Source organism: Spinacia oleracea, chromosome 6 (genome assembly GCF_020520425.1).
Source record: "Spinacia oleracea cultivar Varoflay chromosome 6, BTI_SOV_V1, whole genome shotgun sequence".
Taxonomy (NCBI): Eukaryota; Viridiplantae; Streptophyta; class Magnoliopsida; order Caryophyllales; family Amaranthaceae; genus Spinacia; species Spinacia oleracea.
In genome coordinates, this window is record NC_079492.1 from 20535227 (window position 1) to 20672891 (window position 137665).

General features: G+C 38.7%; 7 protein-coding genes and 2 long non-coding RNA genes across 11 annotated transcripts; 2 read left to right on the forward strand and 7 right to left on the reverse strand.

The window, feature by feature from the left end:
• The first annotated feature begins 22875 nt into the window (after positions 1–22875).
• Positions 22876–27512, forward strand: LOC110801467 (uncharacterized). The gene is made up of 4 exons (XM_022006833.2): positions 22876–23052; positions 23185–23792; positions 24169–24232; positions 26855–27512. The coding sequence occupies exons 2-4, from the start codon at positions 23227–23229 to the stop codon at positions 27377–27379; spliced, it is 1155 nt and encodes a 384-aa protein (XP_021862525.2). The 5' UTR covers positions 22876–23052; positions 23185–23226; the 3' UTR covers positions 27380–27512.
• A 2206-nt stretch (positions 27513–29718) lies between these two features.
• LOC110781412 (uncharacterized) lies at positions 29719–49159 on the reverse strand. The gene is made up of 13 exons (XM_056831999.1): positions 48936–49159; positions 47816–48122; positions 47491–47721; positions 47085–47384; positions 46538–46960; positions 46160–46435; positions 45847–46059; positions 45414–45760; positions 45124–45327; positions 44924–45031; positions 44765–44846; positions 44561–44681; positions 29719–29828 (listed from the first exon to the last, which is right to left on the reverse strand). Exons 1-13 carry the CDS (start codon positions 49157–49159, stop codon positions 29719–29721), a joined length of 2946 nt encoding a protein of 981 aa, XP_056687977.1.
• Positions 49160–60068: 10909 nt separating this feature from the next.
• On the reverse strand, positions 60069–65198 carry LOC130463709 (uncharacterized). Of its 3 annotated transcripts, none has more exons than XR_008923840.1 (5): positions 64707–65198; positions 63185–63264; positions 62479–62708; positions 62314–62370; positions 60069–60333 (listed from the first exon to the last, which is right to left on the reverse strand). It is a non-coding gene; the product is annotated as an uncharacterized lncRNA (long non-coding RNA). The 3 variants fall into 3 exon arrangements; XR_008923841.1 differs by having other exon boundaries at positions 63185–63359; XR_008923839.1 differs by lacking the exon at positions 64707–65198 and adding an exon at positions 63448–64694 and having other exon boundaries at positions 63185–63359.
• A 3600-nt stretch (positions 65199–68798) lies between these two features.
• Positions 68799–70400, reverse strand: LOC110803257 (pentatricopeptide repeat-containing protein At1g28690, mitochondrial-like). The gene has a single exon (XM_056832000.1). The coding sequence runs from the start codon at positions 70398–70400 to the stop codon at positions 68799–68801; it is 1602 nt and encodes a 533-aa protein (XP_056687978.1).
• Positions 70401–98716: 28316 nt separating this feature from the next.
• Positions 98717–99778, reverse strand: LOC130462407 (uncharacterized). Its single transcript, XM_056830566.1, has 4 exons — positions 99629–99778; positions 99438–99530; positions 99245–99349; positions 98717–99124 (listed from the first exon to the last, which is right to left on the reverse strand). Exons 1-4 carry the CDS (start codon positions 99713–99715, stop codon positions 98948–98950), a joined length of 462 nt encoding a protein of 153 aa, XP_056686544.1. The 5' UTR covers positions 99716–99778; the 3' UTR covers positions 98717–98947.
• Positions 99779–102656: 2878 nt separating this feature from the next.
• Positions 102657–106482, reverse strand: LOC130462991 (uncharacterized). Its single transcript, XM_056832001.1, has 6 exons — positions 104969–106482; positions 104570–104861; positions 103804–104310; positions 103330–103429; positions 103098–103154; positions 102657–102757 (listed from the first exon to the last, which is right to left on the reverse strand). Exons 1-6 carry the CDS (start codon positions 106480–106482, stop codon positions 102657–102659), a joined length of 2571 nt encoding a protein of 856 aa, XP_056687979.1.
• Positions 106483–117220: 10738 nt separating this feature from the next.
• On the forward strand, positions 117221–118486 carry LOC110779101 (uncharacterized). The gene has a single exon (XM_021983635.2). It carries the CDS (start codon positions 117221–117223, stop codon positions 118484–118486), a length of 1266 nt encoding a protein of 421 aa, XP_021839327.2.
• A 248-nt stretch (positions 118487–118734) lies between these two features.
• Positions 118735–121357, reverse strand: LOC130463760 (uncharacterized). Its single transcript, XM_056832991.1, has 5 exons — positions 120996–121357; positions 120764–120924; positions 120283–120688; positions 120082–120203; positions 118735–119951 (listed from the first exon to the last, which is right to left on the reverse strand). The coding sequence occupies exons 1-5, from the start codon at positions 121114–121116 to the stop codon at positions 119463–119465; spliced, it is 1299 nt and encodes a 432-aa protein (XP_056688969.1). The 5' UTR covers positions 121117–121357; the 3' UTR covers positions 118735–119462.
• Positions 121358–132057: 10700 nt separating this feature from the next.
• On the reverse strand, positions 132058–135317 carry LOC130463821 (uncharacterized). The gene is made up of 2 exons (XR_008923984.1): positions 134795–135317; positions 132058–132540 (listed from the first exon to the last, which is right to left on the reverse strand). It is a non-coding gene; the product is annotated as an uncharacterized lncRNA (long non-coding RNA).
• Positions 135318–137665: the final 2348 nt, after the last annotated feature.

Here is a 137665-nt window from a genome sequence, read left to right on the forward strand (position 1 = left end):
GGGGGCATAATACGTGCCATGTGTCGCATCCTCATTGGTACACGAAGGCATGGTAATTTTGCCCACAACATTTGCCCCTCAAGAAGGGCATTTCTGGAAACACTTTCCGGGTATCGCTTCTTGACCTTTGATTTGCATCTTCGTCTTTGGGACAGGTGTTGAGGTGGTGACACGTGTCACCTTTCTCCATTTTGCCCCTCCCTATATATAGGGGGGGTAAATTTCATTTATTACATTTCGTTTTCACAGAGCTGTCTCATAGGCGATTTCCGGCCACCGCGAGACTCAACCTTTTCTTCGTCAAACTCATCCTGTTCTTCGCGAAACTCATCCTGTTCTTCACCGAGTAGTTCACAGATATTTCAAGGTTAGTTTTCGCCCTTCTTTCTTGTTTTTGCTATCCTCTCGTCATTTTCTCCTTGTTAGCGGCCGGCCTCCTAGTACTAGGTAAGGGTTTGAAGGTTTTAATTGAGATTTTTTCCGCCGTTTGTCTTTTGTCGGGGCGGACGTCCAATCGCGTCTTTTTCTTCATTCTTGGTCACTCCTAAGCCGTTCTTCGTTGACTATGGAGAAGGCATGGCTAGAACCAAGCAAACGGCAGATCCTACGCGCCTGCGCTTGCGGGAGGAAACATTCACACCCCCTAGGGAGAGATATTCTTCCACCGCCCCGGCAGCCGCCGAAGAATATGCCGAACTCTTTTAAGAGATCGACGAATATGTCGAGGTGGAGGAACAAACGGCAAGTTCGTCAGGGGGTACAGCGAGCCAGGCAGTGGGGGAGTCAAGCGTCGTTCCATTGCCATCGGCCGCCGAAGAGCAAGAGGTTGCTCCCCAATCTATTAGGCCCAGAGGACGAGAGGAGGCCCAGCTGCTTCCGTCGGAGATCCACCCAGACATAGGCTGGATGCGGTGTCTAGACAGGCATGGGGCCAAGATGAGGGACGACCTCTGCGTGGGGGAAGGGTACCAGATGCGCGTGCCGGCCGGTCTGGACTCAACCGTCAGCCTGCTTGCTGAGGGAGAATTCCCAGTGTATGCCGCATCCATCAAGCTCGGCATGAGATTCCCTCCACACCCCTTCGTTGTGGAAGTGTTAGATGGTTTTAACATTGGGGTGGCCCAGCTGACCCCCAACTCGTGGGCTGATATCTTTGGCTATATTGCCAAATGTGCGCTGAACGACGTGGAGCCGTCGTTCAACGCCTTTCTGCATCTGGTCTCCCTCTCTCGTTCCCCCAGTGCCGCCAAAGGGTGGTTTAATCTGAGCAGCCATGGTACATACCAGACAGTGGTCGGCAAGCTCAGCAAATGGCACATGTGGAGGAAAAGGTGGGTCGTGTTTTACACGGACGACCAGGAGATGTATGACAGGATGAGCCGCTGGAATCGCAACGCCAACTATATGGACCGTGACGAGCCCCTTTCACCCCTTACTGCCGAGGAGTGGGATCAAATAATGGTCCTGTTCAAGGCCAACACTTACCACTTAACCGCTGACAAGACTTTCCATGTGCCGGCCGAGTGGTTGCCGCACATTAGCCAGTTTCGGAATGAGGCCTTTCTAGCGGCCGTAGGCCTAAGATATTCTATGACTCGAGGTTGTATGCCAAATTGTGTGCTGTTCCGCGTTGTTCTATTCATATTTTCTAACTTTGGGTTTCTTCTTGTTCACAGAGGAAGGGATGAGCAAATTGTCGGCGGCGGATATTGGGAAAGGCGACATGACCGATTGGATGGCCGACATTTATGAGGCCAAGATGCAGAAAGCCAAGGCCGAGTTGGAGGAGAAGGTGAGTATTCTCTTAGGTCGTTGTCTTTGTAAGTTAAGCTTTTTCCCGTCCAGTGTTTACAATGGACGTCTTTTTAGTGACGAGCCGGTATCTTGACCTGTGACTCGTGTTTGCTAAGGTAGGCCTCGTCACTTTTTAATAACGTGCCAGTTAGTGTTTTTCTTGTGTATGCCAAGGTACGCCTCATCACTTTTTAAGACGGGCGTCCCTTTAGTGACGAGCCACTTTTCCATAAGTGACTTGTGATTGATAGGGTACGCCTCGTCATTTTTGAGACGGGCGTCCTTTTTAATGACGAGCCACTATTCTGTGAGTGACTTGTACTTGATAAGGTGTTCCTCGTCATTTTAAAGACGAGCGTCCTTTTTAATGACGAGCCACTATTCTGTGAGTGACTTGTACTTGATAAGGTGCCCCTCGTCATTTTAAAGACGGGCGTCCTTTTTAATGACGAGTCACTATTCTGCGAGTGACTTGTAATTGATAAGGTACGCCTCGTCATTTTTGAGACGGGCGTCCTTTATAATGACGAGCCACTATTCTGTGATTGACTTGTACTTGATAAGGTACGCCTCGTCATTTTAAAGACGGGCGTCCTTTTTAATGACGAGCCACTATTCTGTGAGTGACTTGAGATTGATAAGGTACGCCTCGTCATTTTGAGACGGGCGTCCTTTTTAATGACGAGTCACTATTCTGTGAGTGACATGAGATTGATAAGGTACGCCTCGTCATTTTAAGACGGGCGTCCTTTTTAATGACGAGCCACTATTCAGTGAGTGACTTGTGATTCATCACGAGGCCAAATATCTGACTTTCCTTTACGTTCTTTTTTAGCAAGCTAAGGACGCGGCTAAGGCGTCAGGGAAGACAAAGGGGACGACTCTGTCCCAACTGAAGAAGAGAGTCGTGCCACCTGGCTCGGAGACTCCGAGTACCTTCAAGAAGCCCAAGCCTATACCCCGACGTCTTGTGAAGAAGGACGAGTCACAGGCTGCTGAGGGGGGTCGCCCTGATGACGATGAGCTTGGCGTGGACAAGCTGTCTCTGGTTGTGGACTTGGTGTCCAAATCAAAGTCTGGTGGGCACCCTAACGAGTTGGAGGACCCTCTTTCTGGAATACCGGCCGACGTCCGTTCCCAGATACCTGCGGAGGTGGCCCGCCGAGCTAGGTCATCGGCCGGTAAGTTTTATCCAAACGTCGTTCAGACGTATCGAGCCTCCTCTGGCAGTTCTTCTTACTCTCCGCGTCATCCTAAGGCCGTTGTTTTTCCTATAGCTAAAGACAAAGGGAAGGAGGCAGCTGCTGCAGAGGACGAGAATGTACCAGCTACTCCTCACTATTCATCAAAGGATAGGGTGGCTATATGCCATAAGGTGTTTAAGGCCGTCCCCGAGGAGTATGTTGCTTCTCTTCCTGGCCGCAAGACTGACGCCCAGTTTGGTGCAATCCAGGCCACTCTACTCGACGTGAGTCCATTTCCCATTTTTGCTTGTACTTGTTTCCCTTTTCAAGTCATTTACTAACATGCAGCCCCTTTTGCGGTTGTTCTGCCACATGGAATTCTACAAGGGTTGGAAGACCCGCGCTGCTGAGGAGCTCAAAGCTCAGGTGGCTGAGTCCACCCACCATGGTGACTATGCGTTCAAATCCATTGAAGAGGTCCGCCTGCAGATGCAGACGACCATAGACCTTCAAGCAAAGGAGGTAGCTTCATTGAGGTCTGACAAGGCCGAGCTGCTAAAGAAGATCTTGGCGCAGGACAAAGACATGGTGGCGATGGTCGAGGAGGCCAAGACAGCGGCGGCGGAAATACGGACGCTTCAGGACCAGTTGCGGGAGTACCCTCAAGTCAAAGAGGCGGCTGAGGAAGCCGAGCATCTTCGGGGGGAACTGGAGACGGCCAGGTCGCAAGTTCGCACCTTGCGCGAGCGTCTTCTGAAGTCCTATGATCAGGGGGAGCAAGCGGCCAAGGACGCTGTTAAGCATGCCTGGGAAAACCACATGCCAGAGTATGATCTTGCGTGGTTCCAGCGGCGATTGGAACACAGTGCCGCTGTGTTGGCTGCTGAGCGTCTCGGTCAGCCGCCCCCAGAATTTGTACCTTCTGACGATGAAGACGATGCGGCTGCTCCCTGACTTGCTTCCCTCCCAGTTTTTCAGAATTTTATTCAAGTGTTCTTATGCCTAAGGGCAAAAACAATTATTTTGTCAAGTTTTGGCGCCGCTGGCGTCTGTATAATTGTGCCTGCTGAGCACACAACAATTTCTTTTTTTGTTTTTGAATTCTGGGCTACTTTTGCACGCCTTTCTACGGGCGTTGTTTTATAAGTAAATAGGTTATTTTTGTTGCTTCTTTTATCTCGCATTTATTTGTTCTTCGTAATTTGATTATTCCTTAATCAATAGGTATGGTAGCCAAGGTGCAACTGAGTATACACCAGGCACGTTGGTGCCGCAGGCAACTGAGCATGCGCTAGGCACTACTGTGGTCGTCTCTTTCTTTGGCGAGCGTGTCTATAACGATATTGATTGACGCAAGTCAATCAATAGGTATGATTGCCGCTAGACATGCTCGTCAAATGGAATGGACGGCCAAACATTCTGCACAACCAACCTTTTCCAAGGACGTTCGTGCCGCCGAACTCTTGAGCAAACAATCTTTGTTTCAAAGTTATTGGTGCCGCAGGCAACTAAGCATGCGCTAGGCACTACTGTGGTAATCGCTTTCTTTGGCGAGCGTGTCTATAACGATATTGATTGACGCAAGTCAATCAATAGGTATGATTGCCGCTAGACATGCTCGTCAAATGGACTGGACGGCCAAACATTCTGCACAACCAACCTTTTTCAAGGACGTTCGTGCCGCCGAACTTTTGAGCAAACAACCTTTGTTTCAAAGTTATTGGTGCCGCTGAGCTCTTGAACATGCCGTACTGGTTGGCCAGCGGCTTGCTATACTGGGAAGGAAGTTGGATAGGTGATCAGCCTACAACTTGGTGGTAATCTGGGCCACTTCTTAGGCTTCAAACAATTAGTCTTGCTGAGGGTTTTTGCTAATCTGGGCCACTTCTCAGGCCGTCATACAATTAGGCTTTGATTATGCATTTGAGTGTATATTTTTGTATTCATTGTGCGAGCAATAGATATTACGAGACAAATAGAGTAGTATTATTTATAACTTTGCTAGGCGAATTTAGCCGGTTACAAAAGTAATTACTACCCTATTATGACCATTAGAGGCCGCCCCTTGGGCAATGGATCGTGGTAGGTAAGACAAAGCTAACACATATCTAGAAGAAATATTTCTTGAGATTGTCGGCATTCCAAGTGCGCAAAATTGGCCGGCCCTGCATGTCTTGAATGCGGTAGGTTCCATCTCTAACCTCATCATAGATCTCATAAGGTCCCTCCCAGGTGGGCGTCAGCTTACCCTGTTCGTTTGCTCGGCCTGTGGATTCCATTTTCCTGAGAACAAAATCTCCTACTACTTTGAGAACTCTATTAGAGACTTTCTTGTTGTATTCTCTTGACATTCTTATCTTGTACAGCTGTTGTCTGAGCGCTGCATTTCCTCTAACCTCGGGCAGGAAGTCCAGGGCTGCCTTCATTGTCTCCCAGTTGGCATTTTCGTCATACAGCATGACTCTCAAAGTTGGTTTACACATTTCTATGGGTAGGAAAGCCTCGGCGCCATAGGCTAGCAAGAAGGGTGTTTCACCGGTTGAATTCTTAGCCGTGGTGCGGATGGACCATAAGACATTTGGCAGCTCATCCGCCCATAGACCTTTGGCTTCGTCGAGCTTCTTTTTCATCCCTTCGGAGATAATTTTGTTGAACGGTTCAACCTGGCAATTGGCTTGGGGACGTCCGACTGATGCAAAGCAAGTGTGTATGCCGTGATCTGCCAGCCACTCTTTCAGCTTAGGCGTCTCAAACTGAGGCCCATTATCGAAGACAATAGCCTGTGGAATCCCAAAGCGAGTCATGATATTCTTCCAAATGAATGCTCTCACATCAGCAGTTTTTATGTTTTTGAGCGCTTCTGCCTCCACCCATTTGGTGAAGTAATCTACAGCAACGATGACATAACGCCTCCCTCCACCCATTTCATGCCGGTCGGTGTATTAGGTGAGAAAAACGCTGGCATTTGTCACACTTCTTGACCAGTGAAATTGCGTCCTCTTTAAGAGTCGGCCAGTAATAGCCGGTTCGAAGTGCCTTTTCAGCCAAAGCCCTTCCACCAATATGCGAGCTACACAACCCCTGATGAAGGTCTTCTAGAATTTCCTGCCCTTTTTCAGGCGTCACACATCTTAACAAAGGACGGGAGTAGGCCTTCTTGTAGAGGGTGCCGTTCCACATTTCAAACCAAGAGCACTTCTTCTGAAGTTTTGCCGCTTTCCTTGAGTCTTCTGGCAAGACTCTATTCATTTTGAAGTTTACTATGTCATCCATCCATGTGGATGTTCTGTCAAGGGTTTCCACCTCCATTTGCTCAACACTTTTGTGCTTCTTTACCTCCCAAAACACGTGCCGAGGGGTATCACAAGACGCGGAACTTGCCAATTTCGACAGGGCATCAGCTAGGTTATTTTCCGAGCAAGGGACTTGCCTTACTTCAAAACTTTTCAGTGGTTCTTTTTCTTGATGGACGGCCTGCATGTATTTGACCATAGTCGGATCTCTAGCTTCGTAGGTTCCATTAACTTGGCTCACAATCAGTTGGGAATCAGATAGTGCTACAATCTCCTCGGCGCCTGCCGCATTACACATTTTTATGCCACAAAGCAGGGCTTCATATTCGGCTTCATTATTTGACGCCTGAAAGTTAAATCGCATAGCATACTCAAAAGTATCTCCTTCTGGGGAGTGACAGATTATCCCAGCTCCACATCCATTCTGCGTGGACGAGCCATCTACATACAATGTCCACACCGTCTTTGTATTCTTGGCAAAGTCTGGCCTTGTCATTTCAACAATAAAGTCGGCACATGCCTGCCCCTTGACAGCTTTCCTCGGCTCGTAGGTGATATCAAAGGCATTCAGCTCTATTGCCCAATTCAGCATTCGTCCTGACGCCTCCAGCTTTGTGAAGGGCAGTTGAGCGGTTCATCTGTGTAGACCACTATTTTGTGAGCTAAGAAATAAGGACGGAGCTTTTTGCTGGCCATGAACAGAGCTAAGCCAAACTTTTCCACTGTGGGGTATCTAACTTCAGCATTTTGAAGAACATGACTGACAAAGTATACCGGCATCTGTATTCCCTCCCTCTCTGTCAGTAGAACGGCACTCAACGAGTGCTCGGACACGGCGAGATACATGTACAAAGTCTCTCCTAGCAAGGGGTTAACAAGACGAGGCAAGGTATGCAAGTGCTCCTTTAATCTGACCAACGCCGCCTCGGCTTCGTCCGACCATTCAAACTTGGCCTTCTTTCTGACTGCCCTAAAAAAGTAGTGGCACTTGTCTCCAGCCCTAGAAAGGAATCTGCCCAGGGCGGCCAAGCAACCTGTGAGCCGCTGGACCTCCTTCACTGTCTTTGGTGAGCTCATATCAATTACTGCCTGGATTTTGTCTGGGTTGGCTTCAATTCCCCTTTCATCAATCAAGAAACCTAAGAATTTGCCTGCCGTCACCCCAAACACACACTTCTTAGGATTCAACCTCATGTTGTAAGCTCGAATAGTCTCAAATGTCTCCCTAAGATCAGTTATGTGTGCCGCCCGCAGCTTACTTTTTACGATCATATCATCAATATAAGCTTCAATATTTCTGCCGAGCTGCTTTATGAACACAGTGTTAATAAGACGCTGAAAGGTGGTCGGTGCATTCTTTAACCCAAACGGCATCAATTTGTAGCAGTAAAGGCCTTGTTCAGTAACAAATGACGTTTTTTCCTGGTCGTCAGGCCACAACGGAATCTGATGAAACCCTGAGTATGCATCCATGAAGCTCATCATAGCATGCCCTGCTGTAGAGTCGACGAGCCGGTCAATCTTAGGCAATGGGAAACTGTCCTTGGGACATGCCTTATTGAGGTTGGTGTAGTCAACACACATTCTCCTGGTACCATTAGGTTTCTTGACGAGGACCACATTAGCAACCCAGTCGGGGTGCTGACTAGGCCTGACGAACCCTGCCTCCATCAACTTTTGTATTTCCGCTGCTGCCGCCTGATTTCTATCTTCCCCATGGTTCCTTTTCTTCTGACGAACCGGTTTGAAGTTTGGGTCCACATTCAGCTTATGGACGGCCACAGCAGGATCAATACCCGGCATTTCGTCCACTGTGAAAGCAAAGATATCTTCAAATTCTCTCAGAAGGTGGACCAACTCTGCCGCCAGCGGGTCGTGAGGAGAAATCCCGATGGGCACTACTCTGTCAGGTTTATCTGTGTTTAATACCACATTGAAATGAGCCCCAACAGGCTCTGGACGTCTCTCTTCCATATGCCATGCTGAGATAGTTAATGTTTCTTTGACGATCTTGGGTTGTGTGTCGCCACATTTTCATTTGTTTCCCGATGTCTCTTTCTCTTCACCCGTCCCCCATGCTTCTGGACTCAAGGTGGTTAGGTAGCAATCTCTAGCTTGTTGCTGATCACCATGTATAGTGCTGACACTCCCATCGTCACAAATAAAATTAAGAAGCATCAGATGAGTCACAATGACAGCCTTTGCCCTATTCAAGGTGGGACGCCCCAAGATGATTTTATATGCCGTCAGGTCTTTCACTATGAGAAAACGGACGTCCATTTGTCGAGATTCCTTTTTATTTCCCATCCTCAGAGGAAGAGCAATTATGCCGACTGGGTGGATGATACTACCTCCGAAGCCTATAATGGGATAGTGGACTTTCTCAATCTTTGAGGAATCATGTTGCAGCCGGTTCAAGCACTCTAGACTAATTATGTCCGACGAACTTCCTGTATCAACCAAAATACGCCTAACCCTCAGATTAGCAACTTTTAACTCAATTACCAAAGGATTGTCATGCGGGGTGGAGATTTTCCCACGGTCGGCTTCGCCGATTTCTACTTTTGGAAACGGGTCGGCTGTGGCCTTGCCGGACAGCATCACTTGCCCCAATCGCTATGGTCGGCCCGCCGGCGGCCAATCCTCCGGAGATGACTGCTACGCACTCTGGGTCAGTACGATTCTCATCTTCCTCCGAGGGAGGGGATTTGTTCTTCTTGTAGAAGAGTTTTCCAGAACCTCCCGTGTTCCTGCTGATATAACTCTTTAAGAATCCCTTAGCGGCTAGGCCGTCCAGTGCCCTTTTCAAGCTCTTACATTCTTTGGTGTCATGCCCAATGTCACTGTGAAAGTGACAATACAGTTTGGGGTCCCTACTTTCTGGTGCCGACTTCATGGGAAATGGACGATCAATGTCATATTTGGACCCGACGTCCATCAGAATTGTGTACATGTCTGTGTTATACTCAAATCGCTCCCGATCATAAGTTCTGGACCGTTTCTGGTCTGCCGCCCCGGGAGCCCTGTCTGACTCTTTGGCAATAGCCCACGTCCCGTTAGACCGGCTCTTCTTTTCAAATTTCTCCTTTTTTGCCGCCGGCTCGGCGGTATCACTTCCTCTGGGATCTTTCGGGACGCTGCAAATCTCTATTGCATGGATGAAGGCCTCGGCCTCATCCAGGACTTCTGCCATTGTTCGGATGCTTTTCTTTACCAGATCAAACTTGAAAGAGCCCTTTTTAATACCTCGAATGAAGTTATCGAATGCAACACCATCTGGCAAATCCGGAATTTGCCCTGCCTCTAGATTGAATCTCTTCACATAGCTCCTCAGAGACTCGTCTTTCCCTTGCTGAATCCTACTCAGATGCATGCTCGTCTTCTTTTCTTCCTTGTGAGCCATGAACCGAGTAGAGAACAATAACTCGAGCTCCGAAAAAGAGCGAATAGTTCCAGCTGGAAGTCTCTCGAACCACTTAGATTCTACTCCTTTGATTGTGCCCGGAAAATACTTACACCAGGTTGAGTCAGTTGTTCCTTGGACATACATGTGATGCCGGTAAACCAAGAGGTGCATGTCTGGATCTGTGGTCCCATCGTAAGCATCAATGTTGGGCGGCTTGACTTTGGGTTCCCTCGGGGCTCTCATGATGGAGTCTGCAAAAGGGGTGGTGTGTCCTAGGGCCATGTTGGACACCCCCTCCTGAATGTGATACACAGGATCTTGACGCCTTGAGTAGGGTACCCGCTGGGAAGACTCACGTCTGCGAGTTTGACGGGTTGGACGGGTGACCCCTGGGCGCGCCTGGCTCAGGTGCGTATAAGTTGGATGAGGGAGAGGTCTATCCGGCATGACGGGGGTTGACCTAGTGTCAGAAAGTTCAGACTCAGAGTCAGGCAACTGCTCTGCGCGTGGCGGCTCACGTCCTCGGGACGTTTCTCCGATCAGCCGCTGTGGCAATCGGCGTGGTAGGTAAGACATTGCCTGATTGGGCTGACTCGCTGGCGGCTGCCTCCTCAGGTCCTCGCCTGTCTGCCTGGTCCAGACGTTTGGGGGGCGCAAAGAAAGTGTTGGCCTATTGCTTGCCGATCCCTCATGATTTGCAGCCGCGGCAGTGGTGTAAATCAGCATACTCTTCTGTACCTCAGCATTAACTGTCTTTCCCATATCAGCTTGGAACTCAGCCAAGATAGCCCGAAGAGCACCCACAGAGACAGGCATATCAGGGTTCTCCTCTATTACTGTTACCGCCCGAGGATCCAGGTGTCCTCCAGGAGGGGTGCGATTGGCCTAGTCGTCCTCCTCACTGAGCACCTCTACCTCGGCAGCATGACGCGGGGTGTGCCCGGCCGCAAATATTCGCGCGGCATCTCCAGTGATTCTCGTGGCCGGCGTCTGATGCTCAGTCGACATTTCTCTTTCGAGGGGTGGCCGCTCTACTCGCGTAGGCCGCCCAGTATCATTGTCCTGTCGTTGATCTTCCATGTTACCGTACCTCCCCACAGACGGCGCCAAATGTTGTGGGGTTTTTCCGGTGAGATACCTTGGAGGTTTTCCGGTAACTTCTGAGGATTTCACAATAATGTATTTTTATACAGAGAGAAAGTAGAGAGAAGGCAGAGCAGCAATTGCTCTTGATTGTATTGATAGTGACCCCTTTTTCTAGGGAAGTGGGACTATTTATAGTACTAGGTTTTTGTGGGAATGACCTAATATTCCCTTTACATGATTGGCTGGGGTATGGGAGGAGGACATGTGTCCTTTCTCCTTACAATTCTCTGGCCCCTTTTGGCAATAGTGGGCTATTTGGGCCTATTGTGCTTATTCATTCACTTGGGATACTTACTAATTAAGCCCCTTTTTCAGGTATTGGTATAATACATACATTTATACACACTTAAGTACAAATACACATACATTGTAGATACATATATTAATACTCATGCTCCGGAGTGGACTTCGTATGGTTTCTGCTTAGGGGGCGTAATACGTGCCATGTGTCGCATCCTCATTGGTACACAAAGGCATGGTAATTTTGCCCACAACAGTAAGGACTGTCACGTGAGCTAATATTGGATACTCCCCGTATTAGTAAAGGTCCCCCGAACTCTCGATCTCTACTCTGCTGGATGTACGTTGAGCAATCTCCATAATAGGGATCCGATGAGCGAGATTTATGTCGCTCTTAGCTTAGGATTTTAGTTCATTTTATTAGCATTTTATTATTATTTTTGCTTAGTTTTATCATTTTTACTTCGTTTGTCGCATTTTTGCATTAAGCGTTACATTTTCTCGTCTTGCGCATATTTTAGTCGTTTTTGCTCTAAATATGCCTTTTACGCGCATTCTCGTTGCGTAAGGTTCGTTTTGACTATTAACGTGTTAATATTGTGTCATTATGCTTGTCGACGAGTTATATGCTTCACGATTTACAAAAACGATAAACGAATTAATAATAATGTTTTCGATTTTTAAATAACATGCTTGACGATTTACTTTGCTCTTGTGTGTGTGCAGCTAGGCAAGCACTTAGTTTAAGCCATCGTTGAGCTTTGAGCCAACACGCAATTAGAAAAGCCTTGAGCTTTGAGCCAGCAACATACACTCGAGCAGCCACAGCAGAAAGCAAGCAGCCATAGGTGCTGTACACGAGCAGCAACCTTGCAGCCACACTCACAGCAATACTCACATCAATGCACGAGGCTGCTGCTCCTTTAAGCCATCGTTGCAGCCAAGTTCATGCTCCTTGCGCTCACATTAGCTCCATGATATTATCCTAATAGCAGCTGTGCACAGCCCCAACAATACGAGCAGGAGCCAATGGATAGCAGCATCGCAGAACACGCAGCTGTGGGCGCAACAAAGCTCGCAGCAGTCTGTGCGATCGAGTGCAATTGTGTGCAATCGAACTGCTGCTGTGCGACCGAATTGCTTAACCTGTGCTATCGAACAAACTGGAATTCTCAAGCAGAAGCTCTTAAAATTGATGTGCGACCGAATGATGGGTCTTGTTCGACCGCACAGAATCTGTGCGCCCACACAAGACCTCCTGTGCGACAGAATGGGGCTGCGGGCTGCTACTATAAAGCCCGAAAATCGCATCATTGTAAGTAGGCTTTCATTACGTAATTTTCTATTTTTCTTAGCTTAGAATTCTCTCTCTATAATTAGTTAAGGGCTTTGATTAGAGATTAGGATTAAGGATTCTTAGCCTCAAATTCTTGATTCTAAATTCAATTCAATCTTTAATTTTCAGATTTCTTTCCTTTTGTTCTTCATTTTGTTCTTCATTTTTGTGCTTCAAGTTTGATGCAATTACTTCATTTCAAGGTATAATTCTAATTCTTCTTTTGTTTTGTTCTTTAATTCTTTAATTGCTTCATTAATTTCGTTTATGCTTTGATTTCTAGAATTAGTTTTTCATTTTGAATGTTCTTGATTTTTCCCCAATTTTTGTGGTTTTAATTTTCTGATTTTCTTTGTTTCAATTAGCTTCATTAATTCAATTAGTTTCATGATTAGGATTAATGTTAGTTTAATGTTGATGTTAATCATGCTAATTGAGTAGTTTAGTCTAGAGGTTAGGGATGAAGCCTTGGCATTGAATTTGGGGAATTTTAGGGAAAATTCATGATTGATGTTGTGATTAAAATTGATTTAGTGATAGGATTTTCCATGATCAATTGAGTAATAGTTGCAAATTCTAGTTGATTGAATTAGATTGGAATGTATGATTTAGGTTTGGCAAGACATTGTGAGCCTATTTTGTGCAAGTGAATGATAGTTCCTATTATATGCAAGCTAATCTAGTTTAGAATTATGCGAAAGCTTTCCATAGGATAGGTTGCTTCGCGTGCTCCATCCGAGAGGTGGCGAGCACGTCATTAGTTTTCATTCCCCTATTTGCTATGTCGTTGCATATTCATGAATGTCTCGACCTTGTTATTTCTTTGATTCGATTTCATTGCCGATTCCCGAAATCCTCTAGAATTTCTTTATTTGTTTGAATTACTTGCTTTCATTAGATTATAATTCAAAATCAATTTCCATCCGAACTAGCTTGTGAACGCATAGATTGAATAGTCAAACATATCCATTCCTATGGGACGATCCCTATACTTGCCGCTATAGTCAATATAGCCGGTAGTTTAGGTATTTTATAAATTTTGTTTGGTGAGGTGTATTTCTATTCGACGACAGAAAAACACCTTATCAAAATGGCGCCGTTGCCGGGGATTTATCCTTCCTTTCCCATCTCTCTTCCTTATTGCCTCCGAACCCCACCACTTGAGGATTTTCCACCTCCTATCCATTCCCCAGTACCTTGTTTGAACAATATTGAGGAAATTGGCTCTCTTGCCACCCAAAAAGAGTTCGTTGAGGAGCATGAGGCTTCTCTTTTCCCTTTTTCTCCCTCTACTTTTGATTTTTCGATTTTGTGCATATTTCTTGATTAGTTTCATTTATTTTGTGAATATTTTCTTTATTTTTATTTTTCTTTTTACTTTCTTTTCTTTTCCTTGGTTTCCTTTTTCATTCCTTTTCTTTCTTTTTCCCTCTCGATCTTTGTTAAGGCAAGTTTTTGTAGGTTTCTTAGGCATTATTCTTGATTTGGGCAAATAAAATTGGAACTTGTAGACTAGAATTCTTTTATTCCTAATTGGTAGATGTTTGCACGGTTTTCAATGTCTTGGGTCGAATCTAGGATTTGGTGTCAAGAAAGTTGGTTGAACTTTGGGTAGCATGCGTCTTGAACCCTTGGCTTGTGGTGAGATGGTGTCGATCACTCTAGTGACTTGAAACCGGAGAGAGTGGTATTTGCTCCCATGTGAGGTTCATGTTCAAACTAGCCCAAACACATATACATATATTGAGTGGCATGGATCCTTGGCATTGACTTTCTTATCTCCCGAGTTTGACTATTTCCTTCCCGAGATCGCGACCGAACTACTTTAGGGGACGATAGAGGCATTTCTTTCGGTGACTATTTTTCTTTTTAGTTTAGGACTTTATTTTCTATTTTTCTCATATGTTTTTGTTTGCATTTGCCCCCTTGCTAGCTATTTGAGCCTTGCCCCTCCATTTCTTATAAGCACATTACAAGCCTAATAGCCTTTGTTTTGTTTTCACCCTTAGAAGTGATAGTGAAGCTTTGAGTTATGATGCTTGTTTGATTATGCAAAGTTGAGGAATGATTGTTATTGGCATGAATGGCAAAGTTTGGGAAGTATGTTGTATATAGTGAATAAATAAGCAAAAGAAAAAGTTTTGAAAAAACCAAAAATAGAGAAAAACAAGGCAATAAGAAAAGTTTCAATTGAAACACAAAAAAAAAGAAAATCAAATCAAGAAAAGTGCAAAAAGAGTTGTAGTTTAGAATTGTTGTTGAATAAGCTTGGGGGTACCCCAAATAAGTTGTATGAGTTTGTTATGGTTCGATTGCTTGAGTTGAGTTCATTCATTGCGCTTCACTTTAGGTATGAGCACCAAATTACCAAATTTGTTCCGCACCTTACCCCTAGCCTACGTACACCCTAAAAGTCCTCTTGACCCTTTTGAGTTGAGTCATTGTCGGTGGAGGGAGGATTTGGTCAAGTTTATGGAATGGGATTGTCATGCTAAGATGTCGGGTAGCCTAATCTTGTTTTCCGGCGCCTTCGCGGTGTCTCGAGACGCTATTCTCAAGGGTGGATAGGATCTAGAGATTTGACGTGGTATGCTCGGTTGAAGGGGAATTGACTAGTGTTCTCCCTTAGTCCTCTTTGCTTGGCATTTGAATCTTTCACTCGATCTAGGACATTGTTTAGCGTGCTTGCGTTTATTTAGTTAGTAATGTTAGCATTCTTTCATACTTGTTCCATAATAAAGGCCCTTATCTTGAGTTTTGTAGTTTTGTTTTTCATTTTCATTTTCATTTTCATTTTCTTTTCCTTTCTTTTCTTTTTCTTTTCTTTTCTTTTCTTTTCTTTCTTTTTCTTGTTTGTTTTTCATTTTTAGTTCTTGCCTTGATTCAAATTTTTGGAAGAGTTATGGGTTTTTCTCTTTGGAAACCCTTGCGAGATCCCACTCGCCCTCATGAGAGATTGTGGGGTTCAAAGAGCTTGTTGCATGCGCTTAAATGCAACCGTGATTCCTACGAAAGTGAGTTAGTGTGCATTCTTGTAGATCTTATTTTCGTAATTTTGATTTTTAATAAATGAGCTCATTCTCCTCCCCGTTTCTCATTCTAGCTTTACTTGAAGACAAGCAAAGGGTTAGCTTGGGGGAGTTTGATGAGCGGCATTTATGTCGCTCTTAGCTTAGGATTTTAGTTCATTTTATTAGCAATTTATTATTATTTTTGCTTAGTTTTATCGTTTTTAGTTCGTTTATCGCATTTTTGCATTAATCGTTACATTTTCTCGTCTTGCGCATATTTTAGTCGTTTTTGCTCTAAATATGCCTTTTGCGAGCATTCTCGTTGCGTAAGGTTCGTTTTGAGTATTAACGTGTTAATATTGTGTCATTATTCTTGTCGACGAGTTATATGCTTCACGATTTGCAAAAACGATAAACGAATTAATAATAATGTTTTCGATTTTTAAATAACATGCTTGACGATTTACTTTGCTGTTGTGTGTGTGCAGCTAGGCAAGCACTTAGTTGCTGCCCACACGACCAACATAGCAAGAGCCAACACGCAATCAGAACAACCTTGAGCTTTGAGCCAGCAACATACACTCGAGCAGCCACAGCAGAAAGCAAGCAGCCATAGCTGCTGTACACGAGCAGCAACCTTGCAGCCACACTCACAGCAATACTCACATCAATGCACGAGGCAGCTGCTCCTTTAAGCCATCGTTGCATCCAAGTTCATGCCCCTTACGCTCACATTAGCTCCATGACACTATCCTAATAGCAGTTGTGCACAGCCCCAATAATACGAGCAGGAGCCAAGGGATAGCAGCATCGCAGAACACACAGCTGTGGGCGCAACAAAGCTCGCAGCAGTCTGTGCGATCGAGTGCAATTGTGTGCGATCGAACTGCTACTGTGCGACCGAATTGCTTAAAATTGTTGTGCGACCGAATGATGGGTCTTGTTCGACCGCACAGAATCTGTGCGCCCACACAAGACCTCCTGTGCGACAGAATGGGGTTGCGGGCTGCTACTATAAAGCCCGAAAATCGCATCATTGTAATTAGGCTTTCATTTACATAATTTTTTATTTTTCTTAGCTTAGAATTCTCTCTCTAGAATTAGTTTAGGGCTTTGATTAGAGATTAGAATTAAGGATTCTTAGCCTCAAATTCTTGATTCTAAATTCAATTCAATCTTTAATTTTCAGATTTCTTTCCTTTTGTTCTTCATTTTGTTCTTCAATTTTGTGCTTCAAGTTTGATGCAATTTCTTCATTTGAAGGTATAATTCTAATTCTTCTTTTGCTTTGTTCTTTAATTCTTTAATTGCTTCATTAATTTCGTTTATGCTTTGATTTCTAGAATTAGTTTTTCATTTTGAATGTTCTTGATTTTTCCCCAATTTTTGTGGTTTTAATTTTCTGATTTTCTTTGTTTCAATTAGCTTCATTAATTCAATTAGTTTCATGATTAGGATTAATGTTAGTTTAATGTTGATGTTAATCATGCTAATTGAGTAGTTTAGTCTAGAGGTTAGGGATGAAGCCTTGGCATTGAATTTGGGGAATTTTAGGGAAAATTCATGATTTATGTTGTGATTAAAATTGATTTTGTTATAGGATTTTCCAAGATCAATTGAGTAGTAGTTGCAAATGCTAGTTGATTGAATTAGATTGGAATGTATGATTTAGGTTTGGCAAGACTTTGTGAGCCTATTTTGTGCAAGTGAATGATAGTTCCTATTATATGCAAGCTAATCTAGTTTAGGATTATGCGAAAGCTTTCCATAGGCTAGGTTGCTTCGCGTGCTCCATCCGAGAGGTGGTAAGCATGTCATTAGTTTTCATTCCCCTATTTGCTATGTCGTTGCATATTCATGAATGTCTTGACCTTGTTATTTCTTTGATTCGATTTCATTGCCGATTCCCGAAATCCTCTAGAATTTCTTTATTTGTTTGAATTACTTGCTTTCATTAGATTAGAATTCAAAATCCATTTCCATCCGAACTAGCTTGTGAACGCATAGATTGAATAGTCAAAAATATCCATTCCTATGGGACGATCCCTATACTTGCCGCGATAGTCAATATAGCAGGTAGTTTAGGTGTTTTATAAATTTTGTTTGGTGAGGTGTATTTCTATTCAACGACGGATAAACACCTTATCAGGATCACAAGGGAACCTATGGCCGGTGTGGTCGAATACGCTTGCCTGGGCTTCGGCTTTTACTGGCGTATCACAATAACTAGGTTTTGTCAGTTAACATCCACAATTAGTTTCGTTTTTTTTACTAAATATGATTGCCACATCCTCGAGGACGGACGATTCGAGCCATTTCGTAGGAAAAATACCTCGTCCTTTTTCGACCCCTTACAATAAGAAATATATATAAGTTGAATATTTTATTTTAAAAAATGATCAAACAATAATGTTAAAATATACGTACGTGCACGAAAAATTAATCCAGTTCTAAATATATAGCTATCCCATCAACTGTGTGTGCAATTATTACTAACCTATCACTTTCAACCGTGTAACGGTTGTAAGCCACGAGGAAGTAAAAATCCCATGCTGTGATGTATCACCAAAAACATAACACCAACAAAGAGACAAAATAGAGAAAAAACAAAACTGCTTGCTGTCATATTTTTTTGGACCGATTATGGATCGAACAAATGATGTAATGGTACAAAAAATGAAATGAAATGGTATTTTTTAAGTAAGAATGGCATTTTGTAAAAAACAAATGGTGTTTTGTTAAAAAATGGTACTTGTTTTTTAAAGAATGATACATTTTAAAAGAAAATGGTACTTGTTTTTTAAAGAATGGTACATTGTAAAAGAGAAATGGTACTTCATATCACTTTCTCTCTCCTCTTTTTCTGTCATTCTCTTATCTATATTAATTTTGTCATTTTCCTATTGTCCTACTCATTTTGTCATATTCCTAATTTGTTTGATATTGATGTAGATTTACGAAAATACTTCTGTGAGGTATTATGAAATACCTCACAGACTGCCGCTACGCCAACCTCTGTAAGCCATAGTTCATTGAATCAATATTGTTAGAATATCTATAAATATATTCTTAAGTTGACTATGAGGTGAACATATCTTGTAAATGGGTGATACTTTTAAGTTATTAAAAATCAATTGGAGGGGTATAATTGGTTAATAAATTAAGCAAAACTGAAATTTGAGATTGGCTTTTTTATATAAAGAGGATATGTAAATATATTCTTAGGTTGATTATGACTTATCCCTTGTTAGCCATTTTATTTTTCTAAAAAACATCTCTACTTTATTTATTTATTTTATATCATTTTTGTATAAATTGGTTATGTATAGATTATGATAATAATAGGTACCGAGTAATAATAATACTAAAAATAAATTTTAGTAATATTTTTGTCAAACTGATATATGTTGATATAATAATTACTTAATATTTTGGTCAAATTAGTATATATACTCCCTTCATATCTTAAAAAGAGATATATTTTCCTAAACGGTTGTATTTTAAAAAGAGATACACTTTTCTTTTTGACACGTATTGGTCCCCACTTCCAATTATATTAACATTTCTCTATTTCTTATGGCCGTAACGACTAAAAGTCATAGTTCATCGAATGAATATTGTTAGAATATATGTAACTAGTCTTATATGCACGCGATGCGTGCGGGAGTATACATGTAAAAATTAAAATCGTATTATTACAACTAATCATCACAAACAATACGCAAGAAAAAAACTATTCACAAAATTCATCTAAAAAAAATTAGACATCATTGAAAGTATTCGAAGAAATTTATTTCTTATTTAAAAACGTATTATGTACGCACATATGGCTTATGAGCCATGACTAATCTCTATAATAGGCTAAGACCCTATTATGTTGGAAGTTTGGAACGAAATAATCTAAACTAAACTAATTCAAGTATAGTTAATTGAATTGAAATGAACAGTACATATCACAAATTAAACTGAACTTTCCAAAAAAAAACATAATAATCAATTTTATCCTCTTCCTTGAAAGAGTTGGGCTTTTTTGAAAGCAGCAATGCAGACTTGTAGGCTTGAATGTCCAATATCCACAAACACAATGTTAATTGGGTCATTTTCAGGAAGATATGTCTTGTAGATTCCCTAAGCCAATGCATTATCCGTGGTTTAATGAATCAATCTCAAAGGATGCAATCCAGCAATTGTAGTTGCATCTATGATAGCTCTTTTGCAGATCAGTGAAGTTGGGATTCCAATGCAGCAATCAACAACTGTTGCATTCAAATTTTTTCTGCTATCTGGTTTCTCCCAGGCACCTTGATCAAGGAAATTCCATCAGGACCTCAATTACCTTGAATGACATGGATTTGAGACTCCTTTGCAGCTCATGATCAGAAAAATGCCGACTTATTAATCTTTTAATCTGGGAAATAGTGGTTTTGGGGCTCATCATTGCTGATGTAGCTCCAGCTGTCCCAATAAACCGCTGCTTGTCACCAAAGCAAACAATTGATGGCGTTTCCCGCTTTGATTGATCATTAAGAACAACATCAATTCCTCTTTGCCAAAATCAAACCCAACCACAATCATCTTTAAAGCAACACGCGGTCAACCTGAAAAGAACAAAATGCATAGGTGTCAGGTCTTTCGTATAATTCACTAATCCACACTAAACTATAACATGACGGGAATAAATCCACACTAAAACTATAACATGATGGGAATAAATGCAGTTTCCTAGAATCAAATGTCAACGCACATAATACATGCAGATCATTTAAAAAAAATAACACAGCTTGTTACTTCTTAAAAATATAAAGCATCGCGTGCTGGGTTATATTGTGTGCTGGTTTATAATTGTGTGCTAGACCTATTCCTTCAACACCAGCAACATTACAATTTCTATCTTATAAAAGCATATGCATAGCTATTTGTCCTACTAATGAAATTTATAAGTTTTATCTCTATCTTATAAAAGCATATGAAGCTAAGTTTTATCCTCTTCCTTGAATGTTTTTGGAAGAGTGCAATAGCTTATGTAATAGAAATAACTAAGTTGTTTGCTTGAAAAACATGGAACTAATGTCCATAACAACCTTAACCCCAAAGTAGAGGAAGGAACTTCCCAGACTGCCACCTTTGATGTCATCTGTTTTATCAAAAAGTAAAAGATATAGACTGTTGGACCATTCCATTCATTACCTTCATCTCAACTTCTCCCCTACTTGGTAGCTCTAAACCACAAAGCCAATATCCAGTTTAAGAAAAGGACTAATACTCCTCTTTCGCCTATTTCTCTAACCCCCAATTTTTGCAAGAGACAATCTGTCCAATGTCCATCACCTAGCCAATATAAATAAGTGCAATATACTACAATAGTCATGTTAGACGTTTATGCTTGGTAAAGTACCTATGAAAGTGGCATTATCAAATTTCAAATAGAAACAAAGACAGAAATAATAACAATGCTTGTATGCCTCCAACTCCACGTGCCGCGGCCCTAGGATCATCTAGGCCACGCTGAATCACCCAACAAACTCTATATACACTAAATTAGATAACATATTGAACCAAAATTCTACCAGCAACAACTACATAGGTGAGACTCACATTTAGTTTAAATGCATAAATCAAAAACCATTTAAGGAAATACATATAACAGATTACTTTTCGTCATCTCATTAGACTGTGGTGATATCACAAATTGTTCTCGAGAACTAATGAGAACAATAATTTTAAAGCTAGGTTAGCCATCTGTTAAAGCTAGAAAAATCTGGTGATATCACAGAAAATGAGTGTGAGTCTGACAACTAATCTATTTTTCTCATTAGTTTACACATTTTCTAACTATTGTGTATTCGCAATATAAACTATTAGATTACATTGACCGTTCATTTAAGGAAATACATCCAAATTTGGAGTTCCATCTCATAATTAACTAATTGAGCAAAAATCAAAAGCCATGATTACCCAACATGCCTAAACAAAAACCAGTAGCTTAGTAGCACTACAACAACCTGTGTTCAGCATAATTAACCATCAAACAAAGCTGCAAAAAACGTGTAAACTTTTTCAAAAGATAAAAGCTCCAGAAGCATGACGGAAGGCTTCATCCAACTGCTAGTTCACAAACATAAGGATTCAATAGACCAAATTGTAACAGAGTAAGAGCTCTTAACATTCAGAAATCAGAACTCTAGCCTAGACCCTAACATTAGCTAGGAGGGATCCTAAGTGTGAGGTCCAAGGATAATCTGATATTAGAATTGAAGGAGAATAAGACCCTCGGAGAGAAATTCCAAAATCTCTATTACATAAAGAAAAAAGAGAGAGTACTGAATTAAATTCAAAATTCATACCTTGTACTCGTAAGTATCATCAACGTAATTCTTAGAGTACTGGATCTGACCCTCTAACTCCACCGCAATTGGGAATTTAAGTCTGCAATACACAAAATCCCATTCATTTTACAAATTGCTATATATCCTAATTTCATATTGACCAGCTAAAAAATCATAAACTCAAAGTAATTGGGTTTTTTTTTAAGAGATACCCATATGAGAAAATGAATCAAATTGACCGAATACATGAAGAATTAGAAATAAGAATATAATTTTTTTTTCATTTGAGTGACAAAAGATTGTATTTTTCAATCAAATTAGCAATTAAAAAAAACGGTAAGAGGATATTCATAGTTTCATACCTGATGAAGAAGTCATTGCCTATGTAAAAACTTCACCCAATAAAAAAATTCCAACTACATAACACGAAATTGACATAAGTAAAGCAAAATTGAAACCCTAATTAAAACCCTAATTAATCGAAAATAAGAAATTGGGAAACTCAACTGGTTAGATGATGATGAGGGTTTCGTTTTTGAAGAGATTCAACTTGAAAAGGGTCGATAGATGCCGCCTCCTTCTCCATCTCCACCAATTGATGATTAGAAAACCTCAATAACACAAAGATCAAACGAATAAGAACATAAGATTTAATCCGAATTTACCGAATCTTTTAGTGTGGAGGTTTTTCTTTTTTTCGAGAACTTTGAAGTTACTGGGGTGATAGAGTTGCTTCGTTTGCTCCTTTTCTTTTTCCTTTTCTCTCCCCCCTTTTCCATCGCCTCTTCTGGCAGTAGCAGCGAAACCTCGAGGACGGCGGTTGATTTGCGGTTGCGGTTGTGGCGGAGAATGAGATGTATTGGTGGGAATTTGAGTGGACGAAATTGTTAACGTTAGGGTTTGGGATTTGAAAGGGAAACCCAAATGTAGCGGTGGAGGGAGTAGCGAGTGAACGACGAAGGGCTTGAGAGTGAAAGATAAAAGGGTGTTTTAGTCTTTTCATGGGGACACGAAAAGTGTTATTACCGAAATGCCCTCAGCTGTTCCTTTATATAATAGAGATATATATTCTTAGGTTGACTATGAGTTGAAAATATCTTGTATATAGTTGATAATTTTAAGTAATTAAAAATCGGTGGGAGGGGTATATCTGGTAAATAGTTGATAATATATTTGACCAATTTCTATGACAATTTTAATGGTCAAAATGAGACAGGTAATACGAGACTGCAGAGTACTATAAATAACGTGTTTGAGTAGGAGTAGCTACTCACTCTTACAACACTTCATATTCTGTCTTCTTTTCGTTTGTGTCCGTAAGTTTCTTTTCTTCCTTGTTACCTTGTATATTATATTGTCCATGTTAATTATTTAGTATTTCATGTAAGATTATTAATCCATTCATAATTTGAAGTGTAATGAATTTCATGTCTCTTTCTCTATCATAGCTTGGGATTGAATCATTGAAGTAGCAAACAACAAAATACAGTATGGCCAAGGTACGAGCGCAGGACGATCTTTTTATGTTGATGGATGACCAACAACTGCGGAAGCTTGCAATCCTTCTGAGGAACCAAGAAGAGCCGCTGAGTTTTAGCATAAATTCGGAACCTGATCGCGTAAAATTCCTGGAAGAATGCAACGATGCATATGATATAGTGATTACACTACTAGAAAACAGCACTGATTTGCGCAACAAACATAAGGTGGAAGCGAGGACCAACTACAGCAAGAAGGCAGCCATTGCCGCAGATATTCAGGATTATGTCAAGTATGGTATCAACTTGGGACTGCAGTGTATCCAGAACTGCGGTATGCGTGTTTCCGTCGTCGAAAAACTTAAGACGCACTTCGACGACATTGCTATTGAACTTAATAAGGCCGACTCCAGAAACGTAACCGATCTTCAAAGTTTGGCTGACGAAGTATTGTATTACAAGAATTCTATGTGGGAGTACACAATCAACTTGCGAAGTGGCACATCCCGTGCTCACTCCAAGGCTTATTCCGATACACTCAAGCTAGAGGGCATTGAGTTCCCTAACCTTGTTGCCAGGTGTATTATCATACTTTATACTCCCTCCGCAGATCCCTAAACTATTATCCCAGAGTCACATTTTTCGCTTTATTAAAAAACAAGATAAAAGAAAAGCAAATGGGTTGGTAATCTTGTCTTTCTGCTAATTTAAATAATTGAATGTGAGAGGTGAGATCCACATACTGTAAATGATCAATCATATGGGGCAGATTCAAAGGGACAGATCGAAAAGGAAATTAGACAACTTTTAAAGAAAGGAGTAATCTCTAGTTTCTATTATTAGACTCGAATGTAACCAAAATCATAAGGAGTAATTTAATTTATCAAATACGTACTCTGTAATATACTACTCCGTCATTGACAATATTAGAACTGGATACGCAAATGAATGCAGGCACAAGAACAGGCTTGGATATAAGGAAGAATTTGAGTTTTTGGAAGAAGACCAAAAGCTTGAGGTAACTTATTATAAAATATTTTGTTTGCTGCCAATTTTGTTCTGTTTTTTCTTTAATTTGTCGCAGATTTTGGTGAGTATACTAGTATTTCACTTGGTAGATTTCATAAATACAACTTGTTTGGCGCGGCTTTTCCCGTAGAGCCAATTAATAGATGGTACACCCGATTGTATGTAGAGATACATATACTAATCGTTTTATTTTGTTAATCTTTCAAAAAACATGATTTTATTGTGTTAAAGTACATAATTACCTATTAAAATCATATTTTTTCGGACAAAAGAAAAACACATGTGTTTTAAAAGAATATATGGGTTAGTACAAGACAATCACTAATATAAAAAGAATTTTTCAAAAAAATTATGTATTATTTTTGCGTGGACCTGCTTCACAATAATATTATTGTGGAATCGAAATCAATAATTTTCTCTAGCTCCGTTTTTACATATAGGGACATTTATTATTTATATAGTCTATTACTTTATACTAAAATAGACACCCGGAATGACACGTGTCAATCCCTGGTGCAATATTTACCCGCCAAAAACAATTTTCAAAAAATCTGTTTTATTTTATTTTTATTCTCTATATCTTTTTTATAAGCTATTTATGTATGGAAAAAATATTAGTTTATAAATTATGGCAATAATAGATACTACGTAATAATAATTTTGCTAAATATTTGTTGGTAATATTTTAGTCAAATCGGTAATGTTAATATGAAAAACATATTCATTCGATATGTTGGTCACATTAGCATATTACACGTATAATATGCATATTAGATGATACAATTGAATGAGTATAATCAAAATTTTATAATTATGTACTCCCTCCATTTCTTTTTGTTTGTTACATATTTCTCTTAGGGTGTTTCACAATGTTTGTTACGTGGGAGAATCTTTCTTTTTATAAACTTATTAAACTGTTATTTTTTGTGCCGGCTTTTAATTTTAATTGGTCCAATTTTTTTAACTCATTAAATTTCTTTACAATTTCCCAAGTATGTTCAGTTCGCAATTTGTGTTCTTCCATTATTGGCTCATTTTGATAAATAAAACAATCGTATTGATTGTTGTAATGATTATTGGATTGAGGTTTTGCTTGGATTTATTTTTTCAATAAAAAATGAAAGTTGATTTGCACTATATTCAAAGAGACAATAAATGTCATATTTTGAAAAAATGGAATCACGATTAATGATGGAATCTAAAGCATTTAAAATAAAAGTGAAAAAGAATCTTCATTATACGTTAATAATCGTGCAAAAGTCTAAACATAACAAACAAAAAGAAACGGAGGGAGTAGTAATTTGGGGATATTCAGTATAGATATTTTGTAAAAAAACTGTTCAAAATTCGTGCGTGCACGGAATCTAATCTAATTACTATAATAAGTTAAACACCAAATCTATTACTATATACTAAAATAGACACCAGGAATGACACGTGTCATTTCCTGGTGAAAAATTTTCCCGCCAAAAACTCTTTTCTAAAAAGACATATTTATTTTATTCTTTTTTTTATTTTCTCTCATTTTGTATAAATGTTTATATATGGAAAAAAAAATATAGGATTATGGAATATGCCATTATTAAAATTACTATATACTAAAAGAGACACCAGGAATGACACGTGTCATTTCCTGGTGAAAAATTTTCCCGCCAAAAACTCTTTTCTAAAAAGACATATTTATTTTATTCTTTTTTTATTTTCTCTCCTTTTGTATAAATGTTTATGTATGGAAAAAAATATAGGATTATGGAATATGCCATTATTAAAATTTTGGTAAAATTTTAGTCAAACTGTCATGTCAATAATAGAAAATATTCTTACTCGATATTTTGGTCAAATTAGCATATTAAATATATCAAATATTTTAGTCATATCATCATATTAAACATATAAAATATATAATACGTAATTACGCAATAGATTTAAGGGATAAATAAGTACATTCGAGATTATTAATTACGCAATAGATTTAAGGGATAAATAATTCAATTAAAATTTTTGTAAAAAAGATGGTCAAATAATAATTTTTAAATATCCGTGCGTGCACGGGACCTAATCTAGTTTATTAGATATAGTAATCATTCTTAGTATCATACTACCTACGTTTTTAAAAGTTAATTATGACTTAAAATCATATTATTGAACCACAACATGTATCAACACACCAATTTGATTTTTTTTTCCATAATAATAATCTTAATAAACATGCCAAAATTAAGGAACAAGTTGCCGACATTTTTGGCATGGTTTACAATAAATTTGGTGTGGACCAAATCCATTTAAAAATTGGTAAAAAATATATGTGCTTCTAAACCGCAAAGATGCGATTTTAAATTGAAAATATGTGCTTCTAAACTGTATAAATGTCTTTTTAACCGAACGGCCTTCTAATTTATGTTGTGGAGCCGAATTAGATAATGGACATATATGCATGATGGTCACTGTATACCTGGCAATATAATCGATTATGAAATTAGAATAAAAGAACATGATTAAGATATGGGTCGACAATGCAGGCGTTCACTCATGGCCTACTGATCCCTTAAGTAAATGTTTTCCTTGAGACATGCTAATCACATAGATCGATCAACTTGATTCTATCAAACAGGTATATAATAGCATTATAGAAGAATCAGGGCGTGCAAAGATGCCAACCATTTACAAGAGAAACAAGCAGAGTCGGGCAACATCACCAGGTGGAATTGCAACAATGGCGGTCACAGCAGGCATAATGGCATGGGATATCTTCACAGCTGAACACAAGCTTGAGTCCGCGCTGAGCGCTGGCGTGTCATTGCTGTCAGGAGCAGTCTCTTATGCTGTAGGTGTGGCAGTTAGTTCGGCAGTGGGAACTGTGGTAGCAAATACACAATTAGGCATTCTTATGGTTTCTATGGCTGGGTTTGTGGTTGGTGCTGTTGTTGGCATTCTATTTGCTGCAGCAACTGGTGCAATTCTTGGAGCTATACTAGGGACTGGCGGTAAGGTGCCCCCTAACTTAGATAACCTCAAATTCTATTCAGCTACCATGCCTAATGGCATGGCTCTTGCTAATGAGATCTCACACGGTTCATCCCATTCAGCAAGGGATCAACTGTGTAAGATCACAAAGTTGATCCCGAGTAATAAATAAAATATGTATTCAGCTACATACATATTATGTTGATTCGTTTTGTTACGCGTCTTTCTGTTGAAGGATTAGTATTTCTTGTATCAGTAAAGTATCATTTGATGATCCAATAATAAACTTACGTGATTTGCTTAAATTTGACAGTCTCATTTTATGCTATTCCGTATATCACAAATAAAATGCATGCAATTTTTTTTTAGGAAGACTTTTCAATGGCTACCATAAAATGGTAGCCACCATAATAAAATGAATCTCAACCTTTCATCTTTGTTGACTCTTCTGAACCGTTGATTATATTGACTTTTTTATTAATAAATAAATATTTTTTAAACAAAAAATAGGATTCCTCCCCCCCATTATCTTAACACGTTCACTCTTATTTTAGTTTTCTGTATTTTCTTATTCCTTGAGAAAATCCTTCCTGATAATCGCCTACTCTTTCTGCTCATCCTTCACATATCATTCTTCTGTTGGAATTGGCTTCAAAATCTTTATAAAAGATGTATACGAAGTATTATTTTTGATCGATTAATCGGGTACCCAATTGATAACCGTTTTAAATTTTCTTTTCCTAAACGTTCAATTCCAACATATCATGTAAGTTATTCCTTGTTAATAAATGATACAGAGTAATGTAAAAAAAGTAATAAAAATCATACCCACATTCATCGTTAATAAGAAAGGAAATGATGGAATTAATTGAGTTTCTTATCAAAACCGTTACTACTTTAAATTAGCGACCGATTTAATTGAAGTTTCGGAACTTTTTATCAAATCCCCCGCTATGAAGATCAACAAGAAGTCAAGAACATCAATTTTGAATTGTAGTTTTAGAAATTTTGTTCATTTTTTTTTGTCACATACAAAAACTGCTTTCCCGAAACGTGGATGTTTGGAGTATGAAAGTGGGGTTTTAATAATTTTATTTTATTGTAAAACTAATTTTAATTAAAAAATAAAAACTAAAAAAGTCAGCATAATCAACGGTTCTGATGAGTCAACAAAAATAAAAGGATGAGATTCATTTTATTATGGTGGCTACCATTTTATTGTAGCTATTGCAAAATCTTCCTTTTTTTTAAGACAATAACCCTTTGAAAATAGAGTTGGTATTTAACCGTATCCGAAAAAAAGTATTGTTAACTGAATGGGATCTCATTACATCTGACTAAACTGACCCGGACCCGATAAACAACTCGTTACCAGGTTTAGAACCCAATCCGAATCCTATCTAAACGACTCGTTTGCCAAGTCTAGATCCGATTGATAGGGAACCAGACCTGCTCCAGCTTATCTCGAGACCAGTTGATGTCTCATTTAGTGTGGCCTACACGTACTTTGGCATGACAAATCTTAACGCCCCCAAGCCCAACGGTTGGTCTTGTTTGAGTGTGAGATGCTTTGGGCTTGGCCTAAGTTTTGTCTTGACAAAATCTAGGCCATGCAGTTGCTAATTAGGGATTTGTTCTATTTCACCGTAGTAGCGTATAATTTTTGTATTTATAGTTAGCGCTTGAGACCCGTTTGGTAGAAAAATGATTTTAATGAAAACGAATTTGTATGTAAATTTATAAGGAAAATTAATGTACGACTCCCATAATAATGTTAGTTCGCTCTAAATTGTTTCTTTTTCTGGATAAGTTTTCATTATGAACATTACTATTTTGGGGAGTATTGAGTGGGAATGAAACTTTGTGCAAAAAAACCTGATTATCTTCTACAATTCTCCACAAGATTTACCAAGTCAAGATATTCTTCCCACCGCACACTTAAAAGGCAAAAACTTGTTCTACTGTATATGTATGGTACTGTTGTGTTTTCTGGCAGATAAATGCTATGGTAGCTAATGAACAACCCTTGCATAAACCAGGCAAATAACTGCTTGTGGAATCAGAGCACATCCCACAGTCAGGCCTGGCATATAATGAGGATCGTCCTGAATATTGAATGCATTTGTTCAATCTGATTGCCAGCAAACTGAATTCTTTCATTCATTTTGTGATGCCCACAAAGGTGCATTACAAGCCTTTATATGGGAGACTGAACAAACAATGATCCCTAGGTCATTCTTGTTGTGCCCAATCAAGTAATGACAGCTATCTTAGGACATCACATGACACTAACAGACAAACTTAGTCATGTGACAGAATCAACATAGAAAATAGCATAAAACTAGGAGAAACAAATTAGCAATTTGTTGTGGACTGGCTGACAGATTGGGCCATTGCCTTCTTCTTTCAACACCCCCCCTCAAGCTGAGAGTGCAGTGGAAGAACAAACTCCAAGCTTGGACAGAAGGTGTTGTTGTTGCTTTGTAGTAAGTTGCTTAGTGAACACATCATCTAGTTGATAGCTATGTAGGTTAGCTGAATCACACCATCAGTTGCCTTGTCTCTGATAAAGTGGCAGTCGATATCAACAAGCTTGGTTTTTTCATGGTGCACAGGGTTGGCTGCAATGGCCAATGCTGGCAGATTGTCACAATGTATTGGAGTACATCCTAGGTGTTAGGTTATGACAAATATAAAACATATATTTCATGCGGAAAAACCATAAAGCCAGGAATCCAAATTAATTGCCACATAGTCAATTAGCATAATTTAGGATACATACATGTGACGCGTGCCTTCCCTAGCTAATCCCTAACCGAACAAGAACAAGTTTAGGACTCCAACTGTAGTCCCTCCGTAGATAGTCCACAGCACGTTCGGATCCGCCTTAGATTCAATTAACTAGAATATAGTCTAAGGTTTTATGTTATTTGAACTTAATTATTTGGCAAATTGTTCAGCTTAGTATAATCTTAAAACTATATGAATACTTATGAATATGATGTATATAAATTGTGATTATTCTTCACCTATTTATAGGGTGGAATTATCGGACTTGGAAATCCACTAGGATGCAGTTTACTAATTCAAATAGAATTATACTTAAAATAATCCTTTGTTTTTAGTGTTTAATTAAACGACTAACTCTAGTGGATTTAGGATAACAATCTAACCGGACAAATCCTAAGCGACTAAGGATTCGAGGCTTGCACGAACACAACAACACACACGCACAAGCAGCCTACGAAGGGCGTTGTGCGCGCGCGGCCCAGCAGTGCTGGCACGCGGCCTATGCGAGGGCGCGGCCAGCCTGCTGCTTTGCCTTGGCTGGGCCTGGCCTTGCCTTGCGCTTGGCTGGGCCTGCCTTGGTGGGGCGGGGCTGCTTGCTTTGTTGCTGCTCTCTTTGCGCGAGCTTCGCTAGGCGCAGGCCTGGCTTCGTCCTGGGCCCTTGCGTCTAGCAAGCTCGTCCGATGTTTATTTCGTACGCCGCGCTTCCGATTCTTTTTCCGATTCCGGAATTCATTTTCGATTCGAACAATACTTAATATTTCCGATTTCGGAATTAATTTCCGTTTCGAACAAATATTTAACATTTCTGATTCCGGAATTTATTTCCGATTCCGATAATATTTCCGATTCCGGTAATATTTCCGTTTCCGGCAATATTTCTGATTCCGGCAATATTAATCATATTTATGAACTTACATATGATTAATATTTAAGTTGACATCCCTATAATAATCATATTTATTTGAAAAATGACAACAAAAAAGTGGAAACTTCTTTATGTGGTTTCCATATTTTTGTTCTTAGTTTTCTAAAAAACAGAAAACTGATGCAAAAAAAATAACGAACGGGGCGTGCGTAACGAACTTGAAATGAGTCTTATAAACATATAACTAATCATATGAATCAAGAAAAAGGTTTAAATTTTAAATATAAGTTCGTTTGTTGATAGTTGGGATCGAAAATGCCATTTTTGGCCATAAATGACCTATATCGACCCAAATGAACCATAGGCGTGCATAACGAACTTGAAATGAGTTTCATAATCATATAACTAAGCATATAAATCATGAAAAAGGGTTAGAAAGTGTCCTTAGGTTCATTTGTTGGTAGTTGGGATCGAAAATGCCATTTTTGACTATAAATGACCAATATCGACCCAAATTACCCATAGGCGTGCATAACGAACTTGAAATGAGTTTAATCAACATATAACTAATCATATGAATTATGAAAAACGTTTAGTATATGGAAATAGGTTCGTTTGTTGGTAGTTGGAATCAAAAATGCCATTTTTGGCCATAAATGACCTATATCGACCTAAATGACCCATAGGCATGCATAACGAACATGAAATGAGTCTTATAATCATATAACTAATCATATGAATCATGAAAAACGTTTAGAATATGGAAATAGGTTCGTTTGTTGGTAATTGAGATCGAAAATGCCATTTTTGGCCATAAATGACCTATATCGACCCAAATGACCCATATGCGTGCATAAAGAACTTGAAATGAGTTTCATAAACATGTAACTAATCATATGAATCATTAAAAAGGTTTAGAATTTGAATATAAGTTCGTTTGTTAGTAGTTGGCATCGAAAATGCCATTTTTGGCCATAAATGACCTATATCGACCCAAATGACCCATAGGCATGCATAAAGAACATGAAATGAGTCTTATAATCATATAACTAATCATATGAATCATGAAAAACGTTTAGAATATGGAAATAGGTTCGTTTGTTGGTAATTGGGATAGAAAATTCCATTTTTGGCCATAAATGACCTATATCGACCCAAATGACCCTTAGGCGTGCATAACGAACTTGAAATGAGTTTCATAAACATATAACTAATCATATGAATCATTAAAAAGGTTTAGAATTTTAATATAACTTTGTTTGTTGGTAGTTGGGATCGAAAATGCCATTTTTTGCCATAAATGACCTATATCGACCCAAATGACCATAGGCGTGGATAAAGAACTTGAAATGAGTCTTATAATCATTTATCTAATCATAAGAATCATGAAAAAGGTTTAGAATGTGGATATAAGTTCATTTGTTGGTAGTTGGGATCGAAAATGCCATTTTTGGCCATAAATGACCTATATCGACCCCAATGACCCATAGGCGTGCATAACGAACTTGAAATGAGTTTCATAAACATATAACAAATCATATGTATCATGAAAAATGTTTATAATATGGAAATAGGTTCATTTGTTGGTAGTTGGGATCGATAATGCCATTTTTGCCATAAATGACCTATATCGACCCAAATGACCCATAGACGTTCATAAAGAACATGAAATGAGTCTTATAATCATATACTAATCATATGAATCATGAAAAACGTTTAGAATATGGAAATAGGTTCGTTGGTAGTTGGGATCGAAAATGCCATTTTTTGCCATAAATGACCTATATCGACCCAAATGACCCTTAGGCGTGCATAACAAACTTTAAATGAGTTTCATAAACATATAACTAATCATATGAATTATTTAAAAGGTTTATAATTTGAATATAATTTCGTTTGTTGGTACTTGGGATAAAAAATGCCATTTTTGGCCATAAATGACCTATATCTACCCAAATGAACCATAGGCGTGCATAACGAACTTGAAATGAGTCTTATAATCATATAACTAATCATATAAATCATGAAAAAGGTTTATAATGTGGATATAAGTTTGTTTGTTGGTAGTTGGGATCGAAAATGCCATTTTTGGCCATAAATTACCTATATCGACCCAAATGACCAATAGGCGTCTATAACGAACTTGAAATGAGTCTTATAATCATCTGACTAATCATATAAATCATGAAAAATGGTTAGAATGTGGAAAGAGGTTCGTTTGTTGGTACTTAGGTTAAAAAATGCAATTTTTGGCCATAAATGACCTATATCGACCCAAATGATCCATATGCGTGAATAACGAACTTAATTGAAATGAGTCTTATAAACATATAAATAATCATATGAATCATGAAAAAGATTTAGAATGTGTCCTTAGGTTCATTTGTTGATATTTGGGATCGAATATGCCATTTTTGGCCAAATATGATCTATATCGAGCCAAATGAGCCTTAGATGTGCATAAAGAACTTGAAATGAATCTTAGTACACTCAGAAAGTTGTTTTCGTGACCAATATAACTTCTTTTTTTCGCATATCAAACTTAATTTAATTTATTGGTTTGCATGTATGTTGTTCTTTTAAAGGTTTTCAAAACTCCAAGGGAGGGGCCCTTTACCAAAGAGGAGTTGGATGAGATTCGAGACAAGTGGGCTACTTACTTCATTAATTGTGAACTACCCTCAGTGTAATAAATAGAGCAGTCTTGTAGTTATCCGTGACTCTTACATTTTTTAGTTATTTATCGATTTAATTAATTACATTTGAATTAATTCGGTAATATTATTGGAAATTTGAAATCTATATCATTTTTGAGGAATGTCAAGCTGATGTTTGGTGAAATAGTATTCTATAAATTATAATGCAGAATTTTATATTGCAAACTCAAAAATTATATTGCAGAATATTAGGAATTATATTCCAGACTTTTAAAAAAAAAAAAAAAATTCAAAAGTTTCCCTCGTTTGCAACAAGAGCAACTTATGTGAAGCTTATAAGTTGCCCTTGTTGCAAACAAGAGAAACTTATGTGAAGCTTATAAGTTGCCCTTGTTGCAAACAAGAGCAACTTATGTGAAGCTTATAAGTTGCCCTTGTTAAGGGAAACTTTTGATAATTTTACAAAAGTGATCCAGCCATAGGTGGCACTTATAAAGGAAACTTATAAGCCTATTTTAAGGGAAACTTATGATGTTTTTTCCTCTAGTGAAGGTCACACCAATGGCATGTAACAGATCACCGGATTAAATGAATCGGAAATTCATATAATAGCTTTTCGGGAATTAGTTTTGCAAAACGTATTATACGATACGACCTTGCGTCGGAATCGTATATCCTATCGCGAATATTTGTATGCTGGGCGAAATGAATAATCGTATCGTACGACGGTGATTCGTCGTATACGATACGATAAATAATAGCCGTAAGGTATTAGTCGCGAATACGAAGAGCATCGAAGTTGCCGGCCCGTCGAGCCGAGCGCGCAAGGCCCAACGATGCAGCAAGCTCGCAAGAAAACGAGAAAGCCATCCCGCGGGGCATGGCAGCGCGCGCACTAACGCGCAGCAGCACAGAAGCGAGCCAGCGAGGCCCATGGCCCATGCTGCTCGGCTGCGTGTTGTGGGCTTCGGCCTGCAGTGTGGGCTGTGCGCGGGAGTCCGTGTGAGTGTGTGGTGTGGCCGGTCAAGGCCACTTAGTCTTGGCCGGTTACACTAAATATAATTAGGTTAATTATATTTTTCACACACACTGTACACATAAGTTTTCCAACCCTAAACCTAATTCTGAATATTACGTTCTTCAGTTTTCTCTCTGTGAAAATTGTTCTTCCCAAAGAGGAAAACCCTTGTACTTTGTCTTAGCTACAATAATCAAGGCGGATCTGAACGTGTCGGCGAACCAAGTAGAGGAACAAAAAGTGGAGGTCTTTGTTCGTGTTCGTTGACAGATTACTTGGGAAAACACGCTTCGAATGTAAGTTTGCTTAATTTGTGCTTTATACATGTTTCCTGGCTTTGGGGATTGTTCCGCACATGTTATGTATGTTTAACTGTATTCCCCTACAGTGGTATCACGAGCCTTATGTATTCAAAGCATGTTTTAGCATGAATTTTATTGTTTTTCCTGTTGTCGAATTTTTGGGATTTTTTGTTGATTTTTTGGAATTTTTTATGAATTATTGGATTAATTGCGTAATAGGTTCTGAAATCAAAAAGATTCGGGTTTTCAACTTTTCTGACCCTAATCTGATTGAAAACGATTTTCTAAGATCAACTCATGAGAACAGAATTGCAAAAACAGGCCTCGAAGTTGTGTTTTGTTGGGCGTTTTTGTTAAATTTCGAATTAAAATTAATAAATTCGGAAGGTTTTTCAATTAATTGGTCGACGAAAACTACTCGAAATTAATTGAAAATTTTACACAATCTTCCTGGGTATTTTCTTGATCTATTGTAAAAATTTCAGCCATTTTCGATGAGTATAAACCCTTTTTTTTCTTTCCCCAAATTCGTAAATTTTAGATCGCTAATTGATTTAAAAAAATTTAGATCTAATAATTGGGTTAATTGGGAAAGGGAATATAATTTCATGGTCAGTGGCTAATTTTAAAAATTATTGGATTAGAATTTTGAATAGTTTCGTTAATTTTAATCAACACTTGAACCAAATTGATTAATATCTGAAATTTAAATGTTTAGAACGATTTAAAATTTTAGATTTGATTATTTAAAAGTTCAAATTTTCAGTTGAAATCGTTCTTTCTTAAAATTTGAATAAAGTTAGCCTTGATTTAATATTTTACGAAATTGGATTGTCGTTAATTAATTAAATCGTAAAAATCGCTCTTTTTCGAAAATAAAAATTGTAACTTTTTATGAAAAATAACATAAATGAAAACGTTCGTGAAATTAATATATTTTTTAATTGAGTTGGTCCGTAGTACAAACCAAAGGCACGAACACAAGGGTGGGGTGGACGTGTGGCTCGTCCAGCCACGCGGGTTGCCACATCCGTGTCGAGCCGCAGCGACGCGGGCAGCAGCGAGCATGCTACGTGCCGCGCGCGCTGGGCGAGGAAGGGGCAAGCAACGCAGGGCCTTGGCTTGCGATGGCTGCGAGCAAGCAACGCACCTCGCCTTGCGTTGCGCAGCGCAGCGACGAAGCACACAGGGGCAGCATCTTGCTGTGGGTACGTGTGCGCGACAGCGAGGTGCATGGGCCTTGCTCGTGTGCCTCGTAGGCCACACCGTGCGATGCTTGGGCTGGGCGCAAGCCTAGCCCACGCACGCACACGAACAATTTTTTTTTGTTTTTCGTTGGGCTTGACTTTTATGTTTGCATTAATTTGGGCTAACGGGATAATTAATAATTATTATATTTACTTGGGCCAGGCTGCGAGTTTTAATTTAATATTTAAATAATTAATTATCCGAATTAATTATTGGTTTGAGTGGGAGCCACTAAATGAAATTAAAAATGAAATAATTATTTTAATTATTTTCGTAGGTCGCATTATTTTAATTAAATTCAATTTTAATTAGAATAAAGTCTAAGGATTAATAATTTGGAAATTGATTAATCTTTTAGGACGCGTTTATGTGAACGTGAATTTTAATTAATTCACGTAAATACTTGCATAATTAACATGGGCCATTCATTTTAGCATACGAATGGGTGAATGCATATAATGTATATTTTATGTAATGCAGGTACTCCAAGTGACTAGTATGGCCATTTTAGGATAGTTAAATACGGTCTGCGAACCGTTCTATCTTTGTATGTAAAGTATTAAATATGGTCTGCGCACCATGGAAGTTTTGATGTAATTTTATTATTTTCAAGTATTTCTAAGTTTAGAACTTTAAGTTAGCAATTGAATTAAGATTCAAGACGATGCCAAGCTAACAAGATGGTGAAGGAAGATTGGATGCTTAAAGACAAGAAGTTTTGGGCCGTACTAGTTCACCTATTATTTATGCACTTTATATATTTTATGCTTGAATATATGTATATTAAGCATGAATAGGTTGTTTGTATGACTCGATTAGATTAAGTTGACTAAATAATCGAACCAACATAGAAACAACTAGGTCCAAAGTAATATTGAGTTTAAAAAAATTGCCTTCCAAATCAAGCACTTACAAAAATCTAAGGATCTAACGTAGTAGGTTTACGCCAAAGCGAGGTGCTATATTAGTTGACTTAGAGGGTAAGGCGTCCCAAAGGAGCACGTTGATTGTGGTTTCAACTCAAACAACAATAGCATTATGTTGTGGCAATGGGATAAATTATGGTATTAATTTATTAACCAAGAGTAATTTGGAGATTACTAGCAATAGGTTTTGCTTACCTAGAATCTTAAACTACTTAAGATATGCCAAAGCTGCTTAAGGATTTAGGACTTTTAGGGTCTTGGAATCGTTTCATTCATTTTTGGACCATGTTTTTGCTTTTGCATGAATGAAATGTTTAATAGCTTTAATGATTGCATGCTAGCATTTATTTTATAGTTATTAAGTTATGAATGGTTATTTATTGCAAATTCTTTTCAAATGTAGTAATCAAATGGCCGCAATCAAAACAACACTCAAAGTAACCGAAATTCTGGATGTACAATTGCACCTATCAAACTTTCTTGATTGGGAGAGGAAGCTTCGGCAAGTCCTCAGGTGGAACAACATTGAATATGTAGTTCACCATCCCATCCCCAACTATTACTCAAAGGATATGACTCCAGAAAAGCACTGTGCGTGGGCGAACCACATGTCGCTAGTGATGGATCTTATTCTTGGCTCAATCCCCAAGGATTGGAGTGCAAGGTTCGTTGCATACGAGCCATGGGCACTCCTAAGGCATCTTAGGGATATATGTCGTGGTAGATTCCCACACGGTGGTCAACATGTCGACCAAAATATCTTTGAATTGGTAAATTCATTTGGGGATCTAAAGCTTAATTCTCCACTGGGTTGTTGCTTTGACGTCGAAAGACAAAAGGCAAGGGAAAGGGTCATTGATCTTGAAATGACAGATGGAACGCCAATTATGACTCATACAAAGAAAATGGTTGGGCTTCTCAACCACCTTGAGTTACTTGGTGATCCATTCCCAGATTCTGCTGCCGCGGGAATACTTTTGAATTCTCTTCAGCCTGGTTATAAGAAATTCAAATTACTCTATTTCTCCAAGAAAAGGGAAAACACTCTTAGTGAGATAATTTATTTTCTTCATCAATATGAATTGGACTTTGAAAGTGATAAGCAAGCGTCGCTAAAAGTAAAGAGTAAGAAAATCAAGAAAAAGGTTCCGCGGAAGATCCCAAGCAAGGGTGCATTTCCGTCTACTTCAGGAGGGCAACTGGCGCCCTCCAAGAAGAAAATGAAGAAGAATCGTTCTCCATCTACATTGCAATGCTTCAATTGTAATGACATTGGTCATTACAAGCGAGATTGCCCTAAACTAAAGGAAGAGAAGAAGGACGGAAATGTTGCTTCTCCTTTAGGTATTTATGTAATTATACATTGTAATCTTGCAAATTCTACTTCTTGGGTATTAGATACTAGTTGTGGCTCACACTTATGTTCCAATTCGTAGGGACTAAGGAGAAGTAGAAGGCTTGATAAAGGCGAGATGGATCTACGCGTGGGAAATGGAGCACGGATTGCTGCATTAGCCGTAGGATCTTATTTTATTTCTTTGCCTAGTGGTTTTGTTTTGGAACTAGAAAACTGTTACTATGTTCCTAGTATCACCAGAAACATTATTTCCGTTTCAAGTTTGGACTCTAAAGGTTTTAGTTTTCAATTTAAAGACAATAGTTGTTCTTTTGCTTTGAATTGAATGTTTTATGGTTCAGCACAACAAGAAAATGGTCTATATGTGCTAGATACGAGCAAACACATTTATAACATAAATACTAAAAAGGCTAAAACTGGTGATTCGGATCTCACATTTTTGTGGCATTGTCGATTAGGCCATATAAACACAAACGACATGGAATTACTTCAACTAAAGGGAATTCTAGAATCATTCGACTTGGAGAAGATTGATCAATGCGAATCTTGTTTACTTAGCAAAATGATAAAGCAACCTTTCTCAAAGGTGGGAGAAAGAGCAAGCGAACTATTGGGGCTAATACATACGGACATATGTGGGCCTATGAGTATGAAATCTAGAGGTGAGTTCAGCTATTTCATAACGTTTACGGACGATTTCAGTAGATATGGCTATATTTACTTAATGAACAAGTCTGAATCGTTTGAGAAATTCCGAGAATTTCAAAATGAAGTAGAGAATCAACATGGCAAGAAAATCAAAGCTCTAAGATCAGATCGAGGAGGTGAATATCTTAGCCACGAGTTTGATGACCATCTAAAAGAATGCGGTATTCTTTCTGAATTGACTGCTCCGGGGACACCTCAATGGAATGGAGTGTCGGAACGGAGAAACAGGACCTTACTCGATATGGTCAGGTCAATGATGGGTCAAGCCGAACTTCCTTTACAATTTTGGGGACATGTGTTGCAAACAGCAGCACTCACACTGAATCGTGCTCCGTCAAAAGCTGTTGAAAAGACTCCATACGAATTATGGACTGGGAAACTTCCAAAGTTTTCTTTTCTAAAGATTTGGGGTTGCGAAGCATATGTCAAGGGATTAATTTCGGACAAGCTCGAACCAAAATCTGACAAATGTTTCTTCGTTGGGTATCCAAAAGAAACAAAGGGGTATTACTTCTACAACAAGTCAGACAACAAGGTATTCGTTGCTCGTGACGATGTCTTTTTGGAAAGAAATGATATTTCCAAATTGACAAGTGGGAGAATAATAGACCTTGAAGAGATTCGAGACGAACAACGAATCAAGAACTCATTAGAAGCAGTTCAGGCTGAAGAACCTCCAAGTTCTTTAGAAGAGCCAGTGGGAGTAGTTCCTCAAAACGTTGTTTCCCCTCGTAAGTCAAATAGACCTAAGGTTCAGCCGGACAGATGGACAGGCGTCCTCTTGACTGAAAACTTAGACGTTCTCATATTATATAGTGATGAACCTATGACTTACAACCAAGCTATGACGATCCCAAACTCCACTAAATGGTTAGAGGCCATGAAATCTGAAATAGACTCCATGTCTGAAAATCTAGTCTGGGATTTGGTAGATTTGCCGGATGGGTTTACACCTATCGGATGCAAATAGGTCTTCAAATTGAAGAAAGACAAAGATGGAATTGTATACATATACAAGGCTAGATTGGTAGCAAAAGGTTACAGGCAAGTTCACGACGTTGACTACGATGAAACCTTTTCTCCAGTCGCGATGCTTAAGTCTATTCGGATAATCCTTGCGATTGCCGCTTTTCATGATTATGAAATATGGCAAATGGATGTCAAAACTGCCTTCTTGAATGGTGTTATATAAGAGACAATGTTTATGACGTACCCAGAGGGTTTTGTCGATCAAAAGAATCAAGGAAAGGTATGCAAGCTTAAGAAGTCCATTTACGGACTAAAGCAAGCATCAAGGAGTTGGAATAAACGATTTGATGAAGCAGTCAATAAGTTTGGCTTCATCAAGAATCAGGACGAATCTTGTGTATACAAGAAGGTCAGTGGGAGTAAAATTGCATTCTTAGTCTTGTATGTTGATGACATACTACTTATTGGAAACGACATTCCTATGTTGGAGTCTGTAAAGACTTGGCTTGGTAAGTGTTTCTCAATGAAGGACTTAGGAGAGGCACAGTACATTTTGGGCATCAAGATCTACAGGGATAGATCTAAGAGGATGATTGGACTAAGCCAGAAAACTTACATTGACAAAGTGCTAGCTAGGTTCAATATGATGGAAGCCAAGAGTTGCCATCTACCCATGTCACATGGCACATATCTAAGAAAGAGTCAGTTTCCCAAAACATCTCATGAGTGTAGAAATATGAGAGGAATTCCATACGCTTCGGCTATTGGATCCATCATGTATGCTATGATTTGTACAAGGCCGGATGTTTCGTTTGCACTCAGTGCAACGAGGAGGTACCAGTCAGAACCAGGTGAGGCACATTGGACTGCTGCCAAGAATATCCTAAAGTACCTGAAACGGACTAAGGATTAGTTTCTGGTTTATGGTTGTACAGATGAGTTGATTGTTAAGGGCTATACGGCGCAAGCTTTCAAACCGACAGAGATGAATTCAGATCACAGTCTGGGTTTGTGTTCTGCCTTAACAGCGGAGCAATAAGCTGGAAAATTGCTAAGCAAATCACTGTTGCGGATTCTACAACTGAAGCCGAGTACATTGCTGCCTTAGAAGCAGCAAAGGAAGATGTTAGGATTCGGAAGTTCATCGAAGAAATTGGGGTTGTCCCCTCCATTAAAGGACCAGTGGCTTTGTGTTGCGACAACAGCGGAGCCATTGCCCAGGCAAAGGAGCCTAGGAGTCACCAGAAGTACAAGCACGCACTGCTGCGATTTCATATACTTCGAGAGATCGTTGAAAGGAAAGAAATCTAGATTTGCAAGGTTGGAACTGACGACAACGTCGCGGATCCATTGACTAAACCGTTGCCACAAGTGAAGCACAACGCACATGTAGAAACCATGGGAATCAAGCATGTTGGAGACTGGCTTTGATTTTCTATGTTTTGTTTTAGAACATTTGTTAGATCTATGTTTAAAACAATTGGTTTAACCATTTCATATTTATGAAATTTATTATTTCATATTCATTTAATTTTGGTTTAGTATTAAATGATAAGTCCATGTGATTCAAATCATTCAAATGGGATGTCAAGATGGATTCTTCGACAAAGAAACACCCATAAGTGAACTTGAATATTGAAGTCACAAAGGATCCCTAATCCAGGTCATTGAAAGGTGGACGACCAATGAATAATGAAGATTAGATTCACTAGTGGAAAAAATACCTGTTGAGGGGGGCATTTTGGGTTTATTAAGGCGAACAAGACCCGCTGCGACAGACGTAGCTTCAACAGCTCAGTGATCTGTTGAGGCGGGCTTTGTTCGCCTCAACAGGTGATCTGTTGTGGGGGGCTTTCAAAAGCCCGCCTCAACAACCTCTACAGAAACGCGAAAAATAAGGACCTGTTGAGGGGGGCATTTAAGAAGCCCGCCTCAACAGCCTCCTCTGTTGAGGCTCACTTCTTAAATGCCCCCCTCAACAGGTCCTTATTTTTGCGCCAATACCTGTACATTGGCGCCATAAATTCATATGTTGTTGAGGCGTACATTAAAAGCCCCCTTCAACAACATTAATTTTTTTTTTCCAAATTCTTTTAAAATATAAAATAGGCGGCAATAACCACAACTAGATATATACTCCATTGAGTATTGAAACCTGTACCCAATCAACACCAAAATAGCAAAGGTATGAATCTGCTTATCTTTGATAAATAAATCATTACATTAACTTCATTTATATTAACCCAACAGAGCAAAGCGTATATATAGTACGTATGTTTACAATTTTTAAACACCTAGCTAGTCTAACAAATTACAACTAATATTAACAACTAAAGACAAAAGGCTAGAGAGCTAATCTAACAAATGTCTCTAATCCAGCCACTTAGGTCCCTTTAGATCATGCATTACAAACCTTAAGTAAGGTCGTGTTGACTTTCTTCCAATCGACTCGATCCCTAGCCTGCAAGTTGCATGGAAGGAAAATATATATGAGTACCAAAGTTTACACTCACGATATTGTCTTTACATTCCATTGAAGCATAAAATTAAAAGATATAGTTGCAGACTATAGAGATAATTAAGTACGTTGTTGACCTATAACGACCCAATGAGCCTTAAATGTGCATACGTAGATTAGAATGAGTTTTAGAAAGTTAAAACTATGTATATTAGTCATGTAATAAGAATCAAATGAGTCCTTAGGTTCTTTAGTTCAAAGTTGGGAGCGGAAATGTCATTTTAGCTCTAAACATGACCTATAACGACCTAATGAGCCTTAAATGTGCATCAATAGATTCGAATGAGTTTTAGAAAGTTAAAACTATGTATATTAGTCATGTAATAAGAATCAAATGAGTCCTTAGGTTTTTTAGTTCAAAGTTGGGAGCGGAAATGTCATTTTAGCTCTAAACATGACCTATAACGACCTAATGAGCCTTAAATGTGCATAAATAGATTCGAATGAGTTTTAGAAAGTTAAAACTATGTATATTAGTCATGTAATAAGAATCAAATGAGTCCTTAGGTTCTTTAGTTCAAAGTTGGGAGCGGAAATGTCATTTTAGCTCTAAACATGACCTATAACGACCTAATGAGCCTTAAATGTCCATAAATAGATTCGAATGAGTTTTAGAAAGTTAAAACTATGTATATTAGACATGTAATAAGAATCAAATGAGTCCTTAGGTTCTTTAGTTCAAAGTTGGGAGCGGAAATGTCATTTTAGCTCTAAACATGACCTATAACGACCTAATGAGCCTTAAATGTGCATAAATAGATTCGAATGAGTTTTAGAAAGTTTTAACTATGCATATTAATCATGTAATTAGAATCAAATGAGTCCTTAGGTTTTTTAGTTCAAAGTTGGGAGCGGAAATGTCATTTTAGCTCTAAACATGACCTATAACGACCTAATGAGCCTTAAATGTGCATAAATAGATTCGAATGAGTTTTAGAAAGTTAAAACCATGCATATTAATCATGTAATAAGAATCAAATGAGTCCTTAGGTTTTTTAGTTCAAAGTTGGGAGCGGAAATGTCATTTTAGCTCTAAACATGACCTATAACGACCTAATGAGCCTTAAATGTGCATAAATAGATTCGAATGAGTTTTAGAAAGTTAAAACTATGTATATTAGTCATGTAATAAGAATCAAATGAGTCCTTAGGTTCTTTAGTTCAAAGTTGGGAGCGGAAATGTCATTTTAGCTCTAAACATGACCTATAACGACCTAATGAGCCTTAAATGTGCATAAATAGATTCGAATGAGTTTTAGAAAGTTAAAACTATGTATATTAGACATGTAATAAGAATCAAATGAGTCCTTAGGTTCTTTAGTTCAAAGTTGGGAGCGGAAATGTCATTTTAGCTCTAAACATGACCTATAACGACCTAATGAGCCTTAAATGTGCATAAATAGATTCGAATGAGTTTTAGAAAGTTAAAACTATGTATATTAGTCATGTAATAAGAATCAAATGAGTCCTTAGGTTCTTTAGTTCAAAGTTGGAAGCGGAAATGTCATTTTAGCTCTAAACATGACCTATAACGACCTAATGAGCCTTGAATGTGCATAAATAGATTCGAATGAGTAGAAACAATAACATACAAAGCAGCAATAGAAGCAAACAGAGGAGAAACACACAGATGGAAGTGAAATTCTAAAGACCACCAGATCAGAATTCACATGCAGCAGCAGCAAGACTAGCAGATTAGTATTCAAAGCAATAAATTAGCAAATCCAGCAGACTTGTAATTATGGAAAAATTAAAGAACTTTACCAAATCCATGAAGATATAAACGCTTCCATCTTTGTGTCTAAACAACCTAAGTAAATAAATACTCGGTTGTAAAAAACTTAGCCCATTGCTCACGAACCACATCTATTTCCTCATCGGTATAAGGCGCATTTCTTGGAGTGTAAGCCTGAAATAAGTAACATGATAAGTAATGCTACTTGTAAATTAAGAATTCTACTACGTAAAAGTACTAGTATTAGTAGTTCAACTAACATATGGTAAAAGAACGAACATTGTCTAATCGCTCATCAGTGTTATGGTGTAACGTGACTATTTCATGCATGAACTTCATAACGTAATAGCCACACTCGCGGGCGCCGACTTGTTGAGCACACTGATTTGGAGATAAATCATAAATTATATATCCAAGTAGTTACCCAAAAAAAAAAGTAAAGCTAATTAGTAAGCATGATATACCTTTACATGGAAGCCTTTCAACCCCTGCATAGTCGCTCTATTCGGACAAATCCCATCATTAAACTTGTACACTTGGTATGCCCTGGAAGTTGAGTAAAACTTCATGAATCTGATTCGGCACGAAAAGAAATAACTTAAAAAGAATTGAAAGTAACTTACAAACACAAGATTCCCCATGCACTATTTTCTCGGTTGGAACCTATCGCAGAGTCGAAAATATACGCACAACCTCTACGTAGGTCTAACACGTACAAAATCCAATGATTTCTGCATTATATATAAATGTTATTGCAACCTTATGCATGAAAATAACAATAACATAGCTATTTACCAAATATCGATCAATCTCTAACACTTACTCTTGATGGTATGGGATCAAAAACCACTTGGTAATGTTAGGATCACCCTTCTTCTCCTTTTCAATTTCAGCATTGAAAACTACTTTCAAATACATTGATGCAGCCTGAGGGTTGGCCTTGATTCTAGAGCTTGACATTGCCTCGGGACAAACAAACCCAATCTGAGAGTTGTCAAATGCAAAGGTGTGTTCGTGGAATAAACACCTACAAAGTAAATGTATAATGCAAAAATTTCAAAAACTATTATAGTTGACAAAACCAAAAACAAAAATATCGATGGAAAAGTTTACATCATATAGACTTGGATCACTGAAATGTTGAGGCACGCCCCTCTAAGGAACTCTTCAACGTCAACCTCATTTACATAAGTTTGTCGATCTTCGTCATAATGCCAAACCGAAGCGGGCAATGGGATTGAAGTATTTTTATATACATCACCGGGCGCCGTATTGATGATAAACTTCAAATAATTGCATGATGGGCCAAGACCTTGAATTGTGTCGTCTGCCAAATTTTGCTTCTTACTTTTGGCGGCTGATTCTTCAGTTTTACGATCACAACTACCTACCATCTCTTTGGCCGTCTTAGAGTTCTTCGACTTCGATTTCGACTCCAACTTATTTGAGCATGAATTTTCCTGTAACAATAATGTTAAGCTAGCATGAAAAGTTCAGTTTTGATTTCAGTGTTGAAGCACAGGGGAGTGGGAAGCATATGGTTTACCTTGGCCGTTAACTTCAGTGTTGTCTTCTCTTTGGACCCTAAATCAAGTGTTGCCTTCTCTTTGACAATTAATTCTGTTGTCTTATCTTTGACAACTAATTCTGTTGTCTTCTCTTTGACAATTAATTCGTTTTTCTTCTCTTTGGAGCTACCAACCACCTCTTCAAAAATCTGACTCCTGGACTTCTTTGTTGGGCGTGGAGTAGAGTACTCCTAAACAGAGGTAGAAACCAAAGGAGTTCAAGGCTCTGAATCTAATTCTAAACAGATGCATAACGCAATGAATGACAAATTAATAATAAAAAAGTTATACCTCGTCTTCTTCGAAAATCACCAAGTGAATTGGCCATTGCACAAAACTAGCAAGAGCCCTGCCTAAGTTATTGAATCCATCTCCAGTAGGTACCGGAAGAGTGTCATCATCATGTCCGTCGTAAATACAATCAACTTGGACCTTATAATGACTAGGCTTCATCGATCTAAAGTGTTGGTGCAACGAACCATCCAATGGGTACGCCATACCATCTGCCACTATCACTTTGTTACCCAAAACTTTATCCTCAAGGGCAAGACGACATGGAGTTATGGCCTTCACAAATAAATTTACAAAATTTCAGAAATCACTACAAAGTACAATATTAAAAACCTAGCTAGGGGTGTTTTGAGTGTATGCACTATAGAGAATATATACCTTCAGCTCGCGTGGTTGCTGCGATGAACTCGGACAACAGGTTACGAGTGCACGGTTAACATCAAACTCATCACTTACAAGAGCAGAATCAAGTGCGGGGGTAGAGAGGGTGTTTAGTTGACCGGTTGCTTTCAATGTGGCTAGTTGGTTTTGGAGGGCCTCCGCCACCTTTCTCTCTAATTGATCTTCAAACTCCCTTCTCACCGAAGCTCTGATTGATTCGATAGCCTCCGGTGATGGTTCAATATGGCCACATCTACTACTTCGGTCTATTGGACCGAAAGCAACTTTGTAACCGACATTAACTCCACCTGTTGCCTTGACACGCCCACGGTGATCCTTTTTTCCCATAGCCTTGGTGAGGGCATCTTCTCCCTGGGTGAATGAAATATTTCCTTTTCCCTCTTCTTCTATGTACTCCAACTATAAGAATTAGGAAAGTAAAAATTAGATGGTATACATGATGGAAAGGAGAAGCAATCTTAGCAATAGAACTAGGAATTAGGAAAGAAAAGGATATAGAACGTAAAATTTCATATGCACTTACAGCCATCTTAGCAATATTTACGGCTTCTTTATCATTCGGGTCAACTTCCCACTTTCCCTCTTTGTTTTTAACTTGATGAGCCAAGATCCACTCTACTGATCTAAACTTCTTAAATCTATCTGGCGCTGTGGTGAGTGATGAGGTCACTGAGGAGGAGCCACTTGAGAGGGTTAAAGCTGCCTCTGGCGGTAGTCGCCCATCATTTATCCACTCTGGTCTCTTTCTAACATAACCCTTTTGGCCTGTGCGATGTGGGTGCTTGTTTTGTAATGCACTTTTACTTGCTTTTTCTCTACGAACCTGTCAAAAAACACATAAAGAACATGTCCAACATTTAAAGATGGCAACAACAAACTAATCATATAATTATATAAAAAAATATCTAGCAAAGTAAATTCATTATTACCAACATCTCCGGCTTGTTTCGTTCCATCACAAATGTTTTCCAATCATCCTCTGTGATTTGATGGTAGATGTCCCAAGGCATGTCATTTTTCTGATGTTTCGGCATTTTTTCTTTCTTAGTTATCCAACGCCGCGTTAACCTGGACTTGAAAGCTCCAAAGCGTTTCGCCACACACATATGAAAATATTTTTCTCTCCTTTTAGCCGGATCATCAATAATGTGGAACAGAAGCTGTTAATTTTATGGATAAGAGATTGTTAGAAACGTATGCTACACAAATAGATAATCTAGGAGAATACAAATCAAGTTTTTATTCAATGTTTACCTTGGTCTCCTCCCAAAACCCCTTCTTTGTGTGTTCATCTAACGTTGAATATTCTTTCACATTAATGTTAATTCTAGCAGCACAAGACCCAACTTGCTTCCCGTATTCTCCTGACCATTCTCCATCGGGGATTCCATATTGATTATACTGAAGATGCATAGGCTTTTTGGCTTGAACTCCTTTTGACGGACCACGGAATTTGGTCTTTTTACTAGTGTTGGTACCTTGTGATTCCCCCGTAGGATGACTAGCTCCATCAATTCCCTGTATTTCATTATCACGATGATCATCCATGGTAGCTACGGTCCTGCAACAAAGAAAAGAGAGCAATACTCAGTAAAGGGAGCAATACTTAGAAAAGAGAGCAATACTTAGAAAAGAGAGCAATACTCAGTTTTCAGTTATAATAAAATTGATACATGTTTCAAATGAAGACTATGAAAATCTGCCTACAAAACAAATTCATGGGCAAGTAGACAACGGGTAGGTTGTGTATACATTATGTCTTGTTTTTTTATATTAAGGGCAAAATGCTACAATTGGCCATTTACAAAGCTATACCTAAAATAATGGCCTTATGGTATTACACCTAACATGCAAAACAATCCCAAATCAAACCTCACCTAAAAAAACAACCCAAAAAAAAAATCATAACTCACCAGTTCTACGCACTGATCTGCACAGCTCAGATCAGAACTGTGCAGATCAATGCACAGAACTGATCAGAACTGACCAGTTCTGTGCACTGATCTGCACAGTTCTGATGTGAGCTGTGCAGATCAGTGCACAGAACTGATCAGAACTGACCAGTTCTGTGCACTGATCAGCACAGTTCTGATCTGAGCTGTGCAGATCAGTGCACAGAACTGATCAGAACTGACCAGTTCTGTGCACTGATCTGCACAGTTCTGATCTGAGCTGTGCAGATCAGTGCACAGAACTGATCAGAACTGACCAGTTCTGTGCACTGATCTGCACAGTTCTGATCTGAGCTGTGCAGATCAGTGCACATAACTGCACAGTTCTGATCAGTTTTGTCCACTGATCTGCACAGTTCTGATCTGGGCAGTGCAGATCAGTGCATAGAACAGAACTGATCAGTGCACTGAGAAGCTAAAACAGTACTTCACTGAGTTGATTAGTGCAATTGGCCAAAGAATCTCTGTTTATTTTGATGAATTTCAGTTGCATTGGAAAGAACTGATCAGCCTCTTTAATTTCAGTTGCATTGGAAAGAACTGAGAAGCTAAAACAGTACTTCATGCTGCTTTTCTGGTTATGGATGACACAAGTTACAAATTTTGTAAGTTTTGAAACTTCAGGAACAGGACAGTTTCTAGACATCACTCAGATTTCTATTCCTGGTCTAATTTGATGATTCTGGAGTTCAAATCTTCACCTTCAAACATGTAAATTACACCATACTGTAAGCAAAGTATCAAATTGTAAACAAAGTCATCTTCAAAACGGTTTTTATGTACTTATCCATCATCAACCACCAGAAAGCAAACATCAGAAACTAAGTTACCAATCACAAAGCCATGCAAACAAGAACAGGTAATTGATATTATTAGACAAAATGTACTGAAAACTAACCTAGGAAAATTCAACTGCAATTTCTGCAACCTGTGCTTGGAACCTTGCTCACATAAGAGGATACGACATTCACCAAGTTTACACCTGTGTGAAAAAACCAGATAAAGTTAGTCAAGTTATTAGAAGTATCAGACTCTCAGTAACTTAAATAGGAGGGATAAAGTAGGAGACTATCACTGCAATTCCTCTTCACAATACAAGTGGCAATTGATTGGGGTTGAATTTTTAGAAAAAAAATATGAATTAATATCCACAAGTATCCTTCACTATTCAAATTTAAGTAGTCAAGATAACAAAAATTCCAAGGCGCACAGGCTTTCAGATATGAATAGAAAGAACAAAGTCAAAAACTTCAACACTGCATCAGAAGTGAAGCCCGAACTTACACATGTATGTTTCAATTACGATTCGTAACCCATATTCCTTCCGTATGATCTGTACGCATATGATTAGTATTATTTGCATCCTCCCCTTCTGGCAATGGTTGAACAACCATTGGTAACGGAGGTGTGTCATCATACTCATCATACTCATCTTCATCTACAACATCATCAATACCCAAAATATGTCTTTTTCCTTGGGCAACAACACGCCATCTAGGATCAATATTGTCAACCACATAAAAAACTTGCTTAGCTAGTGATGCTAGAATGAATGGCTCGTCACTGTCACTTAGTCGATCAAAGTTCACCAAGGTTAAACCCGGGAAAATTTCATCTCGCTTCACACCATTTTGGTTGTTAGCCCACTGACACCGAAAAACAGGGATCACAAAATAGGTATAATCAAGCTCCCATATTTCTTCGATAACACCATAATATGATTGTGTTGAATCAACCGGCCTTTTATTCTTAGCGCTTGCATAGACCCTAGATGATGCAACAACCTTTACTCCACTATTTTGCACTACACTCTTTTCATCTTGCCTTCTAGTGTAGAATGTGAACCCATTGATATCATATCCTTCAAAAGATCGAACACATAGTCGAGGACCTCGAGATAACCACTTGATCGTATCAGAAACATCATGGTCTTGTTTCTTTCCAACTTCCTTCTTAAACCATTCAATAAATGTGCGATTATGTTCCCGCATCAACGCTCTTTCCTTCAACTTAGGATTACAATGTTGCAATTCAAGCAGATGCTTTTCTAAATAAGGATGAACCTCTGTAAGATGCTGCAACACACAAAGATGTGCCTTCTTCTTCCTCTCCGATGGAGGAGATATCACATTTTTACCAATTACTCCCTCCCCTGCGAGCCTACCAACATGTCGAGATTTTGGAAGTCCTATTGGTTCAAGGCTTGACAAAAACTCAGCTAGATATCCAGAAATCTCTTCTTTAAGGACTCCCCGAATGATACTACCCTCTGGATTAGCCGGATTCCTTGCTTTGTCCTTTAAAGTCTTAAAAAATCTCTCAAAAGGATACATCCATCTTAAGAACACCGGACCACATAACTTGACTTCGCGGACTAAATGGACAATCAAATGCACCATTATATCAAAGAAAGAAGGCGGAAAATACATTTCAAATCGACATAGAGTTTCAACAACATCATTGTGCAAAGCATCCAAAGTCTCCGGATCAATCACCTTAGCACATATGGAATTGAAAAACAAACAAAGTTTTGTTATAACATGTCTCACGTGTTTCGGCAATATCCCACGAAGTGCAATTGGCAAAAATACATTAATCAGTGCATGACAATCATGAGACTTCATACCAATCAACCTAAGGTCCGAGAGAGACACTAGGCGCTTAACATTCGACGAATATCCCGAGGGAACCTTAATGCCATGTAAGCACTCACAAAACTTCTTCTTCTCCTTTCTCGACATTGTGTAACACGCTGGAGGCAGAAAGGTCTTTGTACCATCCTTTTTTTTAACAGGCCACAAATCTGGTCGAATATTCTTCTTTTTCATATCTTTCCGCACATTCTCATTGTCCTTGGTCTTTCCTGGTATGTTTAGCAAAGTCCCGATGATAGCATCACACACATTTTTCTCAATGTGCATTACATCGAGACAATGCCTAACCGACAAATCTTTCCAGTAGGAAAGATCCCATAATGGAGACACTTTCTTCCATAAAACACCCTTTTTAGACTTGGACTTGAAGCACTTACCGTATTTGGTTTCAACATTTTTGATACGTTCATAAACTTGTGATCCTGTCAAAGGTCTACGAGCTACTCCTTCCTCGGTGAACCCATTGAATTCCTTCTTCTTCTTACGATAAGGATGATATCGACTAAGGTGCTTCCTGAAATCTGGGTAGATATTTTTCTTAATATGATCCAACCGTGTGGGCTTCATGTCCTCTTCACATATAGGGCATGCTTGTTCTCCTTTGGTTTTGTACCCAGACAAGTTTCCATAGGCCGGAAAATCATTTATGGTACAGAAAACCATTGCCCGCAATGTAAAGTTTGAGTTGGTGTGAGCATCGAACATTGGAACACCTTCATTCCACAACAATTTCAAATCATCTATGAGTGGAGCGAGATACACATCTATATCATGTCCTGGCTGCTTAGGCCCTGAGATGAGGAGTGACAACATGATATACTTGCGTTTCATACACAACCATGGAGGAAGATTGTAAATTGCAAGAAGAACCGGCCAAGTGCTATGCTGACTACTCAGAGAGCCGTATGGATTCATCCCATCTGTACATAGAGCAAGTCTCAGATTTCTAACCTCCTTGCCAAATTCAGGATACTTCTTATCAATAGTTCTCCATTGAGGAGAATCAGCCGGATGTCTAAGGAATTCATCTTTCTTCCTCCCTTCCGCATGCCACCTCAGATACTTAGCATTCTTCTTTACGGAGAACAAGCGCTCAAACCTAGGTATGATCGGAAGATACCACAATACCTTGGCGGGCGGTCCCCTCTTAGCTGAATTGGCCCCTTTACGCTTGTAACGCGACATAGAACACGTTGGACACTTATCCAAATTTTCATACTCTTTTCTGTAAAGAATACAATCATTTGGGCAAGCATCTATCTTGACGGCCTCTAAGCCTAAGGGATTCGTCAATTTGTTGGCATAATAGGCAGAGGTGGGAATGTCATTGCCATCGGGAAACCAAAGACCTAGTCGTTTCAATAATTTCGTGAAACTTTCTTCGGTCCAACCACTCTCCGCTTTCAAGTTGGAAAGTGATGCCACACATTCTAACAATTTGAATTTTGTACACCCAGGGTACAAAGGCGTCTCAGCAGCCTTTAATACCTGCTCGAGTATGTGAGGTCGTCCATTCAAGTGATCTTTCACCGCATCCATCATTTCATTTATTTCATTATCTTCTTGCTCATCATCATCCATCTCATTATTCTCAGAAATATCAGAATCACTCTCATCACTCTCATCACTCTCTGCCAGAACATCAAATTCATTCACACTAGAACTTGGACGATCAAGTATTTTCTCACCATGCCAAAACCAGACATGGTAATCTTGCTTAAACCCACGACGAAATAAATGATCCTCAATTTCATCAATATCACCTAACCGCCTTACATTGTTACAATCACGGCAAGGACAATAGATCTTTGCGGCTTTCGTATTCCGTTGGTGTGCTAAAGCACATCTAAGGAACTCCTCAACCCCACTCAAGTATTCCACCATAGTATGGTCACCGTACATCCAACGACGACTCATTTCTAATAACACAAGGTTTTACACAGAATTAGATAAATCAAGCCACAAATTCTTAATTTTGACACAAGAACTATACATCAGAAAAATGGTAAGACCTCATCTCAATTTTAAAACCAAACAAAACAGGAATATGTGTCAACATTAACATTTATTAGCTTCACATAAGATTTCACAGGAATAAACTAAAATCGATTTAAGTATAAACTAGCTTGGCATAAGATCTTTGTTCTCTAATGATGCAATCTTATCCAAAGATAAAATATCAGTAAAAACCATCCTCCAGTACTCAATCAATAGATCCCAGCGATGCTCATGTTTAGGTTTTAAATTAGTTACGAAACCCGCATTCAGTGTAAATAAACCCATTTGCACATTAGGTTAGCGGAATTGGGAGACTACACTTTGAAACACTAACAGGGTAGCAGAAAAAAGGCAACGTATTCACTTGGATTGGGTTCTGTTCGGGTTAATTCGGTTTACTTCATATTCATTCAGCTAAAATCAGATCAATCTAGCGATATCCTCAAACTCTGACTACCTTCTTTCAAGTACAATACAGGTCCAATAAGAAATCTTGAAGTAAATAATCCAGTTGAGAAGATCATGGACAGAATCAGTTCACTGATGTTTATGAACTGCAATGAAATCAACCAACACAATCATATTACACACACACACATGGACTTAACTAGCAAGAATAATCCTAATATATTGGCTTTCTGGTAACTTCAACTAAACAAGCATAAGGCAGATATAGAAAGACATACAGCATATTTTTGACAATAGAGTCCTAAACTATGTGTATATTGCCAAGATAGTTTCCTTGTTTACGTCATTGATGTTAAGTAAATGGAATCAATTCACTGATGTTCAAGAACTGCAAGAAAATTATCCAGTGATACAATTAGATTACACAAACATGGACTTGACTAGCAAGAATCATTCTAATATCTTCGCCTTTCGTTGTAGCTACTTCAATTAAACAAGCACAAGGAAGATACAGAAGGACAGCAATCCACTGCACCAAGAAAATGCAACAAACATAGAAATCCAGCCATTTTTTTGATAATTAAGTCCAAGACTATATGTATATTATTGAGAACATAACTAGTTGCCTAATGCCTACTTTACATCATGTAAATCAATGCACATTACTGAGATTTCTTACCATCTACCAAAAGGGGCGGTTAATCCCTAAACAATCCCAAAATACCAAATTAAGTTCACTCTTAATGAAGACAAAAATTTCACAGAAGTATGAGCTTACTTCTGGAATAAGCATACCAATAACAGTAAGCTCCGGTGAAGAACCGAGTGTGAAGAACATCAATAGATAGCCTCTATGCATCTAATTTCCATCTATTAAGAACAATAGAAACAATAATCCACTGCATTTACCAAAACCCCTCTTGGAAAGGGGGAAAAACTAAATTCTTGTTTAACATTTGAAGTTTAGGAAGCGCTAATCACCAATCATTTTTTAAGGTTTAGATTACATCCCAAAATTAAAGGACCGTATACTAACTAAGAACATAGACAGAACAAAAATATTGCCGAAAAACCCTAATCCCCAATTTTTCGCAATTGCAGATTTCAAACAACAGCATAAAAAAATTGTCAAGATTTCTACAAACAAATATGAAGAAACTATTCTATTTCCACTAAACTTCTACAGAAATTTAGTCATCGATTCGCAAATTTGACAGTAAATCCAAACAAAAATTGTAAAAAATGAAAACAAGTTAAACAGATTTAAGAAGAAATTGAAGCTTACTTAAGAAAATTGCTTGAGTTGATCGGAAATTTGATTGAGTTTCCGGCGCTTTTCTTGATGATCTTCTCAACGGATACAAAAATGTCACGGTATGAGTTTGCGTTGGAAGAGATGTGAAGTACGACGACCAGTTTGGAAGAGATGTCGCAGCTAGCTTATCTGTTTGGCGGTGGTTTTGATTTAAATTTAATGTGTGCCTATTGAGGCGGGCAAATGAAGGCCCCCTTCAACAGAAAGACCCTATTGAGGCGGGCAATTAAAATCCCCCTTCAACAGCTTCTTTCTATTGAGGCGGGCTAAGAAAGCCCCCTTCAACAGCTTCTGTAGAAGCGAACACCACAAAAGCCCGCCTCAACCTGTTAGTAAAATATTTGACCCGCGTTGACTAAGTAGCTATTGAGGCGCGCTTATGTATGCCCCCCTCAACAAGGGGGCTACAACAGGGGTTTTTTCCACTAGTGATTGTAAGTAGATTTTTGGTTCTGTTTCTTAAACTATTTTGACTGGATGTCATAATCTTTTGCATAGATACTTATTGGATCTTGTATCGGATTGACCATGAGAACACTTTAAGAGATTAAAGTCAAGTCATAAGTAGTTCTCATTAATGGTGATTAGAATCATTCCTCAGAACATGAGCGATTATGTCTGCTCGTTTGAGAATTAGTTCGCTTTGATGCTAGCTAAATGTCGCACCGTAAAAGGAGGCTATAAAAGTGAGTGTTCATAGATTGCAAGAATGGATTGTCCTCCTATCTTTGATAGGATATGGTGTTGTTGTGTAACAAGGCCTCTCGGAGAGTTAGATACTGTAAAATGCATGGCCGTGCTCAGAATGGTTAAGGCTTAACCTTCTGTAAAAGTTTAACAGTTGAGCTCTGTGATCCGAGAAACACTTCTGGACCTATTAAGGATGGCTTGGATCTTACCTTATGTTCAGTATGTAACACTAAGTGACAAAGGAATGTGAATGCACACTTGTCTGAATGACAAGTGGGAGACTGAAGGAAATATGTCCTTCACACAAGGTGCATTAAGTCTAATACCAAGGTTTAGATTAATTGCGAACAATTAATTCAGTGAGATCAAGTGATCGGAACAGCTAGCTGGAGCAACGCTTCCGATCAGTAAGTTCTAATGAATATTAAGCTCACAACTTAATCTTGACTTAACCTAGAAGGTCAAAACAATGGCATGTAACAGATCACCGGATTAAATGAATCGGAAATTCATTTAAGCTTTTCGGGAATTAGTTTTGGAAAACGTATTATACGATACGACTTTGTGTCGGAATCGTATATCGTATTGCGAATATTCATAAGCTGGGCGAAACGAATAATCGTATCGTACGACGGTGATTCGTCGTATACGATACGATAAATAATAGCCGTAAGGTATTAGTCGCGAATACGAAGAGCATCGGAGCTGCCGGCCCGTCGAGCCGAGCGTGCAAGCGCGCAAGGCCCAACGAGCCAGGGAGCTCGCGAGCAAACGAGCAAGCCGGCCCGCGTGGCGTGGCAGCACGCACACTAACGCGCAGCAGCACAGCAGCGAGCGAGGGAGGCCCATGGCCCATGCTGCTCGGTTGCGCGCTGTGGGCTTCGGCCTGCAGTTTGGGTTGTACGCGGGAGTCCGTGCGAGTGTGTGGTGTGGCCGGTCAAGGCCCCTTGGAATTGGCCGGTTACACTAAATATAATTAGGTTAATTATATTTTTCACACACACTGTACACATCATTTTTCCAACCCTAAACCTAATTTTGAATATTACGTTCTTCAGTTTTCTCTTTGTGAAAATCGTTCTTCCCAAAAAGCAAAAATCCTGTACTTTGTCTAAGCTACAATAATCAAGGCGGATCTGAACGTGTTGGTGAACCAAGTAGAGGAACGACAAGTGGAGTTCTTTTTTCGTGTTCGTTGACAGATTACTTGGGAAAACACGCTTCGAATGTAAGTTTGCTTAATCTGTGCTTTATACATGTTTCCTGGCTTTGGGGATTTTTCCGCACATGTTATGTATGTTTAACTGGATTCCCCTACAAAATATTTGGCAAATTATTAAGCTTAGTTTTATCTTAAAACTATATGAATACTTATGAATATGATGTATATAAATTGTGATTATTCATCACCTATTTATAGGGTGGAATTATCGGACTTAGAAATCCACTAGGATTCAGTTTACTAATTCAATTAGAATTATACTTAAACTAATCCCATATTTTTGGTGTTTAATTAAACGACTAACTCTAGTGGATTTAGGAAAACAATCTAACCGGACAAATCCTAAATGACTACGGATTCGAGGCTTGCACGAAAACAACAACACACACGCACAAGCAGCCCAGCAGCGCTGGCACGCGGCCCATGCGAGGGCGCGGCCAGCCTGCTGCCTTGCCTTGGCTGGGCATGGCCTTGCCTTACGCTTGGCTGGGCCTGCCTTGGTGGGTCGAGGCTGCTTGCTTTGTTGCTGCTCGCTTTGCGCGGGCTTCGCTAGGCGCGGGCCTGGCTTCGTGCTGGGCCCTTGCGTCTAGCAAGCTCGTCCGATGTTTATTTCGTACGTCGCGCTTCCGATTCGTTTTCCGATTCCGGAATTCATTTCCGATTCGAACAATATTTAATATTTCCGATTCCGGAATTAGTTTCCGTTTCGATCAAAATTTTAATATTTCCGAGTCCGGAATTTATTTCCGATTCCGATAATATTTCTGATTGCGGCAATATTTTCGTTTCTGGCAATATTTTCGATTCCAGCAATATTTCCATTTCCGATAATATTTTCCGATACGTACCATGTTTCCGTTTCCGGCAACATCTACGACTTGGATAATATTTATATTTCCGATACGATCCATATTTCCGTTTCCGACAATATCATCGTTTCTGGAGTATTCATAATTTGCCTTTTGACGATTTCAGCTCCAACTGGAACCGAAATCCGTCGATTCCGAATATCCATAAATGGAGTATTTAATTCACTTAAATACTTGATCCGTTCACGTACTATTTGTGTGACCCTACGGGTTCAGTCAAGAGTAAGTTGTGGATTAATATTATTAATTCCACTTGAACTGAAGCGGCCTCTAGCTAGGCATACAGCTCACTTGATCTTACTGAATTATTAACTTGTATAATTAATTAATACTGAACCGCATCTATTAGACTTAGCATTGAATGCATACTTGGACCAAGGGCATTATTTCCTTCACTAGGTTCTTTAACCTCAATTCTTTGAGCAGTTTCTTAAGCCACATTACCTCACAAACAGTTAGTGCCATGGATGTGTATTCTGCTTCTGCAGATGATCTGGCCACCACAGATTGTCTTTTTAACTTCCACGAGATAGGGGAGTCGCCAAGCAAGATGCAAAATCCAGATGCAGATCTCCTTGTTGATGGACAATCGGCCCAATAACTGTCACAAAATGCTTTAAAGAGAGAAGAGGAATGAGAGGCAAGAAGAATGCCTTGAGCTGGAGAGCCCGAGAGGTATCTCAAAACTCTGATGGCTGCCTGCATATGAATCGTAGTGGACTTGTGCATGAATTTTCTGAGCACATGGACTGTGAAGGGCCTAGTAATTGTGAGGTATATACGTTTCTTTACCAACTTCTGATAAGGTTCAGGGTTGACAAGAATGTCTCCACCTTCATGTGTCAGCTTTATATGGCTATCCATAAGCAGCTTAAAAGGTTTTCAGTGACTGAGAGAATATTCTTTTAGGAGGTCTAGGACATACTTCTTTTAAGATAGGAACATCCCTCATTGCTTCTATCCACCTCTATGCCTAGAAAAAAAAACTTAAGTTCTCCCTTATCCTTCATGTAGAAATGAGAGGACAGGAATGCCTTTGCATCATTTATGGTTGTCATGTTGTTTTCGGCTACAATCAGGTCATGTACATATACGAGAATGCTAGTGAAACTCTTCCCATCTTGTTTTGTGAAAGTAGTACATCTGATCTGAACTGAATGAACTCATTACTTTTCAAGGCGGAGCTTAACTTGGAAAAACATTTCCTAGGTGCTTGATTCAAGCCACATAAGGATTTCTTCAGTTTGCACACCATAGTGTTGTCTGCAGTATTTTTCAGTTTCTCCCCCTGTGCTTGAACTTTAATTCTGCTTCCAATGTGAGTGTAGCCTGGTGGGAGCTTCATGTACACGGTTTCCTTCAAATCACCATGTAAGAAAGCATTCTTAACATTCATTTGGTGAACAATCCACCCTTCTAAAGAGGCTACTACTAGGAGGGATCTCACAATTGCTAACTTAGCTACTGGAGCGAAGGTCTCATCATAATCTATCCCGTATTTTTGTCTACTTACCATTACAACAAGCCTTGACTTATTTCTCTCAAGCCTACCATCTCTATCAAATTTCAGTTTATATAGCCATTTGCAACCAATAGCTATTTTTCAAGGAGGAAGGGAGGTTATTTCCCATGTCTCGTTCTCCTCTAGTGCTTCAAGCTCTTCATTCATTTCTTTCACCCATTTAGGGGTGCAAATGGCCTCTTTAAAGTACACATCTTTAGTGATTTTGGCAATTTGAGACATGAAACAACTGAATTTATTGTGCTCACAACTTCGGAAACATTTTGAATTGGGTCATTTGTGTAGGCTAGATGGCTTTGGTATTGACTCATCCAAGAAGGGGGTTTATGAGGTCTAGAGGATTTTATAGGTTTAGGTTTAGGTTCATGATCAACGGGTTCAGGTTGTTGTGTTTCAGTCATTTGAGAGGGTGGTTCAACAGTTTGTGTCGTTGGATCACACCAAGTGTCACTAGTAGAAAAAACCCTTTTTGCAGCGGGCTTTTAGACCCCTGTTGCAGCACATTGTATGCTGCAACTGGGGGGGCCTGCAACAAGTCTGAACTTGTTGCAGCGTACAATGTTCGCTGCAAAAAGTGGTTTTTTTGCACCGTACATATATATGTACGCTGCAACAAGTGTCAAAAAATTGGCAAAATTTTCGACTTGTTGCAGCGTACATAGTCGTGTACGCTGCAAAAAACTCCACTTTTTGCAGGGTATATTTATTTGTACGCTGTAACAAGTCTGAAATTTTGCCAAATTTTACACCCTTGTTGCAGCGTACACATATATATGTACGCTGCAATAAAGCACTTTTGGCGGGAAAATTTTAATTTTGTTTAGGGATACCTAGAGTGCCTTGCACCAAATATAGAAACCTGTCACAACAATAATAGAATATCGCAACCTGTATAACAAATATAAAAACAATAATTGTTGTTTTGTATACATGAAACCAAAGTGCACGTACATTAAAATATATGTTCCAATTTCAACGTACGCATAAATTTTAATATAAAAGATTGTTCTATAACTTCTAAACCAACTCGATCAAGCGCGCTCAGGCCAATAATAAATATTTGCTGGTAAAAAACTAGCCCATTGCTCATGAACCACATCAATTTCCTCACTAGCATAAGGCGCATTCCTCAGAGTATAGACCTTTACAAAAACAAAAATTTCAATTAAGCATCAGATTAAATGCAAATTAAATATAACATTTTAACATTCAAGCAACTATTGACAATGTCCTAATAGTCTAGAATACGAGTCAAGAGTAAGGAAAATGTCATTTTAGCCTAAATATGGCCTATAACGATCCAATGACCCTTAAATCAGTTAAATGTGCATAAATATATTGGAATGAGTTTAATAAAGTTCAAACTATGCATATTAATCATGTAATAAGAATAAAATGAGTCCATAGGTTCTTTAGTTCAAAGTTGGGAGCGTAAATATCATTTTTGCTCTAAATATGACCTATAACGACCCAATGAGCCTTAAATGTACATACACAGATTAGAATGATTTTTAGAAAGTTAAATAATGCATATTAATCATTTTATAAGAATCAAATGAGTCATTAGGTTCTTTAGTTCAAAGTTGGGAGTGCAAATGTCATTCTAGCTCTAAATATAACCAATAACGACCCAATGAGCCTTAAATGTGCATACATAGATTGGAATGAGTTTTAGAAAGTTTAAAATATGCATATTAATCATTTAATAAGAATCAAATGAGTCCTTAGGTTTTTTAGTTCAAAGTTGGGAGCGTAAATGTCATTTTAGCTCTAAATATGACCTATAACGATCCAATGAGCCTTAAATGTGCATAAATAGTTTGGAATGTGTTTTAGAAAGTTAATACTATGCATATTAATCATGTAATAATAATAAAATGAGTCCTTAGGTTCTTTAGTTCAAAGTTGGGAGCGTAAATGTCATTTAAGCTCTAAATATGACCTAATAGCGATCTAATGAGCCTTAAATGTGCATAAATAGATTTGAATTAGTTTAAGAAAGTTAAACCTATGCATATTAAAACTATGCATATTAGTTTAAGAAAGTTAAAACTATGCATATTAATATTTTCTAATAAACAGACCCCAACACCAAGAATGTCATGTATTAAAGTTTGAAATGAGTTTTTAGGTTCGTTAGTTCAAAGTTGGGAGCGAAAATGTCATTTTAGCCTAAATATGACCTATAACGGCCTAATGAGCCTTAAAAGTGCAAAGACATATTGGAATGAGTATTTTAACCTTAAAACTAATCATATTAATCATGTAAAATGCTTAAAATGAGTCCTTAGGTTCTTTAGTTAAAAGTTTGGAGCGAAAATGCCATATTTTAGCCTAAATACGACCTATAATGACCAAACAAGTCTCAAATGTGCATAAATAGATCGGATTGAGTCTTGAAAAGTTAAAAATATTCATTTGAATAATTTAATAAGTTTGAAATGAGTTCTTAATTTCGTTAGTTCAAAGTTGGGAGCGAAAATGTCATTTTAGCCTAAATATGACCTATAACGGCCAAAGAAGTCTCGAATGTGCATAAATAGATTGGATTAAGTCTTAGAAAGTTAAAACTAATGATATGAATCATTTATTAAAGTTTTAAATGAGTTTTTAGGTTCATTAGTTCAAAGTTGGGAGCGAAAATGTCATTTTAGCCTAAATATGACCTATAACGGCCTAATGAGCCTTAAAAGTGCAAAGATAGATTGGAATGAGTATTTTAACTAAAACTAATCATATTAATCATGTAAAATGCTTAAAATGAGTCCTTAGGTTCTTTAGTTCAAAGTTGGGAGCGAAAATGCCTTATTTTAGCCTAAATATGACCTATAACGACCAAACAAGTCTCAAATGTGCATAAATAGATTGGATTGAGTCTTGGAAACTTAAAACTAATCATATGAATCAGTTCTTCCAGCAAGCCATGAATCTCAAATAATAGCTATTGCCATAACAACAATAGTAAAAAAAAAAAGAGTTTGAATCGAGTGAACACAATTAAGGAAGACTATAGAGACATTGAGCCAAAGAATTAACTGAGGAAAGCACTACAACAGCATAAGAGAACATTAATAAGATCAGTGGGCCTGATATTAGAGAAGAGCAACAGACTAAAGTCCTACCTCACACATGATGAGTTGATCAAGTTGATAAGACCCATGTAGATGCAACAATCTAACCTGCAAGAAGCAATTGAGAGCTTAAAATATAGGACCCACAAGACTACTGGAGTATTTTTCAAATTTAGCAGGGTTAATTAATCAAGAGAACTAGGGTTAAGTGCCTACATTCAACCCTCTCTGCTTCTGACATTCGAAGTTCTGCAGGAATTTTCTGAAATTGAGCAGCAAGTGACTGGTCTCCAAGAGATAAATTAACAGAGACAAAGGCTTTTATGGTTGCCTCTCCATTTCTGAATGTAGTGTCCACTGGTACATGGAAAGGATTTGCAACCTCTCTGGAGTAGAATTCATGGATCAAAGCAGAACCTCTCGTAACACCAAATCCGGTTGAATACCTGCAGCACAAAAATTGGGGAGATGAGACACCAAGATCAAAGTAAATTGGTAGGAAAGCGTGTATTAGCTATGTACCAGCTTGTGAATATCACGACCTTGGCAGCACTATTTATTCCTAAATTTGAAGGTTTTTATGATTCAAAATTTACCAGAACTCATGAAGTTACAAGATATATTTAGATTGTATAAGTTCCAAAGCAAAAGGATTAAGAAGCATATCCTCCAAATCTATCCAGCAAAGTAATTAAAGTGCAAGGCTTATCCTCCAAATCTATCCAACAGTCAAAACCACATAAGAAGCATATGCGTAATCGGATGCTTTAACAGCAGAAGCAGCTTTTACACTGTGTGCAAACTAGAAACTGTACAATGTAGCAATATTCAGATAGATAGCCACCCTACTTCAGATATATGACATGACATGACAACCTAATGGAAGGATCCGAGATAATACAGGAGTTGAGTTAGAGCATACCATCCAACAATTACTTCCTTTGGGTTCCCTTTCTGGTGTGATGTCAACATATTGTGGTGGTACTCAATGTGCAATGCAACCTGGAGGGGGGGAATTATATAGTTAGACTATATGTGCGTTCACCATGATAACGTGAATCAATAGCAACAGCAATATATCCGCGTGAGGCGTATGCCTGGAATATATGAGAACAGTCAAAACGCTTGCGCTCAACAATGCAAGATTAATTCAAGTAAAATACACCATTTAATAGTCATAGCCACCTCAAGCAAAGGCCGTAACCATTCTTTGCACTTGTGCGTGCTGTGCAGGAAAACTATAGCTGGTCTCTTTGACGCACAACCACTTTGCTTCATGCTCAGAATCAGAACGGGTAATGTGTTACAGGAAATCATTCATAAACCAAAACCATCTTAAGAAAAATTGACAGATTTTTCTAAACACCCCAATTAGTTTATATGACTATTATTTCCAGTGAAAGTCTATGTTAATATCCAAGATTGATCAATCTCACATGCGTGAAATGTAAGACCACAGATAGGAAATGGAATAACTCAATCACACACAGCCCATTTGCCAATTTTCAGTTCTTTTACATAATGTAGTTTGTATAATGTACATAAACGCATACTAATCATGTTAATATTGAAAACTAACAACAAACCGTTTTGTAAAAAAAACACTAAAAACACAAACTCTAACAATTTTACTATTTATGTGTATGAGATTGATCTATCTCCGAATACTACCATATCCTCAAATTTATCTTTAACGACAAGAACAGCTAAATACTAATTTTGCTTTTGTTTTCGAATTGAGGATGTAATCGCTGCAAAGTGGGTGGAGTAAGTCCTTGCTAGAGATATTCAAGCAGCTATGGAGATAGGATTAAACTAAAGAGTCCACATAGATTTCATTTTTCATTGACATTAGATACATGCTATTCTAATGTCTAATCCTGCTGATATACTATTAGACCAGGAAAGATTAGAAATAGGAAAATATTGTTTTGCACTCAGCACAGTACAACTTGATAAGTCCTCTTTAGGAAAACAAAATTAAAGAGGAATGAGAGCTCCTCGTCTAGAGCTCGCTTCACTTCTTAACATAAGTCTTTCCTTAAAGGCATCCAACACTAGGTATCAATCGTATACCTCTAGTTTTCAACTTAAGACAGATACGAAACATCAGGCATAGGACCCATGATAGTTTTTACATTGCTTTAAATCATATTGAAATGCAATTTGCACAAACAATTGTATTACTCAAATGATTCTCAAAGTTAAATGAAAGGTTTAGGAATCTAAAAACTGACCAACAATTACTTAATTATTATACCCTACACTCTGAAACGTACAAGCTATGAGAAATTTAAGAAAACTTCTAATTAGGCTGTGCTACTTTAAATCAGACGGTGTATTACTTATTTAGTAAATGCAATCAATTTTAATATAGTCCCTCATCACCAAGTCAACAATAGAGCTGCAGAGTAAATAACATCTAATCAACGTGAAAGGCGTACCTGTAATAGACCTAGCTTGCTCCGTCGACCACAACTGCGGGTTGTCGTCAGTCACTCATGCCGCTGCTGTGGAGTGGTTCCGAGTGGTGCTCTGCCGCCAATACGAAAAGCCCTAACTCCAAAATCCCCAAATTCAAATTCACAAACCCTAATTTCCTAAACTTAATTCTAAAAATCTCAACAAGAGAAGGGAACGGCGCCGTCGTGCTAGGTCTGCTTGTAAAATCCCGGCAAGCTAGGTCTGCAAAAATTACGGCAGGCTGGTAGTCGGACCAGGTTCCAAAACGCAGAGGGGAAGAAGAAGGGGGAAGGTGAATAAAGAAGAGAGCTGAGGAGCGGGACAAGATTACTGGTAGTCCATCGAAGAAGACCGAAGATCGAAATTTTTCTTTGGCATCCCATTGAAGATCGAAGAAGGGAGGAAGAAGGTGAAAGCTTGCTAAAATTTTTCAAAGTGAAACGCGACTGGCTTGGTGTTAATGAATTATAAGCAAACAAAAAATTTATCCAGACCTGTTGCACCGAACAAATACATGTACGCTGCAACACGTAATAGGCTATCGCAGCGAACACGAAAAAGCCCCCTGCAAAAACAGGTATCGCAGCGAACATTATAATTGTACGCTGTAACAACCTTTTAAATGGTTTGACCGATTCCTTGTTGCAGGGTATTTATCCATGTACGCTGCAACAAGGGGGTTGCAACAGGGGTTTTTTCTACTTGTGTGTCTATCCATGGCGTAGGTTGAGGTTGAGAAAGGGGGGATTTTTGAGTATTTTTCGGTCTGAAAATTCGGTATGGGTACACATGTTCATAGAATTTCACATCTCTCGAGACGAAGGTTGTGTTTGTGAGTAGGTTGAGAAGATTATAAACTTTTTGAGTCCAAGGATATCCAACAAAAACACATGGAACACCCCTAGGATTGCAATTGTCACTAATTTACTAGGGTTAGAAGCCATAGCTAAACAACCAAAGCATTTCAAATAAGTGTAATCAGAAGTAGTTTTATAGAGTAACTCATATGGAGTTTTGTGGCCAAGAACAGTGCTTGGTAGCCTGTTTGTGATGTGAATCGCAGCCAACACACAGTCACCCCAAAAATGTAAGGGAAGACCTGCTTGAAACCTCAAAGCCCTTGCCATTTCCAATACGTTTCTATGCTTCCTTTCAGCTCTCCCGTTCTGTTAAGGCCCGTCAGTGCAAGATGTTTGATGAATTATTCCATGTTCAAAAAAGAATGGTTTGCACTGATGTTGATCATCGAACTTTAAAGCATTGTCCGATCTTAGTATTTTCACATCTTCACCAAATTGATTTTTGGCCATCTTCACAAATTCTTTTACGGCCTGGAACACATCTGACTTTTGTCTCAGTAGGTGCACCCAAGTCACCCTTACAGTGAAGTATCTGTAATTTCTTTTTGTCTTCACCTTATATGCTCCCCAAGTATTAATGTGCACCAACTGAAAGGGTTCATCAGCTATAGACTTGCTGATTTCACATGGTAGCTTAGTAAATTTGGCTAAAGGGGAGGTGAGACATATTTCTTATGATGTGTTCTTAAACCCTTTTAGTCCGTGTATCTTACTTATCTTTCTCATAGGAGCATGTCGCAACCTGTGATGCCAAAGAGTGGTCACATCCACTTCCTTAACACCTCTGATGGTGGCTGGAACATCAAGAGAGGTAGTGGTTGTCATGCATTGCACTATCTTGTTTTTTTATTTCTGCTACAACTGAATCAATTTCCTTGTTTACTAGGTGGTATAACCCATTACAAACTTTTCCCACTCCTTTCACACTGGAGCTTTTTATATCTTGGATTATGAAAAATTCATGGTGGAAAATCACTTTGCAGTGACCATATTGAGTGAGTTTCTTCACAGAAAGGAGGTTGTATTTGAAACTCGACACACACAACACTTTTTCAGTTTCAGTCTGCATTTCAGGGCTACTTCTCCAGTGTGAGAGATGGTTGGTGTTTCACCAGTTGGCAGATTGATTTTAGGCTTGTTCGTACATGCAACCACATTATTTAGGATGCTCACATTCTCTGTTATGTGGTGTGAAGCACCCGTTTATGATCCATTCAGTGGTCATGGCATCAGCAAAATAACAGCTAACCATATTCGAGTAGCTCACCTCCATCTCTTCTTCTGTATCTGATGATGGTTCAACCTTGGAGGGTGTGGGAAGCATTCTCAGAAGTTGCTCTATTTGCTGGGTAGAGAAGCTACTGGATAGATCATAGATTGAACCCTTTGAGGGTGTGGGAAGCATTTTCACTTGTGCTATGAGCATTTGCAGCCATTCTAAACTTGTTGCCTCCGTTTCCTTTGTTCCATTTTCGGTTTCCTTTAGAGCTACCCCCTCTGTCCTTTGTGTAGGGTTTCTTGGTGTTGTAATCTCTTCCCTTTACTCTGGTTTGTTGTTGATTCCTTGGGCGCCATTCAGGATAGCCTATCATAGTCCAACATTTATCTTGACTATGTCTTGTCCTTCCACATGCACTACATGAACTGTCTTGACCTTTGCTGTACATTGCAACCACATCAGTCTCTTCTTTCACGGATTTCAGCAATTCTCTTTGAGACTCCTCTTGCTGAAGACAACTGCAAGTTGTTTCAACAGTGGGTAGAGGTGTCATCATGAGCAATTGGCTCCTCTGAGGTCCATACACCTCATGGAGACCGTTTAGAAACTGGAAGAGTTTATGTTCTTCCTGCTGTTTGTTCAAAGCTTGAACGAAAGCATTGACCTCTGTGGTCATAGTGGTGATGTCAAGAAAGACATTCATATCTATGTAGTAGTCAGAAATAAGTTTTCCCTTTTGCTTAGTCTCATATATTTTCTTTTCTTGATCCATTTGACACTGAGTATCTCTCCTCTAAATGTTTCCATATCTCAGCACAGTTAGACATGAACATAACAGACTTTTTATCGACTCAGACACAGACCCTATTATCCATGAGATTACCATATCATTACACGTATCCCAACATTCTTGTTTAACTTTATCTAAAGCATCTCTTTTTACAGCTCCAGTGACAAATCCCGTTTTCCTCTTTGATCATAGAGAGATTTCTTTAGATCTTCTCCAAGATCTGTAATCACTAGAGAAAAAAACATCATAAGTTACCCTTAAAAAAGGCTTATAATTTGCCCTTTATAAGGACAACTTATGTCCATTGACCTGAACAAAACCCCGTTTGGATTTCCGTTTGCCACCTCTAACCACCTTAAACAAGCATGATTCAACCATCATGAGTTCTTGTCCAACTGAAGCCCTTATCTTATGAAATCCCTCTCCCCTTTATAAGTTCCCTAACTTCATTTATAGAGTCTTGTAAAAAAAATGTTCATTTTAAGTCCCACTTTGCAGCAGCAGCCAGAGAGCACCCTAAAGATCAATTGTGCAAACATAGTGTTCCATCCGAGGCATTAATGGATAGTCCTTCTCCATACTTCCAAATATCTCCCAACCTTGGAAATCCAGCATATCTGTATATGTGCATGCCCTCGCTGAGATAACACACGGGATTTCACTATAAGGACATTAATGACAGTCAAAAATCAAAAATATAAAGCATAAACAAGGCTTTTCAGGTTACACTACTATAATAGTAATATGCATGTGAGAAATAAATGAACAAGACAAGCCCTTTCAAGTTTAGATCATTTCAGATAGCCATCGATTTGTAATAGTATAATTATCAATTTCAGTAATTCTCTCGTGAGATTATCAAGTTACGCACCTTCTGCACCCATCCGTGCAGTTCTTCATTTTTTTGCAAACTCCTGTTTGTTGGGATCTCTTTGCAAAATTAATGAGTTAGCAAGTGTTTGCCTGAGCAGAGTGCTAAAAAAATTCTGCCAAAATGTATTTGAAGTGGCTATAAAAAACTTCTTGCCCTTTGCTCTTTATAGCCCGTTTAATGGCATATATCTGCAGATCTGTCATTTCCAAAAGCCAATATGATGCAGACACATGAAAAAGGTGATTATAAAAAATAATCATGTGGTTGTTCTGCTTTCTTGCCAACTTAAAGGTTTTAACGCATAAATTTTGGGGCTAATCATGTTCATCCTCATCTTAGACCAGCATGAAACCGTTTCTGACCATTATTGGTTCCTGTCCAACTCAAGTTCGTATCTTTTGATATCCCTCTTCGCTTCATCAGTTCCCTAACTTTACTTGCGGAGTCCCACTTTCCAGCAGCAGCAAGAGAGTCTGATAGGGAAATGTATGAACACATTTTAAAAATTTCATCTGCCGCTACACCTGCCTTCTCTAGTTCACCATGCAATTTACATGAACTGAGCAAAGCAGTCCATACATCAGAATTAGGTTTTTCAGGCATTCTCATTACAAATTCCCATGCTTGCTCTACGTTTCCAGAGCGCCCTAAAAGATCTACCATACACGCATAGTGTTCCATCCGAGGCTTTAATGAATAATCCCTTTCCATGCTTTCAAAGATCTCCCAACCTTTGTCTACAAACCCAGCATATGTGCACGCCGAGATAGCACATAAGAATGTTACATAGTTGGGTTTTATTTGAGTCTCCTGTCTCAATTTACCAAACATTTCAATAACTTCATAGGGTTTCCCATTCTTTCCATACCCATCAATCATGGAAGTCCAAGAGAATATATTCTTTTCGGGCATGTAAATAAACATTTGACGCGCATCATCAGTTCTCCCACATTTTGAATACATATCTATTAGAGGACTCCCAATCTTCACATCAGTCAAATACCTAGTTTTCATCAGATGACTCTGTACTTGTTGACCGGTTTTAACGGATGTCAACAGAGAACATGCTCCAATTATACTGGAAAAAGTGGAAATTGTAGGTAAATAACTCTGTCTTTGCATCTCAATAAAAATTCCAAGAGATTTCTCTGCTGTATCTACTGATTTGCTATAACCTTCAATCATAGCATTAAATACCACAACATCTTTGTCAACTATCTCCTGGAAAAGTAACTCATCATCCTCCATGTGACCACATTTTATGTAACCGGATATCAATGAAGTAGAACATATGGCATTCTTTACCAACATTGAATCAAACAAACACCTAGCATAACCAAGCCTTTCACATTTAACATACATATCTTCTAAGGTAGGAAAAAGAACAACATCCACAACACTGTCATATTTTAGACTCTGGGCATGCACCTGTCTTCCTATGTCACAGGTCAAAAATAAGGGAGCAAATATTGAAGCCCACGCTTTCAATACCAATGAATGTGTAAAGCTGTCAGGCTTTTCATCAGAATTGCACATCTGCCGAACCAAGTCAAATGTTTCCATAACTTTTCCATGCTTTACATAAGCATTAAGCATATAATTATAAGCAGATAAAGATGGGCCAGGCATCTCCTCAAGCAACTTTCTTGCATCTTTCGTAAAGCCGGATTCCAAATGAAGTATGAGGAGTTTGATGGTAATGTTCTTATTAAGTTGAAAACCTGCTTTCAGAATATAGCTATGAATATTTAAGCCATGTGACGGTGAATCTGAATTTATGTACTGTTGAAGAGTGGTTGACAGTGAAACATAAGTTGAATCTGACGAGCAGGCAGCTGCTGGTGCAGTAATCGAGCTGGAAAATTGAAATTTAGGCACATGCAAATTTGAGAAACATAAAGATCTAACTTGGGATATGTTGGCCCTTCTCATCTTACACCATAACTATTTCTCACTATGACGTGATAAGTTAGAATGTAACAATTAAAATACAAAAATAAACTTTCGACAAAACGACAAGCAATAAACTAAATGCTTTCAACTAAATTTAATTTTCAAATATGCAACCTATAGAAGTTACTTTTAAAATTAGAAAGGAAAAGCCATTCTCAACAGAACAACGAATGGCATTTCGAATAATTTCAATGTAAACAACCATCAAGGCATTACCAAGATGTTGTTTGAGTTGTGCACAAATAATATAGCAACCTAAAACAACACCAACATCAAATAGATGGGACAAAAGGGTTTGAGTGTACACATCCTTATCCCTCTAATGGAAAGGTTAACATTAGACCCAGAACTCCAAATGCAGCAACCATCAGCTACACCAAAGATAATAACCGCAAATAGTCCTATAAGCCAATTTTAGTTCGTCCATTATAATTCAAAACCTAATAATAATGAATCTCTCGACCCCAATAAAAGTGAAGTATTGTTGGTTTATAAACTATTGTAGCTTGATAAAAACTACATTATCAACTTCCATATCAGCATCAGCTTGATAAGCGCACCCACAGAGTCCCAGGCACTACAAGAAAGCGCGTGATTACCAACCGTTTTTACCGACCGCCAAAAAAATGGTCAGTAAAAATATTTTTATCGACCGATAATGAAGAAGTCGCTAAATTTACTGTCCGATTGAAGAGCGGTTGGTAAATTTAAAATTTACCAACCGCCTTCAAAACGGTCGTAAATTTAGCGACTGCTTTACCTCTTTTATGACTATTTAACAGTCGCTAAATACCCGACTATTATCAAAACAAATTTTAAATTTTAGTAACCGCTTATTTAATATCTCCGACCAATAAGCGGTCGCTAAATTAAAAAAAAAAAGTAACTAATCAATTACTGACCAACTTCTCTTTCCTCCTTCAAGGTCTTCGACCATTTCAAAAAAAATAAAAAACAAATTTGCTTGGGCTCTCAACCTGACATCGCAGCCGACGAGGTCTCCGCCCACGACGCAGACGCAGCCGACGAACCGTCGCCGCCACCCGAACCGTCGCCGCAACCCAGCCGCGCACGACCCACCCTGCCCAGCGGCGCACGGCGCCCCCCCAGCCAGCTGCGCGCCCACCCCAGCCTACCGACTCGCCCACCCGCGCACAACTCCACCCACCGGACCGGACTACTCAGCCGATTCCATCGACGATTTCCCATCCCAGGTAAGCTTTGTTCTTAATTTTTCATAATATAATGCTTCAATTTTTCAAACCCTAACTTTGTTGTTTGTATCAAATGTAGATTTTCTATGTGAACTCTGTGAACTCTTCGATCTTTGAAGGTAATCTTTTTTTCTCTTCTAATTTAGTGACCCATAATTATGGAATGACTTGTTTTGAATCCCTTGGATTTATTAGTTGTTTGGTAAAAAATACTGATCTCTGAATGTGAAATTACGAGTGATAAAATGCTGAAGAATCCATAGGTAGCAGAACTATATTATTCTTTAATCCATGATATGTTGTGCGCCTTTGCCCAAGGAATTCTGGTTTATTGGTTGGGTTCATAGAGTTCATTTCTGTTGGTGGTTAGTGGAAACTTGAACATCTAGAATCTAATAAGCTGTATGATTGTTCTGTTGGATGGGATAGATGCACATCGACGTTTTGCACATCAATGGTTATTTTTTTCAATGAATTTATGGAATGACTTGTTGGAAAGTTTTGGAGATGTATGGAAATTATGGAAATTTTATGAAATTTTCAAGGAATGACATATTTAATTTGATGTATGTGTAAGATTTTAAGAAATTTAATTTTATACCAAAATTTCAAGGAATACCATATTTAATTTGATGTATGTAAATGTTATGAAATTTTCAAGAAAGTTTCAAGGAATGTCATATGAGAAACAACGAATAATTTAGAGAATGAATTTGAGTACTAAGTAAGTGTATTGAATAAATTTGTGCATGTTTAGGTGTTTATTGTAAATGCATTTTATTATTTATATGGGACCGAAAATGGGAACGAAATGCATTATTTAGCCTATATATGACCTATATCGACCAAATATGACCTAAATGTGCTTAAATTGATTAGAATCAGTTTTAGAAACCTTGAATATGCCACACAAAACATGTAAATGGTTTGAAATGACAAGTTTGGTTCCTTAGCTCAACGTTGGGCGAGAAAATGACATTTTAGGCAAAATATGACCTATAACGACCAAATAAGCCTTAGATGTGAGTAAATACATTTGAATGTGACTTAGCAAGTTAAAACAAAGCTTATGAAACATGGTCAAAGTTTAAAATCTGCCCCTAGGTGATTTAGTTGAAAAACGGGACCGAAAATGCCTTATTTAGCCTATATATGACCTATATCGACCAAATATGACCTAAATGTGCTTAAATTGATTAGAATCAGTTTTAGAAACCTTGAATATGCCACGCAAAACATGTAAATGGTTTGAAATGACAAGTTTGGTTCCTTGGCTCAAAGTTAGGCGAGAAAATGACATTTTAGGCAAAATATGACCTATAACGGCCAAATAGGCCTTAGATGTGAGTAAATACATTTGAATGTGACTTAGCAAGTTAAAACAAAGCTTATGAAACCTGTTCAAATTTTAAAATCTGCCCCTAGGTGATTTAGTTGAAAAATGGGACCGAAAATGCCTTATTTAGCCTATATATGACCTATATCGACCAAATATGATCTAAATGTGCTTAAATTGATTAGAATCAGTTTTAGAAACCTTGAATATGCCACACAAAACATGTAAATGGTTTTAAATGACAAATTTGGTTCCTTAGCTCAACGTTGGGCGAGAAAATGACATTTTAGGCAAAATATGACCTATAACGACCAAATAAGCCTTAGATGTGAGTAACTACATTTGAATGTGTTTTAGCAAGTTCAAACTAAGCTTATAAAACACGTTTTAATTTTAAAATCAGCCCCTAGGTGATTTAGTTGAAAAATGGGACCGAAAATGCCTTATGTAGCCTATATATGACCTATATCGACCAAATATGACCCAAATGTGCTTAAATTGATTAGAATCAGTTTTAGAAACCTTGAATATGCCACACAAAACATGCAAATGGTTTGAAATGACAAGTTTGGTTCCTTAGCTCAAAGTTGGGCAAGAAAATGACATTTTAGGCAAAATATGACCTATAACGGCCAAATAGGCCTTAGATGTGAGTAACTACATTTGAATGTGTCTTAGCAAGTTCAAACTAATCTTATAAAACACGTTTTAAGTTTAAAATCAGCCCTTAGTTCTTTTAGTTGAAAAATGGGAGCGAAAATGCCTTATTTAGCCTGTATGTGACCTATATCGACCAAATATGACCTAAATGTGCTTAAATTGATTAGAATCAGTTTTAGAAACCTTGAATATGCCACACAAAACATGTAAATGGTTTGAAATGACAAGTTTGGTTCCTTAGCTCAAAGTTGGGCGAGAAAATGACATTTTAGGCAAAATATGCCTTATAACGGCCAAATAGGCCTTAGAAGTAGTAACTACATTTGAATGTGTCTTAGCAAGTTCAAACTAAGCTTATGAAACATGCTTTAAGTTCTTTTAGTTGAAAAATGGGAGCGAAAATGCCTTATTTAGCCTATATATGTTTTAAGGTTAAATGTGCTCAATTTAATATATTTGTTGTGCATGGGTGATAATCATTTTAATTCTTGTAGGAAAACTATGAAAAAAATGTTGCTGAATGCGTTGAAAAAGGCATTGCTAAAGATCCCAACCAAATCTACTTTGAGACAGTAGGTGGGAGAAAGAAGGGAAAGGTCCCCGGGCTGGGGAGTGGAGACTCTCTATACTTTGCGCCATCTAGAAGGGGTGGTAGTTCTTCTAGCTCATACACCCCATCTATTTATTCTCAAATGTCAACTCGCTTGGAAGAGACTCAACAACAGTTGACTCAAAAATCCATTGAGCTTGAAACAACAAAAAATCAGATGTTAAAGGCTATGGAGGACGATCTACTTTTGAGGCAGAGCGACTAGAGAGAAGAAAGAGAAGCAGAGCGACTAGAGCATCAAAGGGAGATAGAAAGGGAGAGACAAGAGAGAGAAAAGGAGAGACGAGAGAGAGAAGAACATGCCGCCCAGATGAAAAAGGCAATGGAGTCTTACGAGAGGATGTTCAGTCAGTATACTGGTATTCCTTTCTCGCAGTCGCAGGTCCCTTGAGAGCGGCGGGACACCTTTGTGTTATGTAATTAGTATTCTTGTATACCTAGTTGCAACTTTTCTTTTGAGTCCTTTATATTATGAATGTAGTAAGATGTTTAAACAAAATTAGGTGTATTATGAATCTTGTTGTATGACTTTGAACAGGTTTAATATTATAACATTGACAGGTTTCATACGATATTACAGGATTAATATAAATTCGTATAAATACAGACAAATTATATCCTAATTAAACGCTTAAATACAGGTCACAAGTGTAGTCACTACTTTAGTGACCGCCTTGGAAGTCGCTAATTTAGTGACCGCCTTGGCAGTCGCTAATTTAGTGACCGCCTTGGCAGTTGCTAATTTAGTGACCGCCTTGGCAGTCGCTAATTTAGTGACCGCGACCGTTTTCCGCGTTTTACCAACTACTTTTGGCGGTCGGAAATTAATCAATTTCTTGTAGTGAGAGTGACATATTCACGCTCAAATTTTCCATGTGAGATCAACTTTTAAATTTATAACTTAAGCACAAGCGGGATGTTGAGCTAAAAGCACCCCCCAACAAGGTGCACGGATTGTACAACCAACTGAAATCGTATTAGATCTAGGCTCCGTTTGGTAGGGCGTAAAATGTTTTCATGAAAAACGATTTGCCCCTTTTTATTCATTTTACGTCGTTTGGATGGGTAAGGGATGAAAAACAATTTTTCATGACTCCCTCCAAGGTGGAAAACCCTTTTCCATTTGAAAGGGAGGGAAACCACTTTTCCTTCTTTCCTCCTTATCTCCCTCTCCTTTCTTCCCCTCAATCTTCACCATATTCTCCCGTTTTCCTTTAAGGTACCAAACAAAGGAAAACTAGTTTGGAATTGTGTTTTCCCTTGAAAAATGTTTTCCATGGAAAATCATTTTACAATGAAAACGTTTTACGCCCTACCAAATGAAGCCTTAAAAGAAACTGGTCTTTTTATAGAACACTGCAAAATACTTTTTTGGAGGGAAAAGATTAGATGCCTTTATTAATTAATTAAGGGACAAATTGTCCATGAGTACATACGGGGAAATCTCATTAGGACAATGGTTCACCCACACTTGCTCCGAACCAAAAGGCATTAATCTAGCTAGGTGGTGGGCAGCAAAGCTCCCATCCCATTTTGTGACCAGCTAACTGAATCAAAGAAACTGCAAATACTAAAAACATCATCTAGCAGGGAGTCTAAGTCCGAGAAGAAAGTAGAGCCTTTGTTGAGGCGCTTGATCACTACCTGACTGTCCGATTCAAGTACTACTCTTCGAATGTTATACTTGCGCGCTAGCTGCGCCGCAAACACAATCGCTTTGCACTCTGCAATGTCGCTGGGCCAGATGCCACGCATTCTTCGACAACCCGCGAACAACACTTCTCCTTTCTCGTTGCGAGCAATGGCCACTAGACCCACCCAACCGTCCGCTGTCAAGTGTGCATCGCAGTTAACCTTTATAGCTCCTGCTGGTGGGGTACTCCAGACCTTCGGGCAGCAATGTGGGCGACCAGGTTTAGTACCATATATCTTGGAGTGATACTTGTCGTAGTCCTCCACCAACCTTTGCACTCGGTCAGCCACAACCAAGTGGGGTGTGTCTCTATTGTTGAAGACTTTGTCGTTTCTTCGGTTTCACACATACCACAATAGGGCAGCTCCATGTTGCTTGATCTTCTCTGGTTTGTCCTTCCAAAACTCGAGTACCTCCTTCAAGTCCGCGAAGCTGACACTGCTTACCAAGGCTTCACACCCACACTCCACCCATAAGTCACTCACCATGGGGCACGAGAACAAGGCGTGGCTCAAAGTCTCCGCCTCTCTATTGCACCACGGGCATGTGTCATTTTCGAGCACGTGCCTTGCTTTTAGCAAGGTTCTGACAGGAAGAGAACCAGTGCAGGCTCGCCAAAGGAAGTGGCGGACTTTGGGTGTTGTCTCCAGCTTCCATAAGTCGATCCAAGATTGGTGGAAAGTGTCAAAATTACAGGACTTACCGAGCATGTAGGCTGTCTTGACGGAGTATTTTCCATCAGATGAGTACGCCCATGTAAGGCAATCAGGTGGTTTGCGGATGCTCAAGGGAATAGCCATGATGCATGCTCTATCTCGTTCTTCGAAGTTCTCACGGATAGTATCAAAGTTCCATTCCATCTTCTCGAAATCAATAACTTTTTTAGATGACAGAATACGGCTACCATGTTCGTCAGCCACCCAGGGGTCGTCCCAAATATTGATGCTACCTCCATTTCCAACTCTTCAAACCAATCCCTCCTTAACCAACGCCTTCGACCCCCGTATGCTACGCCACGAGAAGCTCCCTGCTTGGCCTAGGCACGAGGACAAGAAATCTCCATGAGGGTAATATTTAGCTTGCATCACCCTCCCTAGGAGGGACTCCGGGCAGGATATGAGTCGCCATGCTTGGCGACCTAAAAGAGCTTCGTTAAAAACGGCCATATCTCGGAAACCCAACCCTCCAAGGCACTTTGGCGTGCACATATAGTCCCAGCTACGCCAATGAACTTTGCGTTGGGAGCTAGAATGCCCCCACCAAAAATTCGTAGTCATGGCTCGAATGTCGTCGATGACGCTCATAGGAATCTTGTACACCCCCATAATGTAGGTCGGGATTGCTTGAATGACAGCTTTAATGATTGTTTCTTTACCTGCGCGGGACAATAGCTTCTCTTTCCAGCCCTGTAGCTTCTTCCATATTCTATCTTTCAAGGCCGCGAAGACCGACTTCTTTGATCTTCCTATGATGGTGGGAATTCCCAGGTACTTTGCATGCTCATCAACCCGCTTCATTTTCAAAACACCCACTAATTCTTCCTGCCTCGAACCACACACACCTTTGCTAAAGGAGACTTCCGATTTATCATAATTAATTTTTTGCCCGGAAGCTGCTTCATAAATGTTGAGAAGTTCAACTATCTTTGAGCATTCTTCCCGGTTTGCCCTAGCAAAGAGTAGACTGTCATCTACAAAAAATAAGTGAGAAATAGTGGGGCCATTCCGGCTGGCACGAGCCCCGTGAATAATACCATCCTTAACTGCCTTCGAAATAAGCCCCGAAAAAGCATATGCAATCATAATAAATAGGTACGGGGATAAAGGGTCCCCTTGCCTTAAGCCCCTTGAGGGCTTGACATAGCCACACACCCCACTATTAATAATGAAAGAGTAAGAGACCGTCGAGACTAGGCCCATTACTACTTGAATCCAGTTATCCGCAAATCCCATCTTGGCCAACAGTTGCTTAAGGAACGACCACTCCACTCTGACGTATGCCTTACTCATGTCAAGTTTCAAAGCTACCGTACCTTTCCTTCCCGAACTCCTCTTTTTCATCGTATTGAACAACTATAGGGCGATGAGGGCGTTGTCGGTGATTAGCCTTCCCGGGACGAAAGCACTTTGGTTTTCGGAGATTACCTTGGGGAGGATTGATTTGAGACGCATAACAAGAGCCTTGGAAGATATTTTGTACATGACGTTGCATAATGCAATGGGTCAAAATTCTGATACAAGTTTCGGTTCCTTGACTTTAGGGATCAAGACCAGATTCGTGCCATTTATGGATTCCGGAGATTGATGCCCGTGTAGAATTCTGCTGATAAGGTGCGTCACTTCGTCCCCCACTATATGCCAATATTTTTGATAAAAAATGGCGTGAACTCCGTCCGGGCCTTGCGCTTTGCAAGGGTGCATCTCACATATGGCTGCATAAATCTCGTCCTTTGAGTAAAGGACGTTGGAGGAGTGCATTGTCGTTGGTTGATATTGAGACCGGAACCGAATCAAGAACAGTCATGCACGCCACTTCCGTCGGTTTCTGGGACGAGAAGAGTTGCTCATAGTATTCCTGTATAATGGGTTCAAACTCATCTTCCTCGGTGCACCACTCCCCTTTCGCATCTGTAAGCCCCTTTATCTCGTTTCTCTTCTTCCTTTTAGAGGCCTTGTGGTGGAAATACTTCGTATTCTTATCCCCATCCTTGATTTCAGACGACCGTGACCTTAGGTACCAGTGAGCCTCCTGTTTCCCGTATAAATCATCAAGCTTGGCCTCTAGGCTAGAGCACAAGGCAATATTGTCCGTGGAGATGCCCCTTTCTTGGACCAACTTGAGTGCCTTTTCTGCCTCATCAATTTCCTTCTGAAAGTTAGTGAATTTCTCACCCGCCGAACCTTTCAATGCCCCCAACATTAGCTCCAAACGGGATGCAGTTCCCGCCCCATCAGATTTTTCCCATGCTTGCTTAACCGTTGCCTCACAGGATTCGTCTAACAGCCAAGCAGTTTCGAACTTTGTGTTCCTCTTCCTTTGACCCCGCTTCTTCTTGACCTTCTTCTGTCGAATATGGATAGGAACATGGTCCGATTTGAACCTCACCATGTGCTCTACGGTAATATCTGGGAAAAGAGACAACCATGAGTTGTTGCTCACGTATCTGTCCAACCTTTCTCGAACCATTGTTGCTACTGTAATCCCCCGTTCCCATGTGTACCATTGCCCTTCGTACCCCAAATCACGGAGATTGCAATCATCCATAACCTCTCGAAAACCTGCTATAGCTCGGCGCTCAGTGTCCGCACCCCCCTCCTTCTCCTCGTAGTTGAGGATCTCATTGAAGTCACCACCTATAAGGATAGGCCCATCGTAAGCATCACAAAGGGTCTTGATGAGGAGCCAAGTTTTATGCTTGTCAGAGGTACCTGGCCAGCCATATAAACCAACGAAACGCCAAGAAACTGTACCCATTAACACATCCCCACAAATGTGGTTCTGGGAGTACGAAACCAAATCAAAAGAAATATTATTGCTATTCCAAAAATTACATAAACCTCCTGCTTTTCCTACACTACTAACACCAAAAGCACAATCAAAACCTAGTCTGGATTTTACATTTTTAGAAGCATTGCTACTTATCATAGTTTCGGACAAAAATACCAGGTTAGGAGCACGAGCGGCACACCACTTCCGAAGTGCACCAACTGCTCGAGGGTTGCCAAGTCCTCCGCAGTTCCAACATAAAGCATTCATTGTTGTTCGCGAGGTTGGTGTGCACCAACACTCGCTACTTCAGATGATTCAGCTGACTCCAAAACACCTACAGAGAGCTTCGCCTTCTTGTCACAATCCATCTTCACTGGACCCTCCTCATCTCTCCCTATCTAACACTGCAAAATACTTGTATGTTCAACACAATTAAATAGTTTAACGTTTTGGCAAGCTATAATGATTGATGAATGAATTACTCCTTCCAATCTCTATTTATTTCACTGAGTACAATAACTGTTAAGCCATTATTTCTGAACCATACCACTAGCATACCACTATTGACAAATCTTAGAGAATAGGAAATCAAGTCAGCCGTCCAATATTGGACAATCGAATACCCAATGCTTCCAAATCCAACTACTGTGTGATGTAAACTACACTGGTACACAACGATACAACCCAAAAGCAAACCTACATTGACTTCTGAGAGCCTTCAAAAAGATCCTCATTGGAATCAATGCAGAAAATACATTCTTCCTTTAATGGTAAATCATATCATCTACAGCATAACGGGAAATAAAGACACTGGCTAAAGGCAGCTCACACTACTATCTACGGAAGAAGAAGAAAATCTTGTGAAAACTATAAATAAAATAACATCAGAATACTAACTCAAGCTATCCTAAGCAAACGCATAACAGTATATCACCTTGGAGAAGTCCAATATTACAAAAGGGCCATAAAAGACAGGTAAACAAAAGCAACTAAAAGAAAATCAAGCTCTACGCAGGACACAATATAGTTGGTGGATGCTAAAAAAACAAGAGTGCATTTGTCAATTTTGTGAAATGGGGCTAGGTCGCACCTATCAAGGTTCAAGGAAAAGAACCGGACGACCTATAAGCCTACATGATGTTCCAAACCCAAAACCAATTGCCTATCGCTGGATCAACTCCTCAAGCCTATAAGCTAGTATCTTTTCCTCTCTAATTTGGGATTACGTTCAATGTGTATTTCTGTTGAGGATAACACAGTTATCCTAGAGGATAGAATATCTTATGTGATAGAGTCATGTTATATCGTTATCCTCAACAATTTCACACGGGGTCCTAACAAAATCATTACAACAACTTCGAAAAACTCAGGAGTCAGGACATACTGTTTCGATAAAGCAAAACAGCATTCAAAGCTTTTAAGAATTAGCTACATTGTTATGCAGATTTGAACATACAACTTCACCCCCAATTCAAATAACATAACATCTAAGGTCTCTTAATTACTAACATCTAAACAACAAACTTATAAAGTTAACTACACAAGAAAATGGGTTTATAACAAATAGCATCAGATTGCCAAAATCAGCAATACCCAACAAGAATCATGTGGCGAAGATTGCATCGTTTGGTTAACATCCAATTAATTGATAATATCAAAAGAAACAAACAATAACAAAGCAGACAATGATGATTTTGACAGGTTCTATGAATTGCAAGTAAATTTAATTTAAATAGTAAAGGAATTAGCTTTAAATCCCAGTTCTCCAAAAACCCCTAAATCCATAATCTATTTCAATACTTTGTTGAACTGAAAAATGACGATTTTTGGTGGAGAATTGCAACTGTAATTTGAATTTAATTTTAATTTTAATTTTAATTTTAATTTTAATTTATATTTTAATAGAGGGGGGAAATTCATCTTGTAAGATTTAGTAAGTGATAGTGTGAAAGATGGCCTCTAAAATCCGGCTTCAATGATACACTGGAAGGAACTAAAGGAAGGAGGAGAAAACAAAATGAGCACTCAGAGACTGAGATTTGGGTTATGATCAAGAGGAACAGAGCAAATTACATTATAGACCTTAGGCTCGTTTCATGTCGTGCTTTTACTACTCCCATAAGGCCGAACCGTTCATCGGGCCACCCCACCCCAATCTGGCAGGCCGCTGCCGCCCCATTGCCCAATCTTTTGTATCCATTCGAGTATGGGTCATATTTGTATAAGGTGAATTTTGATTCGAGTACGAGTCGGATTGAGGATGAGTCAATTGAAAACTTATTTAAAATTTCATTTCAGTTATACTTGATTTCAGTTAAGTCAAGTCAAGTTTGAGTCGAATTGTTTCAGGTGATAATGTTTCGAGTAAGGGTTACATTCGGGTTAAATTAATTATGGTTTGAATCATTATTGGTTCATCCAATTTAGAGTACAGTTTGATTTAGGGTCCTCCTTGTCGGGGTATGCATGAGAGGCATGCATAAGCGGGTTTGAGGTATGCCTTAGACATAATTTATGTAAATCAACGAGGTCATACTCTAAATTTAACCCAAAAGGGTAAAACTAACAATGGATTTGTAAAACAATTCGGCAAGTAAGTCATGTTAGATTGTTAGGCATTAGCCACCTTCTTAGAGAAAGTAGTTGATTGTGACATGGTATCTAGGGGGGACACACAAGTCGAATCGAGCCGAACATGAAAAAGGTTTGATGTCTCATTTAACTAATTTTTTACCAGACTTGTGTTCGAGTCTAAATCCATCTTGAAATTCATTATTAAGCTCAAACTCGCTCAATTACTAGAATCAATGTTCCGACTTGGCTCAAATTACCTTGATAACAGTTCGTCCTGAACTATTATCCGAGCCTAAGTCTTTTAAATTCACCTTAAAAAATCTTTGGGGAAAAATTATTGTTTACGTATAGTGCTAAATAAATGAAATCAAATCAATTATAACTGATGTGGCCAGAAATAGTAGAATGCCACCTGGCTTTGCTACAAAGGTCAAATTAAGAAGGCAAAGATCCTTTCATGGATCTCCACAACACATGCTAAGCCCATTGAGAAATCCTGGTCGAAACATGTCCGAAAGCCCAGAGCTTGCAGGAAAGCCCAAACATGCAAAGAGCCCAACATGTTTAATCAGATCTGTTATTAATAGGACACATGTCCAAATCTGGGAAAGCACCCAATCATTAGGATAAGGTTGTGGGATCAATTCCCAAGAAACCCTAGCCCTATAAATAGCTCAGATCCCAAGGTAAGGGGGGCATTCAATTCATGCCCACAAATCTAAAAATATCTTTGCTCTGCCTTCTCTCTACAAATTACTTCTCTCTCTAGCTTATACTTACTTAAGCATCGGAGGGAATATTCCTACGGGAATATTCTTGTTTTGCAGGTTGCCAGAGGATCGTGCCAGCTCATACTTGATACCTCCGAGGAACTCATGACACGTCATGACCGTAAAAGATCCCACAAAATTTGGCGCCGTCTGTGGGGAGGTATAGTATCAAGGCCGAACCTCAATCTGAAGGAGAGTATAATGGTGGAGAGGAGAGACGGCCCCGCGAAAGGAGTCAACGCCATATAGAAGAAGCCAATCGAGTCGCAAATGCCGGAAACACACCACGCCGAGTGCAGGAGGCTGAAGTGGTTGTAGAGGAAGAACCAGTCCTGGAAGCACCTCCACCGGGCGGCCACCTAGGCCTCAGTGTTGCCAGTCTCGGTGGGATCGCTGCTCGAGATCCTAGCAGGATTCCAACGACAAATGAATCAAACATTTCAACAGCAGATGAGCACCACGTTGCAGGATGAAATACGAAGGAACATGTTAATCTACAACACTGAAAGGACGGCCCCGCAGAGGCCCCTCAGTCTGGGTGTCAATCGGATAAACAGAATGCCACTTAGATCCAACGTATGGAGAGCAGGAGAAAGCTCCCGTCCACAAGCTAGCCGTGGAGCCAGTCCTGTGGCAGAACGCTCGGAGATTGACCGAGGCCATCAAGCCTTTCTTCCTCGGCGAGAGCAGGCTACGCGGCCACCTTCCAAGGGTAACCCACCGGCCATCTTGCGGCCCTCCTCGAGACGTCAGGAACACTATGAAGCTGAATCTAAACTATCAGACACCGGATCCACCCAAGTAATGGAAGATCCTCCATTTTACCCCTCTGTTCGAGGGCAGACCCAGATGACGCCTAACAGAGTGAGCATGCGTCCCCGTACGGTCTCCAGCCGTCATGAACCAACCTATCATATCCAACAAGGGTTTAATAACCTGACGTCGAGTCACATGAGCACCCCCTTTTGTGAGGACCTAATGAACGCCCACCATTGAAGCCTACGACAGTACCACCGACCCAGATATGCACCTAGTTTCATACCGTCATCATATTGTTAGGTTATGATACATATGACAACTCATAAATCATGCGGAAAAACCATAAAGCCAGGAAAGCATATTATTTACACATAATCATTTAGCATAGAATAGATGCATACATGTTGTAGCGTGCCTTCCCTAGCTGCGCCCGAACCGAAAAAGAACAAGTCTTTAGGACTCCAAATGTCGTCCCTCCGTAGATAGTCCACAGTACGTCCGGATCCGCCTCAAGTTAGACCAACTAGAGTCGCCCTTAAGATGCTTAGGAATTTTCGGCTATGTGTTTGCAAGTGTATGGCTGATTTTTCTTTCAAAAACTTACCCTTTGAGTACTTCAATCGTGCCCATAAATTGTGACCCTAGGCCCTTATTTATAGAGGTTTGGAAAGGCAATTGGAATCCTAGTAGGATGTGGATTTGCTAGTTAGAATCTTATTAGGACTCTAAATAAAAAAGTCAATCTATTAGGATTAGGATTTAATCTTTGCACGAATTCCAATAGGATTAGGATTCCCGCACAAGCGTTGCACGAGCCGTGCACCCGCGCAAGCCTTGCGGCCCACGCCAGGCGCACAGCGCTCGGCCCACGCTGATGTGCTTTCGCGCGCGCGCCCTTGGCTGGGCCTGGCCTTGCGCTGGGCCTGGTCGAGGCGTGCGTTGGTGCGTGCGGCTCGCTGGGCGATGGCCTGGCTTCGTGCTGGGCCTTCGTCTAGCGGGCCTCGTCCGATGCTAATTCGTACGATACACTTCCGATTAAATCCCTGGTTCCGGAATTCATTTCCGATACGAACAATATTTAATATTTCCGATTCCGGAATTAATTTCCGTTTCGAACAAATATTTAATATTTCTAGTTCCGGAATTATTTTCCGATTCCGATAATATTTCCGATTCTGACAATATTTCCGTTTCCGGCAATATTTCCGATTCTGGCAATATTTCCATTTCCGATAATATTTTCTGATACGTACCATGTTTCCGTTTCCGGCAACATCTACGACTTGCATAATATTTATATTTCCGATACGATCCATATTTCCGTTTCCGGCAATATCATCGTTTCCGGAGTATTCATTTCTTGCTTGTGACGATCTCAGCTCCCACTGAAACCAAGATCCGTCGATTCCGAATATCCATAGATAGAGTATTTAATGCCATTAAATACTTGATCTGTTTACGTACTATTTGTGTGACCCTACGGGTTCAGTCAAGAGTAAGCTCTGGATTAATATCATTAATTCCACTTGAACTGAAGCGGCCTCTAGCTAGGCATTCAGCTCACTTGATCTCACTGAATTATTAACTTGTTAATTAATACTGAACCGCATTTATTAGACTTAACATAGAATGCATACTTGGACCAAGGGCATTATTTCCTTCAGTCTCTCACTTGTCCTTAGGGCCAAGTGTGCATTTCCTAATTCCTTTGTCGCTCGATGCTTGCTCTTGAACATAAGGTAAGAGTTATCATCCTTATTATGTCCAGAGGTGTTTCTCGGTTTCAGAGTTCAACTGATCAAATAAACAGATAATCATAGCCTATGATTCATCCGAGCACGGCCATGCATTTCACAATTTCTAGCTCTCCGAGTGGCCTTGTACAACTTTTAAGCATCTCATCCTGATTTATGGGAGGACAATCCCAATCTTGCGATCTTGAGATTAGACTTCGTTTGATAGGTGATTACCTGAGCGTTGCCTTTATAGCCTCCTTTTACGGTGCGACGGTTGGTCAACGTCAAAGCAACCAATTCTCAAACAAGTAATCTCAAATCACTCAGGTATTGAGGATTTAGTGTCTAATAATTTAATGAAATTTACTTATGACAGATTTTCATCTCTTACAGTAAAGTTTCATAGGTCTGTCCGATACTAGTCTTCCCAAAGTAAGTATCTATGCAAATGGTTATGACATTGCCATGTCCACATAGTTCAAGAAACAGAACTACTAGTCATCTTGCATTCTAGTCGTCTAACGTTTTCTATGCGTCCAATTTTATAGAAAACTCCGACTAGGGACCATTTTCAACCTTTGACATTCAGGTTCACTTGATAGACATTTCTTAGTCACAGGACTGGTCCTGACAGTCTATCTTGAATATATCGTCAATTTGAAGGGACTCATCATTTAATAAACCACAAATTAAATGGAAAAATGAATTCTATTTATTTATTGTGAATGATTAACCAATAATGTTTTACAAAGATTTAAACTCTAAAACTTTAAAACAATTGTGCTCCAATATGCATGAAAGGAATAATGCCCTTGGTCCAAGTATGCATTCTATGTTAAGTCTAATAAATGCGGTTCAGTATTAATTAACAAGTTAATAATTCAGTGAGATCAAGTGAGCTGAATGCCTAGCTAGAGGCCGCTTCAGTTCAAGTGGAATTAATGATATTAATCCACAGCTTACTCTTGACTGAACCCGTAGGGTCACACAAATAGTACGTAAACGGATCAAGTATTTAATGGCATTAGATACTCCATCTATGGATATTCGGAATCTACGGATCTTGGTTTCAGTGGGAGCTGAGATAGTCACAGGCAAGAAATGAATACTCCGGAAACGATGATATTGCCGGAAACGGAAATATGGATCGTATCGGAAATATAAATATTATCCAAGTCGTAGATGTTGCCGGAAACGGAAACATGGTACGTATCGGAAAATATTATCGGAAATGGAAATATTGCCAGAATCGGAAATATTGCCGGAAACGGAAATATTGTCAGAATCGGAAATATTATCGGAATCGGAAAATAATTCCGGAAACGGAAATATTAAATATTTGTTCGAAACGGAAATTGATTCCGGAATCGGAAATATTAAATATTGTTCGTATCGGAAATGAATTCCGGAACCAGGAATTTAATCGGAAGCGTATCGTACGAATTAGCATCGGACGAGGCCTGCCGGACGAAGGCCCAGCACGAAGTCGGGCCATCGCCCAGCAAGCCAAACGCGCGCCACAAGCCCAGCCAAGGCAGCGCCCAGGCCCACCGCAAGGCAGGCCCAGCGCGCGCCAAGGCCACGGCTGCGTGGGCCTCGTGGCGTGGGCTGCTGCTCGCACGCACGCGCATGGGCGGCCCTCGTGGCTGCCGTGTGTGTGCGTTTGTGTTCATGCACGATTCCTAAAGCTATTAGGATTTGGTATATGATTAAATTCCTATTCCTAAAAGGATAAATTAATTAATTAGAGTTCTTATAGGATTCTAAGTTTAATTAATTCGTATCCTACTAGGATTCCAATTCCCTTTCCATAACTCTATAAATACGTGCCTAGGGTCACATATTTTAAGAGATAATTCAAGTATTCAAAGTGAGTTTTTGAGAGAAAAATTCAGTCATATTTCTTACCTAAGAGTGCCGAAAATTTTAGTACCTTAAGGGCGATTCTAGTTGGTCAATCTTAAGGCGGATCCGGACGTGCTGTGGACTATCTACGGAGGGACGACACTTGGAGTCCTAAAGACTTGTTCTTGTTCGGTTCGGGCGCAGCTAGGGAAGGCACGCAACAAAGAGTATGCATCTAAACTATGCTATATGATTATGTGTAAATAATATGTATTCCTGGCTAAATGGTTTTTCCGTATGATTTATGAATCATAACCTAACAGTGGTATCACGAGCCCCTTATTATTTTCATAATCTAAATTGCATGAACATGGTTAAATATTACAAATTTGCAAGAATTAAAAGGGGTGATTAATTTTCGTAATTGTTAATTAATTGCAAATTGCGTTTATTTAATTATACGTACGCAGTTTTTCTGCAGTTTCTTCGTTACTCATCCAAATCGAGTGATTTTTGTGTCAATTCCGCATGTAAAAGGCATTCTAAAATTTTGACAAAAATAATATATTTCTGCCGAACTCAGAATTCTCAAATTCGAAGCCTAACTATGACTTTTCGAAGGTTTTAGTTTTTCGAATGCAAAATTTCGTAAATTTAAGATGTTAAATTAAATATTTGCGATTCTTGTTGATAAATCTTGAATTTTTGATTGACCTACTGTATATGTTTAACAAGTTTGAATGCCTAGCCTTGTTAATTAAGCAATCTAATTTGTAATTATGTTTAACAAGTTTATGACCTAGGCTTGAATCCATGATAATCGGAAATCAATTGAATAATAAATTTTCGATTTTTCGCCCTAAAATTATGAAATTAATATTATTTATTAATTTGTCATTAATTTTAAATATAAATTTTAAATTTTTATGCGATTCGTTCATATAACTTGCACGCACAAAGCAATGGACGCTTCGTGTTACCCTTAAGGGGTGTTGTATAGTGCGGGCATGCGACGACGAGCAAGGGAGCTCGTCGCCCGTGCGGCACGAATGCAATGAGCAAGGGCATGGTGCACGAGCACAAGGCAGCAGCTCTGCCTTGTGTCGTGGGCCACGAGCTATGGACAAATGGGCATGGGCGAAAGGCAAGGCATGGCAGTCGCGTGTGGGCAGCAAGCGAGCTGCGCCACAACGCGCACTGCCTCGCGCAAGCGCGCGCAGCCTTGCGCGCAGCGAGCGCAAGCTCGCGTGCCACGAGCGCTGCGCCCAGCGTTGATCGCGCGCAATTGCTCGCGCACAGCGAGCGATGGCTCGCGTGCATCGAGCGCTGGAGCGCGCGCAGCGAGCGCTGGCGCTCGCGCACAGCGAGCGATGGCTCGCGTGCATCGAGCGCTGGAGCGCGGCAGCGAGCGCTGGCGAGCGCGCACAGCGAGCGATGGCTCGCGTGCGTCGAGCGCTGGCGCGCGCGCAGCGAGCACCACAGCGTGCAATGGCTTGCGATGGAAGATGCAGCAGCTATGCGACGAGTGCATGGGCTGCGCGCACATGGCCAGCGATGGCTGTGTGCGTGCGGCCCATGGGCGTGCGATGCGTAGGGTGTTTGCGTTGCGATTAGATCGTTTTGAATGTTTAATTTGAAATTTTTCAGTTTACGTAATTTTAATTAATTTTAAAATTAATAATTTAAATTATTTTCTTGGATTTTAATTTTGAATATTGTAATTATAATAAATTTTATTTATTCTAATTATTTTACTAAAATTAAAATCATGAATTAATTTAAATACGACTGAAATTAAATTAAACTTTTTGGATTCAATTATAAATTTATATGAGCTTTAAATTTTAATTAAATTTGTATGTTTCCGGTTAGACTTGAAATACATTTTTATGTTTAAAATTAGTAAAGCATATGAATTTATTGGTTTAAGTGGGAGCCCTTTTAATCATAAACTCTTGATTAGGTCTACGAATCCTTAAGGTTAAAACAACTTGATTAGAATTAATAAGGACTGAATAATTGGTAGATTATTGGTGCCCTTGATTAATTGCTGCAAATGTTTACGTGATGCATAATGTGTTTTACTAACCAGCTATGTGGGCCATTCATAATAATGAATGGGTGAATGGTATATATTGTATATGTACTGTTTTGCAGGTTATGAAGTGACTAGTATGGCCCAAATAGGATAGAAAATATGGTCTGCGTACCATTAATTTGAATGTAATTGGTCTAAAGTACCAAAGTTGTTTTTCAATTCAAATATGGTCTGCGTACCATCAAATAGTTGTAATTAGTTTTAATTATAGCTTATCCTATTTGAAGAAAATGGTGCCTCCCACGGAGATTTTCAAGACGGACTTTGAAGTCAAAGCTTCAAGATGAACTCGGGCCATACTAGATCACATTTATCTTATGCATGTTTTAAGTTATTTATTGCTTTTAAATATGTCTTAAAATGCATGAGATCAAAAGCTTGATTATGTTGCATGATTAAGGATTTTAGTTCACTTAAAATCTAACCAACATAGTAAGAGCCTTAAGTTCCAAACTTAAAAAAATTGAGTTAAAAGGTGCCATGCCAAAATATACACTTGCTTGGATATCCTTTACATCAATCTAGTAATAGTTTTCGCTCAGCGAGGTGTTACTTATTGGTCCTAAAGGGGCAAGGTACACAAATAATTGTGAGTACATGTTAGTTTTGGTGAAACTCAACGATATAAGTAAGGAGTCCTTTTATGTCGTGGCAAAATCGATAGGTTTACCTAATAAGTTCTTAGACGTACCTATCAACCAAGAATAGTTTCTAGACTATTAGCAAAAGGCTTTTGCTTACCTAAGATGTTCTAGGATTAAGTCGACAAACTGTGCTTAGTTCTTCAATGATTTTAGGATCTTGGAATCATTTTATTCACACCTGCCGGAACACATAACTTGAATAAAATGCTTAATAAACATTGAATTATGCATGTATGCTAGGATTTAAGTTTATTAAGAGAAACTGTGAATGGTTATTTATTTGTTTATTCTTTTCAATTGTAGTTTTTATTATGGCAAACAACAATTCATTCAACATTCGATCAATTCTCGAAAAGGAGAAGTTGAACGGGAAAAACTTCCTTGACTGGCAAAGGAACTTGCAAATAGTTCTTATGCAGGAAGAAAAGGAGTATGTCCTAGATGAGGCGATGCCCGAAGCCGCAGGCGACGGGGTCACTCAGGCAGCCCTCAATCGTTGGATTGATGCCAACAAGGATGTGAAATGTCTAATGCTCGCCACCATGAATGCGGATCTGCAGAAAACGTTCATCAACTCAGATGCTTTCACAATCATCAGTGAGTTGAAGAACATGTTCCAAGATCTGGCTCGAGTCGAAAGATTCGAGACTCATAGGCAAATTCTTGAGACCAAGCTTAAGAAAGGCGAGCCCGTAAGTCCACATGTTCTCAAAATTATTGGACTCATTGAGAATATGAGTCGGCTGGATCAGCAATTTTCTCAGGAAATGGCTATAGACACCATCCTCCATTCTCTTCATAGCGGGTATGATCAGTTCAAACTGAACTACAGTATGAATAGTCTGGACAAAACGCTCACTGAGCTTCACGGTATGCTGAAGACCGCTGAAAAGACGCTCAAAAGTGATAAGCAGGATGTGCTTATGGTGCGTGGGGGCAAGTTCAAGAAATCTGGAAAGAAGAGGAATGCTAAGAAAGGTGGCAACAAGGCCAGCCCAACTAAGCAAACTGGCGCCAAATCTGTAAAGAGGAAGGTCAGTCAACCCACTTCTGAATCCGAATGCTTCTACTGCAAGAAGAAGGGGCATTGGAAGAGAGATTGCTTGAAGCTAAAGGAAGATCAGAAGAACGGAACAGTCGTTCCATCTTCAGGTATTTTCGTTATAGACTGTATACTTGCTAATTCAACTTCTTGGGTATTAGATACAAGTTGTGGCTCACACTTATGTTCCAATCCACAGGGACTAAGAAGAAGTAGAAAGTTAAGCAAGGGTGAAGTCGACCTACGAGTGGGAAATGGAGCACGGATTGCTGCATTAGCTGTAGGAACTTACTATTTGTCGTTGCCCTCCGGGCTAGTTTTGGAACTGGAAGATTGTTTCCATGTTCCAAGTCTTACTAAAAACATCATTTCAGTTTCTTGCTTAGATGCTAAGGGATTTTCCTTTTTAATAAAAGACACTAGTTGTTCGTTTTATTTTAAAGAGATGTTTTATGGATCTGCTAGATTAGTCAATGGACTTTATTTATTAGATCACCACAAACAAGTATATAACATAAATACTAAAAAGGCCAAAAAGGATGATTCAGATCTCACCTATCTGTGGCATTGTCGATTAGGCCATATAAACTTGAAACGCTTAGAAAGACTTCAAAAGGAAGGAATTCTAGAACCATTTGACTTAGAGGATTATGGTAAATGCGAATCATGTTTACTTGGCAAAATGACAAAGCAACCTTTCTCTAAAGTTGGAGAAAGAGCAAATGAACTATTGGGTTTAATCCATACAGATGTATGTGGACCAATGAGTACAAATGCTAGAGGTGGTTTCAGCTACTTTATCACTTTCACTGATGACTTCAGTAGGTATGGTTATGTCTACCTAATGAAGCATAAGTCTGAATCCTTTGACAAATTCAAGGAATTTCAGAGTGAAGTAGAGAATCAATTAGGCAAGAAGATTAAGGCACTGCGGTCTGATAGAGGCGGTGAATATCTGAGCTATGAATTTGATGACCATCTGAAAGAATGTGGAATTCTATCAGAATTGACTCCTCCTGGAACACCACAATGGAACGGTGTGTCGGAACGGAGGAACAGAACCTTGCTAGACATGGTCAGGTCAATGATGGGTCAGGCCGAACTTCCATTAGAATTTTGGGGACATGCACTAAATACAGCTGCACTCACTATAAATAGAGCTCCGTCTAAAGCTGTCGAAAAGACTCCATACGAATTATGGTTTGGAAAGCCTCCAAATGTGTCTTTTCTTAAGATTTGGGATGTGAAGTATACGTCAAACGATTAATTTCAGACAAACTTCATCCAAAATCTGACAAATGTATCCTTGTGGGCTATCCAAAGGAAACAAAGGGGTATTACTTCTACAATACATCTGAGAACAAGGTGTTTGTTGCTCGAGATGGTGTCTTTTTGGAGAAAGATCACATTTCCAAAATGACAAGTGGGAGAAAAGTAGACCTCGAAGAAATTCGAGTCGAACAACAAACTCTAGAGAATGCTCAAGATGACATTCAGGATGAAACTCAGAGATCTTTAGAAGAATCTGGTGAGAATCATGGTCAATCTAGAAATGTTACCCCGCGTAGATCGCAAAGATATAGATCTCAACCGGAAAGGTACTTAGGTATTTTGACGAACGAGAGCTATGACGTTCTATTACTTGAAAGTGATGAACCTGCGACTTACAAACAAGCTATGACGAGCCCTAGCTCCAAGCAATGGCAAGAAGCCATGCAATCTGAATTAGACTCCATGTCTGAAAACCAAGTATGGGATTTGGTCGATTTGCCAGATGGCTACCAAGCCATTGGAAGCAAATGGGTTTTCAAACTGAAAAAGGACAAGGATGGGAAACTTGAAGTTTTCAAAGCTAGATTGGTTGCAAAAGGTTACAGGCAAGTCCACGGTGTGGATTACGATGAAACCTTTTCACCAGTTGCAATGCTAAAGTCTATTCGGATAATGTTAGCAATCGCTGCATATTACGATTACGAAATATGGCAGATGGATGTCAAAACTGCTTTCCTAAACGGCGTTTTAACAGAAACTGTGTTTATGACACAGCCTGAAGGTTTTGAGGATCCAAAGAATGCTAAAAAGGTATGCAAGCTAAAGAAGTCAATCTACGGATTGAAGCAGGCATCCAGGAGCTGGAATATACGTTTTGATGAAGCAGTCAAGGACTTTGGTTTCATCAAGAACGCAGACGAATCTTGTGTATACAAGAAGGTCAGTGGGAGCAAAATTGCTTTCCTAGTATTATATGTCGACGATATATTGCTTATCGGAAATGACATTCCTATGCTGAACTCTGTCAAGATTTGGCTTGGGAAATGTTTTTCGATGAAGGATCTAGGAGAAGCACAGTACATATTGGGCATCAAGATTTACAGAGATAGATCTAAAAGGATGATTGGACTTAGTCAAAGCACTTATATCAATAAGGTGCTTGATAGGTTCAAGATGGCGGACTCCAAGCGAGGCTACCTACCCATGTCTCATGGAATGACTCTAAGCAAGACTCAGTGCCCAAAAACACTTGATGAGCGTAGACGAATGAATGGGATTCCATATGCATCATTGATTGGTTCAATAATGTATGCTATGATATGTACACGCCCGGATGTTGCGTACGCACTCAGTGCTACGAGCAGATACCAGTCAGACCCAGGAGAGGCGCATTGGACTGCTGCCAAGAACATTCTGAAGTACCTGAAAAGGCACAAAGATGATTTCCTGGTCTATGGTGGAGATGATGAATTAATTGTTAAAGGCTATACGGACGCAAGTTTCCAAACCGACAAAGATGATTTCAGATCACAGTCTGGGTTTGTCTTCTGCCTCAACGGAGGAGCAGCAAGCTGGAAAAGTGCTAAGCAAAGCACCATTGCGGATTCTACAACTGAAGCGGAGTACATTGCTGCACATGAAGCATCAAAGGAAGCTATATGGCTAAGGAAGTTCATAGGTGAACTTGGTGTAGTCCCCTCCATTAAAGGACCAATAGCCCTGTATTGTGACAATAACGGAGCTATTGCACAGGCAAAAGAGCCTAGACACCACCAGAGAGTCAAGCATGTACTTCGTAGATTTCACCTTCTACGAGAGTTCGTTGAAAGAAAAGAAGTCGAGATAAGCAAAATTGGAACTGATGACAACATATCAGATCCATTAACTAAACCTCTGCCGCAGGCGAAGCACAACTCGCACACTGCAGCTATGGGAATCAAGCATATTGGAGAATGGCTTTGATGTCTCTATTTAATGTTTTAAAGTTTTAGAGTTTAAATCTTTGTAAAACATTATTGGTTAATCATTCACAATAAATGAAAAGAATTCATTTTTCCATTTAATTTGTGGTTTATTAAATGATGAGTCCCTTCAATTTGACGATATATTCAAGATAGACTGTCAGGACCAGTCCTGTGACTAAGAAATGTCTATCAAGTGAACTTGAATGTCAAAGGTTGAATATGGTCCCTAGTCGGAGTTTTCTATAAAATTGGACGCATAGAAAACGTTAGACGATTAGAATGCAAGATGACTAGTAGTTCTGTTTCTTGAACTATGTGGACATGGCAATGTCATAATCATTTGCATAGATACTTACTTTGGGAAGACTAGTATCGGACAAGACCTATGAAACTTTACTGTAAGAGATGAAAATCTGTCATAAGTAAATTTCATTAAATTATTAGACACTAAAACCTCAATACCTGAGTGATTTGAGATTACTTGTTTGAGAACTGGTTGCTTTGACGTTGACCAACCGTCGCACCATAAAAGGAGGCTATAAAGGCAACGCTCAGGTAATCACCTATCAAACGAAGTCTAATCTCAAGATCGCAAGATTGGGATTGTCCTCCCATAAATCGGGATGAGATGCTTAAAAGTTGTACAAGGCCACTCGGAGAGCTAGAAACTGTGAAATGCATGGCCGTGCTCGGATGAATCATAGGCTATGATTATCTGTTTATTTGATCAGTTGAACTCTGAAACCGAGGAACACCTCTGGACATAATAAGGATGACAACTCTTACCTTATGTTCAAGAGCAAGCATCGAGCGACAAAGGAATTAGGAAATGCACACTTGTCCCTAAGGACAAGTGGGAAACTGAAGGAAATAATGCCCTTGGTCCAAGTATGCATTCTTTGTAAAGTCTAATAAATGCGGTTCAGTATTAATTAACAAGTTAATAATTCAGTGAGATCAAGTGAGCTGAATGCCTAGCTAGAGGCCGCTTCAGTTCAAGTGGAATTAATGATATTAATCCACAGCTTACTCTTGACTGAACCCGTAGGGTCACACAAATAGTACGTAAACGGATCAAGTATTTAATGGCATTAGATACTCCATCTATGGATATTCGGAATCGACGGATCTTGGTTTCAGTGGGAGCTGAGATCGTCACAGGAAAGAAATGAATACTCCGGAAACGATGATATTGCCGGAAACGGAAATATGGATCGTATCGGAAATATAAATATTATCCAAGTCGTAGATGTTGCCGGAAACGGAAACATGGTACGTATCGGAAAATATTATCGGAAATGGAAATATTGCCAGAATCGGAAATATTGCCGGAAACGGAAATATTGTCAGAATCGGAAATATTATCGGAATCGGAAAATAATTCCGGAAACGGAAATATTAAATATTTGTTCGAAACGGAAATTGATTCCGGAATCGGAAATATTAAATATTGTTCGTATCGGAAATGAATTCCGGAACCAGGAATTTAATCGGAAGCGTATCGTACGAATTAGCATCGGACGAGGCCTGCCGGACGAAGGCCCAGCACGAAGTCGGGCCATCGCCCAGCAAGCCAAACGCGCGCCACAAGCCCAGCCAAGGCAGCGCCCAGGCCCACCGCAAGGCAGGCCCAGCGCGCGCCAAGGCCACGGCTGCGTGGGCCTCGTGGCGTGGGCTGCTGCTCGTACGCACGCGCATGGGCGGCCCTCGTGGCTGCCGTGTGTGTGTGTGTTTGTGTTCATGCACGATTCCTAAAGCTATTAGGATTTGGTATATGATTAAATTCCTATTCCTAAAAGGATAAATTAATTAATTAGAGTTCTTATAGGATTCTAAGTTTAATTAATTCGTATCCTACTAGGATTCCAATTCCCTTTCCATAACTCTATAAATACGTGCCTAGGGTCACATATTTTAAGAGATAATTCAAGTATTCAAAGTGAGTTTTTGAGAGAAAAATTCAGTCATATTTCTTACCTAAGAGTGCCGAAAATTTTAGTACCTTAAGGGCGATTCTAGTTGGTCAATCTTAAGGCGGATCCGGACGTGCTGTGGACTATCTACGGAGGACGACACTTGGAGTCCTAAAGACTTGTTCTTGTTCGGTTCGGGCGCAGCTAGGGAAGGCACGCAACAAAGAGTATGCATCTAAACTATGCTATATGATTATGTGTAAATAATATGTATTCCTGGCTAAATGGTTTTTCCGCATGATTTATGAATTGTCATATGTATCATAACCTAACAATGCAGAGGTAACAGAATACTCAGCTTTCTCCTCAACCGAACCCCCATTCAGCTTTTTCTATCAAATTCTCAGCTTCGGGCTACTGTCTTTTGTTTTGTGATACAATCATTAAGGTGTTGTATATTGCTAGCTTTCCATACAAAAATCTAGCACCACATATATTACTCAGATAAATCTGGCATCCCAATACAAGTGATATCTAGATTTAAGCGACAAACCATTATATGATACAAACCACCTGAATACAAGAAACCTAACGGGCTAACATCATCGAATTATCTAAGTTTAGTAGAGCACAATTATTTCTTTTAAAATTGTAGGTCTGAACCATGTAAAAACATTATACAGTCCAGAACTGAAAGCTTCTAGTCCAGTCCAGAACTGAAAGCTCTAGCAACCTGGATGACAGATCCTTTCACAAGATATTCTAAGATCATATCCTAGTCCTACATGTGGGCATACATTGGATCTGTATACTATTTATCAGTTCATGCATCATTTTATAATTGGTGTATGCTTAGTGATTTCTTGTTCATTGCTTGGACGTCCTTCTCGTTTTTCCTATCTTTTATCTATATCTGCATTTCCTCACTAAATGCAATCTTCAACTGAATATACAGGTTGCTAAAGCTTTTCGAAAAAAGGACATACTTTGGGATGTAATCTGGATGGATATAGACTACATGGATGGTTTTCTTTGCTTTGCTTTTGACAGTGTAAGTTATTTCTTTATTTTCTCGAATAAATGTATTTTAACAGTACCATACTCCCATACCTTTACTATACTACAATCTAGTAAATTTCAGTAGGTCCATCCTATATCAACTTTGTATATAGTCATTTTAGAAACTAAAGTAAGGTTGGGAGAGGAGGCCTTGAATGACAAGATATGAGTGAAATTCAAAATATCCTTTAAACTTGTCTCCAAGTTCAGTTGAGTTTAAACTATTACACCACTCTATAAAAATAGACTGACCTCTGCCTTATAGTTATTTTAAGATGATAACAGTCAGTTATGTAATAAAATAGGTGGACGAATAACTTTGATAACTTCTCAAAAGGATGCAAAGAAATTTTCAAAGGACCTAATTGTTTACCTGTAGAAGGACTTAGGTTTTGTTTTGATTTGGGTCCTTCTGTAACTTAAGACAACATAAACGAGCTTATCCTACAGCTCTGGTAGATTAACCAGGACAAAATCAATGTTCAATACTTCAATTGCTAGACAAAGATGAGAATGGGATGACATTAAACAAAGTGAACATCTAAATTTATTGTGGAATAAGAAAATATTAGCAACAAATATTACTGCTTGACACAAACAACACTTATCCCTTGAGAAGTTTCCAAGCTGGGTGAAGTGTTGCTTCTGTCAGCCATGTCAGCCATGTGTTCTGCATAGTGCTACCTAATTCTCTAATCACCCTACGAACCGCGAACCAAAAAAACGAATGATAACATGAAAATGGTACACTTTTGGTCTAATTTAGCAAATTAGGTAGCGAATTGCGTACCGTACCCATTCTCGTACTAGCGAACCACGTAACAGTGCTTCTGCATTTGCTTTAACTGATTTTGGAGCAAAGGTCAGACTCCACACTCCACACTCTTCTCTACTCTTGCACAACTTCCAGTTAAGTTACAATTATTTCTTATATATACAATAGACCTTAGAAAAAATTAAATTCTAAAATGAAACAACCGAATTAAGAAATACTCCGTAACTGGATCAATTGCAGGGGTTCTCAGTACTCAACAAAAAGAAAAATAATCAAACCAACATATGCTATACAACAGCTTAAAACATTTCAGATGCTGCAGACTAAACTAGTGGTACTACTATAACTGATGTTTGACTAAAGATACCCGACAACAATGCAGCACGGTAAACACAACAACACGAAGATCGACATAGTACATCGACAGATCTAATTGAACATTTCACATCTACTTGGATCTGAACAATGCAATAATTCGCATCTACTTGGATCGGGCAGGTAAGTCACTGGTTGCAAGAAACTCTGACTACTAGTGCATATGTTTAAAGGAAAGTAGAGAGGTGTATACAATGGAAAGCACCCCAAGCAGGTTTGAATACAGGGTTCTATATAGTCTGAAAGCTTAGTTTAATTAGGTATTACTCTCTTAATAGTTATTTTAATCAAGTGGTTAAAACATATATAGGTGCAATTGTAAGTTGTAATCATGCATTAAGCAGTTCATTGGACCATTCTACATCATCTACTTTCCATTTATCAAAATGTATGTGATTGTAACAAGCAGATTTAACGAGAAGAAATTAGAATAATTACCCTTTGATGTGCCATTCCCAAGACTTGTTGTGCACAATCAAGAGCTTTTGTTGATGCAGTTCCCGTACGAACTTGACCTACAAGTTGAGAAAATTGTCCAATAAGAGTTTTAAGCAGCCAATTATTCTCTTTCACTTGCTCTTGCAACTTTCCATTTTCCTTCTCCAGTGTTTCATTTTTCTTGTTGATAGCTGACACTTCTTCTTTCACATTTTCCATCACCACGGTCCTATGATGGATTTTTCCATACCCATTCTTCCTTAGCACACCATGCACTCCATAACGTCGCTCTTTCGAACTCCAAGTCCGTAACCTACAGGACGTTCTGGTACCTTTCCACCATGCATAGTGTCCTCAAAGGCTTCATTTTCGAGTTCTTGTTGAGACTTAGAAGGATCTACAATCTTCAGCGATTCAACCTTGGCCTTTGCATCATCCTGCACAAAAAAATAGGATAACAATGCAAGATGAATTTCAGAAACTGTTCGGGAATTACATTTGGTGCAGTATGCACCGTAAGTATTTCAATCAAATAGCTTAATAATATGGACTCATACAACAAAATCTTCAGTGAGTGTGTTTGGAAGAAAGGTTCCGTCCTTGCCCGAATGAGTCTTTATCCAAAGGGCTAATAAGCTCATTTTTACTCCATGCTCGTCTTCCTATATATGAGTAGCAATGTAAGAAGTATAAAGAAAATCTAGAAATATGACACCATCCTAAATAAATAAAAGAATTCATGATTTGTACATAATCAGCTTGTTGGTTCGCATAGCTATTAGAACCAGATCTGTGAAATTGAGTTTGGGAGGCTCGTGCTTCTTTTCCACATTCTGACAATTTCTGCACTCACATCCAAAGAGATTTAATAAGAAAATAATTATCTTTTTCAAATAATAAACAAAGATCAATCAAACTTCAATTAAAAAAGTGGTACTTACTTTCCCTTTATCTGAATACCAACATCTAACCAACTTTACCCACTCTTTACCGCTAATTCCATGTCGCGGCACTGCTTCACTGACCATCTGTTCTTCTGTTTTCTCCTCTGGTTTGTAGTAATCTTTCTTGAGAGTATATTTATAGTGCTTCCAGCTTTTATTGGCACGCTTGAGAATTTGCGTGACATATATCGAACCATCAGGAATAACAAAGCAATCCTTTAAAAAAAGAATTTACCACAATCAGCATAGGAATCAAGAAAGGGTTCCAAGTCAAAATTATAAAGAATTCACCATTGTCAAACCATTCGGGCAGGGATTTTCAAAGGTTTTTTCTCCCTTCTTTTTGATTCTAGAGCTAATGCTATGCAATATGCAATAATAACATTTCAAATTAAGTTTCTGAATTTTTGTTAAAAAGGCTTGATCATAAGAACCCTATTGTTAAACAGAAGGTACAATTTTTGTCTACTTGTTTTTTATGGTTAATTTTCATTTAGGTAGATCTAGCTGTGTGGATTTTGTTTCAAGTTAATACTTTGATGATATTTGTTGATGTTTTTCGTGTTTTCTTCGAACAATTTATGTGATTACTCGTCTTTGTTGGTTGATTTGGGTGCATTGGTTTTTGGTAATGGTAATTTTACCCGTTATTGGTCTTATTTTGAGGCTTTAAGGCTCATAAAGTATTCATTTGGGAAGTCAGGTGCAGAATTTAGGAGAGAAATGCAAAGGCATTCAGTAGCTGTGAAGCAACTACTTCACTATAAGGGGAAACCTGATCCTTTTAAGGGGGATGCTTTGAATAAAGCTGTTAGAGAAACAGCTCAAGATGCACTTTCAGCTATATTTTCAACAGATGAAAGCAAAAGCAAACCAGCTGCAAATGAGGTAACCCATAAGAGGATGGAAGGTTTTGGGAATACAAATTATGTGATGCCATCTGATGAAAAGAAGTCATTTATTAGTGAGGTAGTTGGTATTGTAAGGATACTAACTATGGTTGTTTCTCTTTTTATAATCCCAACTACTTCGTATATGTTATCCCCAGATTTCAGATTTTTTTTTTCTTCTTTTCCTTTATTAAAATTTCTAATAAATTTCTAATCTAACAAACACCAGGTATCAAAGGCATATTAGATTTCAGATTAAACTGTCATATTTCAGATTGAAATAGATGATTTACTAAGATTATACTTACTTTTATCTCGTCTATCAATTTTCCTTTTAAAGCCCCATCGACATCTTTCCAATCCGTTTCTCCAACTGGACAGTAAGGCTCCATCTTTGCAAGGCTACCAATGAATTTGACTAGGATCTGTCCACCTTTCCTAAGCGGTTGACATAAGTTATTGAATTCAACATAGTACCTGACGCCGTTGTTACTCCAGACATCGATTGCCTGAATAGGACCACTCGCCACTCCAATATTACCCTTAGTATCTGCATAAAAAGAGTTTAGTATAATAGCAATGAACATACAATAAGGGAGTACACCAAAGCTGAAAACAAAATATGACCAGCTGTTTATCTGTTTTGCGGTTGTTTAAACATTTCAGATTCTTGTGGTTTTACATTCAGAAATACAATGTATTGGTGTATTGCCTGGTCCATGATCAGATTAGCTATAGACTTAGGTAGGAGTTATTTATTGTTTTGGGATGTACCATGGCCTATTTTTTGTGACAGAGATAGTAACCAGGAATTTCTAGGTGGTAATGGTCTAGATAACTATTAATTAAGATTCAGCTGTATATATGAGGCACTAATTGAGGCAAAACTGCAAAGTCACCCATGGCTTTCTTTCAAGGCCCTACAAAACTTGTTCTGAAAAGTCTCGTTATCAAAGGGAAATGCTTAGCTAAAATCAGAATAAGAATGCTAGGAGCAGTACTAAGTGAACTTACCAATGGTCATAACCTCTTCCTTGTCATCAAAATCTACATTTTCGCGCCAATCCGGATATTCCCGTAAGGACTTCGATTTTGTTGAGTTCTCCTTTGGTTCTTGAACACTTTTTTGTTGTGATTGAGAATCTCTTGCTGATGTTTTAGTATGACTAGAAGGCGGCACATGAGGTGGCATATTAGGTGGGATCTGACCGGAGGAAGTAGAAGGGTATTTCTGTGGTTTTAAAGGTGGGATATTAGGTTGAATTGAAATCTTGGAAGTAATCTTAGGTGGAATTTTATTTTTAGTTGATGCCTCGAGTGGATTTGATGCTGATCCAGTAGGTGGTGTTTTCCATATAGCTTGCTGCGCACTTTTTGCAGTACTCGAACATGGAGGTGCAACCATCGATGTAGTTGTACCCGGTGGAGAGAATGGTCCAAATATAACAGACTTAGGAACCTGAGATGGTTGTGATTGAGTAGCATGCTTTTTTGCTGGTTGTGATGCAGCTTCACTCAAAGATGAGGTACGTGAAGGTAGCGACTTTGATGCTGATCCAGTAGCATCTGTTTCAGCAGTAGCTCGAACCCTCTTGCGATAAGTCATCCCTTACTATATAGCAACTGCAAGACAAGTCACAAAAAATAGAATATCAGCAAGCAAGGCATCAGAACAACTGAACTAATCAGAACAACTGAACGGACTGAACTAATGAAAACAACTGAACTGAACAAATGAACAACTGAACTGAACAAATGAACAAATCAGGACAAACTGAACTGAACAAATGAACAAATGAACGTCACTTAACTAATGAAAACCACTGAACTGAACAAATGGACAAATCAGAACAACTGAACTAATGAAAACCGAACTGAACAACTGAACTGAACAAATACATTCATACCTTGCTGTATCCAGTTATATATTCAATAGTCCATAACTCCATACCCATTGTATTAGTCTGATTTCCTAATTCTAGATAATACAAATATCTGCTAACCTATTTTGTTTGGCTTTCTTTTCAGTCGAATACAATATTAGAAAGCACAGAAAATCAGGTTGATTCTTACCACACCCCTGCTTGAGAAAGCACAGAAAATGAGGCTATGTGCTAAGTGCTAAGTGCATTAAACTAAGGTCTAAGGAGAGCAGGGTAAGAAATCATCACCAGACTCTTCCTGTTCTTGAAATAATAAGCTACAACATTGTCAAGAAGATCTAAATAACACGAGCCTGAAATTCAAGACCCAAAAAATCAGCTAAACACTGAGATTCAAGACCATGAGGGATTCATGCAGCAAAAAAGTTAAAATTTAAAAGAGAATATAAACTTATCTAAATTGATTGGATGATTAGATAGTATAGTGAAAAGTTCTCTGTTCCTTGATTGTCTATTGTGCCACAACAGACAAGAACGTGAGGGATTCATGCAACGTGAGGGATCCATTTTGATTTACTATCATCATATTCTTTTGATAAGCAGAATTTCAGAAACAATATAGCCTCTGGTATTGTAACACAACCCTACATGCATGATTACTTGACTAGAGAAATTTAAAACACAACAAGATACCATCAATGTAGCTCAGGCATATCATGTATGGAAAAATCTCCCAGCTCAAAATGACCACTGGCAAGACAACCCAAGATTTAAATAACAGTGACAGAAGAGGAAAGACATAAAGCCTATTTTCTACTTCTAAGATTATGTAGAAAATAAACAGTTGGATTCTAAGCAAGGTAATAGGGATAAGTCCTTATGTTATGACAATTTAATTGCTAAAGACACGCGGATTCCAGTTCACCCTGATCACACAAGTCCAAACAACATGAAATGTCATCTTGTGTAGCTATGGCAGATAAGTAGTCCTCTGATTCTAGAGATTCGCAGACAGCAAGTTGGCACTAAATCAAGCAAGGAGAAAAATCTTTGATGGAAATAGCAGTTCTTGAGTACAGTACAACTGCACAAGTCAAGCATGGATTGTATTGAAATATCTAAAATTTTGTTATAAAAATTTTACAGCAATCCTTGTAAATTTGTTGCTTTTACTTCCACAGAAAATACTAGTTCTGTTCTTAATGTTCCTCAAACCAAACAAAAGCTACCATGCATGCCTTTTTGATTAATATGTGCGTACATATGAATCTAAGGACTGAAATTAGTATAACTAAATGAAACCTCATTTTACAAGGTGAAAAAGAACTTCATAACTCGAATCCAAAAGAAAAATAATGAACTCTCTAAACTATGACAAAGAGTACTATAAATCCAAAACACTTTTATTTAGAAGCTCATCATCATCGTCATCATCAGGTATATCAAACAAGTCCCTAGGCTTAGTCTTAATAACATGATGCCATCCTTTTTGTATCTCATCCTCAATGTAAAAAACTTGTTTTGCTTGAGAAGAGAAAATAAATGGATCATCATCCAACTTTTGACCAGTGTGCATCAACTTTGAGAAATTGACACGAACTCTACAGCTCGAGTATGTTTTGACACCCCTCCGTACATCAACCCAGTCACATCGAAACATTAGAACCTTGAAAGAACCATAATAATCAAGTTCTAATATTTCTTTAAGTTTTCCGTAATACTCTTGGCCATCAGCTTCTACCATAATTCCAGAATTTTGAGTCTTTTGAGATCGCTCACGATCCACGGTGTCAAACTTATAGCCATTGATAATAACACTTTTCATCCTTTTGCCGCGATTGCTTAAACCATATGCCAAGGCTTTTCTCAATTTTCCTTTTTTTGTGCTATCATCTAGGTTATAGGCCTATAATTCGAAAAACATAAGTTTTTAGAATGGTAAACATACAAAATAAATAAGGAAATTCCAAATTTAAAAGCATATGACCTTGTTTAGCAACCAATCGGAAAATCCATTGATTATCCACTGACTTTCTCGACTTTCTTCAGCTTGATTTTCTTGTCGTTTTTCTTGTAGGAAAGCCCTTTAGAAATAAAAAATCGAGTTACTAACAGTAATGACCGATACGCTCTAAAATAATCCATAATGCTACTTACTCAAGCACCGGTTTCATCTCATCTGAATGAAGCAAAACATAAAGATGTGCTTGCTTTAAACTTTTGTCATCAACGCGGACATTTTTTTTCGTCCCAACTACACGACCAGCAGAGTCATATAAATAGTTGTTGATGTCTGGAACACCATCTTCATTCCTTTTCGGTCTGTTGAATACGGTCTCGACACTTTCTAAATATCTCGAACAAAATGCAATTGTTTCCCATAAAAGGTACCCTTCAGCTATGGATCCTTCTGGTTGCGCTTTATTGCTCACATGAGATTTCAAAAAGGCCAAATACCTTGAAATATAATGAACAAGATTGTGAACGTGAAAGAATAAGACAAGTATTGTGATGTATTCTTATTTTAAAATGATTAAAAAAATATTGAAGTTTAAGATATTGACCTCTCAATGGGATACATCCACCTATAATGAACAGGTCCGCCGAGTTTGACCTCATCCACTAGATGAATTAGTAGATGCACCATGATTGTGAAAAACGTTGGAAGAAACTCTTTCTCCATCTTACAAAGAGTCAACACAAGATTCGACTGAATGGTATCTAATTCACCTCTTTCAATAGATGTTGAACATATCTTCTTGAAAAAGTACGACAATTCATCGAGCACATCAATTACTTTTGTAGCATTCGATGCTCTTAAAGCAACAAGAAGGATATCTTGCATGAGCATATGATTGTCGTGGCTTTTCAGATTAATAAGTTTTCGTTGCTTCAAATTCACACACCTTTGCAAATTAGATCCATACCCATCGGGAACTTTAAGATTTTGTAGGAATTTAAGAAATCTTTCTTTCTCTTCTTTAGACATGGTGTATGCAGCTGGAGGCAAATAGTCGTTAACACGACTTGGATGAGATTGAGGCCAAAGATGAGGTTTTATGTTCAGTTTTTTAAGGGCCAATCTAGCATTCTTATCATCTCTACTCTTGCTCATATCTAAAAGAGTTCCTAAGAAATTGTCACATACATTCTTCTCAATGTGCATAACATCCAAGTTGTGTCTAAGAGGATTATGTTCCCAATATTCTAATTCAAAAAGCTTACTTTTCTTTTTCCACAGAACAGGATTAGACTCGTCCTCGTCATTATCATCATTATCATCATCATCAAGTTCATCATCTTCTAGTCTCCCTCTTTTTTTCGGAACAACTTTTGACTTTCCAAACACATACTTAACTCTTTCTTGTTGCTTCAAAACTTCTGACCCGCTTACACGAACCGGAGCAAGACCATGTTCCTCTGTCCCATCAAATAAATTTGCTTGGGAACGATAACGATGGTCAATTGGTAACCATTTTCGACATCCAGGGTAGACAACTTTACCACCAAAGCTATACGCATAAGTAGAATCGGCACACGAAGGGCAAGCTTTATAACCTCTTGTACTCCAACCCGACAACATATCATATGCTGGAAAGTCATTTATAGTAGAGTGTAAGGCTGCTCGCATCTTGAAATTTTTTCCGCTATAAGCATCAAATGCATCTACACCTTCCCACAACAATTTTAACTCATGGATTAGTGGTTGCAAGTACACATCAATATTCATACCAGGACCCTGTTTCCCCGGAATAAGCAAAGACAAAATGAATGATGTAGACTTCATACAAAGCCACGGTGGCAAATTATAAGGAATCAGGATCACCGGCCATGTACTGTAACTAGTATTCATCAAACGATATGGATTATAGCCATCACTTGCTAGACCCAGTCTAACACTACGAGGATCTTTGGCGAATTCCTCGTATCTTTTATCAAACAATTTCCAAGCTTCACCATCCGCCGGGTGACTTATGATATTTCCATCTTTACGGTCAAAATGCCATCTCATATCCTCTGCTGTTTTAGATGACATGTAAATCCTCTTTTGTCTTGGGATCAGAGGAAAGTACCGCATCACTTTAGCTGCAACACCCTTCTTACATGCTTCTTTATCTTTCTCTCTTACATCACCCTCCTTTTATTTCACATTCTTCCACCTTGATGTGTGGCAGATATGACACTCAGTTTTTTCTGCAAATTCACCCCAGTATAACATGCAATCATTTGGACATGCATGGATTTTCTCGTAACCCAATCCCAAATCATTCATTATCTTCATGCCTTCATAATACGACGACGGAAACTCCTTAATATTAGGAAATGCGTCTAATAGAAGCTCAATTAACTTATTAAATGATGCGGCAGACCAATGGAACATACACTTGAGGTGAAACAAGTGCAATAGAAACGACAGCTTTGAGAAAGTTGTACACCCCTCATATAGGCCCTCATCAGAAGCTTCCTTAAGTCGTTTATACTTCGCTTCTTCTTCATTGGTGTTGGTTGATGGAAATTCATCATCTTCCTCACAATCAAAATTTAACTCTTCATGCATGTCATACGAATATTCATCTTCAAAATCAGCTTCGCTTAATGATGGGTCTTGCGGTTCATTGATGGGTTGTGGACTATTGTCAACCTTAAAAGCTGCTCTTAGTAACCCATTCATATCATCTCGACCAACTACATTTTCTTGATCATTAGGGATCTCTAAGGTATTACTCTCTTCAACTCTACGATGGAAAATCCATTGCCTATAATTCTTATAAAAACCGTTAAATAAAATGTGTCCTCCTACCTCTCCTAAGTCAAACCATTTATTTAACTTGCATTTATTACACGGGCATCGAGTTTTTCCCTTTAGAAGAGTCTCCTTTGCAACCTCTAAAAATTCCATGCAACCGTTATAATAACGAGTATCCCCTTTTCGTAAGTCAATCCAACTAGTATCTATGTCTAAGAAAAAAAAATATAATTATAAATAATTACACTTATAGAAAACAAAGAACCATTAAACCACACTAATTAATCTGCAAATAATTAACATCGCATTCTCGTTTAGTTTTTTGGGTGATCAGTACATAATACTTCTCTTATTTTCTCATAACACATAAAGAACATACAAAACAAGAGTTTGTTTTTGTATCCAAGGAGTAGAGGTAACAAATGACAATCAAGGACTTTATCTTAATAAATCTCCGAATGTATTAACCATGGTTTTTTTATTTTGCAACTATTATCTCTACATTTTTTAAGTAGTTTTTCCATTCATGATTAAGGTTGCAATGCTGAGATGGCTCAAGTTCGAATCCCGCCCTTTGTAACTTATTTTTTAGTTTTGTTTTTAATGAAAAGGTTGATGACAGCTGTGCTGCATTTTATTTTTTAGTTTTGTTTTTAATGAAAAGGTTGATGACAGCTGTACTGCATTTATAATTTTTTACTTTTTATAAAAATCAGAAACACTTAATTTTACTGTACTCCATTTATACAAGCAGTTTTATCTTTTTATAAAAAATCAGAAACACTTAATTCTCCACTAAACATATTACTCCTTATTAATTAGCCGTACTATGTTTTGGTCCAAAGACTTATATATGAAGATCTTATATACGAAGTAGTATAATTTCTTACCAAATGGTTACTCAACATGATTAAATAGTTACATTATTCTACATTTCTACTATTAATTATAATCTACAATCAAATACGAATTAGTTATATTTTCTAATCAAATAGTTATAGTTTCTAGTCAAACAATATTTTTTCCTAATGCTAACATCATCGGTTTTATGGGTATATATAACTTTATACGGAGTAAAAAAAAACCCGGACTAAAGGCTAATCCTAGCTAACAAACTGATTTTTTCCTAATCCTAACAAACTGATTTTTTCCTAACCCTAACAAACTGATTTTTTCCTAACCCTAACAAACTGATTTTTTCCTAACCCTAACAAACTGATTTTTTCCTAATCATAACAAACTGATTTTTTCCTAATCCTAACAAACTGATTTTTTGTCTTTGTATAAAATGGTTTTATTTTTGGTTGTTTCGTATTATACAGCACCAACAGTTGATCTAAGTTGGTTGGTTTCCCATTCCAAAGCAAGGTAAATCTTATGAATTTGATTACGTCATTTTATCCAGGAGAAATTGATCTGCAATACTATTCACGGCTCCAAACTAGATATGACTTTTGTGGTCAAACCTTATCAGCTTTAAAATGTTATTTTTATTAAAAACATTTTCGTTGATCACGACCTAAAACTTAGAAAATAACTCTATGCATATGTATAATAGACGATACTAGTAACCTAGTGGTGAATCCAAGAAACTTGCGTGCATTATATATTTTGTGAACGATATGGTAGATTGGTAGTGGAATTCATAAAAGAAGGGGTTATTTTGAATATTTGATGGTTAAGTGTGGGAAGAATTTTATATGGGTTCCCAAAGAATAGACCTTATGAACTTCATGTTTCCAATGTGTGTACTATATACCAACCTGCTTGGCTGCTTGAAATCAATATGATAAGTTGGGAGTTGATTAAATTTATTATTACCTAACTGTAAACTAAAGGGTGGATTTGCCACAAGATAATACTGATTATTCTGGAATTGGGTTGTTAGTTTAATTCATTACTGAGTTGAAACTAGGGTATTGTACCAAAATTTACGACTCTTGAGTCTGTGAACTGTTATGCATGTGCTATGTTCTGCAGAATGGCTTAACAAACTTTTGTTTTCTTCCTTTTTCACTATAAATTTTGCTGGGAAATAGTTTCAGATGAAAGGAAGTTCTCGAAGGAGTACATGTCAAATAGAAGGCCAGTAACTGAGCAGGAGAAAGAGCAAGCTGTGCAGAGGGAAAATCAGATACAGACTGAAAATAGCTTCATTGCAATAATGCGACCTACTAGTGTTTACAATAGGTTTTTTTTGGTAATGATTATCGGCAATACTACATTTTTTCAGTTTTCAGTTTCTAGCATATGTCTTGACTATTCTTTTTTGCAGAACGTTCCTGCAAAGTGGATGCAGCAGCATCTTCCCTACCGAAACCAAAAAGGTACCCTTATCAGCTTTAAAATGTTATTTTTATTAAACAACTTTAAACATTTTCGTTGATCAAGACCTAAAACTTAGAAAATAATTCTATGCATACGTTTACTGGGATTAATCTAGAATGAGTTTGTTTTAAGTACATTTTCTGATAGTGTTTATCTTTTTTACATGTAGACTTACCAATTTAGGCTATGCTAGGTGCTTAGTTCCTTTTGTTCAACTTTATTACTTAATTCAGGTTTTAAAAAATCATATTAGATCAGAAGTAAGTCATATAGAAGGATCAAAAATTAAATATTAGCTGAACTAAACATAGTCTTATCCCTAAATAATAAATTCTCATTCAGAAGCGTGTTTTATAACTCAAGGTGTGTTTCCTGTTGACAGTGTTGCTAGATTTTATGGCATCAATTCTAATCCCTCAGCCGCAAAATATACCCGACCCACCACCTTCACCTAGTGCTGCTCCACCAAGAACTACATAACACTAGAACAACTACTACCAGCCTAGACAATTGCATAATATAAAAGAGAATTGAAAATATCAATCACATAGCAATCAAACACGAAAATTCTACATAATCACATAGCAATCAAACTGAAAATATCAAAGAGAATTGAAAAAAAGGAAAACACAAATGGACAAGATAACATGTATTAGTCATTTATGGGGTACCTCGAAAATTCCAACACAAAGCCGCGAAATCAAATGTAAATTGAAGAAGCTCTAATGGTGTTCTCCGCAACTGTGACTCGTGGAAACCATGAGAAAGATAAAGAATTTAATAAATAAATAAAAAATATCAGATTGAGCAAAAGAGAAGAAAGAAAAAACAAAAGCAAAAGAAACCAGAAACCAGAAACGTAGGAGGTGACGAACCTGAAGGAATTGGCGAAGAGGTGGTGAATTGACAAGAAGATTGAATTGAATTTTGCTGAGTTTAAATCGATCAGTTTAGGGTTTCTGTTGGGAGAGTGGTAGTAGTGGGTCGAGTTGGGCGGTTAACATGGAATTAGAAGATCTGAAATTTTCAGCGGGCTTATGTACAGGGCACGTGATTTTTGGACGATGTGCACATGTAATATGGACGCTCTACGTAGCCAAGGAAATCTCGACGCCAACAGGCGTCCAAAAAACACGGAAATTTTTTTTGGCCCCTGACGCGCTACTGCTTGCGTCGAGGATATGGCGTCCAAATATAGCATGTTTTGTAGTAGTGTTTCTTTAGCTTGCATACCTTTTTAGCATTCTTTGGATCCTCAAAACCTTCAGGCTGTGTCATGAACACAGTTTCTGTTAAAACGCTGTTTAAGAAAGCGGTTTTGACATCCATCTGCCATATTTCGTAACCGTAATATGCAGCGATTGCTAACATTATCCGAATAGACTTTAGCATTGCAACTGGTGAAAAGGTTTCATCGTAATCCACACCATGGACTTGCCTGTAACCTTTTGCAACCAATCTAGCTTTGAAAACTTCAAGTTTCCCATCCTTGTCCTTTTTCAGTTTGAAAACCCATTTTCTTCCAATGGCTTGGTAGCCATCTGGCAAATCGACCAAATCCCATAATTGGTTTTCAAACATGGAGTCTAATTCAGATTGCATGGCTTCTTGCCATTGCTTGGAGCTAGGGCTCGTCATAGCTTGTTTGTAAGTCGTAGGTTCATCACTTTCAAGTAATAGAACGTCATAGCTCTCGTTCGTCAAAATACCTAAGTACCTTTCCGGTTGAGATCTATATCTTTGCGATCTACGCGGGGTAAGATTTCTAGGTTGACCATGATTCTCACCAGATACTTCTAAAGATCTCTGAGTTTTCATCCTAAATGTCATTTTGAGCATTCTCTAGAGTTTGTTGTTCGACTCGAATTTCTTCGAGGTCTACTTTTCTCCCACTTGTCATTTTGGAAATGTGATTCTTCTCCAAAAAGACACCATCTCGAGCAACAAACACCTTGTTCTCAGATGTATTGTAGAAGTAATACCCCTTTGTTTCCTTTGGATAGCCCACAAGGATACATTTGTCAGATTTTGGATGAAGTTTGTCTGAAATTAATCGTTTGACGTATACTTCACATCCCCAAATCTTAAGAAAAGACACATTTGGAGGCTTTCCAAACCATAACTCATATGGAGTCTTTTCGACAGCTTTAGACGGAGCTCTATTTATAGTGAGTGCAGCTGTATTTAGTGCATGTCCCCAAAATTCTATTGGAAGTTCGGCCTGACCCATCATTGACCTGACCATGTCTAGCAAGGTTCTGTTCCTCCGTTCCGATACACCATTCCATTGTGGTGTTCCAGGAGGAGTCAATTCTGATAGAATTCCACATTCTTTCAGATGGTCATCCAATTCATAGCTCAGATATTCACCGCCTCTATCAGACCGCAGTGCCTTAATCTTCTTGCCTAATTGATTTTCTACTTCACTCTGAAATTCCTTGAATTTGTCAAAGGATTCAGACTTATGCTTCATTAGGTAGACATAACCATATCTACTGAAGTCATCAGTGAAAGTGATAAAGTAGCTGAAACCACCTCTAGCATTTGTACTCATTGGTCCACATACATCTGTATGGATTAAACCCAATAGTTTAGTTGCTCTTTCTCCAACTTTAGAGAAAGGTTGCTTTGTCATTTTGCCAAGTAAACATGATTCGCATTTACCATAATCCTCTAAGTCAAGTGGTTCTAGATCTTTCCTTCCTTTTGAAGTCTTTCTAAGCGTTTCAAGTTAATATGGCCTAATCGACAATGCCACAGATAGGTGAGATCTGAATCATCCTTTTTGGCCCTTTTGGTATTTATGTTATAAACTTGTTTGTCGTGATCTAATAAATAAAGTCCATTGACTAATCTAGCAGATCCATAAAACATCTCTTTAAAATAAAACGAACAACTATTGTCTTTTATTAAAAAGGAAAATCCCTTAGCATCTAAGCAAGAAACTGAAATGATGTTTTTAGTAAGACTTGGAACATGGAAACATTCTTCCAGTTCCAAAACTAGCCCGGAGGGCAACGACAAATAATAAGTTCCTACAGCTAATGCAGCAATCCGTGCTCCATTTCCCACTCGTAGGTCGACTTCGCCCTTGGAACATAAGTGTGAGCCACAACCTGTATCTAATACCCAAGAAGTTGAATTAGTAAGTATACAGTCTATAACGAAAATACCTGAAGATAGAACGACTGTTCCGTTCTTCTGATCTTCCTTTAGCTTCAAGCAATCTCTCTTCCAATGCCCCTTCTTCTTGCAGTAGAAGCATTCGGATTCAGAAGTGGGTTGACTGACCTTCCTCTTTTCAGACTTTGCGCCAGTTTTCTTAGTTGGGCTGGCCTTGTTGCCACCTTTCTTAGCATTCCTCTTCTTTCCAGATTTCTTGAACTTGCCCCCACGCACCATAAGCACATCTTGCTTATCACTTTTGAGCGTCTTTTCAGCGGTTTTCAGCATACCGTGAAGCTCAGTGAGCGTTTTGTCCAGACTATTCATACTGTAGTTCAGTTTAAACTGATCATACCCGTTATGAAGAGAATGGAGGATGGTGTCTACAGCCATTTCCTGAGAGAATTGCTAATCCAGCCGACTCATATTCTCAATGAGTCCAATCATTTTGAGAACATGTGGACTTACGGGCTCGCCTTTCTTAAGCTTGGTCTCAAGAATTTGCCTATGAGTCTCGAATCTTTCGACTCGAGCCAGATCTTGGAACATGTTCTTTAACTCACTGATGATCGTGAAAGAATCTGAGTTGATGAACGTTTTCTGCAGATCTGCACTCATGGTGGCGAGCATTAGACATTTCACATCCTTGTTGGCATCAATCCAACGATTGAGGGCTGCCTGAGTGACCCCGTCGCCTGCGGCTTCGGGCATCGCTTCTTCCAGGACATACTCCTTTTCTTCCTGCATAAGAACTGTTTGCAAGTTCCTTTGCCAGTCAAGGAAGTTTTTCCCGCTCAACTTCTCCTTTTCGAGAATTGATCGAATGTTGAATGAATTGTTGTTTGCCATAATTAAAACTACAATTGAAAAGAATAAACAAATAAATAACCATTCACAGTTTCTCTTAATAAACTTAAATTCTAGCATACATGCATAATTCAATGTTCATTAAGCATTTTATTCAAGTTATGTGTTCCGGCAGGTGTGAATAAAATGATTCCAAGATCCTAAAATCATTGAAGAAATAAGCACAGTTTGTCGACTTAATCCTAAAACATCTTAGGTAAGCAAAAACATTTTGCTAATAGTCTAGAAACTATTCTTGGTTGATAGGCACGTCTAAGAACTTATTAGGTAAACCTATCGATTTTGCCACGACATAAAAGGACTCCTTACTTATATCGTTGAGTTTCACCAAAACTAACATGTACTCACAATTATTTGTGTACCTTGCCCCTTTAGGACCAATAAGTAACACCTCGCTGAGCGAAAACTATTACTAGATTGATTTAAAGGATATCCAAGCAAGTGTATATTTTGGCATGGCACCTTTTAACTCAATTTTTAAGTTTGGAACTTAAGGCTCTTACTATGTTGGTTAGATTTTAAGTGAACTAAAATCCTTAATCATGCAACATAATCAAGCCGCAATCTCATGCATAATTAAGACATATTTAAAGCAATAAATAACTTAAAGCATGCATAAGATAAATGTGATCTAGTATGGCTCGACTTCATCTTGAAGCTTCAACTTCAAAGTCCGTCTTGAAAATCTCCGTGGGAGGCACCATTTTCTTCAAATAGGATAAGCTATAATTAAACTAATTACAACTATTTGATGGTACGCAGACCATATTTGAATTGAAAAACAATTTTAGTGCATTTGACCAATTACATTCAAATTAATGGTGCGCATACCATATTTTCTATCCTATTTGGGCCATACTAGTCACTTCATAGCCTGCAAAACAATACATATACAATATATAACATTCACCCATTCCTTATCATGAATGGCCCACATAGCTGGTTAGTAAAACACATTATGCATCACATAAACATTTGCAGCAATTAATCAAGGGCACCAATAATCTACAAATTTTTCAGTCCTTATTAATTCTAATCAAGTTGTTTTAACCTTAAGGATTTGTAGACCTAATCAAAAGTTTATGACTAAAAGGGCTCCCACTTAAACCAATAAATTCATATGCTTTACTAATTTTAAACATAAAAATGTATTTCTAGTCTAACCGGAAACATACAAATTTAATTAAAATTTAAAGCTCATATAAATTTATAATTGAATCCGTTTATTTAATTTATTTTTCAGTCGTATTTAAATTAATTCACGATTTTAATTTTAGTAAAATAATTAGAATAAATGAAATTTATTATAATTATACTCGTAATATTCAAAATTAAAATCCAAGAAAACAATTTAAATTATTAATTTTAAAATTAATTAAAATTACGTAAACTGAAAATTTCAAATTAAAATTTTAAAACTCGACAATCGTGACATGACGAGCACTTGGGCTTGCGCCCAAGCCCCGTCGAGTGCACGACCCATCGAGGTCCATGGCACAACGTCGCAGCAGCCACGCGCAAGGCAGCAAGGCAAGCCACGCTTGCGCGCAGCCTGCCTGCCCTGGCATCGCAGCAGCTACGATGCTCCTCGCATCGCTCGCTCGCTCGCTCGCTCGCTCGATTGCTCGCTCGATCGCTCGCTCGAGGCCACGCGTTGTGGTGCACAGAGCAGCGATCGCTGGGCGACCAGCTCTCGCTCGCTCGCGCGCCCACAGCGTTCCATTGCTTCGCCCATCGCCCATCGCGCACAGCGCTCGACACAAGGCAGGGCTGCTGCCTTGTGCTCGCGCGCCATCGCCTTGCTCGCTGCATTCGTACCGCGTGGGCGACGAGCTCCCTTGCTCATCGTCGCACGCCCGCACTATACAACACCCCTTAAGGGTAACACGTAGTGTCCATTGCTTTGTGCGTGCAAGTTATATGAGCGAATCGCATAAAAATTAAAAATTTTATTTTCAAAATTAATGACAAATTAATAAATCATATTAATTTCATAATTTTAGGGCGAAAAATCGAAAATTTATTAATTAATTGATTTCCGATTAACATGGATTCAAGTCTAGGTCATAAAAATTTAAAATTTAACACAAATTTACAATTTTTATGGTGGTTTTTAATCATAGGTATCTAATTAAATTATCAACTAATTATGAAAATCAAATTAATTCTAAATTATTCCAATTTTCAACAAATTAATCATAATTACAAATTAGATTGCATAATTAACAAGGCTAGGCATTCAAACTTGTTAAACATATACTGTAGGTCAATCAAAAATTCAAGATTTATCAACAAGAATCGCAAATATTTAATTTAACATCTTAAATTTACGAAATTTTGCGTTCGAAAAACTAAAACCTCCGAAAAGTCATAGTTAGGCTTCGAATTTGAGAATTCCGGATCCTCCTCAAGTTAGACCAACTAGAATCGCCTTAAGGTGCTTAGGAATATTCGGCTATGTGTTTGCAACTGTATGGCTGATTTTTCTTTCAAAAACTTACCCTTTGAATACTTCAATCGTGCCCATAAATTATAACCCTAGGCCCTTATTTATAGAGGTTTGGAAAGGGAATTGGAATCCTAGTAGGATGTGGATTTGCTAGTTAGAATCTTATTAGGACTCTAAATAACAAAGTCAATCTATTAGGATTGGGATTTAATCTTTGCACGAATTCCAATAGGATTAGGATTCCCGCACAAGCGTTGCACGAGCCGTGCACCCGCGCAAGCCTTGCGGCCCACGCCAGGCGCACAGCGCTCGGCCCACGCTGATGTGCTTTCGCGCGCGCGCCCTTGGCTGGGCCTGGCCTTGCGCTGGGCCTGGTCGAGGCGTGCGTTGGTGCGTGCAGCTCGCTGGGCGATGGCCTGGCTTCGTGCTGGGCCTTCGTCTAGCTGGCCTCGTCCGATGCTAATTCGTACGATACGCTTCCGATTAAATTCCTGATTCCGGAATTCATTTCCGATACGAACAATATTTAATATTTCCGATTCCGGAATTAATTTCCGTTTCGAACAAATATTTAATATTTCCGTTTCCGGAATTATTTTCCGATTCCGATAATATTTCCGATTCTGACAATATTTCCGTTTCCGGCAATATTTCCGATTCTGGCAATATTTCCATTTCCGATAATATTTTTCGATACGTACCATGTTTCCGTTTCCGGCAACATCTACGACTTGGATAATATTTATATTTCCGATACGATCCATATTTCCGTTTCCGGCAATATCATCGTTTCCGGAGTATTCATTTCTTGCTTGTGACGATCTCAGCTCCCACTGAAACCAAGATCCGTCGATTCCGAATATCCATAGATAGAGTATTTAATGCCATTAAATACTTGATCCGTTTACGTACTATTTGTGTGACCCTACCGGTTCAGTCAAGAGTAAGCTGTGGATTAATATCATTAATTCCACTTGAACTGAAGCGGCCTTTAGATAGGCATTCAGCTCACTTGATCTCACTGAATTATTAACTTGTTAAATAATACTGAACCGCATTTATTAGACTTAACATAGAATGCATACTTGGACCAAGGGCATTATTTCCTTCACATATGTATGTTCAAGGAACCAATGAAGCCACCTGGTGCAAATACTTTCCTGCTACCCTTAAAGGAGTAGTGTCCAAATGGTTTGAACGGCTGCCCCTGGATCAATTGCCTCTTTCAACGAATTACAAACCCTGTTCTCCACCATGTTCATGGCACACAAGGAAGAAAGGAAAACAAGCATACATTTGGGACGCATTCAACAAGGAAAAGATGAGTCACTAAGAAGCTATGTGAAGCGCTTCAATATTGTGGCTGGAAAGATCCCAGATCTTCCCCACGGCGTCTCCTTCCATAATTTTATTAGGGGACTGAAGAAAGGATCATTCAAGTTTAACTTAGTTAAGAAGAGCGTTCGGACTATGGCTGAAGTATTGGATGAGGATGAAGCATTTATCCACGCAACAGAAATATGCAGCGCGTCCAAAGATGGAAAGACTGGTGAGGCGACAGATTCCTCAGGGAAGAAAGACAAGACAGACCGAAAAGCACCACGAGTAAATGGTACTTGGGCTCTTTCGAAAGAGCATGATACCAATTCTCCTGAACACAAGAGAGAACGTCCACAAGAAAGAGAATATTTCGAGTACAACACGGACCTCCTCACAATACTGTTGGACGCCGGGACCAGGTTTGATCTTGAACGGCCTTTCCCCATGAAGTCTCCTGCTGAGAGTCGAGACCCTAAGCTGTATTGCCAGTTCCACGAGGATATAGGGCATGACACCAAGAACTGCAGAATCTTGAAGAGAGCCCTAGACGGCCTGGCCTTTAAAGGACACCTAAAGAACTACCTGCAAAGGTGTGCTCACGACTCGGGGAAGAACCAGTACAAAAAGAACAAGTCACCTGTCTCACCTACAAAGGAAAATCAGAGCGAAGGGGGATTTGTATCCTTCATATCCGGGGGGCCAGCCGCTGGAGGACCCACCATGAGAGGACAAAAAGACTATGCCCGCCGCCTAGGTAAAGTAATGTTGTCATGGAAGTCACCTGTGGACCCATTTCCTCGGATAGAGATATGTGAATCGGATGGTGGACGGGTAGTCACTCCACATGATGACCCCCTCGTGGTCGAGATCAAAATTTCCAACATGAGACTGAAGCGTATCCTGATAGACGCTGGAAGTTCATCTGACATAATGAGCATGGAGTGCCCCAGCCGCCTAGCCCACGATCCCAAAACCATAGAGAGCATACACTATCCCATCATTGGTTTTGGAGGAAGCATCATACATCCCGTAGGCGTCATCAACTTGCCGGTTCGAATTGGAGATCGAAAAGATGGACGAAAGATGGGAGTGGATTTCCTAATCATCAAAGATTTGACAGCATACAATGTCATTTTGGGACGTCCCACCCTGAACAAAATTAAAGCAGTAGTCGTCACCCTTCTCATGCTTCTGAAGTTTGTATGAGACGATGGGGCGATAGGGACTATACATGGAGACCAACAGCAAGCAAGAGACTGCTACCTCACGACCCTCAATCCGTCAGCATGGAAGAAAGATTTGGCCGAAGCTAGAGGCAAAAGAAAGCATGAGGAAGAGCTACCTACTGCCAATGAGAGTATCCCATCCAAGATAGAAAAAAGTGGCTAAAAATAGAATTTCATTAGATTAGTCAGGATACTTTATGTAATACGAGCCTACTAAACGGCCTAACAATTGTGCAAGAGCCCACAAAACGGCCTGTAATGATTGCCTACAAAACGGCCAATTTAGCTACGTAAGTAAAATGATAAGCTTCATGATAATATTTCCTTATTTGATGAACTCACGGCTCAATAAAGCCACTCAAAATTACATAGCAAAAAACTAGAGTGAAATACCCCCACATTAACGAGCCCTAAGAGGCGGCGTCACGAGTGATTAACTGAACGACGGCCCTAAAAGTGGCTTGAACTGACAAAGACGTGGAAGCGCAAAACAAGACTCAACAGAGCAGTCATTTAAAAGGACACCTTCTCCTTTGAAGGCGTCACAAAAAGACTAATCGGTTGACGACCTAAGAAGTGGCCTAGATTAGCGCCCCAAATTAGGATGATCACCTAAAACACTGGGGTACGTCCACAAATGGACCAAAAAAGTATTTTCCTAAAAATCAGTAATAAACTGAAATGGAATAAAACACAAAGTGCACAGGAGGCACAAAATATTCATACATGCGCACAAGGCGCAACAAAACCGAATAAAATAATGCCAAAAGGCACCAAAGTTATTACAAGCGCCCACGGTGCCACGAAAACCAACTAACAAGAAAAACCGTCTATGGATGAGGGGCCGTGGAGCTTCCGTTCTGGACGTCCTGGTTTTCAGGGGAATTCACTTCTTCTTCCTCTGCGTCCTCATCCTCCCCCTCACTAAAAAACTCAAGAGGATCTAGACCAAGGCGTCAAGCCGTCGAGACGGCCATCTGGTATGAGATCCGACGCTTAAACCAGGAGAAGTCCTTCCCATCCATCGACTGATCCCATGCCCGCCGAGAATTCTCCAAAATGGACACCTCCCCAAGCTTGAAGGAGCTAGCGGCTTTCCCACGCACGACTTCAATCTCGTCCTGGGTAGCCTTGAGTTTCTTCTCCAAGGCGTCCACCTTGGAAGAGAAATTGGTAACCCGCTCTGAGACGGCGGAATACCCCTTTTTTAGCGCGGCCAACCTCTCCTCATGCTCCAACAACTTATTCTCATAGTCCTGGGCGTCCTCCTCAGCCTTCCTCAAAGCGTCCGTCTCCGACTTGATCTTGATATCCGCATCCTCATTGATCTCCCTAGCCTTCTTCTCAACATACTTCTCATGATTTTCAATCTGGTCCTTATGCTTTGGCATCTCCTTATGTATATCGAAGCGGTAATGCCTACCCTCGGCACAACGGATGAAGAGCTGCCGTGACCAAAAACAGACTTAATTTTTCTCAAAAAAAAAACAAGAAGAAAAAAAAAAACTTACATCAAGTATGAGGGACTGCATGGCCCAAAAAGTACCCCAGATCAATTCCAGGAAGCGAGCTTACATACTCCTCAGGAATTGCATCATAGACGGCTGAAAGGATCTTATCTTTTTCCTCTGAACTAAACCCGCCTGATGGGGGAATGTTCGCCACTTCAGCACGCCGCATTCGTTTGAACATTTCGCCTGAATCATTATGAATACGTCAATTAAATATACCAAAACTACCAAGTTATCACGACGTCCTAAGTTTTAAACAACTAACCAGCCGATGGAGCTGGCGGAGGCATAGAGGCATCCCCAACAGTAGGACCTTGGGACTCTTTGCCCTTCCCCTCTCTCGACGAGGAAGTGGTAGTTTCCCCAACATTCACAGCAGCGCCAGGGACGTCAACCTGGTCAGTGACCACCTCGGCAACGGCCGCTTTGGCCGCGGAATCTCCTTCGACGGTCACCTTGGGAGACGTCTCTTTTGGCTCAGGTGGAAGGGTGGACACCTGAGGAATAGGGGCTCCTCCCCCAGCCAAAGGGGTTGACGGCCTCGCCAACGACGGCTTCGTTGCAGCATCAGCAGTGCCCAGCTTCTTGAAGAAGGGACGTTGTTGACCCTTGGGCTTAGGGGCCACCGCTGAAGATGCAGGACGCTTCTTCGTGGCCAACGAGGTAGGCTCCTAACAATGAAAAAGGTGAAAAACCAAGCATAGATAATGGAATACAGAAATACGTCAAAATTGAACAAAATATACCTTGGCAGCGTCACCAGAGGCACCCTCATCGGACTTCTTCGAGGACTCTTTCTTCTTAGCCTCCACGGCCTTGAAGATATCATCCGTATACACCTGGGACAACCAGGTAGGTACGTCCACCGAACCCTTGTCTTCAGGGGACAGACGACTCATGGCAGAATCTACACAAACTAAGGGGATTAGTGAAAGATAAGAAAGCAAGGCTTTAGTGGAAAGTCAATGCAAAAACTACCTCTATTCAAGTAGGGGCAGAGACCAACGACCGCAAGAAAGACCATGTTGGTGAACTGACCCACATGAGGAAGCCAATTATTGGGCACCCATGCGTGACTCTTCGCAGACAGCCGATACATTTCGGCCTGAAATAAAGGCTTTATGAGCCTCCAATCCCTTGACAAAAACGAGGATAGGCGTCATCCCTAGACAAATAGCGGGGCCGATAATTCCAACGTGAAAGACTCTCTGAAAGAGGGAGGTCCTCCATTCGGATAATAGACCACTTTTTCCTCCACCACACCCAGCTACATGTCTTACCCACTAGCGTCACTACAAGAAATTTGACTTTTAACAACATGGTCTTAGTTGTTGGGAAAGGGTATTTTTTGTTAGGTTATGATACATATGACAATTCATAAATCATGCGGAAAAACCATTTAGCCAGGAATACATATTATTTACACATAATCATATAGCATAGTTTAGATGCATACTCTTTGTTGCGTGCCTTCCCTAGCTGCGCCCGAACCGAACAAGAACAAGTCTTTAGGACTCCAAGTGTCGTCCCTCCGTAGATAGTCCACAGCACGTCCGGATCCGCCTTAAGATTGACCAACTAGAATTGCCCCTAAGGTACTAAAGATTTTCGGCACTTTTAGTCAAGAAATGTGTCTGAATTTTCTCTCAAAAACTCACTTTGAATACTTGAATAATCTCTAAAATATGTGACCCTAGGCACTTATTTATAGAGTTATGGAAAGGGTTTTGGAATCCTATTAGGATACTAATTTATTTAATTATAACCCTACTAGGACTCTAATTAAATAATCATTATCTAATAGTTTTAGGATTTAATCACACTTCGAATCCTGATTGCTTCAGGATTCCCGCACAAGCATTGCACGAGCACCGTACACCCGTGCAAGCCTTGCGGCCCACGCTAGGCGCACAGCGCTCGGCCCACTGCTGTGCTCCGCGCGCGCCCAAGGCCTTGGCTGGGCCTGGCCTTGCGCTGGGCCTGGTCGAGGCTTTGGCGTGCGCTGGTGTGCGTTGGCTCGCTGGGCGACGGCCTGGCTTCGTGCTGGGCCTTCGTCTAGCGGGCCTCGTCCGATGCTAATTCGTACGATACACTTCCGATTAAATTCCCGATTCCGGAATTCATTTCCGATACGAACAATATTTAATATTTCCGATTCCAGAATCAATTTCCGTTTCGAACAAATATTTAATATTTCCGTTTCCGGAATTATTTTCCGATTCCGATAATATTTCCGATTCTGACAATATTTCCGTTTCCGGCAATATTTCCGATTCTGGCAATATTTCCATTTCCGATAATATATTCCGATACGTACCATGTTTCCGTTTCCGGCAACATCTACGACTTGGATAATATTTATATTTCCGATACGATCCATATTTCTGTTTTCGGCAATATCATCGTTTCCGGAGTATTCATTTCTTGCCTGTGACGATCTCAGCTCCCACTGAAACCAAGATCCGTCGATTCCGAATATCCATAGATGGAGTATTTAATGCCATTAAATACTTGATCCGTTTACGTACTATTTGTGTGACCCTACGGGTTCAGTCAAGAGTAAGCTGTGGATTAATATCATTAATTCCACTTGAACTGAAGCGGCCTCTAGCTAGGCATTCAGCTCACTTGATCTCACTGAATTATTAACTTGTTAATTAATACTGAACCGCATTTATTAGACTTAACATAGAATGCATACTTGGACCAAGGGCATTATTTCCTTCAGTCTCCCACTTGTCCTTAGGGACAAGTGTGCATTTCCTAATTCCTTTGTCGCTCGATGCTTGCTCTTGAACATAAGGTAAGAGTTGTCATCCTTATTATGTCCAGAGGTGTTCCTCGGTTTCAGAGTTCAACTGATCAAATAAACAGATAATCATAGCCTATGATTCATCCGAGCACGGCCATGCATTTCACAGTTTCTAGCTCTCCGAGTGGCCTTGTACAACTTTTAAGCATCGCATCCCGATTTATGGGAGGACAATCCCAATCTTGTGATCTTGAGATTAGACTTCGTTTGATAGGTGATTACCTGAGCGTTGCCTTTATAGCCTCCTTTTACGGTGCGACGGTTGGTCAACGTCAAAGCAACCAGTTCTCAAACAAGTAATCTCAAATCACTCAGGTATTGAGGATTTAGTGTCTAATAATTTTAATGAAATTTACTTATGACAGATTTTCATCTCTTACAGTAAAGTTTCATAGGTCTTGTCCGATACTAGTCTTCCCAAAGTAAGTATCTATGCAAATGATTATGACATTGCCATGTCCACATAGTTCAAGAAACAGAACTACTAGTCATCTTGCATTCTAATCGTCTAACGTTTTCTATGCGTCCAATTTTATAGAAAACTCCGACTAAGGACCATTTTCAACCTTTGACATTCAAGTTCACTTGATAGACATTTCTTAGTCACAGGACTGGTCCTGACAGTCTATCTTGAATATTTCGTCAAATTTGAAGGGACTCGTCATTTAATACTAAACCAAGATTAAATGGAATATGAAAATACATTTCATATATGATAAATGATCAACCCCATTGTTTTACAACCATGGGCCTCAAACCCATCTTTAAAACAGTTCATGGAATTCAAAGCTATGCTTGATTTCCAGTGCTACAACGTGAGTGTTGCTTCTCACTTGTTGCATAGGTTTAGTTATCATGCTTTGCCAATCTTAATATCTTTTTCATCGAATGATATTCGAGATAGGATGATAAGATCTTTTGAGTTTGTTTATTATGTGATCTAGTCTTTCTTACTTCGATAGTGGTTCTACATATTTTGCAATGAAGAGCCATCAAGTTAGCAGACATGTGATCCACCCAAGTTCAATGAAGAACTCATAAACAACTCTGTTTTATTGCTTCTTAGGCAATAAGTACTTTTACTTCAACTGTTTAGGTTGCTAGTGATGCTTTGTTTGGATTTGCTTATCCAAGCAGTTCACAGATATGTGGAAGACTTTCCAGCTGTATCTTAGAACATAGAAATTAATACTTTAATTTCCCACACAACAACTCATGGTCTCCAATCCATGTTGCCATTTCGAAACACGATGCTCTTTAGCTCGTCCTTGTCAATGGTTAACTCCAAAGGGTCTTGCTTGATCCTTTGCCAGTGTTTATGCGTGTAGCATCAATATTTAGCATATCTTTATTTCCTTGAATCAAGAACTATTCCTATGTACCTTTTCAAGTACCATAAGTATTCTTGATCTCAATCTAGTTGATCTTCACTTAGATCAATAGAGATTGGTATATGTTCGTCATGCCTAAAGTCATACGATACGTTTTTGGCGATCCTCATATTATATCATACATGATAAATTCTTTTGCAGAATAATTCCCAATTGAATTCTATTCATGTAACTTTAGCTTATCTAGTTTCACTAGATACTAAATTCAGCTAAATTCTTTGACATATAATATAGGTTAAGAATCTTATTTAGACTCTTTGATGTTTAACTTAGTAAATGCTTATACATAGTTCAAACATCCTTTACTTAGATTTATTCACATGGGTCGAATATCTCCAATGGAGACTTTCGTGTTTGATTTAGTAAATGCCATTACTTAATCCAAAACAATATCATAAGATCTTTGTAAATAGATCTTAATACCCAGTATGTACTAAGTTTCGCCATGGTCCATCATTGATGAATAATCTCAAATCTAAGTCATTAGCATTTGAATGTTATTTTACAATAGAATATGTGTGTGATACACATAGGACCATTAAGTTTTTATGTACTCCCACTAAACTTCTTATATATCTATAAGAATCATGTACATTTTATGAAACTAAAATACTTATTAGCTTCGCTAAAATATAGTTATAATTCCCAATTGCTTGCTTAAATCTGTACTTAGATTTTATAAGCTAGCTTTCCTTTTCAAGCATTTATTTGGATCCACAAATCCTATGACATACCATGTACATAGTTTCTTCCAACATTTGATTGAGGAATACGTTTTGTCATCCAATTGCTATATGTACCAATATGCAATCATTGCTTGAATTATAGACTTGAGCATTACGATTATGCATGAGGTTTCAACACAATCCACACCGTGAATTTGCTTGTAACTTTTAGCAACTAATCTAGCTTTGTGTGTGAACACAATCCAATGTTTGATGGTTTTTATCCTTTAAAACAAACTTGCAACCAATAGGTGTGAAACTATTCTTGCAAATCAACAAAATTTCAATTTTGTCATCAAAACATTGAGTATGTTTTATGGCCTCTAACCATTTAAAACATTTGAGTCTATATATGGCCTCTAACCATTTTAGGGAATCTAGGTTTCGTCATAGCTTTCTTACAGGTCACAAACTCATTAATCTACATGATAATAGTTTGACTGCAAGTTGTAGGTTTCTTCACTATCTAATAGAAGAATTGCATAGTTTCAGTGACCTGAACTCCATGTTTCTTCACTATCTAATAGAAGAATCTCATAGTTTTAGTGACTTGAACTCTATGCCTACAAGGGTATAGAACATCAAACAATAGAATATCAATAGCCACTTGAAAGTCCTTTGAATATTCTGTTCTCCTTGAAGCACTTGTAAAGTCTTCTAAGAGATGTCAATTCTTTAAAGCCACTTCTAAAGTCCTTAAAGAATAAGTTCGGATTTTCTGAAGCACTTCGAAAAGCCTCCGGAATGTCCGTTTTATGTTTGTTGTTCGCCTCGAAGACTTTCGAGGTCTATTTTCTCCCACTTGTCATTTTGGAAACGAATCTCCAAAAGGACATTATTTCGAGCAAACAAACATGATGTTCTCAAAAATTTGTGGTAGAAACAATACCCTTGTGTCTCATTTGAATAAATCACAATGAAACATATATCTATACTTGGGCCTTAGTTTGTCGAATGACAAACACTAAGCTCCCACTGAGTTTTGCAACTCTCTAGATATATTTTATGAAAAGTTATTCTGAAATTACTTTTCAAAAGCTTTGACGAATTTGGTTTAGTTTGGTGGTAGTTGAGAATTTTGTTTTGGAAATTATAGGAAAAGTCTTTATGATTCATCATTAATCGAATCAAGTACTAATTGACTTCGATTGTTCCAACTAAGATATGCCATATCTTTTGGACCTAGATTGTGAAAACACACAATCATTGATGATCATATTTGGTCTCAAGTAATCATCAACATGATCTAACCTAGATCTTTATGATTTCTTGCTAAGTGGATTTTATACTTCTGAATCTTTGAACTAGCCAAACAGATTCAAACTTATATCACATTTGAGTAAATAAACCTATATTCACTCAAATCCATGTGAAATAATAAAGTCATAAAATCTTTCTTTAGCTTTGAACTCTATTGTCTAGGCGTTCTAACAATAGTTCATATCTTTTGTTACTTTCAACAAGTAAGACTAATTGTCTTAAAATGATCTAGAAATCAATCAACTTTCAAAAGTCCATCAAAATAGAGCTTTTGAATGTTAACTTGTTGATATGTGAGTCTTTCTGTTTTTGAAAACAGAAATTTAGGTATGTTGATTATGGAACAAAATAGCCATTAAGTTCCAGCCTTTGAAAGGACTTAAAACAAACTAGATGACCCTACAACTAATGTAGCATTGCCATGCTTCATTTCCCACTTGTAGGTCATTAGTGTAGCCTAGCTTCCATTGTTTGAGTTATTATCGAAGTAAGAACCTCAAGCGGTATATGATACCAAGGAAGTTTGATTGCTAGGTCACTTCTTTTTAAACATAAACTTATAGGTAGAAACGGAATCGTAATTCCTTTCATTTGTTCCTCGTTTTCCTATTTCTTGTACCCTTTCTTATAATCTTAAGAATTGAATTCTTTAGTGTTGACTTTTATACTTTGTTAGACATGTCCAATGTCACCCCAACAAGGTTCTTTACCATTTTTATTTATGTTGAATATTTTGTTTCAACTAGATGATCTTACCAGAAGCTTTTAAAGTTCTCTAAGTATCGATCTATTCGAATGTCTAGGGACTAGACTCATTCGAGAATTAAATGGAAAAGGATTTTAGGTTGTTAACCATTGGTAAAGCTGAGCGTTTAAACTCAATGCTTTATGATCTCAAAACTACATTGTATTTTGAATTCACAAGCACCATTTGGTTTGCCATTCGATTTTGATATTCGAAAACAACCATAAAAGTCGCTAAAAGAAACGTACATTTAAATTGCTCATTTTCTCTCATTTCCGTGAATCGTTCTTGGATTCATTACCAATCGAGGAAATTCACTGTTACCTTTCTAAAAGGATTTACTGCAGTGCAAGATATTTAATTATAAACAATAATTAAAACATACATTGAAGCATGCAAAGTCTAAAGATTTATCATGAATAATAACTTGAAAATGAAAGCAATCATGCAATTTAAACAAGTCATTAGCATTTTATTCGAATTATGTGTTCCGGCAGGTGTGAATAAAATGATTCCAAGATCCTAAAATCATTGAAGAACTAAGCACAGTTTGTCGACTTAATCCTAAAACATCTTAGGTAAGCAAAAGCCTTTTGCTAATAGTCTAGAAACTATTCTTGGTTGATAGGTACGTCTAAGAACTTATTAGGTAAACCTATCGATTTTGCCACGACATAAAACGACTCCTTACTTATATCGTTGAGTTTCACCAAAACTAACATGTACTCACAATTATTTGTGTACCTTGCCCCTTTAGGACCAATAAGTAACACCTTGCTGAGCAAAAACTATTACTAGATTGATGTAAAGGATATCCAAGCAAGTGTATATTTTGGCATGGCACCTTTTAACTCAATTTTTAAGTTTGGAACTTAAGGCTCTTACTATGTTGGTTAGATTTTAAGTGAACTAAAATCCTTAATCATGCAACATAATCAAGCCACAATCTCATGCATAATTAAGACATATTTAAAGCAATAAATAACTTAAAGCATGGATAAGATAAATGTGATCTAGTATGGCCAGACTTCATCTTGAAGCTTTAACTTCAAAGTCCGTCTCGAAAATCTCCGTGGGAGGCACCATTTTCTTCAAATAGGATAAGCTATAATTAAAACTAATTACAACTATTTGATGGTACGCAGACCATATTTGAATTGAAAAACGACTTTGGTACTTTAGACCAATTACATTCAAATTAATGGTACGCAGACCATATTTTCTATCCTATTTGGGCCATACTAGTCACTTCATAACCTGCAAAACATTACATATACAATATATACCATTCACCCATTCATTATCATGAATGACCCACATAGCTGGTTAGTAAAACACATTATGCATCACGTAAACATTTGCAGCAATTAATCAAGGGCACCAATAATCTACCAATTATTCAGTCCTTATTAATTCTAATCAAGTTGCTTTAACCTTAAGAATTCGTAGACCTAATCAAGAGTTTATGACTAAAAGCGCTCCCACTTAAACCAATAAATTCATATGCTTTACTAATTTTAAACATAAAAATGTATTTCAAGTCTAACCGGAAACATACAAATTTAATTAAAATTTAAAGCCCATATAAATTTATAATTGAATCCAAAATTTTTAATTTGATTTCAGTCGTATTTAAATTAATTCATGATTTTAATTTTAGTAAAATAATTAGAATAAATAAAATTTATTATAATTACAGTATTCAAAATTAAAATCCAAGAAAATAATTTAAATTATTAATTTTAAAATTAATTAAAATTACGTAAACTGAAAATTTCAAATTAAACATTCAAAACGATCTAATCGCAACGCAAACACCCTACGCATTGCACGCCCATGGGCCACACGCACACAGCCATCGCTGGCCATGTGCGCGCAGCCCATGCGCTCGTCGCATAGCTGCTGCATCTTCCCATCGCAAGCCATCGCACAAGTGGTGCTCGCTGCGCGCGCGCCAGCGCTCGATGCACGCGAGCCATCGCTCGCTGTGCGCGCTCGCCAGTGCTTGCTGCGCGCGCTCCAGCGCTCGATGCACGCGAGCCATCGCTCGCTGTGCGCGAGCAATTGCTCGCTGCGCGCGATCAACGCTGGGCGCAGCGCTCGTGGCACGCGAGCTTGCTGCCCACACGCGACTGCCATGCCTTGCCTTCGCCCATGCCCATTCATCCACAGCTCGTGGCCCACGACACAAGGCAGGGATGCTGCCTTGTGCTCGTGCACCATGCCCTTGCTCATTGCATTCGTGCCGCACGGGCGACGAGCTCCCTTGCTCGTCGTCGCATGCCCGCACTATACAACACCCCTTAAGGGTAACACGAAGCGTCCATTGCTTTGTGCGTGCAAGTTTTATGAACGAATCGCATAAAATTTAAAAATTTATATTTAAAATTAATGACAAATTAATAAATAATGTTAATTTCATAATTTTAGGGCGAAAAATCGAAAATTTATTATTCAATTGATTTCCGATTATCATGGATTCAAGCCTAGGTCATAAAAATTTAAAATTTATCATAAATTTACAATTTTTATGGTGGTTTTTAATCATAGGTTTCTAATTAAATTATAATTAATTATGAAAATTAAATTAATTCTAAATTATTCTAATTTTCAACAAATTAATCATAATTACAAATTAGATTGCATAATTAACAAGGCTAGGCATTCAAACTTGTTAAACATATACAGTAGGTCAATCAAAAATTCAAGATTTATCAACAAGAATCGCAAATATTTAATTTAACATCTTAAATTTACGAAATTTTGCATTCGAAAAACTAAAACCTTCGAAAAGTCATAGTTAGGCTTCGAATTTGAGAATTCTGGGTTCGGCAGAAAAGTACTATTTTTGTCAAAATTTTAGAATGCCTTTTACATGCGGAATTGACACAAAAATCACTCGATTTGGATGATTAACGAAGAAACTGCCGAAAAACTGCGTACGTATAATTAAATAAACGCAATTTGCAATTAATTAACAATTACGAAAATTAATCACCCCTTTTAATTCTTGCAAATTTGTAATATTTAACCATGTTCATGCAATTTAGATAATGAAAATAATAAGAGGCTCGTGATACCACTGTTAGGTTATGATACATATGACAATTCATAAATCATGCGGAAAAACCATTTAGCCAGGAATACATATTATTTACACATAATCATATAGCATAGTTTAGATGCATACTCTTTGTTGCGTGCCTTCCCTAGCTGCGCCCGAACCGAACAAGAACAAGTCTTTAGGACTACAAGTGTCGTCCCTCCGTAGATAGTCCACAGCACGTCCGGATCCGCCTTAAGATTGACCAACTAGAATCGCCCCTAAGGTACTAAAGATTTTCGGCACTTTTAGTCAAGAAATGTGTCTGAATTTTCTCTCAAAAACTCACTTTGAATACTTGAATAATCTCTAAAATATGTGACCCTAGGCACTTATTTATAGAGTTATGGAAAGGGTTTTGGAATCCTATTAGGATACTAATTTATTTAATTATAACCCTACTAGGACTCTAATTAAATAATCATTATCTAATAGTTTTAGGATTTAATCACACTTCGAATCCTGATTGCTTCAGGATTCCCGCACAAGCATTGCACGAGCACCGTACACCCGTGCAAGCCTTGCGGCCCACGCTAGGCGCACAGCGCTCGGCCCACTGCTGTGCTCCGCGCGCGCGCCCAAGGCCTTGGCTGGGCCTGGCCTTGCGCTGGGCTTGGTCGAGGCTTTGGCGTGCGCTGGTGTGCGTTGGCTCGCTGGGCGACGGCCTGGCTTCGTGCTGGGCCTTCGTCTAGCGGGCCTCGTCCGATGCTAATTCGTACGATACGCTTCCGATTAAATTCCCGATTCCGGAATTCATTTCCGATACGAACAATATTTAATATTTCCGATTCCGGAATCAATTTCCGTTTCGAACAAATATTTAATATTTCCGTTTCCGGAATTATTTTCCGATTCCGATAATATTTCCGATTCTGACAATATTTCCGTTTCCGGCAATATTTCCGATTCTGGCAATATTTCCATTTCCGATAATATATTCCGATACGTACCATGTTTCCGTTTCCGGCAACATCTACGACTTGGATAATATTTATATTTCCGATACGATCCATATTTCCGTTTCCGGCAATATCATCGTTTCCGGAGTATTCATTTCTTGCCTGTGACGATCTCAGCTCCCACTGAAACCAAGATCCGTCGATTCCGAATATCCATAGATGGAGTATTTAATGCCATTAAATACTTGATCCGTTTACGTACTATTTGTTTGACCCTACGGGTTCAGTCAAGAGTAAGCTGTGGATTAATATCATTAATTCCACTTGAACTGAAGCGGCCTCTAGCTAGGCATTCAGCTCACTTAATCTCACTGAATTATTAACTTGTTAATTAATACTCAACCGCATTTATTAGACTTAACATAAAATGCATACTTGGACCAAGGGCATTATTTCCTTCATTTTTCTGTTCGTAAAAGTCTTTGCCAACAGATATCCATCCGTTGGCCATCAGTTGGGAAAAAGTCCGTTGCTAAAAGTATTACCAACAGATAAAGATGATCTGTTGGCGTGTATTATTTATAACAACGGAAAAGTAATTGTTGGTAATTCTGTTTTGCCAACAGTTTCAAGTGTTGGAAACACGTTCACCAACAAGATGAGTAAATGTTGGTAATACTTTTACCAACATTCAAAATCTATTTGGGATAAATTTTACCAACAAAAATTAGCTCATTTACCCACCTAAAACTGTTGGTAATGTATGCTTAACATATTATTGGTCTCAACTATGGCCGATTTACTTTAAAAGGTCTTAACTTTTGATTATTTCAGAGTGGTCCTAACTATAGATAGTCCTTTCCAAAAATGGTCCCTTAGTTAAAATTAAATGCTAAATAACTTAATTAAGACTCATATCTCTCGTGCAATAATCATATTTTTTATTTAAATGAAGTAAATGGAATAGTATGATATGCTTAAATCAACTTAATTAACAGTTTAATAAACTAAAGGACCATTTTGGGAAAACATGCCTCAAAGTTGAGACCACTCTAGAATTATCAAAAGTTGAGACCTTTAAAAGTGATGTGGTCATAGTTGGGACTGTCAATATCAATTTTTCCTATATTTTATAATCGGATAATACAAATTAATAGTTGCTTACATAAAAATATGTGAAAGCAAGTTCCATATATGAATATGTACTTGTTCATTACATATATGGCCACAGCCAACAATGCAAAACCTTGTACATTGTAAATCTTTATTACACTGACAGTTTAATCGCATCCAGCTCACCAATTTGGCCACGCATACCTTGTGCATATGATAGATTAATAGATATGAACAAATTATATGCTTAGACTTATATGCACTCTCAAGAATGTAGCCTTGCTGCACGCAGTACACTGAGTTTCAACAGATCAGCCTTGCAAAAGAATGTTGCAGAAAGACAGCCAATAACAATTACAACTATTATTGCAGCAATCACCAGGCTTCATAATTTTATAAGCAGCTCGTCATGTTTCATTCCCAGGAATCCAGCAAAGACATATGCAGGCTGATCAACATCCCGTTAGCCCTGAGACTACACTCCCATGAGACAGGAAATCAATTTGACAGGCTAGGAGAAGATTCATGACATATTCAACAATTGTAACTGCAACTTTTTTTGTTTTGATAAGTAAGAAATATTAACAAACGAACAAGAAAATTATTTACAAGGAAAATCATCCAAAATAACACAACAATAAAAAAAATCATAACCAACAACAACACGACCAAACAGAAAACCCCAACAATACCAAACCCACAAAGTCCAAGAAGCCAAAGTTTGACCCCACCAAAAAAAACATCAGTAAACTTAAACTCCCCATCCGCATACCCCAACGTAGACCTGAATCGGCAAAAACCTCAACCAAAACGACACCAAAACCTGTAGAACAAAACAAAGCAGCACCACTGCAAGAACAGGCTGCAGGAGCAGCACAACAACCTTGCAGCAGGAACGCAGCCACCAACACATAAGGCAACAACTACACTATGACTCTAACTCCAACCATCAGCAGCAGACCAATACATACTGAGCAGAACAAAGACAACTTATAAACCTTAGATAAGAAGCATAAACCGAACAAAAAATGATTTAAGGATATCCTTTGGGTTGTAACCGTAACTCTTAAATTCGGTGTCGAGCCAATAATCTTCCCCTAGCAGTATACTTGCAGTAAACTTTGGGAACATCATTTACTATGATGATTCAAAGACGTTCCTCGGGCAAGTATTACAATAGATATTGCATCAGCATCTATTGAGAAGATTCAAGACATCAACACAAATCAACAACTTCAAAGTTCACATGGCTATATAAAAAAATCACTGTAAGCCACATATAAAAAAAAGGAAAGCTTATAGCGAATCTAATATGTTTTAGTAGTAACATATCATAAAGCATTGCTTTCCATTAGAAAAAATAGCCTGGTATAAGAAATATTATTGAGACAAATTGTTTGGCCAAGAAAAAATGTGCTGGCAGTAACTGAAAGTTGAAAGAGGAGACAGTTGTGGGTCTTGGCTTTCGGTGCCTTGGTGGAGGTTGTTAGATGATGATGTATATTGGGGCTTCATACTGCTTTTGGAAAGAATCATCTCCAAAAACAGGTTCACTACCATAGAACAGTCTACACCCAATTTATCCTAGAGATCTTCCCATAAAATTTTAAGAATATGGGAATTCCATATCAACTCAATTTCCAATCACTGGCTGCTTAACCTAGAGTACTACATATCTTAGAAGGCAGTGAGAAATAAATAGAAGGCAGTGAGAAATAAACACTTCAGCTTCTCCCTGTCTAACCTTTGTGGTAGACCATAGACAAAACATTATTGAAATTATATTTCAAACTCGCGTGTTTTGAGATTTTTTGGTGTTTAGCATCAATCAAGGGAAAGATTTATGAATTAAAACCAGTAAACCAAAGTATGATTGATTGCCATTCAAGAAGCTATGATTAATTTTGCATAATTCATAAAATTAAACTAAAGCCTTAAACTAGCTTTAGGCCACATTTTTCATTTTAGGTTTAGGTGGTTGTATTATTACAGTTTTGATCCAAATGATTTGTTAGTACAATGACAACTCGCAAAAAATTAGCTACAACATATACTTAGAATAAAGAAAAAAGAACACGGTCATTCGAGGGAGAGAAAAAGAATAACCATTTGAAACAATATAATTCTTGTGATTTACGAGATGGTGGATGATGAAACAATAAATTTTTTTTGGACTGCATTTATGATAACCAGTAAAATTAAGATCACTACAACTCTAATCTAGCCTAAACATTGCTTCGATCAACAAGGGAAAAGTGCAAGGGAAAATAAGTATATGGAAAGTTCAATTCATACAACTAGCTAGTAAAATACTAAGTATGGTTCTAGCAAATGTTTAAACAAAGTTACTTACCAAGACAAAACACAACCAAGTAAGAGGACAAAGAACTCCAAATTTAGACAAAAATCGTTGAATCAAAAGCTCACATGAATTGTCATTCATTCCAATGGGCAAAAACTATAATCACCCTACTCATTACATTCAGTTTGCACAGATGCAAAAGGACAGAATATAAATCATGGAGTACAATTGCACAATTTTCATAAACAAACTTTCCAAACCCTAAAAATCGAAAATACACAGAAACTCATCCACCTTGAAAATCAGATGTTTCTCAAAACTAACGAGAATTTTTCAATACAACCATCTTCAATTTTTAGAAATATCAAGAATATAGGTGTAAAAAATTAAATTTCAATTAACAAAACTATTGATTTTAAAAATTTACCTTTTAAATTAAGATAAACCAAGTCAAGCACCGATCAGGAAAAAAACCGAGCGAGATCTCTACTGTAGAGGGGTGGGCGGCGGAATATCGGGTTGCGCCGCTGTGTAATTTCTACCGGAAATAAGCTAATTAATTGAACCTTGTGTGAGCTTTGTTTACATACTTCAACAGAAGAGGAGCTTCTCCGTGGAATGTTTTGCTCGGTGAAAATGAAAATGGGGATGGCGAGGTCTTTTCCTGGAGATCTAGACAAGGAAAATGAAAATGGCGAGAGGATAGTTCTAGATTTCTACTCCTCGCGTTTTTAATTTTTTTTTTTACGGGATGAAATTAATTTTAATTCCTAAACTCAGTACTTGATATTGCTGGACCCTATTAAAAAATAAAGAGTTTTGTTTTTCAACTTTTGGGAATTGTGCTAAAGCGGGAAGAGGGAAAAAATAAGCGGGCAAATGAAATGTTTTACCAATACTTAGTATAATTGGTGAAAATTTTGTTGGTAATAAATATTTTAACCAACAAATTAAAGAGTATTTGTTGGCAAAAGATTGTGGTTTTAGGAGGCTGTTACTTATAGCCAACAAATAAAATATCCGTTGCTAATACCATCCAATACCAACATATAGATTAAGTATTGGTAGATTTCTGTTGTTATAAGTCATATTTCTTGTAGTGCGTCTTATAACCCCGCCGGCTATACAGGGTCAACCATTCTTGGGGAGAACGAGAGGAGGGGCAATATCTACAACTCTACAAGTCTAACAAAAGCAGGAAAGGAAGGAGTCACGTCACTCAATGCACACTTGGCAATATACCCAAAGACGTTCGCCCAAGAGTTAGGGGTTAGCTGGGCTAGGCCAATGTCATAACCCTCCAAAACATCCATTACAAAAGGGTGCAGAGGAAACCTAAGACCCAATCTAAAGGCGGCCGTATAGACGGCAACCTCGCCCAAAGAGAGTCGGTCTACAGTATTATGGGGACGAGGGCACCTAAAACTAAAACCACGAGGCAAGAGTAAGAAACACTCAAAGTCATGCCCTTGGTCCTTCAGATATCTCAACCATTTCATGCTGGGGAGGATGTCAGAAAAAAGCAAATCCACATCCTCATTCCCACGAACCATAGGAGGGAGATTTTTTCTAAACTCCTCGTCAGAAGAGCTAGAGGAATCATCTTCAACATCCTCACGCGGGACACGAGGACGGCGAGCCACACTTTTTCTTCTCCTTGAAGAACGTGCCGCCTTAGAAGCCTGATGAGCGAAATTTATGTCGCTCTTAGCTTAGGATTTTAGTTCATTTTATTAGCATTTTATTATTATTTTCGCTTAGTTTTATCGTTTTTAGTTCGTTTATTGCATTTTTGCATTTATCGTAACATTTTCTCGTCTTGCGTATATTTTAGTCGTTTTTGCTCTAAATATGCCTTTTGCGCGCATTCTCATTGCGTAAGAGTCATTTTGAGTAATAAAGTGTTAATAATGTGTCATTATGCTTCTCGACGAGTTATATGTTTTACGATTTGTAAAAATGATTAACGAATTAATGTTTTGATTTTCGATTTTCAATAATATGCTTTACGATTTCTATGTGCAGCGAGCCTTGTGTGTGTGTGTTTTCCATCAATCTTGCAAGCCATTAGTTGCTGCAAATGAACAACAACAACAAGCCACATCCTTGCCACAGCACACGAGCATCATGGCAGCTTCGTCACAGCAACAAGGCACACAAACAGCCACAGCAACAAGGCATACAAACAGCAATGCACTCGTGCTTTACAGCCACTGTTTGGCTGCTGTTCGTGGCTCTATTTGAGCCTTGATTGCCCCTTTTTGGTAGCTGCACAAGAGCAAGAAACCACAGCCTCAACACTGCAGTATTACACGCCATTACAGCAGCCAAACACAGCAAGAACAGCAGCTAAACATCGAGCAGAACAGCAGCCATAGCTGTTGTACTTGTGCGCACAAACAGCCTTGTATAGGCCTTGCACCGGCCCCTTTTGAGCTCGTTTTCACGAGCCTTGCTTGCCTCTTGATAGTGGCTGTACACGGGCATGAAATAGCTTCCACAACACTGCATATAACACGCAAGAACAGCAGCTAAACACGAACAGAACAGCAATAGCGCAGCAGAATAGCAACTGTGGTTCTGTGCGATCGAAGCCATTCTGTGCGATCGAACTGCTTCTGTGCGATCGAGTTCAGGACCTGTGTGGTCGAACAAACTGCAGTTTAGAGATCAGAATGTTCCATTTTTTCTGTGCGATCGAATGCTTTCTCTTGTGCGACCACACAGCACCCTCTATTCGGTCGCACAAGTGCGCGGGCTGCTCCTATATAATCGAAAATCGCAGCATTTGTTCATTAGGCTTTTCATTTACGTAACTTTCTATTTTTCTTAGCTTAGAATTCTCTCTCTAGAATTAGTTTAGGGCTTTGATTAGAGATTAGGATTAAGGATTCTTAGCCTCAAATTCTTGATTCTGAATTCAATTCAATCTTTAATTTTCAGATTCCTTTCCTTTTGTTCTTCATTTTGTTCTTCATTTTTGTGCTTCAAGTTTGATGCTAATTCTTCAGTTCAAGGTATAATTCTTCATTTCTTTTTGATTTGTTCTTTAATTCTTTAATTGCTTTAATAATTTCTTTTATGCTTTGAATTCATGCTTGAATTCTAGAATTAGTTTCATGCTTTGAATTTTCTTGATTTTCCCCCAATTTTTGTGGTTTGAATTTTCTGATTTTTGTTGATTCAATTAGCTTCATTAATTCAATTAGTTTTATGATTAGGATTAATATTAGTTTACTGTTGATGTTAATCATGCTAGTTGAGTAGTTTAGTCTAGAGGTTAGGGATGAAGCTTTGG

Bases quoted from the DNA above. Each gene is read 5' to 3' on its own strand.
- LOC110801467 (XM_022006833.2), top strand. From the start codon at position 23,227: ATGGCCAAGGTACGAGCGCAGGACGATCTTTTTATGTTGATGGATGAC. The intron at 23,793-24,168 runs GTGTATTATCAT...AAATGAATGCAG, and splicing joins TTCCCTAACCTTGTTGCCAG to GCACAAGAACAGGCTTGGAT. The intron at 24,233-26,854 runs GTAACTTATTAT...TCTATCAAACAG, and splicing joins AAGAAGACCAAAAGCTTGAG to GTATATAATAGCATTATAGA.
- LOC110781412 (XM_056831999.1), bottom strand. From the start codon at position 49,159: ATGTCTAGAAACTGTCCTGTTCCTGAAGTTTCAAAACTTACAAAATTT. The intron at 47,385-47,490 runs GTAATAATGAAT...GTTTTTTGACAG, and splicing joins GAAACAAGCCGGAGATGTTG to GTTCGTAGAGAAAAAGCAAG. The intron at 44,682-44,764 runs GTATATCATGCT...TCTCCAAATCAG, and splicing joins TGAAAGGCTTCCATGTAAAG to TGTGCTCAACAAGTCGGCGC.
- LOC110803257 (XM_056832000.1), bottom strand. From the start codon at position 70,400: ATGAGAAGGGCCAACATATCCCAAGTTAGATCTTTATGTTTCTCAAAT.
- LOC130462407 (XM_056830566.1), bottom strand. From the start codon at position 99,715: ATGGTCAGTGAAGCAGTGCCGCGACATGGAATTAGCGGTAAAGAGTGG. The intron at 99,531-99,628 runs GTAAGTACCACT...ATGTGAGTGCAG, and splicing joins GGTATTCAGATAAAGGGAAA to AAATTGTCAGAATGTGGAAA. The intron at 99,125-99,244 runs GTATGAGTCCAT...TTTTTTGTGCAG, and splicing joins CACTCACTGAAGATTTTGTT to GATGATGCAAAGGCCAAGGT.
- LOC130462991 (XM_056832001.1), bottom strand. From the start codon at position 106,482: ATGCGGTACTTTCCTCTGATCCCAAGACAAAAGAGGATTTACATGTCA. The intron at 104,311-104,569 runs GTGCTTGAGTAA...TTCGAATTATAG, and splicing joins ATTCAGATGAGATGAAACCG to GCCTATAACCTAGATGATAG. The intron at 103,430-103,803 runs GTTTTGGATTTA...TGCTTGATTTAG, and splicing joins ATGAGCTTCTAAATAAAAGT to TGCCAACTTGCTGTCTGCGA.
- LOC110779101 (XM_021983635.2), top strand. From the start codon at position 117,221: ATGGCACACAAGGAAGAAAGGAAAACAAGCATACATTTGGGACGCATT.
- LOC130463760 (XM_056832991.1), bottom strand. From the start codon at position 121,116: ATGTATCGGCTGTCTGCGAAGAGTCACGCATGGGTGCCCAATAATTGG. The intron at 120,925-120,995 runs GTAGTTTTTGCA...TAGTTTGTGTAG, and splicing joins CTGCCCCTACTTGAATAGAG to ATTCTGCCATGAGTCGTCTG. The intron at 120,204-120,282 runs GTTAGTTGTTTA...ATAATGATTCAG, and splicing joins TCCGCCAGCTCCATCGGCTG to GCGAAATGTTCAAACGAATG.